Source organism: Mobula hypostoma, chromosome 27, assembly GCF_963921235.1.
Source record: "Mobula hypostoma chromosome 27, sMobHyp1.1, whole genome shotgun sequence".
Lineage (NCBI taxonomy): Eukaryota > Metazoa > Chordata > Chondrichthyes > Myliobatiformes > Myliobatidae > Mobula > Mobula hypostoma.
The window spans coordinates 24,152,443-24,280,503 of NC_086123.1; the positions used below are offsets into that span (position 1 = coordinate 24,152,443).

At 40.5% G+C, this 128,061-nt stretch overlaps 2 protein-coding genes and 1 pseudogene across 3 annotated transcripts in view; 1 reads left to right on the forward strand and 2 right to left on the reverse strand.

Moving 5' to 3' along the window:
* Positions 1-10,894, reverse strand: part of rasl10a (RAS-like, family 10, member A) — a 26,100-nt gene extending 15,206 nt beyond the window's left edge. Inside the window, exon 1 of the mRNA XM_063034205.1 lies at positions 10,171-10,894. Coding sequence (XP_062890275.1) covers positions 10,171-10,395 — 225 coding nt within the window. The 5' untranslated portion in view covers positions 10,396-10,894. The remainder of the gene's footprint in view (positions 1-10,170) is intronic.
* Positions 10,895-45,973: 35,079 nt separating this feature from the next.
* ap1b1 (adaptor related protein complex 1 subunit beta 1) lies at positions 45,974-117,684 on the reverse strand. Of its 2 annotated transcripts, XM_063034371.1 has the most exons (23): positions 117,539-117,684; positions 113,224-113,282; positions 107,090-107,195; positions 104,140-104,275; positions 99,701-99,946; positions 91,358-91,548; positions 90,794-91,015; positions 88,838-88,958; positions 87,075-87,170; positions 86,294-86,409; positions 84,308-84,473; positions 82,553-82,651; positions 80,488-80,747; positions 79,474-79,678; positions 78,911-78,931; positions 78,654-78,683; positions 77,252-77,386; positions 73,474-73,619; positions 66,071-66,200; positions 62,263-62,347; positions 58,598-58,684; positions 54,935-55,089; positions 45,974-51,914 (listed from the first exon to the last, which is right to left on the reverse strand). In XM_063034371.1, the coding sequence occupies exons 2-23, from the start codon at positions 113,258-113,260 to the stop codon at positions 51,840-51,842; spliced, it is 2,865 nt and encodes a 954-aa protein (XP_062890441.1). In that variant the 5' UTR covers positions 113,261-113,282; positions 117,539-117,684; the 3' UTR covers positions 45,974-51,839. The 2 variants fall into 2 exon arrangements, with proteins under 2 accessions (XP_062890441.1, XP_062890442.1); XM_063034372.1 differs by lacking the exon at positions 78,911-78,931 and having other exon boundaries at positions 45,975-51,914.
* Positions 112,492-112,582, forward strand: LOC134338647 (U6 spliceosomal RNA; annotated as a pseudogene).
* Positions 117,685-128,061: the final 10,377 nt, after the last annotated feature.

Here is a 128,061-nt window from a genome sequence, read left to right on the forward strand (position 1 = left end):
GAATGCCTTTTAAGATAACGTAGCTTCCCCTCGGAGGCTTCTTAAGCTGTTACAGCATTTGCATAATGCCAGCTTACCATTAGAGTTTCAACATAAATGGTCAGTTTCAAGGCATTCTTTCCTTGTTCACACGCCAACACCAATAAGCTACATCAAACCTCCTGGAAATCCATTATACATCAGGGGATAGTGTAGAGGCAGGATTTGATATTTATGGTAGAGAAAAGAGTTCAATCAAGTGCCATTGAAGAATAAAATAATCACCGAGCTCCCGGGACACAGGGAGATTTAGCGTCACTTTAGTATAAAGGCACCGAAATCGCTGTTTAATTAAATCCATTACATGGCTGTAATAGATGCAAAAATACGTAGAGAAGGAGCTATGCTCCTTTTTTGTCAAATAAAATTCTTCATTTTACAATCGCTGTTGTCCACATGAATTGCAGCAATCAGAACACACTGTTAGCTCTTTCAGGGAAAAAAAAAATGAATTCCAACAGAGCAGGAAAACAAAAACAAATAATGTAGTGGGAATAAAAAAAAGCACCAAAATTGATCAAACGGAGATGAGCTGCAGAAACTGCAAGTATCATTTTACCACCAGTAACACCTCTGTAATACTGCTTATCCTAACACAGGAAGGTAGAATTGTAGAATATCACTAAAATATGCCATTCATAGATTCATGCTATACTTAGTGGTCACTTTATTAGGTATGCCTGCTCATTAATGCAAATATCTAATCAGACAATCATGTGACTGCAACATAAAGCATAAATGCAGACATGGTCAAGAGGTTCCATTGTTGTTCTGACCAAACATCAGAATGGAGGAGAAATGTGATTCAAGTGACTTTGACCATGGAGTGATTTTTGGTGCCAGATGGGGTGGTTTGAGCATCTCAGAATCCGCTGGTCTCCTGGGACTTTCACACACAGCAGTCTCTGGAGTTTACAGAGAGGGGTGCAAAAAGCAAAGAACACCCAGTGAGCGCCTTGTCAGTTGAGAGAAATCAGAGGAGAACGGTCAGGCTGCTTCAAGCTGACAGGAAGGTGACAGTAACTCAAATAACCACTGTTACAACAGTGGTGCGTAGAAAAGCATCTCTGAACACACAACATATTGAACCTTGAAGTGGATGGAACACCGTAGCAGAAGACCACAAACAAACACTCTGCAGCTACTTTATTAGGTACAGGAGGTATCTAATAAAGTGGCCACTGAGTGTATATGGAACTGGTCCTGCTGCCCAACTCATCCAAGTATTGCCCAGCGAGCTAGTACCACCAGCTTGCGTTAGGCTCTCAGCTGTCCAAACCTCTCCTATCCATGCACTTAACTATCTGCCTTTTAAATGTTGTTAATCTGCCAGCCTCAACTCATTCCAAATACACAACACCCCTCTTTCCCTCTCACTCGATGCCGATGGAGGAAGGTCCCTGCGTTTGAACGGTCTCTCTCTCTCTCGTCCAATGCTGTTGGAAGATGGTGTCAGAGTTCTGGGCCTCAGGCAACATTTAATCGATGGGGTTTGTGGATTGGACTCTGTAGTTCACGTTATGATGTGTTTGTGGTTTCTGATCGCTCTTGTTTTTTGTGCGATTTTGATTGGAGCAGCCTGCAGATAACGAACAACATCACTCTAGATTGAAATGAACTTTTGATGACTTTGTGGGTGGGTGTTTCTAAACTCTGTGTTTATTGATCATTTTTTGTTTGTGCTTTGGGGATTGGTGTTTTTCTTTGACGGATTCCATTGTTTCCTCGTTTCCTGGCTGTCTGTGGGAAGAATCTCAGGGTTGTAAACTGCATACGTACTTTGATAATAAATGTACTTTGAATCTCGTGTCTCCGATGTCCCTCCAAACCTCTCACCTCTAATCTTAAACATCTGCCCTTTTGATCTTTGCACCACCTCCTTGAGAGAAAGACAACATGTTTTTTCCCTGTCTCTGCCCCTCATGATCAAAAATTCCGCTATCAGGTCATCCCTCGATCCTACGTTCCAGTGAATAAAGTCCAAGTCCACGCGATCACTCAGGGCCCCCAAGCCCAGGCATCATCCTGGTAAATTTTTTCTGCACTCTTGCTAGTTTAATAGCATGGTAGCGTAGTGGTTAGCACAACCCTTTACAGTACAGGTGACCCGGGTTCAAATCCTGCCATTGTCTGTAAGGAGTTTATACGTTCTCCCCGTGACCCTGTGGGGTTCCTCCAGGAGCTCCAGTTTCCTCCCACAGTCCAGATCAAATCAAGTTTAATTTTCATTCAAACCTTACATGCTTACAGCTGAACGAGACAGCGTCCCTCTGGGGCCAAAGGTGCAAAAGCATACACGTGCATTCAAAATAGCGAGAAAGGAAAAAAGAACATGGTCACATCAGGAAACACATTTTTTGTCCAGGACCCTGAGCAACGAATCCCACAGGTTGATGGTTCCCGGCAGTCCAGCCTGTAATTCCACCGATCCCACACCGTAGGGGAGCACCGGCAGGAGAGGCTAACCCCAGCCAAGCCTGGACGCCACGCTACAATTCAAGCCCTCGGCTTGGGGCCTAGTCCTCGCTACAACCGAGGTGACATTGCTGCCTCGCCGCCTGTCTCTCCACCAAACAAGGGAGGCTGGACTGCAGCAATCACTGTCCAAGAGGAACGTCCGAGGCAGTCGCTCGCAGTTTCGCTACACGCTGCCTTCGTGCCAGTGGGAAGGCTCCAACTCCGGTGCCTCAGAGTAGCAGGCAGCAGTATGGTCTCCACCCAGGCCAACTCTTCCGAACCCAATCCAGCTCCCCCTGCAGCCTGACGGCCCAATTCGACTCCCTTGGCCCAACAGGCGGACTCCACTTTCTCGGCCTGATGGTCTGAATTGACCCCCCCTCGGCCCAATGGCCGACTCGCCTTCCTCAGCCCGACGGCCAAACTTGACTCTCTTGGCCTGACCTGACTCTCTCAGACTGAACCGCCGGCCAGCTCTTACAACACCCCAGCTGGCTGCTCTGAACAATGAGCAGCTCACTTCTGAGGTAGATGCGTTGTACACGTAGTTATTGAGTCAAGACTAGTCATAGTACGTATAAAAGCACATTTAGCTAAGAGAAAAGCACATTTGTTTAGCTCCCTGAGACGCTGCTGCATGTATATGCACTATCATCTTACTGGAAGTCAAAACCACAGACGTACCGGTTGGTAGGTTAATTGGTCATCGCAAATTGTCCCGTGATTAGGCTCATTAAATTGAGGAGCTGCAGTTTGAAGAGCCTATTCCATGTTGTATATCAATCAATAAATAAATAATTTTGTGGTAACTTAAAGCACACGTGAACAATAACCTTAGAAAATTACAGACACGGAATCACTGTATTACTAAGGACTGTTTAAAATGGACAAATCTTCCCGTGATCAACTTGATCTTGCCCATAGCTTAATTGTGTTTCTGTTATTCTAAGCTTTTGAAAACCAGAACGTGTAAAAAAAAAATCCATAATCATCTTGCGAGCAGAAAACATCCTTTCTGCAATAATACCTAGAGTCAAGTGCCATTAAACTACTTCTGCAATTGAATAGTGAAGAGCTAGTTAGCATTCCATTTCTAAACTTGAATAGATAATGCTGAACTAACAGTGGTTTTTATGCGAATCTACGTGGGAATACTCATCACCATTTTTTCCTGCTGCCAGGCTTTTGAGAAAGCCGGTGGAATGAAGCCCCACAAGGTACAATGTTGGTTTATGATCCACAAAATGCATTGCTCTTGGTCTCCTAGCAACACACACAAAATGCTAGAGGAACTCAGCAGGCCAGGCAGCATCTGTGGAAAAGAGTACAGTCGACGTTTCAGGCCGAGAATCTTCACCAGGACTGGAGAAAAAGGGTGAGAAGTTGGGGTAAGAAGGTGGGGAGAGGGGAGGAAGAAATACAAGGAGTAGGTGATAGGTGAAACTGGGGGGGGGGAGGGGTGCAATAAAGTTGATTGGTGAAAGAGATAAAGGGCTAGAGAAGGGGGAACCTGACAGGAGAGGACAGAGCACCAGAGGGAAGTGATGGGCAAGTAAGGAGATAAGGTAGGACAGGGGAATGGTGGGTAGGCCATTACCAGAAGTTCAAGAAATCGTGCCATCAGGTTGGAGGCTCCCCAAACGGAATACAAGGTGTTGTTGCTCCTCCAACCTGGGTGTGGCCTCATCCACGGCAGTGGACTGACATGTCGGAATGGGAATGAGAAGTGGAATTAAGATCGGTGGCCACTGGGAAATCCCACCTAGGTGCTCGGCAAAGCAGTGTCCCAATCTACGTCGGGTCTCACCAATATACAGGAGGCCACAGCGGGAGCACCAGATATAGCAGAGGACCCCAACAGACTCATAGGTGGAGTGTGGCCTTACCTGGAAGGACTGTTTAGGGCCCTGAATGGTAGTGAGGGAGGAGGTGTAGCACTTGTTTTGCTTACAAGGGAGGTCAGTGGGAAGGGACGAGTAGAGAAGGAAGTGGCGTAGGGAGCGATCCATGCAGAAAGCAGAAAGTGAGGGGGGGTGGAGGGAAAGATGTGTTTGGTGGTGGAACCCCATTGGGGATGGCGGAGGTTATGGAGAATTATGAGATGGACGAGGAGGCAGGTGGGGTGGTAGGCTTGTTTGTCTCATGGTACACTTCTGGTCACCCTGTTGTTAAGATGGAGAGAGTACAAAAAAGATTTAGACCATAAGATATAGGAGCAGAATTAGGCCATCTGGCCCATCGAGTCTGCCCTGCCATTTCATCATGATTGATCCATTTCCCTCTCAGCCCCAATCTCCTGCCTTCTCCCTATATTCCTTCATGCCCTGACTAATCAAGAAGCTATCAACCTCTGCCCTAAATATACCCAATGACTTATACCCTCCACAGCCGCCTGTGGGAATGAGTTCCAGATTCACCACTTTGCAGCGAAAGAGGACTAAAAGGACGCCCCTCTATTCAGAGGCCGTGTCCTCTGGTCTTAGACTCCCCCAGCATAGGAAACATCCTCTCCACATCCACTCTATTGAGGCTTTTAAACATTCGGTAGGTTTCAATGGTGTCACCCCTCATTCTTCAGAATGACCTGGATGTTGCCAGGATTTGAAGAATGAGTTACAGGGAGAGGTTGAGCAAGCTAGAACTACATTCCTCGGAATGTAGGAGACTGAGGGGTGTATAAAATTTTTCGGGGCATATATAGGGCGAACACACACAAGGAAAGGAACAAAAGAGTAGAGGGTATTGCTTTTAAGCTGAGAGGGAAAAGATTTAAAAGGAACACAAGAGGCAACCATATCACAGAGTGCTGCACATAAATGGAGTAGCTGCCAGAAAGATAGGTGAGGCAGTTAAAATAACAAGACATTTGGATAAATATAGGCTAGGAATAGTTCAGAATCTGGTTTAAAAATCACTGGCATATGTTGTGAGATTTGTTGACTTTCAGCAGCAGTACAATGCAATACATAATAATAGAAAACTGCATAAACTACAGTAAATATATATATTTGAAAAGGTAATTAAGTAGTGCAAAAGAGGAAAGAAAGTAGAGAAGTAGTGGTGATGGGTTCAATGTCCAATTAGGAATCGAATGGCAGAGGGGAGGAAGCTGTTCCTGAATCACTGAGTGTGTGCCTTCAGGCTCCTGTACCTCCTCCCTGATGGTAGCAATGAGAAGAGGGCATGTCCCGGGTGGTGGGGGTCCTTAATGATGGATGCCACCTTTTTGAGGCATCGCTCCTTGAAGATATCCCAAAGGAAGATATGGGGCCCAAACGCGGACAAATGGGATTATTTTAGGCGGGCTCTTTGGTCAGCCTGGACAATTTTGGGCAGAAGAGCTGGGTTTTGTTCTGTGTCACTCTATGACTCTGTAAGATATGTGAAAAGAGACACACGTAGTGAATAATAATATATTTTTTTTGCAAAATGTCTGATTACTTCCATGCTCTTTAACTGTATTTATTAATGTCAGGTAATATTACAAGCAAGCAACTAAAACACCCCAATTCAACACTAATATTTGATTGTGTATATGTTTTAATACTTTATATTACAATGCAAAATACTGTTCTCCTTCCAGAATATTTCATTAGCACAGGCCCGTTTCCTTTTACACTTCATAACAGGAACAAGCAGATTATGTGGCTGAGAGCTGGTGATAAATTCTAACATAAAGGTACCATAAACTACCATAAACAACACTGTCAACATCTTTATTTGCACAAGGCAGAAGAATTAAACACATTGTGTTGAAGCCATCCAAGGCCTTGAGCACACAACAGACGTTCTACACTTTCAGCTGAGCCATCACACAAAAATGCTTTTAACTGCACAGTCAGGCCAATAAAGTTGCAGAGATAGGAGTTGCTTATTAGCCGTCTGATGAGCGATTTAGCATTAGTAATGGCATATTCCAATTGGCTGCACTGATGCGGTTTCCAGGTAGATTTATTTGCTAATGGTTCAGCTTTTCAAATATCTTGCTGTAATTTCTTTATCACATTGTGAAGGGACTGAGTTAGTACTTTTGGGGCAAAAACATTCCCACTTTTGACAGTAATTCTTAGAATTATGAACAAGTAACTAACTGCTTAGAAGCAAGCCAATCAGCCCAATTGGTTATTGCTGGCATCCATGCTCCATTTGAGCCTCCCATCACTCCTATGTATCAAACCTCATCACCAAAGCCTGCTTTTCCTTTCTCCTCATGTTGATTTATGCTAATTGTCGCAACTGCTTTGCGTTTGCGCCTTCAGTAGTCTCACCATTCTCTGGATAAAGAAATGTTGCCTGAAATAGACAATAGACAATAGGTGCAGGAGTAGGCCATTCAGCCCTTCGAGCCAGCACCGCATTCACTGTGATCATGGCTGATCATCCACAATCAGTACCCTTTTCCTGCCTTCTCCCCATATCCCTTCACTCCGCTATCTTTAAGAGCTCTTTAGAATCCAGAGGATTGGCCTCCACTGCCTTCTGAGGCAGAGCATTTCACAGAACCACAACCCTCTGTGTGAAAAAGTTTTTCCTCAACTCCATTCTAAATGGTCTACCCCTTATTCTTAAACTGTGGCCTCTGATTCTGGACTCTCCCAACATCGGGAACATGTTTCCTGCCTCAGGTGTGTCCACTCCCTTAATAATCTTATATGATTCAATCAGATCCCCTGTCATCCTTCTAAATTCCAGTGTGTACAAGCCCAGTCGCTCCAATCTTTCAACATATGACAGTCCTGCCATCCCAGGAATTAACCTCGTGACCCTACGCTGCACTCCCTCCATAGCAAGAATGTCTTTCCTCAAATTTGGAGAGCAAAACTGCACACAATACAAATCTCTCTGTTTATTAAAGCCTATTTTATATTTAGAGTCAAAGAAAGATACATCGTCGAAACAAGCCATTTGACACAACTCATCCATGTGGATCAGCTGGCATCCTTCTGTAGCAATCCCATCTCCCAGTGGTTGGTCCATTGCCTTTTACACCTGGACAATTCAGCAGCTCATCTAGATACCTTTTAAATACTGTCTGGTACTCAGCTTCAACCATTCTCTCAAGCAGTGCATTCCAGACAATGACCATGGAGTCATAGAGCACAACAGCACAGAAACTTCTCAAGTCCTGGTCACTTTCAGGGTGAAGAAGGACCCCTTCATGTTCCCTCTAAATCTCTTATCCCTCACTCTAAATTGAAGTCCTCTAGTTTTATCTTTCTCTGATATAGGGAAAGGTTTCCTGCAGCCTTGCCTACTTGTACAACAGAGAATTTTATCTACCTCATACAGGTAGCGTAGAGGTTAGCATAACACTTTATAGTACAGCCGACCCGGGTTCACTTCCCGCCACTGCCTGTAAGCAGTTTGTATGTTCTCCCCATGACCGCGTGGGTTTCCTCTAGGTGCTCTGGTTTCCTCCCACAGTCCAAAGTCGTACCGGTTAATCGGTTATTCTCAATTGTCTTAACCCTCTTAACCCTCACGTGTGGGCACGTGGCCAAGTGGTTAAGGCATTGGACTAGTGACCTGAAGGTCGTGAGTTCAAGCCCCAGCCGAGGGAACGTGTTGTGTCCTTGAGCAAGGCACTTAATCACACGTTGCTCTGCGACGACACTGGCGCCAAGCTGTATGGGTCCTAATGCCCTTCCCTTGGACAACATTGGTGTCGTGGAGAGGGGAGACTTGCAGCATGGGCAACTGCTGGTCTTCCATACAGTCTTGCCCAGGCCTGCGCCCTGGAGAGTGAAGACTTTCCAGGCACAGGTCCATGGTCTCGCAAGACTAATGGATGCCTTTAAATTTAACCCTCTTAACTTGTCCTCTGCTCAAGAGAAAACAGCCATACCTCCTCCTATCTCTCCTTATAACTGAACTGCCCTGTCTCAGAAAACACCCTGGTGAAACTCCTTTGCCCTGCTGTCACATCATTTCTAAAGCATGGTGACCAGAACTGCACATGATACTCCAGCCGAGTTCTGACCAAGATCTTATAAAGTTGGAGCATAACTTCTCTCTTCAGTATTCAGTGCACCTTCTAGTGAAGACCAGTATTCTATAGGCCTTCCTGACTACGTTATCTACCTATCCATACACTTAAACTTCAAAGTTCCTCTGTTCTCCCTAGGACCTTATTATTCATGGTACATGCCCTAGACACATTACTACTCCCAGAAGTTTGTAGTCATTGGTATTACTTCTCACTGTAGAAATCTCCTAAGCCCTTTTTGTAATCTTAAATCCCCCTGATGAGCTCAGTTTACTCTTCACTGGAGAATGAAGCAGTGGCCCCTTCAGAAAAGTGTGTACGGAGCCCCAGTACACCGTGCTATGTGAGCAAGATGATAAACGAAAATTAAACTTTGTGTAAGTATCTTGACCAATTTACTAGCACTTGAAGTCAGTAGAGACTTTATTAGGTCCCTCCTGTACCTAATAATGTGGCCACATGGTGTGTGTTCTGGTCTTCTGCTGCTGTAGCCCGTCCACTCCAAGCTTCGTCATGTTGTGTGTTCAGAGATGCTCTTCTGCAACACATGGTGACTCTAGTTATGGTCGCCTTCCTGTCAGCTTGAACCAGTCTGGCCATTCTCCTCTGACCTCCCTCATTAGCAAGGCAACTTTGCCCACAGAACTGCCGCCCACTGGATTAGTTTTTGTTTTTTTTCTCTGTAAACTCTAGTGCAGGGGTTCCCAACCGGTTTTTTTTATGCCAAGGACCAATGGACCAATACTATTAAGCAAGAGGTCCGTGGCCCCCAGGTCGGAAACTCTGCTCTAGAGACTTGCGGGTGAACATCCCAGGAGGTCAGTACTTTCTGAGATACTCAAACCACCCTGTCTGGCACCAACAATCATTCCACAGTCACAGTCACTAAGATCACTGTTCTTCCCCATTCTAATGTTTGGTCTGAACAACAATCGAACCTCTTGACCAGGTCTGCACGCGTTTTTATTTTGCACTGAACGGCTGCCACACGGTTGTCTGCTTAGATGTTTGCATTACCAAAGCAGGTGTACCTAATAAAGTGGCCACTGAACAGTTTAACCATCACATATCACATCTGCAGTCCCCGTGACAGAGGGGACCTAAAGGTTATTCACTGTGTCTCGTTTTCCGTGACAGATGTTTTGCCTTCATAAACTTAATGGAGCTGATAATAACTCTCAGTTTCCACCAGATAAACCCAATAGACGATGTATATTGGACTCACTTCAAAAAATGCTATTATAATCTTTTTTCTCTCCGCACGATAGGGGATAACAATGTAGCGTCCGAACATCGACTAGAAAGGCGAGAGTACGCAATTCCCCGCCAGAGATAAAAATTCACTCCCACCCGGCTTTTGTCTGACAGTCACTCGAGTCAAACCACGAATCAACCGCCCTTCCTTTTGTTTATATTTAATGGCAGTCGCATCAAGTAGATTTTACTCGAAATCATTTCGTGATATACACAGACTAAATCAGATGGAAATTGTTCGATCCGTTCCATAAACCGGTGGACGTTCACCGCACGGGTTACCAGGTTCTTCTCGCATTTCCCTTACTCCAGGATTAAAAACAAAACTTGGGGCGAAACCGGTAAAAGCCCAATTGGCGGAGAAGGTGAGAAGTTTGCGGGAATAACGATCACAGTGAGAGATGGGGGGAAAGCGCAAGCTGTTTCTTCCTTACCTGAGCGCCGGTCGTTGGAAAAGCTGGGATGTGCGGCATATCCACGATCTTCAAGTCGTACATGGTATCATCCAGGATCACCGAGGGTCTGTGAACGTACTTGCGAGTTGTGGGGGTGTACACTTGACTGAAATCGTTGTAAAGAAATTGCCGGATTATGGCCGTTTTACCCACTCCAGGCGAACCAAGCACGACGATTGTAAAGGTGCCGACCATTCCGCACATCTCTCTCTCTCTCGGGGGATTCTGGCAATCAGACTGAATTAGACAGGACCGCTCGGAGCTCAGAATGGGGACTGTGGACTGCGGACGCCGCTGTTCTTTCCCCTTTGCGCCGGAGTCTCTTACGAGATCATACAAAATTTCTCAGTCCTCTGCAAAGCGTTCAAAGTCCGGCGAGGGGATGGATCGAAGGAGTTTACCAAAGTTGGGGCTCTCTTTAACCCTTTTGGTTCCGTGGCCCAGGAGTGGAGCCGACAAATTTGGGACTCCCTTTAACCCCTTAGCTCCGTGTCCCAGGAGTGGAGCCGTTTCCTGCCCTCGAGAAGAGCTGCTCGCCGCTCCATTTCCAAACTGGTCTGCGGAGGGTGAGGTTGCACCAATTCCCTCCCTGCTCACCGAGGCTCCGTTCTTGGGCTCTCCGTAACTGCCACCTCCAAAATCCAATGGGTCTTAAACCGTGTGTGAAATGACTTCAACCAATACGCGGGAACTTTAGCCCCAATCTGCTGAGTGGAAAGACTAGCCAAAGTGCTTTACAAAGAATTGTAGAAAAGGCGATGGCTCATTTCCATGCAGTAAGCTCCCACAAACAGAAAAGCGACATGAACTAGATGATAAACACAAGGGATTCTGCAGATGCTGGAAATCCAGAGTAACACGCACAACATGGTGGAGGAATTCAGCAGATCAGGCAGCATTTATGGAGAGGAACAAGGAGTCGGCGTTTCGGTCCTGTTGAAGGGTCTCGACCCGAAACGTTGACTCTTTGTTTCTTTCTATAGATGCTGTCTGACCTGCCGAGTTCCTCCAGCAATTTGTATGCACAAGATGCTCTGAGCGATAAATATTAGCCAGGATGACTAGAATCAATTCACTCTCCTTCGTTAAAACAGTGCCAATAGAATTTAGTTAAACAAAAGTCAAGGGGTTATATTGCAACTTTATAGAACTCTGGTTAGGTCCCAGCTGGAGTATTGCATACATTTCTGGCCGCCCCACTATAGGAAGGACGTTGAGGCTTTGGAGAGGGTGCAGAGGAGCTTTACCAGGATGCTGCCTGGTTTAGAGGGCATGTGCTATCATGAGAGGCTGGACAAACTTGGGTTGTTTTCTCTGGAGCAGTGGAGGCTGAGGAGAGATCTGATAGAGGTTTATATGATTATGAGAGGCAAAGACAGAGTAGACAGGGAGAATCTTTTTCTCAGGATAGAAATGTCGAACACCAGAGGGCATGCATTGAAGGTGAGAGGGGCTAGTTTCAAAGTGGATGTGAAGGGTAAGTTTTTTTACTCAGGGAGTTGTGGATGCCTGATGCACTGCCTGGTATTGTCACAAGGGGGTGGCTGGGAACAGAAAGACACAGACACTGAAGTACTAGGGACAGGACTAGGATACAGGGTGAGGGCTACGACATGGGCATGAAAACCAGGAACCCAGAATAGGACTGGACAAGAGAGCTAGGAGCCCGGGCTTGGACTCCGAGCCAGAGACTGGACAAGGACCCAGAACCTGGGTCTTGCCTCTGGCTCGGACCCCAGAACTAGACAAGGACATGACTTGGCTTCAGGCAAGGAAACAGAAGGCAGGGGAGGGATACAAGGAGTAAGAACAAGAACAATCCAGCACCCTGCCCTGGTCTCTGGAAGTATTTATGCAGCCAGCCTCAACGAGCATCAGCTGCCTCAATTAGTGCTCAACAGGAACAGAAACAGGGCAGACAGGAAAACCTGGAGCAAGGGTCGATGGACCGGACCGTGAACCGGAATGCGGACTTCACGGACCAGACCATGACAGGTATAGCGGTAGAGGCAAACACATTAGAGGCTTTTAAGAGATGTTTAGCTAGGCACATGAATATGAGAAAGACAGAGGGATAGGGACATTGTGTATGTATGAAGGATTAGTTTTTAGGGTTTTAATCTACTTTTTAGCTGGTTCAGCACAACATTATTGTCCAAAGGCTCTGCTCCCGTACTGGAGTGTTTATGTTCTATGTTCCATCTCATCTGAAATAAACTAACTATTAAATGATTCTACTTACAACATGGTGCAATTTTGTCGATTTAGTAAGCGCCTCTTCTACCCGTTCTTCTGGCCATTTCCTCATTACTGATTAAGTGTTAGCATGGTGCATTTCAAGAAAAAGATCCCTGGTTATTCAAAACCGGATGAAATATTTTCCTGGCACAGAGACTGGAATCCTTCCGTTTTTAAAGATCACACATTGGGTCATAAACACGAGAGGTCCTGCAGATGCTGGAAATCTCAAGCGACACACATACACACACAATGCTGGAGCTCAGCAAGTCAGGCAGCGTCTATACAAGGGAATAAACAGTCAACTTTCTGGCCCAAAACATCAACTGTTCAGTCCCCTCCATAGATGTTGCCTGACTTGCTCAGTTCATTGGGGTCATGTCTGTAGCAAGCAGGATCATCTGTAATTACACACTCTTAACCCGACCTGATTTAAAACTGGTTAGATATCAGAACACCCTGTCTTCTCACATTAACACTCAACATTTCGCGTTTGAAATTACTTTTGATTGTAACTTGCTTTTGGCAGGACATGATGCACCATTCAAAGTGAATTACATAACAACAACAGTAGCTGAGCAGAACACAGTGTGACCCACAATGTATTTCAAAACACAAACTGCAAGGGAAAGAGAAGGGGTTTGGGAAGAATTGGACACCTTAAACAAAGGCAGAACAGGCACAATGGGCCAAATAGGCTCTTTCCATGTCCCTATCATTCCGTGATTTCATATCTTTATTGGGTTCAGAGAATGGGAATGGGAGAGTTAGGTCAAAGTTCAAAGTGCAATTATCAATGTATGTACTGTATACATTATACAATCTTGGGATTCATCTCCTTACAGGCAGCCGCAAAACAAAGAAACCCACAAAAAACATTAAATAAAGAAACCCGTCAAACACCCAGTACACAAAAAGAAAAAAAACAAATTGTGCAAACAATCAAAGTAAGCAAACAGCATTCAGAACTGAAGTTTTACAAAAGCGAGTCTACAGGCACAAAGCCAGGCAGCAGGCCACAGGCAGAGCCAAGCCGATATTTTGTTAGGTCTGTTCCACTTTCATGCAGTTTCTGTCTTTTACCTCATTGTCAAGTATCCAGTACAGTCCAGCTATTCTTTTAGCTGCAGATATGGACAATTTAATTTGGATTCGCACAAAATAATGAATTAAACAAAATCATTTCACTTTGCCATAGGCAACAGTTTTTTTTTTGCTCTACAGCAAGTATTGGACTCGTATTAAGTAAATCATTAACGAGACCGAAAGACCTGGGACTTTGCTTGTGACTAAAGCCATGACTTATTAATTTATAAAAGGATCACCATCTTTTTCTCTCTTTAAACATTAAATTCTGTTCCTTGCGCTATTATATACATTCAATGCAACTTTTAAGGTATATCCTCATCAAATCTTCTACATAATGCAAAACTCTTAAAAAGAAATAACATTGTCTGGATTTCATTACAATATCATCCCCAGGTTTGCAAGTGAGGGTGTGTTCAAACTTAGTTACTACCATTTCTAGTTGACTTCAATTTCTGCTAATTTATTAACACTTTTTACTATTTTGATCCTTCTGACCTGAAGGCATAGATGCAGAATTATGCCCCATGGCCCATTGAGTCTGCTCTGCCATTCAATCATGGCTGATTTATTTTTCCTTTCAACCAAACTCCCCTGCCTTGTCCTCATAAGTTTTGACGCCCTGACTAATCAAGAACCTATCAACCTCCACTTTAAATATACCCAATGTCTTGGCCTCCATAGCCTCCTGTGGCAATGAATTCCACAGAACCACCACCCTCTGGCTAAGGAAATACCTCCTCATCTCCGTTCTAACGAGATGTCCTTGTATCCTTGTTGTGCACCCTGGTCCTAGACTCTCCCACTATTGTAATGTCAGTACCTCCAGTTGAACTCTGTCTTTTTGTGTGTTTCCCCCTAGCTGTCAGTCTGTGGTTTTCTATTGCCATGTATTCCTGTCCCTGCTCCTGCTCTACTGTGGCCCCTGTATTACTGAGTACTCCGGCTCTCACCTGTTTTTCATTATTACCTGTGTTGCTGTCTCATTGGCTCCACCTATCATCTGCCTCTCAGTTTATTGCTCAGGGTATTTCAGTCCTGTGTTTGCACTTGGTTGTTGCCAGATTGTGCCAGTGAATTTTCCTTAGCCTTCCCAGCATTTGTGTCTGTCTGTCTGTTGACTCTTCCTGTTTCCTGACTCTGGTTTTTGGATTTCTCTGAATGTTTTGATCTCTGCCTGAACTCTGACACTGACTTTGTTTGCACCTCAGGATTTGTTACTCAATTAATATCACTGTGTGGAAAGTAATGGGTCTGTGATTGGATCCGTGCTCCAGTGTCCTGACATGTAAACATCCTCACCACATTCGTTTTTTCTAGATGTTTCAATAATTAGTGGGTTTCGATGAGTTCTCCTCTCAGACTTCTAAACTCCAATGAGTACAGGCCAAAGCCATGAAATGCGTCTCATTTATTAGCCCTTTAATTTCCAGGATCATTCTCATAAGCTTCCTCTGGACCCTATCCAAAGCCCGCATTCTTTCTGAGACATGCCCCTCAAAAAAACTTACTTTCCAGCTTACTTTTGTATAATATATAACTTCTGGAAGAAAACCAGAAAATATTGGAAGCATCCATCAGATCAGGCAGCATCTGTGCAGATAAAAAACATAAAAGTCAAAGTTTGAAGTAAATTTATTATCAAAGTATGTATATGTCACTAAATACTACCCTGAGATTAATTTTCTTACAGGCATTCACAGTAGACCAAAGAAATACAATAGAATCAATGGAAAAACTATGCACAAAGACAGTGACCAATGTGCAAAAGACAAACTGCAAATACAAAACAAAATGGTGGTGTGGGACAGAAGGCTCCTCTACCTCCTTCCCGATAGTAGCAGTGAGATCATAGCCGAGGTGGTGGGGGCCCTTGATGATGGATGCTCTTTCCTTGTGCCTTTGTGGATGTGCTCAGTGGAGGAGAAGGCTTTTTCTGCGATGAACTGGACTGTCTCCACCACCCTTTTCTATTCAGATCACCCATTTTAAGATCCTGGAAAAATTGTGCCTGTTTTAGGAAAGCATATAAACAGGAATGGGTAAGAGAACAGTAGAGACAATTGGCAGTTTTGTGTGAAGGTGTCGTGAAAATGAGTGACTTATCGAAGAATATGGAGAAGCAGACTGAGACAGTGGAAACAGTCTCTCCAGAACATCTCTACCTTTGATCATAACACCATTAGTTTCAACTTGATCATGGACAAGGATAGATCTGGTCCTAGGGTTGAGGTTCTGAACTGGAAGAAGGCCAAATTTGAAGACATGGGAAAGGATCTAAAAAGCGTGGATTGGGACAGGTTGTTCTCTGGCAAAGATGTGATTGGTAGGTGGGAAGCCTTCAAAGGGGAAATTTTGAGAGTGCGGAGTTTGTATGTTCCTGTCAGGATTAAAGGCAAATTGAATAGGAATAAGGAACCTTGGTTCTCAAGGGATATTGCAACTCTGATAAAGAAGAAGAGAGAGTTGTATGAAATGTATAGGAAACAGGGGGTAAATCAGGTGCTTGAGGAGTATAAGAAGTGCAAGAAAATACTTAAGAAAGGCTAAAAGAAGACATGAGGTTGCCTTGGCAGTCAAAGTGAAGGATAATCCAAAGAGCTTTTACAGGTATATTAAGAGTAAAAGGATTGTAAGGGATAAAATTGGTCCTCTTGAAGATCAGAGTGGTCGGCTATGTGCGGAACCAAAGGAAATGGGGGCGATCTTAAATAGGTTTTTTGCATCTGTATTTACTAAGGAAACTGGCATGAAGTCTATGGAATTGAGGGAATCAAGTAGTGAGATCATGGAAACTGTACAGATTGAAAAGGAGGAGGTGCTTGCTGTCTTGAGGAAAATTAAAGCAGATAAATCCCCGGGACCTGACAGAGTGTTCCCTCGGACCTTGAAGGAGACTAATGTTGAAATTGCGGGGGCCCTGGCAGAAATATTTAAAATGTAGCTGTCTACGGGTGAGGTGCCAGAGGATTGGAGAGTGGCTCATGTTGTTCCATTGTTTAAAAAAGGATCGAAAAGTAATCTGGGAAATTATAGGCCGGTGAGTTTAACATCGGTAGTAGGTAAGTTATTGGAGGGAGTCCTAAGAGACAGAATCTACAAGCATTTGGATAGACAGGGACTTATTAGGGAGAGTCAACATGGCTTTGTGCGTGGTAGGTCATGTTTGACCAATCTATTGGAGTTTTTTGAGGAGGTTACCAGGAAAGTGGATGAAGGGAAGGCAGTGGATATTGTCTACATGGATTTCAGTAAGGCCTTTGACAAGGTCTCGCATGGGAGGTTAGTTAGGAAAATTCAGTCGCTAGGTATACATGGAGAGGTGGTAAATTGGATTAGACATTGGCTCAATGGAAGAAGCCAAAGAGTGGTGATAGAGAATTGCTTCTCTGAGTGGAGGCCTGTGACTAGTGGTGTGCCACAGCGATCAGTGCTGGGTCCATTGTTATTTGTCATCTATATCAATGATCTGGATGATAATGTGGTAAATTGGATCAGCAAATTTGCTGATGATACAAAGATTGGAGGTGTAGTAGACAGTGAGGAAGGTTTTCAGAGCCTGCAGAGGGACTTGGACCAGCTTGAAAAATGGGCTGAAAAATGGCAGATGGAGATTAATACAGACAAGTGTGAGGTATTACACGTTGGAAGGACAAACCAAGGTAGAACATACAGGGTTAATGGTAAGGCACTGAGGAGTGCAGTAGAACAGAGGGATCTGGGAATACAGATACAAAATTCCCTAAAAGTGGCGTCACAAGTAGATAGGGTCGTAAAGAGAGCTTTTGGTACATTGGCCTCTATTAATCAAAGTATTCAGTATAAGAGCTGGAATGTTATAATGAGGTTGTATAAGGCATTGGTGAGGCCAGATCTGGAGTATTGTGTTCAGTTTTGGTCACCAAATTACAGGAAGGATATAAATAAGGTTGAAAGAGTGCAGAGCAGGTTTACAAGGATGTTGCCAGGACTTGAGAAACTCAGTTACAGAGAAAGGTTGAATAGGTTAGGACTTTATTCCCTGGAGCGTAGAAGAATGAGGGGAGATTTGATAGAGGTATATAAAATTATGATGGGTATAGATAGAGTGAATGCAAGCAGGCTTTTTCCACTGAGGCAAGGGGAGAAAAAAACCAGAGGACATGGGTTAAAGGTGAGGGGGGAAAAGTTTAAAGGGAACATTAGGGGGGGCTTCTTCACACAGAGAGTGGTGGGAGTATGGAATGAGCTGCCAGATGAGGTGGTAAATGCGGGTTCTTCATTAACATTTAAGAATAAATTGGACAGATACATGGATGGGAGGTGTATGGAGGGATATGGTCCGTGTGCAGGTCAGTGGGACTAGGCAGAAAATGGTTCGGCACAGCCAAGAAGGGCCAAAAGGCCTGTTTCTGTGCTGTAGTTTCTATGGTTTCTATGGTTTCTATGGTTTTCTTAAACTCTTTCTACAAGGTTAGATACAAGGATGAGGTTTCTCCCAGTGAGTGTATGAGCAATTAGAGATCAAAATCTCAAGGACTCGTATTACTGTACATCTTCTGTGGTCCCTTTGAGCATTCCAAAGGAAACATTAGTTCCTTCATTCAATACTTGGGTGTCAGCTGTTCACAAAATATATCAATGAACGGGATATCAATGTAGTATTTCAAATTTCTGATGACTCTGAACTTAAAAGGATTTTCAATTGTGAGGAAGACACGACTAAATCAGATGGGGGTTTCACAACAAACTACTGACTCCTCTTCAACACACACAAAATGCCGAACGAACGCACTGCGCACTGGCTACGGAAAAGAATAACCAGTCGACGTTTCAGCCAAGACCCTTCGTCAGGACTGGGAAGGAAAGGGGAAGAAGTCAGAGTGAGAAGGTGGGCGGAGGGGAGGAAGAAGTACAAGGTAGTAAGTGATAAGTAAAACCGGGAGAGGGGGGAGGGGTGAATTAAAGAGCTGGGAAGTTGATTGGTGAAAGAGATACAGGGCTGGAGAAGGGGGAATCTGACTGGGGAGGACAGAAGACCATGGAAGAAAGGGAAGGGGGAGGAGCACCAGAAGGAAGTAGGTAATGGGCAGGTAAGAAGAGAAAGTGTGAGTGGGAAACAAGAATGGGGAATGGGGAGGGGTCAATTACCAGAAGTTCAAGAAATCAACGCTCATGCCATCAAGTTTGAGGCTACCCACACGGAATATAAGGTGTTGCTCCTCCAACCTGAGTGTGGCCTCATCGTGGCAGTCGAGGAGGCCGCGGACTGACATGTCGGAATGGGAATGGGAAGTAGAACTTGAAGTGGGTGGCCACTGGGAGGCACGCTTTTTGTGGCGGACGGAGTGAATGTGCTTGATGAAGCCGCCTCCCTCCTCTTGACTTTGTTCCAGCTTGTTGAAGATAGAGTCTCAAGCTTGAGATGGCTCAGGGCAGTTCATTATTATACACACCAATGGCAGGATCTCTGTATGATATTTACCAGGTCTATAGGATGATAATCACATATAATGTAAACTGGACCATGCGAATCTCAAAGTTTTAGGTTAAACATGATTTTTCTTTAAATCATTAAATACACTCTAATCTTTTTCATTTTTTCAGTCAAATCTGAATTGTAATATTGCAATATTTCAGAGGATGGTTGTCTAGAGGCAGAACTGTTTGTCTGGAAAAACACAGAACAGTCTCACGGAACGTTGACACTGTCTTCATCTGGCATGTAACAAGAGCACTGAGCAGCAGAAGCAATTTATATAGTAGTGCAAAGCAAATTAATGGTAAGTTAGCAATCTCTCTCCGAGCATCCTCAGGAACAGTACAGAGCACTAAAGTAGACACACAGCTTAATTATCATGATCAATATCACTCCAAATTTACTCTTCAGCTCAATGTTCTCCATCTGTATCCCAGCTACACTGTTAAGCAAGGAATTATCTGTACTATTTCCCCACATTTTCATTAAATAGGTGCAATAATAGTATCAGTGTTTTACAACTGGCTTTTAACATATGCACCCAAACTGTGGGGAATTACTAATGATGAATAGATTAGCCTGTGCTCCCTGTTACTCTGTAAAGTGACAGCTACATTACGATTTCAGCACAAGCTTAATTTAAGGAAGTTGCTGTCAGTGATTACTGTTGGTGTTCTTTCACGAACTGCATGATTGCAGCTTTCTCTAACACCAAGGGTAATTAATTGATTCAACCTGAATACAAATATTTCCAAAGTCTTTGGCTACTTAAGCCCAAAAACCTTGTTGTTGCTTGCATGATGTCTGGGTACGTGCTTATGAAATGCGTTTTCAGAATATCTGAACTTCTGGTTTAATCATACACATGTTTCAATCTCTATTCACCACTTTCATATTTTAAATTGATTTTAAAAGTCACCTTTAACTTTCAGATGGACAGTGAGAACTCTACCCTCAGGACGGAGGAGCAACATCTAATATTCTGTCCGGGTAGCCTCCTACCTCAAGGCACGGATATTGATTTCTCCTTCCAGTAAAAAGATATTATTCCCTGCCCTTCTTCTATTCCTTAGATAGATAGATATACTTTATTGATCCCGAGGGAAATTGGGTTTCGTTACAGCCGCACCAACCAAGAATAGAGCATAAGTATAGCAATACAAAAGCCACAAACAGTCAAACAACAATATGCAAACTATGCCAGATGGAAATAAGTTCAGGACCAGCCTATTGGCTCAGGGTGTCTGACCCTCACGGGAGGAGCTGCAAAGTTCGATGACCATAGGCAGGAACGACCTCCCGTGACGCCCAGTGTTGTATCTCGGTGGAATATGGCTGGAGTCCAACAGCAAAAAGTTCAATATCCGGTCTACAAACACGTTCCTCAATCGTAATATGACCCGGATTGCACCATCCGTTGTTAACCAGAACAGTAAGCACCCAACTCCTTGACACTTACCACTCTCAGTGCACATTCGGTCAGCCTGAACGGTCTGGAAGCCGTCCATGGAAAAGTTTTGATCAGGTATGTCCTCGTGCAGCCCCGTTTCAGTAAAATACATAACACTGCACTCTCGAAATGTTCTCTGACGCCTGGCTAGCACCGTGAACTCGTCCGTTTTATTACCCACCGAACTCCTCTTCTCCTTAAGTCTCTGTTGTCTCGACCTGGTCCTCTGTCCTCGCCTTTGTGACCCCCCTCTGCATCTCTGTGTGTTTTCCTCCAGAATTCAGCAGGGGTGTCCGCTGCTCTGCTCACTAAACCGGCCTGGCATAAGCTCAATCAGCTGGTCCCTGGAATAAACAATGCAACCATACCGCTGCCCCACTAATGAGACGTGTTGGAATGTAACTATTTCCAGCGCTAAAAACCTAAATAAAACTCTCTCTACCAGCATATCTCTGGCCTCTTACCTCTTCTCATCTACCTATCACCTCCCCCTGATCCCCCTCCTCCTTCCCTTTCTCCTACGGTCACTCTCCTCTCCTATCAGATTCTTTCCTCTCCAGTCCATAACCTTTCCCACCCTCCTGGCTTCACCTATCACCTTCCGGCCAGTCCTCCTTCCCCCTTTCCTCCTTTTCCATTCTGACATCTTCCCCCTTCCTTTCCAGTCGTGAAGGAGGGTCTCGGCCCAAAACGTCAACTGCTCATTCTTCTCCATGGATACCGCCTGACCTGCTGAGTTCCTCCAGCATTTTGTGTGTGCAACTCTGTAATGTGATCAGTTGCTCGGTCTTTTATTGTTCATTCACATTCCATCAAGAGGTGAATTTAAGAATTTAAGGAAAGGGGAAGTATTCACCATAAAGATTGTTGGCTCTTTATGGATTGCGTTCTTCAAAGTCAAAGACAAGCACCATTACTTTGTCCCTGACCCCACATTTTGAGATATTTTTGGCATATAAATAGATTCACCATTAAAGCCTTTACTTAGAGTAGGAAAATGACAGATCATGTATTATCCACCAGTCCCAGACAACATGATTTCTGCTTTGGGAAATAACCTTGTCATGACCAATCAATGATAAGTATTTCTACACTGGAATTTATCAGTCCAACAGCATATTTTATTGACTGCACAGGCTGGTTATGCATTCCAGATTTGTACAATAGCTTCACAAGGCGACAGTTAAATTGATGGGAAGATTTTGGTTCAAGATTCTATTAGAGTTTTCTGCACATAAGGGAAAATGTAACAGTATCTTTAAATAATTTTCTTAAATCTTAAGATGTAGGAATGGATTCAAAGTTGCAGCTGGAAACAGAAAATGCTGGAAATTAGTTGAGATTCGGATTCAGATTCATTTGTTTATCTTTGGGTACACTGAACCATTCAGTGAAATGCGTCACTTGTGTTAACCAACACAACCAAGGTATGTGCTGCCACCGGCCTGCAAGTGTTGCTATGCATTTTGGTGCCAACAGAGCATGCGTACAATATTCAGCAGAACAGCACAAGCGTCAGCAACAACAACAACAACAGTACAGCAGCAAAGCAACCCCCTTTTCTCCCTCTCTCTCTCTCTCTCTCACACACACACAGACACACACACACACACACACACACACACACAGACACTCCAACCCGCAAAAACTCATTTCAGGGAGGTAGCACCATCAATTTGCGGGAAACTTCCGGGAGAGGTGGGATGTCTGCAATAGAGTAGCTCCTTAGCAGCTAGCCAGCTAGTTTAAATAACGTTAGCGATGCTAATGAACGAATGACACCTGTTAAACTCACCTCAACATGTCTTTTACAGTCTTAACCCACCATGGGCAATGGAAAAGTCACTGTTGCAAACAGTGCAGCGAACAACACTGTCATTATTTTGACCCCTATTAGGCAGGGGAACACTTTAGTGTAGTCTGGGGTGACATACGTTTTATATTTTTTTTGGAACACTCTGCCATGGCGCGCTCTCTCTCTCTCTCTCTCGTGGTCGCTCGCGCGCTCTCTCTCCCTCTCTCGCTTGTCTGCTCTCGCTTGCTTTCAAAAAAATTGATTTCCATGATATTGTATATAATTTGCGGGCATCAGGGAGCCACTATTAATATGCGGGAGACTCCCAGAAGTTCCGGGAGAGGTGGGAGGTCTGCAGACAGTCCTCCAATCACAGGACAGGCCTTCGGGCCTAATTAAGAGTTGAATGTCAGCGGCTCTGTCTGGGACTCTGGCCATTTTCAGCTGAAACTCCAGCTGGATTGGAACTTCCCTGTGATATTGACGGTCCAGAAGTGACCAGCCGACCACTGCTAGAAGAACCCAAACTTTCTGATATTGCCCAGTAAACAGGAGGTCTGTTTGCAGATCCCTTTCCAGCTTAGACCTGAAACATGTGAGCCCATGATGTGAAATTTTGAATAGCAATTTTACGTTTAATGAGATTTAAAAAATAATTTCTAATATATTTTAAAAAATATTTCTGAAGCATGAGAGACCTTAGAATAACAAGTTGAAGGCATAGTATGGATTCGTATAAGAAAATTTGTGGGTAATACTGGTTCTGGCTTACGTGACCAGACTGCATTGTCCGAGGTGTTGATGCCATACAGGTCCAAGTGTGTGATCAGAATCAGAATCTGGTTTAATATCACCGGCATTTGTCGTGAACTTTGTTCGCTTAATGGCAGCAGTACATTGCAATTCCTGATAATATAGAAAAAATAAGTAAATCAATTACTGTAAGTATATATGTATATTAAATTTAAAATAGTGCAGAAACAGAAATAAAATGTTAAAAAGTGAGTTAGTGTTTATAGGTTCAATGCCTGTTCAGAAATTGGATGGCAGAGGGGAAGAAGCTGTTCCTGAATCGCTGAGTGTGTGTCTTCAGGCTCCTGTACCTCCTTCCTGATGGTGACAGTGAGAAGAGGGCATGTCCTGGGTGGTGGGGATCCTTAATCACAGGACAGGGACACCCTGAGCCAATAGGCTGGTCCTGGACTTATTTCATAATCTACTGGCATAATTTACATATTACTATTTAACTATTTATGGTTTTATTACTATTTATTATTTATGGTGCAACTGTAACGAAAACCAGTTTCCCCCGGGATCAATGAAGTATGACTATAAAGGACACCACCTTTCTGAGGCACTGCATCTTGAAGATGTCTTGGATACTATGAAGGCTAGTAGCCAAGATGGAGCTGAGCGAATTTACAACTTTCTGTAGCTTCATTCGATCCTGTGCAGTAGCGTCACCGCCCCCCCATACCAGACGGTGATGCAGCCTGTCCGAATGCTCTCCACCATTTATCTGTAAAAGTTTTTGAGTGTCTTAGGTGACAAACCAATTCTCCTCGAACTCCAAATGAAGTATAGCCATGGATCCTCAAGTAGTACATTCACGATAGCACGTTTGTTTAGGTGGGTGACCATGTGTATTTTAGCAGCAAGTGCAGGCGACAATCAAACCAATCATGCTTGGAAGATTAATGCTCCAGTTCCAGCTTCTCTGTCCACCAATACTCGTTGTTTTCCTGGCATTTCCAGCACCTCTCCATCATCAACTTTGCATTACCATTGAGTACAATCCAGCAATTTTTGAATAACAAAATGCAAAGCGTGCAAAGGAGCAGTTTCAAAAGAAATGTAAGCATTAAATCTTTTCTCACAATATACACTCAGTCACCACTTTATTAAGTACGTTAATACAAATATCTAATCAGACAATCATGTGGCAGCAACTCAATGCATAAAAGCATGCAGAGATGGTCAAGAAGTTCAGTTGTTGTTCAGACCAAACATCAGAATGGGAAAGAAATGTTACCTAAATGACTTTGACAATGGAATGGTTGTTGGGGTCAGACAGGGTGGTTTGAGTACCTCAGAAACTGCAGATCTCCTGGGGTTTTCACACACAGCAGTCTCTAGATGTTACGGAAAATGGTGCAAAAAACAAAACAAAAAAAAAAACAGCTTTTGGTTGAGCATCCAGTATCTGGTCCACATGATGTCTCCATGTCTGATCTCCAACATCCACTGTGTACATCAGTGGTCCAGTTCTTGTGGCTATCCTACAGGGTGTCCATTTGTCTTCTCCATAATTACACACTAGGACTTCCTGTCCAACCTCCAAGCTCCTTGCTGATTTACTTGGCAACTGGCTGAACTGTTTATTTGGTACTTCCCTCCGGAGATCTGGTGACAGGAGGTCTATGTGAGATCTCAGATTCCTGTTCATGTTCTGATACACAAAAAGGAAGTTGTCCACCTTGTGCTGTAGAGGAATGTCCTCCTTGTCCATCTCTTTAATGGACTTCTTGAATGTCTGGATAAACCTTTCAGCTAACCCATTCATTGCTGGGTGTTGAGGAGCTGACTTTTGAGGAGATGCCATTTTTCCTCATGAACACTTGGAATTCTCCTGATGTGTATTGTGGTCCATTGACCCTCACAATTTGCTCTGGTAAGCCATTTTTGGTGAAGGTAGTCCTCAGAGTTGTGACAGTCTTTGTAGGGGTGTTGACATCATTGGAATGACCTCCGGCCACTTTGAATGAGCATCCACAGCAATCAGAAACGTGGAACTCATGAATGGCCCAGCAAAGTCAATATGTACTCTTTGCCGTGGTGAAGACGGCCATTCCCACGGGTTGTAACAGGGCCTGTGGGTGTGCATTTTGAACCTTTTGGCATCCTGAACAGCTTTTGGCCAAGTCCTCAAGCTGTTATCTATTCCCAGTCTCTGGTTAGTGCTACCATTTGGCCTGCCATTGTCTGTTGATGCCACACTGAAAGCTTTGATTGAATGCCAGTCTAGTTGGATTTTTCTCAATCATTCACATTCAAAAAATGCTGGCCCTCCACTTTTCAATACATAAAGCTCTAACTGCTGTGTCTGGCCTCCATACATCACATTTACTTTCAGTTTGCCTTTGGGAGACACTTTTTCACCTGTGTAAGTCTTTAGCATCACTGAGGTCTTCGCTAATGGTATCTTAGAAAACAGTCTGTTATAATCAGTCTCTGGAATTATGGACAAAGCTGACCTTGCAACCAGCTCCATTTTCAGTTTTACACTAGACACATCTATTGTGATCCTGATGATTTTGTGATCTGCTTCAATTATACAATGCAATTCTAGGCATGACAGTTCTCCTTTGTCAGACTCTGCGTTGTCTAATTCTGTTTAACTTTATGCATTTGCTTAGTTTTCAGTTGTGCTTTTTGTCTGCCTTGCATATTGAACCTTGTCTGTGACACTTTCTGCAGACTTTTTCTTTGAACCAACAGTTATTTGCACCATGGGAGGATTTGCCACATCTATAAAATGTTTGGCTTTTTGTGCCATTCAAGGACGTTTTGTGCAGTTTACATTCTAACCCCCCTTTCTGTAGTTCTGCTGCAATTTCTAATGATACTGCAATGATCAATGCTAATTCTAAGGTTAGGTCTCTTTCGGATAGTAGCCTCTTTTGAGTGCTTTGAATATACATGCCACATACAAGCCTGTCCCTTAATGCATCAGAAAGTCCATCTCGAAAGTCACAATACTAGGAAAGTTTGTGCAGTTCTACAATATATACATAAAGGCTTTCATCTTTTGACTGGTTCCTTTTATAAAATCTAAATCTCTCAGATATTACCAATGGTTTAGGGCTCAAGTGATTTTGTAAAATTGTAACAATTTCATTGAACATCTTGCTTGCTGGCTTTTCAGGGGTTACTAGGCTGCGTACGAGATTGTACGTCCTTACACCCATTAAGCTAAGAAGTGTAGGGGCTTTCTTTTGCTCCTCCACATTGTTTGTGTTACAATACAGTTCAACCCTCTCAATATGTGTCTCCTGGCCTTCATTACTGCTATCAAATTCATCAAATTTCCCAACTGAAACCATCACCACATTATTTTCACTTTAAATTCAGCGCGTCTTTCACTATTCTTCACGAATCCTTCGGCCTTCTCGTGTTCTTTAACTCTAGCTGTTTTGTTCCGTAACTGTCGGTGCAGTCCATGATATCTTCTCACATTGAGGTTCATCCTCGTCGCCAATTTGTTGTGTCTGTGCACAACTATGTCACGACTAACTAAAAGCACGCACGCGGGAGATGGCTTTAACTGGTGTATTCCCATTGCAGTGAGAGAGAGACAATTGTGCACGTGTAGACAACTGTGTAGATAACAGATCAATACGTAATGCTAACGTGGGGGGGAATCATTGCTCTAAAACAAATAGATCCATACATTACATATTGAACCCTCTGTTCCTGTGGATAGGCTACAGCAGCAGAAGATCACACCGGGTTTCACTTCTGCACCTAATAATGAGGCCTCTGAGTGTATGTAACCTTGCACACTCATTCCGACAATCTCCACATAAAGTATTGACCAAATAATCCAGTGACTGGAACAACGAAGGGCTGATATTGCAATGAATGCAAGTTTTAATCACCCTTCAGATCGGAATTGCAAATTCAGGGTCAATTACATAGTATTGTGATAAAGGGGTCAGTCTTCTAACAAATGATCATTGCTTCTTAGTCCCATAAAATTAACAACTAATAATCATGAAATTCTAGAGTCTTTGCAATTAACATTTTTGACACATCACAGCTGGCAAAGTATACTTTAGTTCCAAATTCAATGCATTAAAAATTAAAGGTACAAAAGATCAATATCGAAAATGCAAAGCAGAATGAACATAGTTGGATATGAGTATTTTCCTAATAGCACTAGCTCCCACAATTAAAATGCCATTCAAATATTTGCCCTGCCCATTACCTTGCCAGTGTTAGGGACAGTCAATAGAGGAGGTTCATATGGGTATGCTTCATTTGGAACATTATGATTTTTGAACATTCAATAATCAAAGGAATTATCCTTTTACAAAAACTTGCTTTCCTACATGATCTAACCTTTTGGTTTCTCATGAGACAAGTACTTCTCTCAATACAACTGACTTTTATTTCATTAAATGGTAATGGTGCTTTACAATTCTTTTCCAAATGGCTCAGTTCATTACAGTACAGTGTTGGCGTGTGGCCAGGTGGTTAAGGTGTTGGTCTAGTGATCTGAAGGTCGCTAGTTCAAGCCTCAACTGAGGCAGCATGTTGTGTCCTTGAGTAAGGCAATTAACCACACATTGCCCTGCGACGACACCGATGCCAAGCTGTATTGGCCCTAGTGCCCTTCCCCTGGACAACATCGGTGGCGTGGAGAGGGGAGACTTGCAGCATGGGCAACTGCTGGTCTTCCATACAACCTCGCCCAGGCCTGCGCCCTGGAAACCTTCCAAGGCGCAAACCCATGGTTTCACGAGACTAACAGATGCCTATCTATTACAGTATCTTTTAATATTCAACCACAGAGCAAAGGTTTTCGTGCTCATCATCATCCTTAGCCAGAGCAGTAGCAGAGTTGGCAGAACTAAAGATAGAATTACTTTTCAGCCAGTATCAGTCGACAAAGGAGAATGTTTTCAACTGGAACATTAGTTTTCCAAGCTAATTTTTTTCATCTGCACTATAATGCACATTGTCACACAATTAAACAAATCTGCAATTATGAGCTTACTATATTCAAGTCCATGTCACACTTGGCTCCTGTATGGATGGCATGAAGACCTTGGGCAATGCAGTCACATTACATCACCTAGAACAAGTATCACCCACAAATTTGACAAACTTTGACAAACTTCTATAGATGTGCTGTGGAGAGTATATTGACTGGCTGCATCACGGCCTGATATGGAAACACCAATGCCCTTGAATGGAAAATCCTACAAAAGTAGTGGATACGGCCCCGTCCTCCCCACCACTGAGTACATCTAATGAAATGCTGTGGCAGGAAAGCAGCATCCATCATCAGGGACGCCCACCACCCAGGACATGAAGGTACAGGAGCCTCAAGACCCACACCACCAGGTTCAGGAACAGTTTCTACCCCTCAACATGGGATGAAGAGTCCTTGAAAGTGGGTCCATTAGATGTGGGAACATTTCAATGATGGGGCAACTGAACTTAAGTGAAGTTACCCCCCTGATTCAAGAACCATTAAGTATTATTTTTTTTTCTTCTTGTATTTGCAGTTTTTTGTATTTTGCACACTTGTTGAACACCCATATCGGTGTGGTCTTTGATTCTGTTATGGTTATTATTCTATTATGGATTTACTGAGTATGACCACAAGGAAATGAGTCTCAGGGTTGTATATGTTGACATACAATTACTTCGATAATAAATTTACTTTGAAGTTTGAACTTTAAACGGCCTGAAGTGGGAAGGTGAACAGCCAGAGGTCGTGGTACATATTGGTACCAACAACATAGGTAGGAAAAGGGAGGAAGTCCTGAAAACAGACTACAGGGAGTTAGGGAGGAAGTTGAGAAGCAGAACCTCAAAGGTAGTAATCTCAGGATTACTGCCTGTGCCATGAGACAGTGAGTATAGGAATAGAATGAGGTGGAGGATAAATGCGTGGCTGAGGGATTGGAGCAGGGGGCAGAGATTCAGATTTCTGGATCACTGGGACCTCTTTTGGGGCAGACATGACCTGTACAAAAAGGACGGGTTGCACTTGAATCTGAGGGGGACCAATATCCTGGCGGGAAGGTTTGCTAAGGCTATTGGGGAGAGTTTAAACTAGAATTGCTGGGGGCTGGGAACCAAACTGAAGAGAGAGAGGAAGGGGCAGTTGGATCACAAATTGAGAAATCTTGTAGACAGTGTGAGAGGGAGGTCAGGCAGATGATAGAGAAGGGATGCGCTCAGACTGATGGTTTGAGATGTGTCTATTTTAATGCAAGAGCTTAGAGCGTGGATCAGTACTTGGAGCTATGATGTTGTGGCCATTACAGAGACTTGGATGGCTCAGGGGCAGGAATATCTACTTAGAGTGCCAGGCTTTAGATGTTTCAGAAAGGACAGGGAGGGAGGCAAAAGAGGTGGGGGCATGGCACTGTTGATCAGAGATAGTGTCACGGCTGCAAAAAAGGAGGAAGTCATGGAGGGAATGTCTACTGAGTCTCTGTGGGTGGAAGTTAGGAACAGGAAGGGGTCAGTAACACTAGTGGGTGTTTTTTATAGACTACCCAATAGTAACAGGGACATCGAAGAGCATATAGGGAGACAGATTCTAGAAAGGAGTAATAATAACAGGTTTGTTGTGGTGGAAGATTTTAATTTCCCCAGTATTGATTGCTATCTCCCTAGAGCAAGGGGTTTAGATGGGGTGGAGTTTGTTAGGTGTGTTTAGGAAGGTTTCCTGACACAATATGTAGATGAGCCTACAAGAGGAAAGGCTGTACTTGATCTGGTATTGGGAAATGAACCTGGTCAGGTGTCAGGTCTCTCAGTGGGAGAGCACTTTGGAGATAGTGATCACAATTCTATCTCCTTTACCATAGCATTGGAAAAGGATAGGAACAGACAAGTTAGGAAAACATTTAATTGGAGTAAAGGGAAATATGAAGCTCAGGCAAGAACTTGGAAGCATAAATTGGGAACAAATGTCCTCAGGGAAAAGTATGGCAGAAATGTGGCAAATGTTCTGGGGATATTTGCGTGGCATTCTGCATAGGTACATTTTAATGAGACAGGGAAAGGATGGTAGGGTACAAGAATCATGGTGTGCAAAGGCTATTGAAAATCAAAAAGAAAAGAAAAGCTTATGGAAGGTTTGCGAAACTAGGTGATAGAGATCTAGAAAATTATAAGGCTAGCAGGGAAGAGCTCAAGAATGAAATTAGGAGAGCCAGAAGGGGCCATGAGAAGGCCTTGGTGAGCAGGATTAAGGAAAACCCCAAGGTATTCTACAAGTATGTGAAGAGCAAGAGGATAAGACGTGAGAGAATAGGACCAATCAAGTGTGACAGTGGAAAAGTGTGTATGGAACCGAACAAGATGGCAGAGGTACTTAATGAATACCTTGCTTCAGCATTCACTACGGAAAAGGATCTTGGCGATTGTAGGAATGATTTACAGTGGACTGAAAAGCTTGAGCATATAGATATTAAGAAAGAGGATGTGCAGGAGCTTTTGGAAAGCATCAAGTTGGAAAAGTCACCAGGACCAAATGAGATATACCCAGGCTACTATGGGAAGTGAGGAAGGAGATTGCTGAGCCTCTGGCGATGATCTTTGCATCATCAGTGGGGATGGGAGAGGTTCCGGAGGATTGGAGGGTTGCGGATGTTGTTCCATTATTCAAGAAAGGGAATAGAGATAGCCCAGGAAATTATATACCAGTGAGTCTTACTTCAATGGTTGGTAAGTTGATGGAGAAGATCCTGAGAGGCAGGATTTATGAACATGTGGAGAGGCATAAAATGATTAGGAATAGTCAGCATAGCTTTGTCAAAAGCAGATTGTGCCTTATGAGCCTGACTGGATTTTTTGAGAATATAACTAAACACATTGATGAAGGTGGAGCAGTAGATGTAGTGAATATGGATTTTAGCAAGGCATTTGATTAGGTACCCCATGCAAGGTTTATTGAGAAAGTAAGGAGGCATGGGATCCAAAGGGACATTGCTTTGTGGAAACAGAATTGGCTTGCCCATAGAAAACGAAGAGTGTTTGTAGATGGGTCATATTCTGCATGGAGGTTGGTGACAAGTGGTGAGCCTCAGGGATCTGTTCTGGGACCCCTTCTCCCCTTCTATTTGTGATTTTTATCAATGACCTGGATGGGCAAGTGGAGGGATGGGTTAGTAAAATTGCTGATGACACAAAGGTTGGGGGTGTTGTGGATAGTGTAGAGGGCTGTCAGAGGTTACAGCAGGATATCGATAGGACGCAAATCTGGGCTGATGGAGTTCAACCCAGATAAGTGTGAGGTGGTTCATTTTGGTAGGTCAAATATGATGGTAGAATATAGTATTAATGGTAAGATTCTTGGCAGTGTGGAGGATCAGAGGGATCTTGGGGTCCGAGTCCATAGGACACTCAAAGCAGCTGCGCAGGTTGACTCTGTGGTTAAGAAGGCATACGGTGCATTGGCCTTCATCAATCATGGGATTGAGTTTAGGAGCCGAGAGATAATGTTGCAGCTAATAGCACCATCGTCAGATCCCACTTGGAGTACTGTGCTCAGTTCTGGTCACCTCACTACAGGAAGGATGTAGAAACTATAGAAAGGGTGCAGAGGAGATTTATAAGGATGTTGCCTGGATTGGGGAGCATGCCTTATGAGAATAGGTTGAGCGAACTTGACCTTTTCTCCTTGGAGCGATGGAGGATGAGAGGTGACCTGATAGAGGTGTATAAGATAATGAAAGGCATTGATTGTGTGGATAGTCAGAGGCTTTTTCCCAGGGCTGAAATGGCTGTCACGAGAGGGCACAGTTTTCAGGTGCTTGGAAGTAGGTACAGAGGAGATGTCAGGGGTAAGTTTTTTTAAGCAGAGAGTGGTGAGTGTGTGGAATGGGCTGCCAGCGACGGTGGTGGAGGTGGATACGATAGGGTCATTTAAGAGACTCCTGGATAGGTACATGGAGCTTAAAAATATAGAGGGCTATGGGTAACCCTAAGTAATTTCTAAAGTAAGTACATATTCGGCACAGCATTGTGGGCTGAAGGGCCTGTATTGTATAGTATGTTTTCTATGTTCTATGTTCTATTCACCTCTCCAATTTTGAGATAGGATAATCCTTCCGAATTTAGAGCTTTACTCAACTGTGATAATCTTATTCTTCTGAAGAACAACATGCAAAGACTTATATTCAAAATTCGGAGAGAGAGTGGCTACTCTGCTGAAATCCTCCCACCTTGGCTCTGCAAACCGAATTGAAGTACAAGATTCAAGAGTTGCAGCTGAGGTGCGCAAATGAACTCCAGTTGTAAATATCTGCAAAGAGAAAGCTGCTGGCCTACAGCCTCTGGGCTGCCTGACTGTCACCAGGTCAGACTGGTGGGCCAAACCAAGTCCTGTCATGAAACAGCTAGGGAAACCTTAGACAACAGTGAAGTCTCCAGATAACTACGGCACACTTGGATACCTCAGCAGCTGTGGGTAGGGAAACATCCCATAGATCAGTACTTAAAACAGTACCAAATGCAAGAATCAAGAAATTAACAACTTAGAAGTGAGGGAAATCAGGAATTTATAATTCATCATATTTAAGTTTGAAGCTTTATCTTTTAAGGCCATCAACCTTCAAGGCCGAGATACAAGTTAGGATGCGCTGGGACACATCATCATCAGTGATGTAACCTGGGGCCATCAGGTGTTTCGGGTCTTTCAACATCGGGTACTCTCACCCAGGCCACCCAGCCAGGGTTGATCAGGCCCTGCAGCACTGGTCCACGGGTCACATCTCTTCATCCGTAGCCATCTGGAGGCTCACTCTGCAGCCTCTGTGATGGTCCTGATGTCTGCTGGCTCTTCTCTTTGCAGCCCGCCGCCCAACCCCCCATAAAGTCAAGGAAAGGGTAGGTTCTGTAGAGTGTACAGCCAGCAAAATCTCCACACCTCACCTCTATAGGCTCGCCTCGTGGCCTCCACCCCTCCCTCTGGCACTGGTATTTGCCAGAGCTCCCGACATTTTGGCTTTCTTTCATCAGATTCTTCGGCACAATCAGAGGAATTTCAGCAAACCTGACCTCTGCCGCCACTCCAGCAGCCCAGCACAGCGGAATTCGCTGCCAGGGATCTGCCAGCAAGTGGATGGTGGCACAGTAGTGTAGTGGCTAGCACAGCGCTTTACAGTGCAGGCGACCCAGGTTCAATTCCCACCACTGCCTGTAAACTCCCCCTGTAACTGTGTGGGTTTCCTCTCAAATTGGTCATTATAAATCGTCCGGTCATTAGGCTAGGATTTAATCAGGGGATTGCAGGGGGTGTGACTCAAAGGGCTGTGCAGTATCTCAATAAAAATAAATAACAGTTTGTTGCAGTTTACCTATAAGCTCTGGCCCATGGCTACTGGAAAATGGATACATTTCTACCCAAGGCAACATATTAGAACGGAACACTCTCATTGGCCAGATGCAGAATAAAGTTTTCCAACCAGAAGCACCCTATTTTGACATCCTTCCCGTGGATTGTCACCTTGTCGTGGTGGAGAAGCTTGTGTGGTCTTGTGATCCCGAGAGCAATGCCGTCTGGAGCTATGCTCCTGGTAGGGTCACCCATGGCGGTAAGGTCGAGGGTGAGGTCCCTGACAAAGAACAATCCAGCCAAGACCTCAATGGTGGAACAGGTGGACGAAGTTACTTCGAACTCAATGGCTGTGAAGGTGGATGAAGGCTGCAACAAATCTATCAGCTCCAATCGTCGTGGTTTCCTTGCCATTGGAATCAGTTGGCTAATTTGTGAAGTATCGTGTGCTTCTTGGAGTGCAACATCAAGTACACGTTAAACAAACACACGCACAGGCTTCTTCACTCTGTGGGCCACTTCTTCAGAACGAAGACCATCATCCTCGACCTCGAGGGATAGCCACAACGACGACGATTGTGACATCAGGCACCAGTCCCTGCTCCCTGATTGCATTCTCCACTTCCTAATCCTGAAGAGCATCTTATCTTCATCCACAAATACCTCACAATCTCACCCAGTGGTGCTCGGTCTCCTAACCATCCCACTGCTTCCAGTGACAGTCTCCAAAGTTCAAAGTAAATTTTATTATCCAAGTACATATATGTCATCATATATATAACCTTGAGGTTCATTTTCTTCTTGGCATACTCAACAAATCTATAGAATAATAACCATAACAGAATTGATGAAGGACCACCAAACTAGGGTGTTAACCAGAGTGCAGAAAACAACAGAATGTGCAAATACAAAAAGACGAAAGCATTAAATATCCATAACCTGAGATGAAGAATCCTTGAAAATGAGTTAATTGGTCATGGGAACATTTCAGTGATGGGACAAGTGTAATAACCCCCTTTGGTTCAAGAGCCTGGTGGCTGAGGGGTAGTAACTGTTCCTGAACCTGGTGATGTGAGTCCTGAGGCTCCTGTACCTCTGTCCTGATGGCAGCAGTGAGAAGAGAGTGTGTTCTGGTTGGTGGGGGTTCCTGATGATGGATGCTGCTTTCCTGCGACAGCACTTCATGTAGATGTGCTCAACGATTGGGAGGGCTTTATGCATAAATGGACTGGGGCATATCCACTGCATTTTGTAGGATTCTGCAAATTTGTTTTATCTCTGCGTGTAAAATGAATTTGCATTTCAGTAAAGTCACTTTCATGATCATAGGATATTCCAAAATACCTTACTGCCAATTAAAACCTTCAAAGTGCTGACACTTTTATAGACCAGGATAACTGGCCACTAGGCTTCTGCATTAATTGCAACAAGATAGTGAGGTAGCTTAGAAGTATGCATGCGATGTTACCAAGGGATGAATGACACTGGCAAGGGCACCAGACTCAAATGACGCCGTTGCATTTCATTATGTCCGAGAGGCAGATTGAACCTCAGCTTCACATTCAGCTGAAATGCGGCACCCTTCAAAATAGACCACAGTTAAGGCTGATTTATACTTGGGCGTAAAACTTGCGCCGTAGCCTACGCAAGTGGACAACGCCGTTGTGAGCATCTATACTTGTGTGTTGGTGTGTCTGCGTCGCTCTGCAATTCACGCACATCACGCATGCGCACACAACTACGCATGCAAGGCTTCATGGTCATGGTAGTCTTTCTCAGGGTAAACAAGTTTGAAGCGAGCGTCTGTTTTCGTAAAAGCGAAATGTGTCCTCCATAATTTCGGAGGTCTGTAAGGCTTTATGGAAAGCATTGCAGCCAGAGTTCCTTCCCTGCCCTTCAGTCGCCCAAAGCGAAGCTATTGCAGCGTAGGAGGAAATGCGATGCTACCAAGCGGACCAATCACAGTTGACGTGGTCTGCGTTGCCACGACGCGTATTTACATTTTGGGAGAGGGGCGCATCAGGCTACTGCATAGGGTTCGCGGCTACGCTGTACCTACAACGTCGATTTGACGCAGAAGTATAAATCAGCCTTTAGTTGTACAAAATGACAGACAAAATTATGTGCTCGTTTCTTATTGAATTCATAATCTTGTGCATATGTTGGGGCTCTGGTTATCACCCATATCTCAGCCAATTTATGGAATTCCAGAAACCTAAGATGACGTTGATTCTCTGCGCCCGCTGCCTCCCAGGATACAATGTTTCCATTGTATGTTCAAGTTTAAGTTCAGGTATCATTCAACCATACATGAATACAACCAAATTAATACACCCAGTTAGGGTCCACAGTCTCAAAGAACCAAGAAAAGCTTTCCGATGCTGCCCTTGAGCAAAGGCCAGTACCTGTTTTCAAAAGCTTCTGGGATCTTCTTAGCTTCATCCTTATCTTTTGCTCCCTGTTCAATACAATCCTCAATTTGTGAAACGCAAGCGAAGACTTCAATGCAGATAAGCAAAAGCGAAATAACGCAGGTGGTGAAAACCTGAGGTAAAAATAGAATATGCTGCACGTACAAAGAGGGGAAAATCTGTAGATGCTGGAAAACCAGAGAAACAGAGACAAAATGCTGGAGGAACTCAGCAGGGCAGGCAGCATCTGTGAAAAGAGTAAACAGTCGATGTTTCAGCAGAAACCCTTTAGCAGGGTTTCAGCCTGAAACATTGGCTGTTCACTCTTTTCCATAGATGTTGCCTGGCCTGCTGCGTTCCTCTGGCATTTTGTGTGACATGCTGGAAGTACTCTGTAGGTCAGAAAGTATTCGTCACAGATGGTAATGGAAGGCCATTAATCTGAACCATTAACAGCTGGTAGTGGCACACATCAAAAGCTGTATTCCTTCCACACTGGACGCATACCCATGTGCTTATGAAAGAACTGCTCTACGGCAGATGCCATAGCATCTGTCGTGCATCTGGTCCTGATGCACCCGAAAACGTTACGTCAGATTGCTGTTTCTGGATTTCATTTTGGCATTCGACACGATTCTCCCACAGACCTTGGTGAACAAAATCTTCCTCCTTGGATTTTCCACACCCCAGCACAAACAGGTATTGGACTTCCTAACCAACAGACCTCAGATAGTCAGGATGCACAACCGCTCCTCTCTCCCCATCATCCCCAACACGAGTGCCCCCCAGGGCTGTGTGCTGATCCCATTGCTGTGCACTCTGCTCACACGCGACTGCTCTGCCAAACACCCGGGTAATCATATTGTCAAGTTCGCCGATGACACAACACTGGTGGGACTCGTCATCTACAACAGCCTACAGAGAGGAGGTGGACGAGCTTGAGGTCTGGTGCAGGACAAATAACCTCTTCCACAACGTCAACAAGACAAAGGAGATGGTTGTTGACTTCAAGAGAACTTGCACCACCCACACCTTCATTTACATCAGCCGCACAGCAGAGGAAGCTGCGATCAGCTTCAATCTCCTGGGAGTGAACATCTCGCCCAATATCTCAGGGCCCCAGAACACGTTCTACACAATCAAGAAAGCTAAGGAATGCCTTTATGTTCTGAGGAGGCAGAAGAGAGCTGGACCATGCTCATCACTACATTAGATGCGCAGCGGAGAGCATCCTACCAAGCTGCATCACTGCGTGGTACGGAAACTGCACTGCGGCAGACAGGAAGTCTCTACAGCGGGTCGTCAAAACTGCCCAACGCATTACTGGCACCAGTCTGCCCGCCATCAAGAACATATATACTGAACAGTGCCGGAAAAAGCCCAGCACAATATCATGAAGGATCCTACCTATCCTGCTCAAGGTCTGTTTGTCTCACACCAATAAGGGAGGAGGCTACGGAGCACCCTCAGCAGGACCACCAGACTCAAAAACAGTTGCTTTTCTCAAACAGTATGGTTGATCAACATTTCCATCCACGAACCCACTCCACCAACACTACTTTGTCATTTCCTTTCAGTCACCTATGTACAGACACCAGACACTCCAGTACCTAGTGTCACTTTATGGACATACAATCAATTTATGTATATAAGCTATAAGTGTTTATATTTATTGTGTTCTTTGTCTTACTGTGTGTTTTTTTGTGCTACATCAGATCTGGAGTAACAATTATTTTGTTCTCCTTGTCACTTGTGTGCTGGAAATGACATTAAACATCAACAATTCCAGATTCAAGATCGTTGTTTCTTGCTCAACAGCTGAATACTTATGGCCTATAAAAACAACACTCTACTTTAACAGCATCTTTTGCCAAAATAGATTTTAATTAGGTCTTTAATCCATTGCACGATTCATTGTACCATTTTCCTGACATGCTTCATTTTGAAGCTTTTCACGGTATTAGCTGCTGCTTCGCAGTATCTGGAGAAGCACTGATTTTCTTTCTCTCTGAAGAGATTAATTTGGAATAATGAAAATTATGGACACTAATCCTCAACTGCATCTCAGAAGCTTGTGGAAAGTGTGTTGATCAATGTGGATGGAATTTATGTACGAAAGATCCTCATATTTTTAAAGACCACTTCATAAATTCCATTTTAATTTTGATTTTCTCTTTCAAGCATTTAATTCTACCAATAACTAGATAATATTACAAATGCGTACAGTAAATGTGTTTTTCCATTAAAATATCCTATTACTGTTGTGCATGCTCCTAAAATACTGAGCTTTATTTGGTCAAATGGACATAGATAGCTTACAAAAACTTAGATTCATGATTCAAGCAAAGTTCTCAGATTTGATTCATTTTAACAGTAACTGAAAAAAATATACTTAAATTTCCTCGAATTTATTATAACAAAGTGGGTATTGTATGATGTTTAGAAATTCAGATGCAGAATTTTCCCAATAATTAACAAAAATAGAAATTCAAAGAATATTATATCCTTACTAAAACCCAGGAATAAACTTTGCAATGGATATTAGTGCTGGTGTACATGAAAAATATGGTTGAGCTGATGCACAAAATTACCCAAAAGCTGTTAAATCCTTGTAATTGAATTGTCGAAATTATTTCATCTCCTTCTTCTTGGTGGCAGACGCAATGCTCTTTCACAGGTGATTATCATTGCCTTGGTTTCTTAAGGTTGTTATGGCCGGGGGTGGTAATGGGGACAGGCTCACATAATCTATTAAATGTTCCCAGCGGCGTGCGTCTCAAATAGCCTCTGACAACTAAAGCTTTCACATGTGGCTTAGCTAGTAAACCCAGTGGAACCATATCTACTGACAGGAGAAGGGGCAAAGGTGGGTTAATGGCGCCTTAAAACCAGTCGCTTCGGGCAGATGGGGCTCATCAGCCGTGGTTGCCAGCTCATCTAGGAGAAGGAAAACTCTCATCTCGAACATCCGCCGCCTTGCAGCTTTACCCACTCACGGGAAAGGCTTCAGGAGTAAACCCAGGGGGTAAAATCCAGACCTGGAGTCCCTAAGGCAGTCCTACATTGAGTTCAATGCTGTGTGGCAGCTGGGGTTGTCAACCTTCTCACTCCCAAATAAGGGACAAAAGTAGCAGTCAAATACGGGACACTTGTGTTTACCCCGAGAAAGACTACCATGACCATGAAGCCTTGCGCGGGCACCTGTGTGCGCATGCATGACGTACACATACGTGATGTGCGCATGCGTGTGCGTGCCAATTTTCTTCTACAAATCGGTTTTGTCTTAATCTTCCCGATTCTGATACACTGTACATACATTATTTCTACTTTATATAGGCTGTGTATTTATCATATCATTCCTGCTTTTACTCTATGTTAGTGTTTTTTTAGGTTTTATGTGTAGGTTTTTTTTGGGTCTGGGAACGCTCAAAAATTTTTCCCATATAAATTAATGGTAATTGCTTCTGCGCTTTACGTCATTTCGGCTTACGAACGGTTTCATAGGAACGCTCTACCTTAGCGGGGGAAATACGGGACAAGGGCGGTCTCGTATGGGACAAACCGATTTAGCCCAATATACGGGATGTCCTGGCAAATACGGGACAGTTGGCATCCCTAGTGGCAGCTCCTGCAATGCTGCTGGTGCCAAATTGTATGGGTCTCTGCCGTTCCTTTCGGTTTATCACATGTACGGAGAGGGGGAGCTTGCTCTCCATATTGTACTGCCCTGGCTTGCGTATCTAGGCAGCTAGGACACAACACCTATGGAAAATTCTGACTGACGGAGGCCTCAGCAGCAGCAGCAGCTATGACGTTGAAAAGTAAATTGAAAAATGCACAGAATGGGGTGTAAAGTGATAGCACTAATCGTAGAGCTGGATCAGCAAGGTTGCTCTGGACTAAGGGGCCCGTGCTCTAATTTGCTAACTAGAGAATCAAGAGACTAATTGAGTTAGTGAAATCATAGGAGGGAAGGAGAAGATGGCGGCCGCTCTGAATTGATATCGTATTTGTTAAATAGGGGCCGTGTACAATCCTGATTTGATGGAGACGGATGTGAGAAGCACGGAGGAACATCTGGAGAAACTTCTTTGCTGCCGCTGCTACTGTGCGATCGAGAATCTCCAGAGGGGAAGGCCCCAAATCCTTGGCTTTGCCTATTGCCCGTTGCCGGGGCTGGGGTCACAGCGCTCGGCAGAGATGGTGCTCGGTGCTCGGTGTCAGAGGGCTGGTCGGAGGCTCGAAGTTTTCAGACAGACTTAGAGTTGGACTGTGGTTGGGTGCTTCCAGGATGCTGCATCGGCAAGTTCGCGGCGCTGGAGGTTCATGGCAGGGAGAGTTTCTGCGTGAGATGATGGGACTTTCGAGAGACTTTGAGACTTTTTTTTTACTGCGCCCATGGTCTGTTCTTCATCAAATTACGGTATTGCTTTGCACTGTTGTAACTATATGTTATAATTATGTGGTTTTTGTCAATTTTTTTTTAGTCTTGGCTTGTCTTGTGATTCTGTGATATCATTCTGGAGGAAGAAATTGTATCATTTCTTAATGCATGCATTACTAAATGACAATAAAAGAGGACTGCGTGTCCTCATAATCTAATCTATTCCAAAGAATCAGCGTGGCCTTCTGTCACACTGGAGAAACTGAACATAGATTGGATGATCACTATGCAGAGCAACTATATTCAGTCCACAAGGGTAATGGGAAGCTTTATGTGCATGCCACTTTAATTCTCAACCCCAATCCTATTCTAGCCTCTACAGTCTCTTCTACTTCCTATCTATCTACGTAGCTACCTATCTATCTGACTTACACATGGTGAGGCCGAGTGTAAATCAGAGGAACAACGTCTTCACGGTAGTGTAGTGGTTAGCACAGCGCTCTAGCGTACAGGTGACCTGGGTTCAATTCTCGCCTCTGCCTGTAAGGAGTCTGTACATTCTCCCTGTGACCACGTGGATTCCCTCTGGGTGCTCCAGTTTCCTCCCACAGTCCAAAGACCTACTGGTTGGTAGTTTAATTGGTCATTATAGATCGCCCCGTGGTTAGTAAATCAGAGGATTGCTGGGCAGCGTGGCTCAAAGGACCAGAAGGGCCAATTTCGTGCTGTAGTGCAATAAATAAATAAATAAATAAATAAATAAAAATTTAATCTACCACCCAGACACTTTTCAAACTTCTGGAATGAGTGCTGTATGTTTCAACTTCAAGTAAAGAAAAATGATTAAAGATTAGCTTTATTTGTCACATGTACATCAAAACATAGTGAAAATGTGTATGCATTGACGACCAACACGGTCAGAGGATGCACTGGGGCAGGCGTGAGTATCTCTACCAACGTCAACTTGGTATACCCACAACATAGTAATTCTAGTTTTTACGTCTGGAATGCGAAAGGAAACCGGAATACCCGGTCGAAACCCACACAGTCACAGTGGCGGAAACTGAACCACGATCTTCCGATCGCTGGTGCCACGAGATGTTACGCTGCTGTGCCTCCCTGAGCTGCTCTTGCAATGTTTCCTTTCATCCTTTCTCACCTCATGTCTACACAATCCCTTCTCAACGGTCTTCAGCAACGAACCGTCTTTGGCAGAAGGCCGCACGGTAACGTAGCGGTTAGCGCGTTGCTTTACAGCGCCGGCAGCCAGGGCTCAATTCCTGCCGCAGCATGTGAGGAATTATATGTGAATGCACGGGTTTCCTCCCACATTCCAAAGATAACCTGAACATTACAGGGAGACCAGTTAAGTTACTAAACCATAGTACTATGGCTTGGTAGGTCAGTTGGTCACATGGGTGTAATTGGCCGAGGTAAGCTTTTCGAAAATGGGTCTATCTATCAATCGCAAAAAGACAATGTATGGTGATATCCAAAAAGAAGGAGAATCCTATCTGCAGGCTGAGAATAAACAGGGACGACATAAAACAAGTACAGAATTTTTGCTACTTAGGAAGCTGGGTGACATCAGATGGCAGGTGCGACATGGACATCAAAAGAAGAATAGGGATGGCAAAAGACACCTTTTTGAGAATGAAGAGTATACTGACCAACACTAAACTAGGCATGACAACCCACCTCAGAGCACTGAAATGTTACGTTTATCCAGTTGTTATATGGATCAGAATGTTGGACAATATCTAGTAACATGAGGAAACAAATTGAAGCAGCAGAGATGTGGTTTTTGAGGAGGATGCAAAGAATATCATGGATGAAATGAATATCTAATGAGGATGTCATGAACAGAGCAGGCACAAAAAGAGAAATAATGTATGAGATCATGAAAAGGCAACGTAACTTCATTGGACATGTGATTAGGAAAGAGGAGTTAGAATGCACGGTAATTATGGGAAAGATTGAAGGGAAGAAAGCAAGAGGAAGACAAAGACAAATGATGATGGAGACAGCAGCCAGAGAACTGGAAATGAATACCAATGAATTGATCCACTTGACCTGAAACAGGAGTGTGTGGGCCATGGCAGTCAAAGCTCAGTCTGGGCATGGCACCTGATGATGATGATGAAGCTTTTCGAGCCGGAATGCCTGTTACTGTACTGTTTTAAACTGTCTATCTCCCATCAGTTTTTTGTCCTTTACCTCCCTGCAGCTGGTTTGAAAGCCGTTCATCCTCTGCCATTCCCCTAGTTCTGAGGAAGGTTTCCTGATCCGAAACATTGACTGGTTTCTTTCTATAAATGCTACTTTACTGTCTGAACTCTTCCATTTTCTCTGTGCTTGTTAAATCCAGAGGGGATTTATAGTACTTAAAAAGAGGGAAGGTTTCGATGGACAAAATTGTGCCACGTTATCGCAGGCCCGCAGGGTACGGAAATTGCACAAAATCCACATTGAGTAGAAAGCCATGAAATATTAAATTGATTCAAATCTCATAAATGATGAATTAATTACTTATTTGAATATGGATGACCAAGGGTCTAAAGGGAGGAAGAAAAGGTAATAGGCAAAAGGCAAAGAATTCAGAGTTCAATCTGGCATCCTGCCCTCGGAACGTATGGGGTTTCTCTGGGTGCGATGGTTTTCTCCCAGGGACGGTCCAAAGACATCATCCGTTAAGGTTAAATCGGGTTGTCGAGGGTTGCTGGGCAGTATGGCTTGAAGGGCCTATTCTGGGCTATATCTCAAAATAAATAAATAGATACTGTAAATGCTAGTGCTGAGGGCGAACAGTATCCATGGGAAATAAAGGAAATAGCTGCAGACTGTGACTGTGTTGACTGTAATGTACCAGTCTACCAGCCTGGATAGTGGTCCGAAGGAGCTGGCTCCATTCCATGACAATTATCTCTCAATTTCCAAGAACCTGAGTGGACTGGAACGTTGCAAAGATGATGCTATTATTCAAAGAAAGAGAGAGACTAAAAGCAGGAATCCTTTCCCATTTTTCCAGTTCCTGGGAAAATGCTGGAATCCATTATTAAAGTGGTAAAGGCAGGACATTTCGAAAATCTTAAAACAGTGAGCTGGTGGTTTATTAACAATGTGTGTTTCATTCTGTGTATATTGTTACAATTTGTAACAGTGTTGTAACTTGAAACTGACAGTGTAAATACATTGAAGCTCTAAACTGTTTCAAATGTTGTGATATGTTTATTGTTTAGAAAATTTATGGATTACGGTATATCCATTAACACATTATTACATGGTATTTCACAATTATTTCAAAATCACATTAGCATTATATTATATTAGTATTATATAAATGAGAATTCCAGCTCTGTGGTGACAAATAATATGGCATGGGATGAACCGCACGCAGTTTAGAGGGAACAGTGGCTCCTTTTAGCTTCACTGTGCCAAATGCTGCTTTGATGCTAAGGGAAGCCACTCATGGTACAGCTCCACAATCAAGCTCATTATTTGAATGAAGACTCTGTTGAAATCTGTACAACAACACCCAAACTAGGCCCTGAAGAGCAAGTTTCAGGTGTGGCATCTATGTTGCCAACACTTACCACTTGATGTGGAAAGCAGGCTAATTACCATCCAGCCTGCCCGACTGGGTTTGTTCTGCTTTTTGGCAGAACCCCTAAACAATTTTCCAAACTGTCAGGCGGATGCCTGTGATGTAACTACAGTAAAAATAGAAGTTCTTCACTGGAACAGCCAAGATGGTCTCATAGACAATGCTGCATTTTATTCCAAGTTTCCTTTTACCCTGTACTGTGGATCAAATTGGCTGAAGAATATTGTCTGTCTTTGTGGGGATCTTGGGGGATGTACTGAAAACAGCAAGGGCACTGATCCACCAGCAAGAGAATGGTAGATGATAATCATTAGTTTACCTTGCCCATATCTGACCTGTTACAAATGGTCATGAGTCAATGCCGAGGACTCCCAGTCTGACCACCATGGTGCTGTGGGACAGTTGGAGATGATATCCTTTGCCTATAAGTATGATTCTAAGAAGACAGCCATGCTAAGCCATTGCCATTCCATTCCAAGTCTCTGGGAAACTCTCACAGCTTAGAGAGTGAGAGTGAACCTGCAGCTCCCAGATATTGGAGAGCTATGCTGGAATCAACTTCAATTTGGTACTAGGTGGCTTGGGCAGTTCTAGCAGTGGCTTATGACAAAACCAAATGTCCTGTTAGTCCACTTGAGAGGAAAGAGTCACCACATTCAACACAGAACACGATACCATAGAACAGTTTATTTGGCCCACGATGTTTTAACCAACTCTAAGATCATTATAGACTGACATAGACCTCCATCTTTCTATCATCCATGTCCCCATCTAAGTGTTTCTTAAAATCCTCAAATGGATCTGCCTCTACCACAATGTTGGCAGATGTGGAATCACATAGGCCAAATCAGGAAAAGAAGTGAGATTTCAGTCCCTGAAGAACATTGCCGAGTAAGATGGACTTAATCCAACCAGTAATTTTGTACTCAACATTTCTGGGAATAGTTTCTTTAAAAAACAGATCAACTGAATTTTAAAGTCCCTCTCCTGCTATAGTGAGTTTTAAATACACTTCTCTGGATCGTCAGTCTCCTGTCTCTAGGTTTTCAATGGTATCATACTGATTATACCACCAAGATACCATGAGGATATTCGCTTGCAAGGTGAGCTGATAGTTTAGATAAGGGAGCTAAATGTGAGGTTATTGCAGAACATATTCAAGTGGCCAATTAGTCCATAACTGCTCCTTTATGTACTTGTAATGGGAGACTGGCTAGGAAAGTAATGGGATAGCTACCTTTTTATGGCAGGAGCTGAAAATGGGCCGAGGCAGGTGAGAAGTAGATGAAATTACTGAGATAAAAGATGATGGGGTAGAGTCATATTTGAATACTGACAAACTACTGCCTTGATACAGAGACTGTAGTGAGTGGGAACAGGAACTATGGGAGAGGTAGAACATTAATGGAAGCATCTCCAGTGATGGAAGGATGGCCATACCAGTTTATCCAGTTGTACAGTGAAGGTGACTTTAAATGTCATCCATAAACACCATCAACTCTGATATATCAACCGAGATCCATGGAGAGGAGAGTCCAAAAGACCAAAGGCAGCAAAAGGCAGAGAGTCAATCAAATATATCCAAGAAGAATGGCAACAATCCTAGATTTTACTTTCTCCTGTAAAGTTTAATAGAAGACTTTAGAAGGATGAGTGACCCTAGCAAATAGAGAACAGTAGTGTTCATTTAATAGCAGAAAAATAACAAAAATAGCGATGAAAAACTGGAGGCTAAGCCAGTTCATTAAAAAATAATGAATGGAAAGCAGTGACTGAAGCAGATAGGGCATTGAAAAATCAAAGTCTACTTGGGTACTTAGACAGAAATTTAAATGATCTAGTTCAAGACAAAAATACTAAATCAAACAGCACTGGTAAAATATGGTCAAAGGTCTTTCCCTGCTTACAAATGCCTGACATATGAGTGAGAGGCTGGTAAGATGCATGTGCTGTCAGCTATGGAGCTGCAGGCATCTTCTGCTGTGTGGCAACTCGGATCAAGGCCGCTTTTCCAACTTGCAAACTGTTCAGGTTATGAGCCGAGAACCCTGTTGTAAACTGGAGAGGACCTGTAATCAGCAATAGCTTTTATAGAAAGTAGATTTGCTACTTACACTTGGTCTAAAATATATATACAGTTGCAAGAAAAAGTTGGTGAATTCTTCACAGTTACCTGGTTTTCTGCATAAATTACTCATTAAATGTGGTCTGATCTTCATCAAGTCACAATTAATAGACAAACACAATCTGTCTAAACTAATAACACACAAACAATTGTACTTTTCATGTTTTTATTGAACACATTGTTTAATCATTCACAGTTCAGGTTGGAAAAGTATGTGAACCTTTATATTTAATAACTGATAGAATCTCCTTTAGCAGCAATAACCTCCACCAAATGTTTTCTGTAGCTGCCGATCAGACCTGCACAATGGCAAGGAGGAATTTTAGACCATTCCTCCACACAAAACTGTTTCAGTTCATCAATATTTCTGGGATACCTTGCATGAACAGCCTTCTCCAAGTCATACCACAACATCTCAATTGGGTTAAAGTCTGGACTCTGACTTGGCCATTCCAAAACATGAATTTTCTTCATTTTAAACCATTCTGTTGTTGATTTACTCTTGTGTTTCAGATCATTATCGTGTTGCATCATCCAACTTCTATTAAGCTTCAGGTTACAGACAACTATTCTGACATTCTCCTGTAAAATATCTTGATACAATTTTGAATTCACTGTTCCCTCCACATTGCAAGCCACCCAGGTCCTGAGACAGCAAAGCAGCCCAAACCATGATGCTCCTTCCACCACGTTTCACAGCCAGGATGAGATTTTGGTGTTGGCAGGCAGTGCCCTTTTTCATCCAAACATGGCAGTGGGCATTTCTGCCAAAAGGTTCAACTTTTGCCTCACCTGTCCTCAGAACATATTCTCAGAGGAATTGTGGGACATCCAGGTGGTCATTTTGCAAACTTGAGACATGCAGCAATGCGTTTTTTTTTGGAGAGCGGTGGTATCCTCCCATGTTCAGTGTTTTTCTTATAGTGGATACATAAACAGAGACTGTAGCAAGTTCTAGAGATTTCTGCAGGTCATTAGCTGCTGCCTTTGGGATCTTTTTCCCCTCCTTCAGCATTGCATGTGTGCTCTTGGTGTGATCTTTGCACAACACCCACTATAGAAAGTAGTACAGTACTGCATTTCCTCCAATTGTAAACAATTTCTCTTACTGTAGACCGATCAACACTCAAGTGTTCAGAAGTGCTCTTATAGCCTTTTCCAGCTTCATGCATCTCTACAATTCTTCTAAAGGTTCTCTGAAAGTTGTTTTGATCGAGGCAAAGTGCACATTAACAGGTCTTTCTTGAGAAGAGCAGGCTCTGTCAGTAACTTTTGTGTCTTTTTCAAAAATAGGGTAGGACACCTCTACAACCCACACCCTCCAATCTCATCTCATTAATTGGAATACCTGACTCCAAATAGCTTTTGCAGAAGGCATTACCGCAGAGGTTCTCAAACTTTTATGAACCTAGGCTGCGATTGTTTAAACGCTGTACTCAGTATTGATGACTAGTACCATTTTTGTGTGTTTAGGCAGATTGTGTTTGTCTATTATTGTGACTTAGATGAAGATCAGACCACATTTTATGAGTAATTAATGCAGAAAACCAGGTAATTGCAAAGGGTTCACAAACTTCTTTTGCAACTGTATATAACCTTAACAAAATGCATCCTAACTACATTCCCAATTGTGTTAAATATTTCAAGCACAACTTTCCCCATTCTTAAAAAAGTTCATAAGGATTCTGCAACCTCTGGTGAGTTAAATATTATCCTGAATTCCTACTTCCTTAGGCTAATCTTAATCTTTCAACTTCATAAATGAGGTGCTCCTGCTCACTTTGCACTTTATTATCCACTTACTGACTGTGTAATTTGGTAATCAATTCAGATAAGAGATTTCCTTTCCTCGTTCAGTCTCATCAAAATCACTTTGAAAACCTGTGCTTGCTAAGTGGTATCCTTTAACTGCGACTTCCAATTTGAGTGACTGCATAAATGCAATCTTCAAAATAGGATTGAATGGATTTGTGGCAATTTCTGATCAATCATATTTTACATTATAATCATCTTGTAGAAATAATTTAATATAGTAACCCTGAAAAAGAATTCACTGTCTGAAAAATTAGTTTATGTCTATGAGCAGGGGAATTTCAAAAGAATGACACTAAATCAAAGGGAATATTAAATGCATTTGTAAACATAGATGGGTGCTGAGGATGACCTTAATGGAGGGGAGAGAGGCAAGGATTTAAGAAATTTTACAGCATTGGTTCCAGATGGCAGAATGCTGCTGCAAATAAATCCTTGACTGTAAGATATCAGAGGGAAGAGGCAAGATCACAATGGTATTTAATATAGGAAAATTGTAGCCAAATACAGTACATCAAGGATAGTAATACTTAGTGTGGCATAGGATACTGTAGAATGGTACGAAGTGAAACTGAGGTAGCAGAAGGGAGGGATGTGCAACAGCTGTGCCTGACATGAACAGATGGACTGAGGAAGAACTAAATATGCAAGCAGACTTTATGAAAGGATAACTGGGTTGTTATCTCAGTTAGGCACATCAGGAAACCAAGGCTGCAAACACTCTCTCAGGCCAAAACAGATTGTCATCGTGAAGGTGGACCTGGGCATGCAAAGTTTGACTTTGGTCTTCCCAGTGTTCACATTAAGAAAACAAACTTACTGTAAGTATACAGGGGAAAAAAGCTTGTGAGCTGTTAAGACAGAAAACTAGACTTTGTCAGCCTTTACATGGAAGATGGACCCATAACTTCAGGTGCAATCAAGAGAAGGGTAAAACGCACCAGGAATAGATCATTGGGATAAGTTTGGAGCTAACTTTGAGGAAGGCATTGTTTGAAATGATTTGGTTATAATTAAATATACAGAGGAGTAGGTTGAAGGGAAGGCTGAGATTAACAAAGGAAGTCCACAAAACTACTTTCAATTCTATTTCTTTCAAGTGTGGTTCTGCGACTGTTGGAGCCTGTTATCTACATTTTGGTGGTGTTGCTCTGGCACTTTGCTGTCTCTGCGGGAGCTTGGTGAGGTTTCGAGTGAAGCGTGTGGCAGCTTGGAGATGGGGCACAAGCCAGTGATCCACTCCATTTCTTGCCGATTAAAGCATCGTGGAAGTTTGAAACCAACGAAAATGAGAGCAGAAGGCGGGGGGGGGGGGGGTGGTGTTCAGCGCCGACTACCTGTGGGTGACTGGTCCGTTTTCCTCTTTCTCGCTGTTCCCGGAGGAAGGTGACTGAGCAAAGGGGTCTCTCTCCCTCTCGAATGCCGCTGCCAGAAGGGTCCATGTGTATGAATGATCTCTCTCCTCCCAGAGTTCGTGGGTCAGGCTCAGGCTCAGTAATTCACATTATGATGTGTTTCTGGTTGCTTCTTTTTATTGTTGCTATTTTGATCTGGGCGGTCTGGGGACACAGCGCTGGGTTGGGCTGAACTGAACATACCTGGACTCTTTTGATGACTTTGTGGTTTGGTGTTTTATATTCCGTGTTTTTTGCTCATTTATTTTGTCCTTTGTGTGATTTATCCTTTTTTTTTCGCGTGTTGGGGATTTGATGTTTTTCTGTTAACAGCTTCCATGGTGTTTCTTTGTTTTGTGGCTGTCTGTGAGAAGATGAATCTCAGGGTTGTAAACTGCATATACACTTTGAATCTTTAAAAGTCATTAGGGAATGTTGTAGATAAAAACGAGATTAAAGGATGACCAGCAGCAAATATGCACACATGAACAAAGGCAGACTGTCCATGCAATTGGTCTCACAGAACTATAATGCCTGTGCATCACAAAATACACACTTCATGCTCCTTGCAAAGAACATTTAATACCTTGGTTAAAAAATAAAACCCAGGTCAGTTAAGGATAAAAATCTTGATAATTCATCTTGGTTCATTTTCGCCAACAATGTCATACAGAATCCAGCTTTATGATGTCACCTCAACCCTAGTATGAAACATCCTATCATTAAAGTAGTTCAACAAATTAGCATTCTCGCAGGAGCCAATAACCAGTTCCAAAGGTCCACTATGCCCTTGCAGAAAAATATCAAGCTATAATCTGGGTAAATAACAGGCTCAGAGTAGACTAGTTCCGACCAAGCACATTTGGAGATTGTGAAGACTGGTCACTTGGCTGATATAAAATATTTGCAGCTTATATTTTTTCCACCAGATTAATTTTCCTTCCCACCTTCTTTCAAAAGTTAGTTTTGGTATAACAAGCATATATAGGGATCGATCAACAATTGTTAATTTTCAAAACATGATATGCTTTTCAATTTGGTCTGTAAAAAATATTGTTAGCCATGAAAACTGACATACTTCTACAAAATTATCTCCCTGAAACTAAATTAAGACATAAATATTATTCTTCCTTGAAACTGTTTTCTTCCCACAGCCCTTCCTCTAAAAGGAGGCCTCGTTGCAGGCCAGACTTTTGTTTTTCCACTGTGTTTACCCATATTTCCATATTGTATGGTTGAAATTTTACACTTCAAGCTAATGAGAGGAAAGTCATTTGGTCCACTTGATCTGTTCATCTAGAGAAACTCTAATTCTTCCTTTGTACTATGGCACCCAATATTTTCTCTCGGATATATATGGTTTTGAACACTTTGAAGTGGTTAATGAATAATTCAAAGCCGGATAGCTTTATCATTTATTTCTTCATTAATTGAAGGTTCTACCTCACAGAAATTAAAAGTGAGTGTTAATGTATATTCTAATCACAGCTAAGCCCCAGTCCCAACACAACTCCAGCCCTAAACCCAAAGCCACTTTTCACCCTTATTTTCCAAGGCACGCAATTTCCTCTACTTCAGCACTTCAAGAAAAATCTTATCTAATTTATCATGGTCTTGAGTCAAAATAATATATATGAATTTCAAAAACAATTTGCTGTTCCATGTCACACACAAAAGCTGATCTTGTACAGATTTTTGAGATTTATGTTAATAATCCTCTGCCCAGTCTTTATCTCCAATAGTTAGGCCATGGATACTCTAAACTCGTTAAATACCTCTTTGAAAGATTCTTGTGACTGAAAAAAAAGTTCTGCAGAATTCTTAAACAAAATGTTCTCAGTACCTTCTATGTTCAAATAGATAGTGCAGCAGAAATAATGTTCCCAATGGGCAATATGTTACTTTGCACAGTAATAATAAAGGAAAAGAGGCAACCAAGTTGAGAGTAATGTGACATGGCAGATTTAACAGCAACTCAGTGTATTTTCCAATTATGTCACTGCATTTAGGTTTCGGTTTACTCAAGTTTACATTCCAATAGTATAATTAACTTTGTAATTAGAATGTACATTACTGTGCAAGACATCTTAAAATAAGAACAATGAGCCCAAAATGAATGCTTGATTGAGAATTCTTTCCAATTTTGATGCATCATCAGGTAATCATGATATAAAATAAAAATTAAAAATGACATTTTATTACACATTCAAATCAGCCACCTGGATACTTTTTCCCCACAAGTTCCAGTTTATTTCTGATATGACTACTGATCAACACCATATTGGCAATGTTGGGGCCCAAAGCAATATATTATCAGCATGAACCAATATTACTAGTGTACAAATACACAAAATGTCATACCACAAAATTTCAAAGTTACATCACACATCATGAGGAAGATACAAATTTAAACAAGGACGATTACCCAATAGCTGGAATGGTGGCATACAGCCTCTTCACATACCTGGCAATTCACCATGTCATGATAGTACATTATATTCATGTGACTGGTTTCTGAGACAAATCAACGTTGTAAATATATGAATCTTGTATTTAAAGCTAGTTATTAGCAGAATAATGGATTTAGATATACTAAGATTGTACAATAGACTTTAGTGTCAATGGGTTAATATACTCAGATCTTGAGTATACAATAAATACCCTTCACAATAATGTAACCTCTTCAGTGGCACCAAGGTGTCACATTTTTATAAATTCTGTCCATATCAGTGCTTATAGGCTTCTGAAATAAAGAAAATTTAACACATAAGATGCTGAGATCTTCTGCCAGACAGGTGATCAAATAGCTTAATTCTTCAAAATTATTTCATATGCTTGGAAAACATGTTGGGTTACCCCTGGGGCTCTGCACTTCAACGATAACTGCAACAAAAAACAAAGCCAATTATACAACAGCATAAGGCTGTTTTATATTATATTACAGTAGAAGAAAGTCTTATAAAGCTTCTCATGAATTTAGGTCTCCCAAATACGTTGTGTTGAATAAACATTTCATGTCTGAGGATTATATTAGAAAAATGGAGTGTACCCATTTTGGTAAGGACATTATACGAGGGGTGATTGATAAGTTTGTGGCCTAAGGTAGACGGTAGAAGTAGAAAACCTAGTACATTTATTTTTCAACATAGTCCCCTGCTACATTTACACACTTAGTCCAGCAGTTGTGGAGCATACGGATCTCTCCTTTGTAGAAGTCGGCCTCTTGGACCTCCAGAAAGTGGTCCACAGCAGGGGTGATTGATAAGTTCGTGGCCTAAGGTAGAAGGAGATGAGTTATTAACTGCAAACTTTCTGCATTATCACTCAAAGAGTTGAACTGCACGTGCATGTAACGAGAGCTGTATAACTCATCTCCTTCTGACTTCTACAAAGAAGGGATCTGTAAACTTCAAGACCGCTGGACTAAGTGTGTAAATGTAGGAGGGGACTATGTTGGAAAAATAAATGCGCTAGGTTTTCTACTTCTACCGTCTACCTTAGGCCACGAACTTATCAATCACCCCTCGTATTTCAATCATAAATTTTATGAAAATATGCCAATTACTGGAATATTACAGATAATACTTATTTACTATGAACAGGTTGAAGAACATATTTGGACTTTAAGAAAAAAATCAATTGGCACTTTGTGAAATTAACATTGATTAAATTAGCAGAGCACTGCACAGGAAATCACTGGCTGGCCACATCCTGTTCATTCATAGAAGCAGACAAGTACAAAAATAGCAAGTAATGAAACAGCCTCTTCAAACATAGGGCTCCACTGAATAGCAATGAAGGCAAAAACCACTCTGTTTCATTAAACTGCATGAATAATCCAATTTGTAATCAGTAAAGGTCACAGGGCACAGGTTCACTGAGCAATACGCACAGGGAATGGCAGGAGGATACTGGTGAAAGGCACTGCCTGGGGTGCAATGAATCTTTTTCAGGGAAGAAGCAAATGCTTAATTTACACTTTATAGAAACCCACTTTAGGAAGCAACGTCTAATATCTTCCCTCACAATTTATTCACACAATAAATGTAACACAGTGGTTTTTAAATTAGTAAGCAGAAAAGAGATGTAAACTTAAAATGAATAAGTTTATGAATAAAATGTTCATCCCTATATATATTGATAACTTACAAGACACTGCTGAAGGATTGGGTAGCTTATAGTGGCTCTGGTCCTTTACTGGTACAAACATTTCTATATATTAATACCTTACCTGATGGATTCTGAATTACAATTACATAAAATTTTTTGATCTTTTCCGTGCCTTGTGGCGCATCGGGTGGCAACCTAGCTGTTTCTTTAGCATTTTTGTCTGTTTTTTCGATGCACAACCCAGCAAGGATGGAAAGCGTGCAAGGAGCCGGCCAGATTCAAACCCAGAGTCATTCGCCTCAAAGTCTGGTGCGAATACCGCTACACTACTGGCTGGCTTACATGAAATTATGTATACATGTCTAGCAAAAAGGTATACAACATGCTATTAACTCAAGTCGTATTTGGTAGTCTGTTCCTAATGCTGATATAATGATGCTGTTAACATGTAAGAAATTCAACTATTCTTCTGAGATTGAATTTTCCACTCTCCAAAATTAATCGTTAACTACTGGGAGCAAAATATGTTGCACAAAACATAATAGTGATCTCTAGTTTAGGAAAAAATAAACCATCTACCTGATAGTAATGGAATTGTAGTTGAAAAGTTTGTAATTACTCTTTCTACAACCTTCATGACTCCTTTTCCCATTTTCGTTCAACAATATTTTCTATTTATGATGACAAATGATTTCAGAAGAATCGCAAGGCAGACTATAATATTCTGAGTACCAACATTTTAAATTATGTTTCGTTCACAATTAGGCTCTTGCAAGATTCATAATATTCCTAATTTCTCTTATACTGTGAATGAATGATAAAAATTAACTTAAAATATCATGTAAATCAAGTCAAAGCCCGAGCTTATGATTAAAAGTTCTAACCAGCAGTTTAGTTGGGGAGCTGATGACGAAAAATTGGTTTAATCACAAGGTCGTGGGTCAGTGACAACAGAAACAGGCTCCAGTGAAGGTCAGCCAGCAAAGCATAGCATCAAAGACACTGCATAAGCATAGGGCAAAGAATGGAAGTGGCAACTTTTGCAACTGACTAAAATGAAATGAATTGCTAACCTCCAAATCCTGACCGGTAGGACAAAACCATCACGGCAGGCATGCAACAAAGGAAAAAAAACATAACTATAAAATACTACAGCTTTTCCCCAACAGAAATATAGAAGTCTAATCTTGATTTATATATAGAAATGGTAGGTAGGGAAATAACGCTGCAAAACATTAATAAACACACAGGGAAGACTACACAATAACATTTAGTAGAGAAGGCAACAAAAAACTCAAAACTGTAAAGTTATATCATTGCAAGACTAAATTTAATACTTAAAGGAATTAAACTCACATCTAAACAAAACAATCAGCAAGTTGTAGTTTAATTCTTCACTTATTTGACAACCGTAACATTTAGAGACGAAACATCTTTTTGGAATATTGTGCAAAAACTACTAGCAGGAAACACTTATCATCTTGATTTTATATCAAATGGTGAAATACGGAGTGTTCAAGAGACTGTTGGTAATGCTGTCAATAAGGACAGGTTTACGTGAAGGCTTTTCCCAAATTTATACTGGCTTGTTAAATGAATGCTAAAAATCGTGGCATCTGAAGTGCTGTAAAAGCATATCCACACAGATTACACCATTACAGGAAAAACACATCACTTCTCCTCCCATTCCCAATAATACTATACTACAGAAAGATAAGGAATTTAAATATTAAAATGAAACTTGATATAAATGGAGACAATAAAGGAGGGACATTAGACTGTTCAGCACTTACCGTGTAATTGGGGTTGCCGGGTTGGATCCTTAGCTCTGCCAAAACCCAGATTCCATTGCTTAGTTTTAGGGACTGATACAACATATCTTGCCCTTCAACATTTCTCTTTGCAACAGTAAATATGTTATTGTTAAAGAGCTTATCAGTGACAGCATCTGCAATTTAACGAAACATTGAGAACACACTTAGTCAAATCACCAAACATTAGGACATGTTGATAACATTTTCTACAGAGATTATGGAAAATGCACTTCGAGCCAGCAAAGTTTGGTTCTGAACAGTTCTTAGCAATCAATTTCAAAACATGACATTTGCATGCTCCTCTACTTACAAAAGTTTGACACTAAACCCACAAAATTCAAAGTGGAATGTAATTAAATACAATTCAAAAATTAAATCTATAAATACAATACTATTAAATTTGATTCAAGATGATACCAATCCACTACAAATACTTTAGATAATACAGAAAACAAAATTATTTGACAACCCAGCTGTAGTTTCAAATGGCCTCGTTAAGTCCTCCGTTGTCAATACATCCATCTATCTATCGACTGAGATACTGCACGGAGTTGGCCCTGTGAGCCGGGCCACCCAGCAGTCCCCCAATTTAACCATAGCCTAATCATGGGGCAATTTACAATGGCCAATTAACCTACCAATTGGTACGCCTTTCAGCTATGGGAGGAAACTGGAGCACCCGGAGGAAACCATGCAATCAAAGGGAGAATGTACAAACTTCTTACAGGCAGCGGTGGGAATTGAACCTGGGTCGACTGTACTTTAAAGCGTTGTGCTAACCACTACGTTATTGTGTCGCCTTTACTTGCTAATGGTGAACAATTACAACGCTTTGTACAAGAATAAGATTGTACCAATTTCTATGTTATGTCCCAATCGAACAATAACATTACTTATTAAATGCTAACAGCTAGAAGATACAGAAATGTAATTTAAAACAATTCATAAACTGTTGATATGGTAATTAGGCCTCCCTATACATTCATTTTAATTGTACTGTTGTTTTATATATTTTTAATACCCTAAAATGCCATCATGTAACAGCATTGATTACAATAACTATTATTGTGAATAATGGCAACACTTTAAAGGCAATAGAGAGTTTGTGATGCTTTCTAGACAGATAAAAAATAAAAATCCAAAAATATCACATCCATGGATAATATTTGATCCAGCATCATTAAAGTTCAAACACACCAACAGTGCAATCCACGTAGATTTTTAATTGAGAATGTTTTAGTATGAAAGCAAATGAATCAAGTTTTAATATCTATTAAGTAGTTACAAAACTCTCACTGTTTCCTTTGCTGCTTCATAAAGAGCTTTTATAAATTAAGGTCAAGGACTTCAAACAACCAAGCCCAGAAAGCTTTCAAGGATAAACGTCATGGACAAATAGATTCAAGTTCAGAAGATGGCACATACTGTTGAAGATCAAAGGAACTGTGGACTCTGCAGAATGAGTCATTTCAGGAATATGATCTGCTTAAAGCAATACTGAACTCAGCCACAATACTGATGGGACTGAGGAATTTAGTTGCATCATTTCTCAGGGAAAAATAAAAAGAAATGCCGCATTTCTTTCTGCTACACCAGACTTGATCAACTGCCAGAACAGATGCTGCCATACTTGTTAATTGACTTGAAATGCTCCCATTTAAAGTTTTCAGAGATTGAACAGAAAATGACCTTGGAAAGCCCTCACAAACATCTGGGGACAAGTGTCTAAATTAAGACAGCAGAACCCACACTCTAATCAAGCAACAATCTGGCAGTCGCAGAAACCTAGCCTACAGTAAACGTATCAAAATTACTATGCATGTCCTGATCTACCTGCAAGACAAAGCCACTGAAGGTGACAGTACAGGCAGGACGTAGCCACTCAGTCCTCAATACTGACACACAGACTCGATGAGGACTCGTGACATCAGGTCACTGTCCTCCCTCTGCTCACGATTATGTGTTCCTTCTCACTGAACAACACCTAGAGGAGACAGCGAAGATGAAGGTATCTTCACTGGGGCAGTGTGGTACTATAGCAGTTAGCGTAACACTGTTACAGTGCCAGCCGTAATACTGCAATTCGATTACCTCCGCTCTCTATAAGGAATCTGTCAGTTCTCCCCTTGACTGGATTTTGTCCGGGTGCTCCTGTTTCCTCCCGCATTATCATAACACTATTGGTTTCGAGGTAATTATGGAAAAGGATGTCTGATCCTTGGGTTGTGATTCTAAATTGGAAAAAGGCCAATTTTAATGGTAGCAGAAGGGAACTGGCATGTGTGGACTGGGACAAATTGTTTTTTGGCAAAAGGTTTAATTGGGAAGGGGGAGGCCTTCAAAAGTGAAATTTCGAGTGCACTGTGTTCGTATGTTCCTGTCAGAATAAAAGGCAAGGATAACAGATTTAGGAACTTTGGTGTTCGAAAGACATTAAGGCTCTGGTTAAAAAGAGTTGCATAGCAGGGATAGGCAGGTAGGAACAAATGTGGTACTTGAGGAATATAAGAAATGCAAGAGAACACAAAGAAATCAGGAGGGCAGAAGAAAACACGAGGCTGATCTAGCAGACACGGTGAAGGAGAATCCTAAGGGTTTCTGCAGATTTATTAGGAGCAAAAAGATAGCCAGGGACAAAGGTTTTTTCTTTGGAAGATCACAGTGGTAATCTATGCATGGAGCCAAAAGAGAGGGGGTGATTTTAAATGGATTTTGGGGCAGCACAGTAGCGTAGTGGTTAGCTTAACACTTTACAATACAAGCGACCTAGGTTCAATTCCCACTACTGCCTGCAAGAAGTTTGTACGTTCTGCCCACGATTATGTGGGTTTCCTCTATATGTTCCGATTTCCTCCTACAGTCCGAAGATGTACCGTTTGGAATGGGCTGACAAGCAGGGAGTGCCAAACAACTGCCATCTCTAATGACAGTGTTAATCACCTAGCCTTGGAAGTACCACCACAGAGCCATCCACCATTAACATAGGAGTGATCATTAACTAGAAACGCCACTGGATCAACTAAAGCAGAAATAAATTCACTATTCATAGACAACAGTCAGATACCCAGGAGCATCTTAGAAAAACTATTCTGATAAGAGCATCCGCTCAATTCAATCTCATGGTAGACTGCCTCCTGTAAACCAATGAAGTTATAGACAAGGATCATCATGCATCCTGTTTGTAATTTATCCAGAACAATAAGAGAACTTTGTACTCTATCCCCATCGTGCACCTAACCAGCTCTCAGGAGATGCACAAAAACCAGAGTTTTATGGCTACTGGAGATTAATTAATAATATAAAGCTTATACTTTGAGTATAAATAGAATGAAAATGGCATACGCATTTATGACACAGTAAACCTACTTTTTCATATCTCTAGCAATAAAGTTGAGGTTCAAGCTCACTTCATCTTGAAGACTTTCAAGGGGAATTCTATTATGTGGCGAGTTCCTAAGCAGTAGAAACACTAGCTATCTCATGATAATGAGTTAACAGTAGTCAGCTTTGGATGCTCTGCAAACCAAGTGACATAAATATTCCAAATATGTTGATTCCATAATTTAAGAATTTGAACTTTACAACTTAGAAACAGCAAATCCCTGAATTAACACAAAGATCAAAATATATCAAGCATTTTACCTGCATTGAGATGACAGTCTTTGATTTGAAACTGTACTTCATTTTCATTTGGAATGTCCTTCCATGTTGCCAAAAATATCTGTCGATCTGTAAAAAAAAAAGTGCCTTAGATTATAGAGGTGTTGACTTTTCCTTACAAACAGGCACAAAATACAAGCTGATGACCTTTGTCAATCTAAGTTTAGGAATATATAAAATTTTACACTAGGTTGCTTACAAAGTCTAACCTGTGCAGCTAAACTACCCAAGATGCAAAGGGCTCACTGGGTAGTATTCTTGTCTTTGAGATTCAAGATTGTTTAATGCCATTTCCAGTATACAAGTGAGAACACAATAATTGGTCATGTGTGCTAATGACTGCCCAAAAACCCCATCTCTGCCTCTATGTGTCAGACTGGTAAACACCAAAAAAATTGAAAACTGCAAGCAAACATTTTCCCCCAAAAAACTTATTTTGTACATCTACACAAGGACATTAGTTATAATATGTCTTAGAGTTTCCGTCAACACATGGAAAAGAAAAAGTCAATCCATTTTCAATTGCTAAACTCAACAGGTCGACAATTAGACATCTGAGATATATAATACAGAAGAGATTTATAGGTATTTAAAATTTCACCAGTATGCTTTGCTGTTTGGTAAATAGTCCAACTGTTTGGCAATATACATCGGTGGGTGGAGTATCTAGGCAAACAAATTGGCAAGGAATGCCTTAAAAATATATATTGTTGACTACTCTGCCGGCTGTTTGACATCTTTTTGAATTTTATGCTCACAACCAAAATAACACTATGATCACTAACATGATCTGCTTAAGTCCACAGAGAATCAGAAACCCCTCAGGTATACGAGGATTACAAGGAACGATCGACTTAGTTAAGGGTAAAAGTAGAGACTGGCACTAATTCAGTTCAGTTCATTTTCTATTTTGAGAAAATTTATGCTGGTCAGTGAATCAATTATTGAAAGTGAAAAATTCAAAATAATTTAGAGATTAGAAGATATTTTTTCTCCAAACCGGATTACCTATAAAGCATGGAAACAGAATATTCAATAGCTTTTAAAGGAAAATAGAAGCATTTCATTTAAAATAATGGGACATAAATAAGACTGTCCAGTAAACCTTTTTTTTCTATTTTATTAAAATTTTAATTTAGGGATACAGCACGGTAACAGACCCTTCTGGAACAACATGCCTGTGCTGTCCAATTACATCCGTGTGACCAATTAACCTACTGACCAGTACGCCTGTGGAATGTGGGAGGAAACCAGAGCACCTGAAGGACCCACGCGGTTACGGGGAGAACACACAAACTTATGGCCAGCAGTGAAATTTGAACCCGGGTCAGTGGCACTGTGATTGAATTATGCATTGACGCTACACTATCGTACCACTCCAAAGAATAATTTATACCTATTACAGATACAAATTATCTGTTAAATATAATTTACTGATTCTAACAAAATTTAAAATCCAATAAAAGATAGGGGATTTATGATTAATACATTTTCAAAAACATTAAAAAACTAAAAGTGAAAAAGCAGAATATTTTTCCGAGTATGGAGTGCAGATAGATAATAGTTAAGTAGGGTTAAAGGCCACCTTGTCAGATACACCTGATCATTAATGCAAATATCCAAACAAAAACTTCAGAATGGGGAAGAAATGTGATCTAAGTGACTCTGACTGTGGAATGATTGTTGGTGCCAGACAGGGTGATTTGAATATCTCAGAAACTGCTGACCCCCTGGGATTTTCATGCAAGGTCTCTTGATTTTACAGACAACGGTACGAAAAACAAAAAAATTCAGGGAGTGGCATTTCTGAGGGCAAAAATGCCTTGATAGTGAAAGAGGTCAGAGGAGAGTTGCTAGGCTGGTTCAAGCTGACAGGAAGGTGACAGTAACTCAAATAACCACGTGTTACAACAGTGGTTTGCATAAGAGTATCTCCTAATGCACAACACGTCAAACCTTGAAGAGAATGGGCTATAGCAGCAGAAGAACATGAACTTAAGAGTCAGTGGCCACTGTATTAGTTGCAAGAGGTACCCAATAATGCGGTCACAGTATATTATATAAGGTCTATTTTCATCTTTGCAACAAAAATTTGGAGATATAGTTCAATTACTGTATAGGAAATGCATAAGACTTCAGAATTTTAGAGGTTGGTCATGACTAGACTGAACTTCTGCCTCAGCAAGGATCTGGACCCATTGCAGTTGCCTATCGCCACAAGAGGTCAACGGCAGATGCAATCTCAATGGCTCTCCACACAGCTTTAGAACACCTGGACAACACAAAGATCTACGTCAGGATGCTGTTCATCAACTATAGCTCAGTATTTAATACCATCATTCCCACAATCCTGATTGAGAAGTTGCAGAACCTGGACCTCTGTACGTCCCTCTGCAATTGGATCCTAAATTTCCTAACCAGAAGACCACAATCTGTGCGGATTGGTGATAACATATCCTCCTCATTGATGATCAACATTGGTGCACCTCAGGGGTGTGTGCTTAGCCCACTGCTCTACTCTCTATATACACATGACTGTGAGGCTAAGCGTAGCTCAAATACCATCTATAAATTTGCTGACAATACAACCATTATTGGTAGAATCTCAGGTGGTGACGAGAGGGCGAACAGGAGTGAGATATGCCAACTAGTGGAGTGGTGCCGCAGCAACAACCTGGCACTCAACATCAGTAAGACGAAAGAGCTGATTGTGGACTTCAGGAAGGGTAAGACAAAGGAACACATATCAAGTGGAGAGAGTGAGCAGCTTCAATTTCTTGGATGTCAAGATCTCTGAGGATCTAACCTGGTCCCAACATATTGATGTAGTTATAAAGAAGACAAGACAGCGGGTATACTTTATTAGGAGTTTGAGGAGATTTCGCATGTCAACAAATACACTCAAAAACTTCTATAGTTGTACCGTGGAGAGCATTCTGACAGGCTGCATCACTGTCTGGTATGGAAGGGCTACTGCACAGGACTGAAAGAAGCTGCAGAAGGTTGTAAATCTAGTCAGCTCCATCCTGGGTACTAGTCTACAAAGTACCCAGGACACCTTCAGGGAGCAATGTCTCCAATTAATGACCTCCAACACCCAGTGCATGCCCTTTTCTCACTGTTACCATCAGATAGGAGGTACAGAAGCCAGAAGGCACACACTCAGTGATTCAGGCACAGCTTCTTCCCCTCTGCCATCCAATTCCTAAATGGACATGGAATCGTTGGACACTACCTCACCTTTTTCAAAAAATATACAGTATTTCTGTTTTTGCACATTTTAAAAAGATCTATTCAATATATGTAATTAATTTACCTGTTTATTTATTATTATTTTATCTTATTTGTTTTCTCTGCTAGATAGTGTATTGTATCGAACTTCTGCTGCTAAGTTAACAAATTTCACGTCACATGCCGGTGATAGTAAACCTGATTCTAATTCTAAATTAGCTCTATTCCAGTCTGTTCACTTTTTTAAAGATTCACTAAGAGGTGGAGTGCACATTCGATAACAATTCTTCTAGTTTTATCCTCATCTTCAGAGGATGGTTCATATGTTACATGTGTCATGGGTCATTAGTCTAACACAAATCATTGGAACCTTATTTCAACCCTCCCAGGCATAAGCAGTAAGAATATTAACTTACCTAGTTTTCCTTCTTCCAGAAACAAGATATTAATTGGGTACAGGCAGCTGAAGTAGAAGACATCAATATTATTTTTCACTGCAACCTACTCAAAAAAGAAAAAGAACAACTAATTAGTTTTAGCTCTCATGCAACATCCCTATTCTGTCTTTGTAGATAAATATTATAACATAAATCTAGTGCAAGGTTACTTCAATCACCAGAAATCCCATTAAGGCGTCATTTAGAATGACTGATGCCCTGAATTGCTGAGTACTCTCTAGTTTCCATTGCCCAATAGAAAATTGAGACCTTAAGCAGCTTATATAATCAGTTTATAGAGTTGGACAGAATTTCATTTGTCTCTGCCAGAAGGCAGCATTATTAGGTGGGAGAATGGAATGACAAATAATGGGTTAGATATTTGCATTTAAAAATAACAAAACCTATTGTTCTTGCTCATACTTTCATGCAAATAGCACCCCATTTCAACTAAGTGAAGGATGTCCAAAAGTCAATGCTTCTGTGTAGCAGTCGGTCATTAACTTTGAAAAACCGTATCTCAATGTTAACCTCATTCTTTAGAAGCACCTAATGCTGTGAAAATGTATCTACATGACAGATACAGACTAAGCCTGCAAAGAAATGTTGCCTTGCTAAGTACATGCACCCTTTCAAGGAAATGTAGCACCAATTCAATACTGTAATTGAACAATTGATTCAACAGTGAATGCCTTGATGCTGAAAATTCACCTGCAGCATTTAATGTAAAGTCAGAATTGTCAAAGAAATTGGATTAAAAATAAATAATAAGATGGCCTCTTAATCCATCTTATTTTCTTTTCATTTCTTGTTCTGCAACTGATTTAACATTGAGTTCACCACCTTAGCCTTGCAAATGGCTGTTTCCCATTTCTTCTCCTTTCCCAACCAAGATATTGGCATTCTTGTTTCAGTAACAACCATAACAAATATTTAAAATTCAAATTCAGCAAGGACAAGAGTAAGTAATGTCAAAGGATATTGCATGTTCTGCTTTAACAAACTCAGGCCAATATCTACCTCTTAGGAAAAGTCCCTTGGCCTTTTCTTGCCTTTTTTAAAAAAAATTTGTACCTAGGAGAATAAAGGTACGAGTTCACTGAGACCTGCAGCAAAGTTGCTGGTAAAAGTTTATAGCTAGTTCCTGAATATAGCAAAAGCAACATCGTTAATATTAGAAAGGACAACATCACCGTAATGTTTGTTGCTGGCCACCGGCAAGCACATTAACTTTAATGGTTGGCAATCAAATTAAGTGCTTTAAAACTTCGCAAAATCTATGAGTGATCTAGAAACATCTTTCTTCATCCAGTGTTAAGTTCCTTCAAAGTACTTGCATAGCTAAATGCTTCCCATTTCAAAATTACAATACAAGACTGCACTTCACCCTTTTCCTCACAATTAAACCATTTGAGGAGCAGTTTATAAACAATTAAGGTAAAATTAATGGGTTGCATAACTGATTAGAGTCAGGCAGTATCTGTGGAAAGAGGAAACATTTAACAATTCAAGACCCAAATCCTTTGCCATGTGACTGACTGCCCCACCACTCCACACAAAAAAAATTCCTTAAGTACTCAACATGTTTTTGCTGGCAAAATGATTTCATTCAAATTGTTTTATTTGATTTAGTTTGATATAGTGCCTTGAAAAAGTATTCCACCCCCAACTATTTTCACATTTTACTGTCGCATTTTCTAAAGTTAAAATATATTGAAATAGGATTTGAGCTAATCTACAAAACATTATGCATCACGTCAAATCAAAAGAAAAATTACAACATCTGTCAACCATTTACTGAAAATTAAACACCAAAATTGTGAGGTTGAAAATGTATTCACCCCCTTTACAATTACTACACTAACATTCCTTAGGTACAATATACTTACTACCTTACCAACTCAGCCAATTTGTTGATGTAGAAAATTGTAGGATCACTTGTTTTCAATGAGTTCATAACAATGGCACTTGTAAGAGAGGCTACGACAACAATCACTCCAAGTAAGCTGCAGAAGTCAGTGGTTGCAACTGGAGATGAAGTTCATGGCATCACAATCTCCAAGGCCTTGCACAAGAAGCATACTTATGAAAGAGTGGCAAGGAAGCAGCCCTGGCTAAAAAAAAAAGCATCCCTACGTAAAGTATGGTGGAGGTAGCATCATGCTATAGGGATGATTTTCAGCAACAGGGATTAGAAATCTGGTCAGAATTGATGAGAAGATGAATGCTGCTAAATACAAAGAGATCCTGGATAAAAACCTGCTTGCCTCTGCCAGAAAGCTTAAACTGGGGAGGAAGATTGTCTTTTAGCAGGACAACAACTCAAAGCATACTGCGAGAGCAACCATGGAGCAACTTCAAATGAAGAAAACTGAAGTCCTTGAGTCAGAGTCCTGACCGTAACCCATCTCTGGCAAGACCTCAAGATTGCTGTCCACTGCCAATTCCCAACTAACCTGGCACAGCTTGAGCAATTTTGCAAGGTGGAATGGGAAAACCTTGCTCCGTCACATCGTGCAAAGCTAACAGAACTTATGCAACAAGACTACTGGCTGTAATTGCTGTGAGAGGTGGTTCAACTAGGTACTGAGCAAAGGGAGGGGTGAATACTTTTGAACTGCTGATGTTTCAGGTTTTGAATTTTTAGCTTTTCATGCTTTACAATTCTCCCTGTTTTTTGGCTCTACTGTGAGCCAATTCACAATTCTCAGTTAAATTGATCAAAATCCTGGTTGTAATACTCATTTATAAGGGTTGGAAGATGAATACTTTTACAAGGCGCAGTATTTACTCAGTGTTTCCTTAATTTGCATTAAAGAAGAGGTTTCCCCTATTTTTTTTTATCCCCTTCTATTCCTATTGAAATACTGATGTTTGGGTATTATAAAGAGACTAGCACGGTGGTTGGTCTGATCAGAGGGGATGACGAGACGGCCTACAGGGACGAGGTCCAGCACCTGGCTGCGTGGTGTGCTGACAACAATCTGGCCTTTAACACCCAGAAGACCAAGGAGATCATTGTGGACTTCAGGCATGCCAGGAGTCACACTCACGTCTTCATCTACATCAACGGGACTGTAGTGGAGCGTGTATCAAGCTTCAAATTCCTTGGTGTCCACATTTCCGAGGATCTCACCTGGTCCCTGAACTCCTCCATCCTGATCAAAAAGGCACAACAGCACCTTTATTTCCTGCGGAGCATGAAGAAAGCTCACTTCTGTCCCTGGATACTGACGGACTTTTACCGATATAACATTGAGAGCATACTCACCAACTGCATCTCAGTGTGGTATGGCAATTGTCCCGTATTGGACCGCAAAGCACTCCAGCGTGTGGTAAAAACTGCCCAGCGGATTATCGGCACCCAATTGCCCACCATTGAGAACATCTACCATAAACGCTGCCTGGGCAGGGCGAAAAGCATTATCAGGGATGCATCTCACCCTAACCATGGACTTTTTACTCTCCTCCCATCCGGTAGGCACTACAGGAGCCTCCACTCCCGCACCAGCAGGCACAGGAAGAGCTTCTTCCCTGAGGCTGTGACACTGCTGAACCTCTCATCACAGCGCTAAGCAGTATTGTCTCAGTACTTTTATTTTTTTTGTGCTGTAGCACTTTTTTTATTCGTAGTTATTTTGTAAATAACACTATTCTTTGCATTTCTCGTCAGACGCTAAATGCATTTCATTGGCTTTGCATCTGTACTTGACACAATGACAAAAGTTGAATCTAATCTAATCTAATAACCTGAGTGAGCAAAAAATTGGTTTGATTTAGTTCAGACCTGTAGGTTGGTGAGTGGATCCATCTTCATAACCGGACCAACTGTGTGCAAAAGGAGAGAAGCCTCAATTGTCTGATTGGGTGTAAGTGGTGCATTGACCTGCAGGGGAGCAGCTGGTATTATTCCAAAGCTATAAACCAGAGGGGAAAAAAATAAGGTTAAAACATTTGTAGTTCACTTTCATGAAATTAAGAATTATCTTATAGTCATCAAGGATTTTCTTCCAGCCCTGTTTTATGCTGAAATAAGTAACTCCCAGCTAAATGAGGGTATGCATGGCCACCATTCAGCTCACTACATCTAGATCAAATCAAAAAGAAATTCTCCAGCCCAATCTCCGTGTCATTTCTTTGGGTCTAGAGCGTGTATGTTACCCCACATCAACTGTTTTATCCGTATAATTTTAAATGCATTAAGGATTTCTGCATTCAATGTTTTTTTTGTTGTTGTTGTAAGCTTCAGATATCCACTAGCCTCTGGGCAGAATATAATTCCTGCATCTCCAAGACACAAGAGATTCTGCAGGTGCTGAGATTCCGAAGCAATATACAAATAATGCCGGAGGAACTCAGCATCAATGGAGGGAAACGAACTGTTGACGTTTCAAGCCAAGACCCTTCATCAGAACTTACTGACTACAGGTGGAGAAATCCGAACATCCATGAGCCAGTCCTCATCAGGGGATCAGAAGTGGGGAGATTTAGCAGCTTTAAATTACTTGGCATTACCAGTTCAGAGGATCTGTCCTAGATCCAACAAGTAATTGCCCTTATCAAGAAGGTACGGCAGTGTCTCTACTTTCTTAGAAGTTTGCACATATTCAGCATGTCAACTAAAACTTGGGCAAGCTCCTACAGATGCATGCTGGAGAGTATACTGACTGGTAAGGAAACACCAATGACCTTGAATGGAAAAAAAAACTACCAGAAGTAGTAGATACAGCCCAGGCCATCTCTGATTGAGCACATTTACAAGGATGCTGCTTTCCTTGTAAAGGAAAGCAGCATCCATCATCAAGGACCCCCACCATCCAGGCCATGCTCTGCCATTAGGAAGGAGGTACCAGAGAGAACTCCCACACCATCAGGTTCAGGAACTGTGATGACCCTCTCAATAAGGCTCTTGAACCAGAAAGAATATTTTCACTCAGCCCAACACTGAACCTATTCCACAAGCTATGGACTCACTTTTAAGAACTCTTGATATTTATTGCTTATTATTTATTATTATTTCTCTTTTTCTGTATTTGCACAGTTGGTCATTTTTATTTACACATTGGCCATTTGTCCGTCTGTCGTGCTGTTTTCATTGATTCTATTTTCTTTCTATCAGTTCACTGAGTATGCCCGCAAGAAATTTTATCTCAGGCTAGTCTATGGTGACATATATGTATTTTGATAATACATTTGCTTTGAACTTTTAAACTTTGAAAGAAGGGACAGAAGACAGAATAAGAAGAGGAGCAGAGGAGGAGGGTGATAGGTGAGGGGCAAGGTAGGTGGGAGGGTGAAGGGGGGATGAAAGGAAATGATGTGAGAAGCTAGGAGGTGATAGGTGGAAGAGATAAAGGGATGGAGAAGAATGAATCTGACTGGAGAGGACAGTAAGTCACTACATAAAGGGAAGGTGGGGAACCAGGTGATGAGCAGGTCATGTGTGGGGGAGGGGAAGAGAAGAGGTGAGAGAAAGATGGAAAACAAAGGTGTTGGGCATCTGGGGAAGAAACAGAGGGCAGTGGTTACCAGAAGTTGCCTGAAACACCAACAATTTAATGTACTCCGTAGATGCTGTCTGACCTGCTAAGTTCATCCAGCATTGTGTGTGTGTGTGTGTGTGTGTGTGTGTTGCCCTTGCATCTCTAAATCACACCGTGTAATTCTTTCCAAAATACTGCTTCCTATTGTTAAACAGAACATTTTCCCCCAATACTTTGCTCACAATTAGCATTTTGTTTGTAATTATCTAGTGAAACACTTAATTCATTTTAAAACAATGAAATCATATCAGCAGCCTTCTAGGCTTAAGGCATTATTTATATATGATTAGAAAAAGCCATATTAAAAACATATCATATTTTAAGACCCACACTTACATAAACCTACAGGGTTACAGTTTACTTAAGATGGGATATATTGGCTACCAATAAAATGCTGCAGATTAAAACTGGAAATGATTTGGATCAAAATGTTAACTGAACCATTTACAAGTTGCGTAGACTCACAGAACTTTGCACATAGGAGACCATTCACTACACCAACCCTGCTTACATCTTCCCTTTTCTACCTCCTACCCAAGATCCACAAACCTGCCTGTCCTGGAGCTCTGAAGGCGACTCTCTCCGCCATGAGGAGGTACTTGTTGTCCTGCTTACATCTTGCTTTTTTTTTTGAAAAGTAAACCTACTTGCTGGCACTTCCTCCATAACTCATAATTCTCCCCGATACCCTTTTAAGAAATAAGCAACATGTGCTGAAATTCTGGGGGAACTCCATCGATGCTGCCTGACCTACTGAGAGAAATAAACAGTCGAAGTTTCACGTGAAGACCCTTCATCAGAACTTGATGTTTCTTGGCTTGAAATGTTGACTGTTTAATCTTCTCCATAGATGCTGCCTAACCAGCTGTGTTCCCTTTTAAGAGTTCTTTTGATTCATACTCATTCAGTTACCATATCTCTTGTATACTTGAGTTTCTCCTTACTCAACTTTTAGATAAACTACAAAAAAATTGGCAGTCTCTTCAGTTAACTTCTTAGAGATTTGAAATATCATGTAATTGTCATTTATTGATAAATCATCATCAGAGACTGCTGAAAATGCATTCAAACTTGTTAGCAGTCCAAACTAAAACTTTAAAAAAATATAGATGCTGGAAATCTTAAAATAAAAACACAAAGTGCTTAAAAGTCCAGGTCAATCAGCGGAAAGACAATATGCCAATCAGTAACACAAACAAGAGAAAATCTGCAAATGCTGGAAATCCATGCAACACGCACAAATTGCTGGAGGAACTCATGCGGATCCTCTTACTGATGATCTCAAGGATGTGTGCTCAGCCCACTGCTCTACTCTCTGCAGCCAGGCGTAGGTCAAACACCATCTATCAATTTGTCAAAGACAGCAGTTTCGTTGGCAGAATCTCAAACAGCGCAACAAGGAGGCTGGTTGAGTGCTGTCACAAAAATACTCTTGCACTGAATGTCAGCACCAAGGAATTGATCATGGACTTCAGGAAGGAAGTTGGTAGAACACACACTAATCTTCACTGAGGGAAAGGGCGAGCAGCTTCAAGTTCATGGGTATCAACATCTCAGAAGACCTATCCTGGACACAACACATTAATACACCATGGAGGAGGCATGCCAGCAACTGTATTTCATTAGGAGTTTGAGGAGCTGTTGCATGACAAAGAATCTAGCAATTTTCTACAGACGCAAGGTAGAGAGCATTCTGACTGGTTGTATCACCGTCTGGTTTGGAGGCTCAAATGCGCAGGAATGAGAGTGTCTGCAAAAGGTTGTAGGCTCAGCCAGCTCCATCACGATGACAACCTACCCTCCCCACCACCGAGGGCATCGTTAAGAGATGATGTCTTAAGAAAGCAGCATCCATCACTAAGCCTCTTCACCATCCAGGACATGCCCTCTTCTCATTACAACCATGGCCTAGGATTACAAAGGTCCTGCTGGATAAGAATGACAGCTTGTCTATCCTGAAGGACATGAGTAAAGTAGATCAGCTTTTATGAGTCCAGTGGTTTCACAATAGCTGTTGGTGTGACCAGATTTTTTTTTTTTTTTTTTTTTTTGCTAAGTCCCAAGTTAATTTAGTTATTTGAATTAAAACTTTTCATCTACTGGGAATCAAATTCATTTCCCTGGGGGGGGGGGGTGGTGTGTGTGTGTGTGTGTGTGTGTGTGTGTGTGTGTGTGTATGTATGTATGCATCTTAGTGGCATATCTAAGGTATGGCAGGTATGGCACGTGCCCTGGGCGCCACTTGAAGGGGGCACCACTGAGCAGTTTCTATTAAAGTCAGGCAAGCCATCCTCGGATAGTGAAAAAAGAATTTTCTTCAGATGTATGATCGGTCTTTGATTATCATGGGTGAGAAGCACTAGGATGGCCTTATTTCAGAGCATTGTGTAAGAAGACCATGAAACGTTTCTTCACGAAGAAGGAGAGTGGAGCTGAAGGACGGTAGAGATGAAAGTTGAAGGTGGAGGAAGCCAAGAAGTTGAGCAAGTTCTTCATGCCCTTCTTTGAAATCCCGGAACAAGTAGTTCGACATGTTCCGTGGAGTCGCCTGCACCTGCTACAAGTTTGTTAGAATCCGAAGGTAGATCAAGTACAAATGGGTCACAAGCCAAGGAGGAAGTCAAGTCAGATAAATCCGAGTATGACGAGATTAAAAGTGAGGCTGCCACACAGAATGTGAACATGAAAAGTGGGGAAGACGATGGTGGCGGTGGTGATGTTGAGTTTATTGATGAGATTTTACCTGACGAGATTGAACCTGACGACACTGAATCTAGTGAACTGGTTGGTGGCAAAGAGCCTGGAACTGTCATACCAGAAGTGATTGAACAGCATGACGCTGGACTTCTGAAGTTCTACAAGGATACTGGAAAATCAATTCTGCAGACGCATTGAGAACAGAAATAATAAAGCTGGGTTCGAGGTATTTCCAGAACAGTGAGGGGCCTTTCCTACCAACAAATAACCGCTCAATGAACAAAACTTGGTTCAAGAGGAAATTGGGAAATGGTCGTGGTGAGGAAGTGACTCGCTCATGGCCGGTCTATTCCCTTCTAAACAGTCTGCATTTTGTATCTGTTGTCTTCTCTTTTCCCGGTCAGACCATCAATCCTCATTGGAGCAGGAAAGTGGATTCAATCAGTGGAAAGCACCTGAAAGGATTAGTGTTCATGAAAATGCCAAGGATCAGTGGGAAAGCTCCACACAGTGGAAAGAAATGGAAGGAAATTTAGCTGGAAACAGAGGAGTTATTGACGCGGTATTTCAGTCACAGATTGAGAAAGAAAAGCAGAAGTGGTGTGATATCTTGATGAGTATCCTTCACTGCATAAAATTCCTTGGGACTCAGAACCTGGCTTTGCGAGGACACAGGGAGTCACTTCAGCTAGACAATGGCTCCAATGTGGGAAATTTCCTTGGCTAACTGAAACTACTGGCCATCTTTGACCCTGTCATAAAAGAACACCTCACTCATTTGGGAAGTCATCCTGGATCCACGTCTTATCTTTCACCGGGTGTCCAGAATGAATTCATCCACATGATGGCATCCACTGTTCACCAGACTTTACTAAGAAGCATTCGTAAAGCCAAGTACTAATGTCTCATGTTCAACTCGACTCCTGATCAGGCACACCGTGAGCAGTTGCCAGAAGTAGTGAGGTATGTGGAAGTTGATTTTGAGGGGAAAACAGTCAGTGTTAGAGAGTCCTTCCTTGGTTTTATCCAGGTAAGCCAGAAGGATACTGAAAACTTGGTTGAAGACATCTTGAAACAGCTAGAGAAGGACAAAATGGAGCTACAAGATTGTCGGTCACAGTGCTAAACGCTGCTGTGATGGCTGGACACAAAAGTGGTGTTCATCAAAGAATAAGTGAGAAAAACAACCTGGCAGTGTTTGTAAATTGTGACAATCACTCACTCAGCTTGGCGGGTGTACATGCAGTACAATGGTCACGATTTTTGGAACCATCGAAGCTCTCTACATGCTTTTCTCTTGTTCAACACAGCGCTGGGAAAAACTCAAAAACGCCGTGCCTGTGGTTGTTAAGTGGGAGTCCGAAACCAGGTGGAGTGCAAGGACGGAAGCAGTGAAGCCCGTCAACAAGTACCTTGAGGAGATACTTCAAGTTCTCCAGGACATGATAGACAATGAAAATGAGACCAGTGAAACAAGAAGTGACACAAGGCAGCTGTACAACTGCATGCTGAGTTACGATTTTCTGATTTTGCTAGGATTTTGGAACAAAGTACACATTCGCATTGACCGTATTCAAAAGATGCTGCAGGATCCTAGCATGAACTTCCACGATGCTGCCCTGGATTTGAAAGCCCTCCGAGATCATTTTTATGATGAAACAGGTGTGTTGGTCAGTCAGTCACTCGAAGGAGGAGTCGGTCTCTGTCAAGAATGGAATATTGAAGTTGAATAACGTTAGAGATGAAAGAAACGAATAGCTGATGAGAACTCGAGAGACGCTGGGTTAACAGCAAAGGAGGAAACGGAAAGAGTCATGAAGGGAACACTTGACAGTCTTCACAGAGAAATGGACGAAATGTCTGCTCATTTGCATGACACTGACGCCAAGTTTGGGTTCCTTCTCGATGTCGAGGGACTGTGTCATGGCGACGACAGTAACGACCTAACGAAGAAGTACGAAAATTTGGGCGAATTGTACAGCTCTGATGTTGATGGACAGCAGCTATATGAAGAAATTTTAGACTGCAGAATATTGCTATCAAGGCAGGTCAACATGAAAATATCAAGACCTGAAGAGCTTCTTGAATTTATTGTTCAGTATGGAGATGAGAATGTCTTCCCCAATCTTCGCCTTGCTATTCGGATAACGCTAACCATCGCCAGCTGTGAGAGATCATTCAGCAAGTTAAAACTAATACATTCGTATTGGAGAGCCTCCATGGGTCAAGGCAGACTCTGTGGTCTTGCTCTGCTGAGTGTAGAAAGAGAAGAAACTGAAAAAACTGACTTTGATCACATCATAGACCAATTTGCATCAGTGAAAGCAAGGAAGGTGCAGTTATAATTCTCATGTAGCGCCATAATTTGTTAATAAAAAGATTAACGAGCTTGACGTATTTTTGAGCTGATATTATGGTAAAGTTATCTAAAAGATGGGTGTCAGATGTTTGGACAGAGGCGCAATTTCAGTGCTTGCCATAGGCGCTATTTTCCGTAGATACGCCTGTGCGTGCCTGTGTTTGCACGCGCGTGTGTGTGTAATATATATATATTAGAAATATACCTCATCAGGTAATATACTCCATTACTTCACTAGCTAAGAGTTAAGACAAGCTGGCAATGTTTCGGTTTCCTACAAGCATCAAATTCATTTCAGATACTAACCAAATATCATTCGACATGTAGGATTTATCTGCAAACAAGTATTACACATTTCAAAATGAGTCTACTCGACTCAATGTACTTACTTTAATTATTGACTCACTTGCCCATTCCCTCTAGAAAACACTAGATTACTACAAAGCAGTTTAAGAATTAGTGCAATCTGAAGAAAGGATCTAATAGGAAATTTTAAAGTATTTTGCATAGAAGGATTTAAAGCAATTCTATGGTAACTGACCTGCCAGATACAAAAGTACTGCTTTAAGTCAGGCCAAATATAATTCTCACCTATTTTTATTAAACTGGATTGCAAAGTCAGTCATTACTTGCATGGCTTTGTTCGTCAGGGAGAGATCCATGTAAATATGACCCATGCGACGTGAAAATGTGCCAGAAATTTCAAGACCTTTGGCCTTTGCAGCAGGCAACCAAACCTAGTGTAACAAAAAGAATTTAAAGTGTTCATATGGCCTCATGACATTGCTAGACACAAACAAAGGCTGTATTTTCAAATAAACCCACAATTACATTGCAGTTTCCCAGAAAATTTAAACTATGAAATTACACAGAATGTAAAAAAAAATTTATCACATTCTGATGTGCAAAGAGCCGAAACTAAATTCCTTCATCAACAAGCAACATAAAATATACTTCTGTAAATAAGAACAGGACTCATTTCAGAAAATATCAATAAAACTCAGTCATACAGTACACACAGCACAGGTCAGTAACTCTTCATTACGCAGCATGTTGGTTTACCAATTGAAAATAACAGTACAATGGATACTGGTTAATTGGACCATCGGTTAATCAGGCAGCCAGTTATTTGGGCCAACTGTTAAAAAAACAAAAATTAATCAAGAAAATGCTGGAATTTCCTTTGTTTATTTGGGACAGTATTGCACGTAATTAGGGCAAGGGACTGTTGCCGAAGTTTCTAACTAGTGTCAGTTGTGTTCACTTGTGTGGCCGCTAGACACTATGTCGTGCTTAGAACAAACAGATTTTAATAGTGTCACTTGCATGTGTTTGTGTTCAAAAAGCAGTGATTATTGTCACTGATAGTCAGGGAGAAAATAAGCAGCAAGACAATTCAGAACTTGTTTGCATATTGCAGTTTCAAGCATTCAGGTTTAGAGACGTCAAAAATGGCTGGGAGTTAAACTGAAACAATTTCAGTACTTTAGCAAGTTAGGAACAGCGAAGAATTTATAAGTGTTGACAATTATCTTGAATGTTACAATGAAATTGAAGATTTGGAGGACACAGTCTTCGAAAGGATTGTAGGAAGGCAATCCATTATCTACACTAGGTGCCTGCGATGATTTTCTTGATTTACAGTCAATCAAAAGAACATGGCATCATACACTGGATTAATTCCTTTGTTGATAAGAGTTTTATAGTACTATAGTAGGACAGACTGTTCTAACTTGTTCTGTTATTAATTTAAATACATTATTTGTTACTTAGTTAAAAGGTAGTTTGTCTCTATTATACCTTTCAACTACTTCCATGAAACTTTGGCTACTTGGGCCTGATGTGTCCTAATTAACCAGAATCCACTGTATTTGTACAAATGTAAAATACTGATTTCCTTTATATTTATAAGCTGCTTTATAAACCATCAACTTAAGACGGAGACTGTCAAACCTTAAAATATCTGCAATAAATTTGAAAGTGTATTTTTGTTTAAAAGAGAGCTAGAACAGGAGATTCAAGTTGAATTGGACTGCTGCATTCCTGACCTGATATCAAAGACAAATTTAAAATGAGAATTTTTTTTTAGATATTTTCATTTAAGCTAAGATACCTATTACTCCAATAATTGTCCTTTGCCATTCATGCTCAATCATTTGGGGTGTGTGTGTGTGTGTGTGTGTGTGTGTGTGTGTGTGTGTGTGTGTGTGTGTGTGTGTGTGTGTGTGTGTGTGTGTGTGTGTGTGTATCTGGGTTCCCAATCTTTTTTATGCCACGGACCCCTACGACAAACTGAGGGGTCCATGGAACCCAGGATGGAACCCCTGTCTTAGAGAAATTCAATCTGGATAAAACAAGAACACAATATACACACCGGAATGGAAATTTCTGCTTAAGGCTTCCTAAAACCCGTCATTAGACACACACTCTTGTGGCTCATATCAGAAGTAACAAAAAATCCTCAAAATAAGGCACACATAAATAATCTGAATTGTTCAATGGTTTTCCTAACTAAGGAACAGTTAGAAGTAGGTTGGGTTTGTAGAGATTCAGTTAATAGTTACTGTCTTCAATAACCAATCAGAAGGTTGGCTTTAATACATTACATGGAAGTATGTACATCTAAAGAATGGCAAATGACACCTGTTACAGTGATGCTACAGCAACTCTAAATCTCGTTTCTGATAGTCATTCCCTTGTCCGGCATGCAAAAGTGTACTTGCAAAGTTTTATATTCTTCCATAAGATAAGGGTGTTGCTGATCATTCCTAATGCCAAGATAGTGGTGATGATGTGCTTTTACAACTCTTGGCAGAAAAGTTAGAGATGCAGAATATTGTGCCAGTGACAATGCATTTCCAAGCTGGATAAAAATTTTACTAATTTAGCTATTGTGCAGTGTAAAACCAAGATTAACAAGGCATAAATGAACAAGTGCTTGCACAATTATAATTATACTAGTTAACTTGCCCATTATGGCATTTCCACCATTTGGCCTGTTTCCAGCAGAGCATTCCCATCAGCTCCATTCTCTATAACCCTATAATATATTCTCTTTCACCTACCTATCAAATGTTCTTTGGCACTTATCTAACATCATCATCAGCATTATGTGCCACGTTGTATGACATAGGCAATCACGGTCTTTCCATGCAACACACACAAAATGCTAGAGGAACTCAACAGGCCAGGCAGCATCTATGGAAAAGAGTACAGTCAACGTTTCCATACTATTTTTCCATAGATACTGCTTGTTCCTCCAGCATTTTATTGTGTTGCTCAGATTTCCAACATTTGCAGATTTTCTCTTGATTATGGTCTTTCCACGATCATGATTGTTCTTGGCAATTTTTCTTCCCCCTACAGAAGTGGTTTGCCATCGTTTTCTTGCGGGTAGTGTCTTTATAAGATGGGTGACCCCAGCCATTACCAATACTCTTCAGAGACCGTCTGTCTGGCGTCAGTGGTCACATAACCAGGACTTGTGATGTGCACCAGCTGCTCATACGACCCTCCACCACCTGCTTACATAACTTCATGTGACCCTGGATCAGTGGGGTAGGGGAAAGAGGGGCTAAGCAGGTGCTACACTTTGCCCAAGGGTAACCTGCAGGCTAGCAAGGGAACAGAGTGTCCTTTGGTAAAGACCTATCTTCACCTTGCCATCTCCAGCAGGAGTAATTCACCATCGTCTATCAACCTGCCGGCACATCTTGGGAGGAAACACTCTCAGTCACAGGAAGAACACGCAAACTTTGACAATCAACAAAATCCGAAGTAAACGCAGATTGCTGGAGCTGCAATAAAGCAGCACCAAGTGCTGTGCTACTCTGCTGCATACATCCTCTGAACTAAATATCTTTCGAGTATTTTCAATATGACAAATTGTACTTTTCAATCTTGTCATCGTAGTGCTATTAAATTTTCTTAATGCAAAGAAGATAGATTCTCATTGTGTATGTATCAGTGTTAATTCAGAACAGTTCTTATATAAAATTTAGAATTTATAACCAAATAATGTTTTCGAGTGTTGTATTATGAACACTCAGAGACACCGAGTGAGGAAAAAGGCTAATTTGATTCTTGCTTTACCAAGGTCCTGATAAGAGCCATACTAACTGGAAATATAACTGGTGAAGACTGACATCTCTCTGCAGAGTGAATTTTTAAAAAATCAAGAGTAGAAACCACATCTGAGCAGGGATTTTTTCTTTGTTCTTTATGACTAGATATAGGCTAAGTGCTGTGGGTGTGGAGGTGGAACAGGAGTCCTACTACTCTCAGCAGGGAGACATGTAGGACAAGTAGGCAGGTGGTGGGATAATCTAAGCTTTGGAAAAAATATCAGTAACAGTTAAATGGTGCTTACAGTTTTAGGTGCCACGTAGGAACCAGATGAGACGCCTATACCACCGGCAAGATCAAACAAGTCACCTAAGCCGCCTCCTACCGTTGCATTCAAGGATGTCGGCATCACTGCTGGGGTCCCATAACCAGCGCCAATCTGAATGAACAGCAAAAGATAAGCTTTATTTATTTATTCATTCATTCATTCATTTATTTAGCAAAACTGCACAGAGTAGGCCCTGGCGGCCTTTCGAGCCCTGTCATCCCAGGTACCCCAATTTAACCCTAACTAATCACGGGACAATTTACAATGGCCAATTAACCTACCCGGTATGGCTTTGGACCACGGGAGGAAACTGGAGCACCCGGGGAAAGCCCACGTATTGCATGGGGAGGACCGAGAGACTCCTTACAGAGGACATCAGAACCGAACTCCAAACTCTGACATCCCAAGCTGCAATAGTCATATATTTTGCATTTCACTTTGTCAAACTGTTTGCTTACTTGCTGTTATATGCACACAGTTTTAAAGGAGAATTTTTATGTGATCAGGCCATAAAGCGCAGTGCATACAAGTTCTTCTTACAGAAACATGAATATATTGTGATGTAAAAACTAAAAACCTAGTTTTATTAAAAAGCACTTAAAAAGCAGTGGTTTTCCTATTTCTATATGGAATGCGGACATGGGATTTCTTATCAATTCCTACTTTCTTCTAAACTCAAGAGGCAATTGTGTATAACCACATTGGTGGGTCTGCAGTCACATACAGGCCAGACTGGGGAAGAATAGCAGATCTCTTTTTGAAGAACTTCAATAAACCAGATGAGTTTTTAATTATTATATGGCAGTTTTACCACTGAGATGATTTTTATTTTAATTTCCAGTTCCAGATGACAGTTTGAATTTACATTTCCCTGCTGCCACTGAGGGGTTTTAATTCATGTCTACAGATCAAGGGCCCTGAAATGTATGTATTAGTCCTGTAATTTTCACAACATTTAAAAAATATTACATTTACTTATAAAAGTTTATAATTAAAGAATAAAATCACTAATTCTGCTGTAATTGGCATTTTAGATTGAGGGGCTTTTTCATGCATTAAAATCATGTCACTTTACAACAAATATCATTCACAAATTATATAAAGTTCCTTTTGTGACCACGAATGACTGATTGCATTAAATATGGTTCTGGTTGGCCACTTTTGAAGGGAACAAGCCAAAAAGTCCAACTGTGAAGGATTAAAGCTAGTGTTTAAAAAAGAAAGATGAATTGTTTTGAGTCAGCAGATTGCATGGATGGAGAGAATGTCAATTTCACCCTTGTGATAGAAGCAAACAGCATTGCAATAGAATTACTTCATCTCTTTAGAAGTTTCACCCTCCCACCCCATCTATTTATGAAGTAGATATACAACTTACTGCTGGACTTCCGCCTAGATCACCACCAAGCTTTAAAAGAAACAAAAATTAGGTTACAAGTTAAAGATGGAAAAGTAAACTCTGAATATAAATGTTAAGTTCAAATTTTATCCTTACAACAACCAAAATGTTAATTATCCACCATAAACCTTAGAGGCATTTAGAACTAGAGCAATTCAGGTACTATAACTATAAAACTATTAGCCTTCAGATTTACTTGAAAGCAAATATTAACACCCAAAAGGACAGAATCATACCCCTTCAGTTTCATCGCCCATCTCCAGACACGAATATGCAAAGACAGAGGCAATGCAAGGACAGTCACATGCAAGCAGAAGTGGAGTGAAAAAAAAAAGAAAAGAGCATAAATTTGAAGAGAAAACAGCATTATTAGAGTATGTACATTAACTACAGATAAAGCACATCACTAAAAAGAAATAGTTAACTCAAAATTAACTAAATGTTCACTATTTTAGTGCGATGTTGAATTGTTAAAATTCTGTAGGTTGTTCAAAAAGCCTATTATCATAAAATGTATTATAATCTGTTACTCATTACAAAGTAACGCAGGAAAATAACATCATGCTACACAATCACCTGAACAAAGTTAAATTTGAGTCTTCTAATCTCTCATACTAAAAATCTTAAACTTGTTTCGCAAAGTTTAAAAGAAAGTTATTCTGCTTTTAAGCTCTACACATGCCAGCAATTTAGGGGGTAAAATCTAAATGATAACATTTTAAACCAAAATCTGACAAGCGCATTGATAATTTCAAAATAGGTTTTTGATTACTGAAAAGGCCTTTGGTTCTTTGCCTACCAAACTGTCCAACCCGCCACCAAGAAGGTCCATGGCTCCCATCTGCACTGTTGAAGAGGGGATAGGTACATTGACAGGAGGGCCAAGGTCAAGATTCAAAAGATCACCCAGAAGATCCCCCTGGGATGGAATAACAGCAGGCTGTTGCTCAGTAGGCTGGGGTGCAGCAGATGCAGCAACTTCAGGACTCTCAGTACTTTCATTTCTAAGAGAATGGAGAAAATGCCAAACATTAGATACTAGGATTAAATATTGTTTTGATTCTATCACATAACTGGAGAACAAATCAGTGACTACAGAAACTTGCATCTAAACAGCACTTTTTCCAAAGAGACACAAGGCAAAAAGTACAGATAAATTTGAATGCCAGGGGGAAAACATTCAAATCAGGGATATAAAGGGCGGGTATAGAAAAAGATGTAAATGTAGTGGATGAGGAAATGTTATCACAAAGTCAACATTAATGATCCTTGGAGACACAAGGCATTTCACAATTTTCTGATCTTAATCCAACTGTTCATGAATAGCAGAATACAATAGTGTGGCAAGAGAAAGCAGAAATTAACAGGTAAAGTTTGAGATAACTTACAGCATTTTCTGTAAACTGGTTTAAGTATGAGCTACAAGTAGTATTTACCAACCTCACATTAGTGAAGTTCAAGGAATGAAGAAATGTGGATACTGAGTTTGAAAATAAGTAACAGAATCTATACACCATAACCTATCAATTATTCCAGCTAAAAATCCTTTATGATCCCCAGGAAAATAAACGTGGAACTTTTGCTTTTTAAATCAGTTTATTTCGTGAGATAACAGGGGGCATACTTTCTTCACTGACGTTTCAATACATTATTAAGCTAAGCTTGCATTGTATCTCCAAGCTTTGAAGATCTTTCGCTTTTGAGAAAACAAGAACAAATACCCTGAAAGCTGCAGCCTTGCTTTTGATATTTCTTTCCTTGGGAAGGTTGGGAAAAAACTGATGCAGAAATAGCTTTTACATTTTTTACTTACGATCCAGATCGTGGTGGTAGCCTCTTATGTTGAACACCTCTGCTGCCTTCCACAAATGCACTGGGTGGCTTATGGTACACAGAGGCCAGTGTTCCAATATGGCAGATTAATTCATCAAGGAGCGTTGGCTCAATAAGATCAGTTTCTTCTGAAATCAGAGGTTTTTCTGCCAATACAACTTCTTTTGCTGCCACTGGATCTGTAGAAAGTAGACGCCAGTATATATAGCCACGGTCTCTCAAATCAGGGTTGTCAGAGTCCTGGATTAGAAAGATACTCCATAAATTATTTTCAAGTTATATATTAGAACAGCACACACAATTGTTAGCTGTTGACAGCAACATCCGGTTAACAAACACTGAGTATGGTAGTGTAGTGGTTAGCACAATGCTTTACAGTACCAGCGACCTGGGTTCAATCCCTGCCCTTGCCTGGGAGGAGTCTGTACGTTCTCCCTGTGACCATGTGGGTTTCCTCCAGGTGCCCTGGTTTCCTCTTACATTCCAAAGACGTACCAGTTGGTGCGTTAATTGGTCATTGTAAATTGTCCGTGATTAAGCTGGAATTAAATCGGGGTATTGCTGGGCGACATGGCTCAAAGAGCCGGAAGGGCCAATTCTGCACTGTATCACAATAAATAAACAAATCATGTGTTCTAGAGAAACACCAAGTTACAGTTTTATCATAAATGGCTCCAGCACAAAACGTTTGGTAATTAAAATACTACACAAACTAAAGTAGTAATTTGTCCATTAATTCCACTATAGATCCTTCACGACTTCTATTATCCAATTTTGAGGTGCCTTTAATGATTCGTGAATGTACCATCCAAACCAAGGGTAACTGTTCCTTTAATTCACTCACGGAATTCTACTGAAAAGGTGCCAGACTGAAGTTAAAAGATCTATCCTCTCATTAAGGCTAGGAGTGGGGAGAGCAATGCTGATTTCTATCCTGCGGTATCACAGCAATTTGCTACATCAAGCGTATGCATTCCATAATTTATTTCAACATAATTACATTGACAATGGCAAATTTCTTGTTGCACTGTTCACATTAGATCAGCAATCGTGTCACAAAGAAAGAATTTGAATACCTAAGTAGATTATAGCTGGACTGAGATAAATGTAACTTTCCCTTGCAGATGGAGCTATATTTTTTTTAAATTTTAGGAATTGTTATTTTTCCTAATGTTATGAAACCAAATATTTCGGCAAGTATTCAGATAGGAAAGTAGCAGAGATAAACAAGCCTCATGCAAGCAGATTTAGCACTAATAGACAACATGATTGGCATTAATGAAGTGGTCCATAAGGGTCTTGTTTCTGCACTGTATATTTCTATGACTCTAAAACCAAGAGTTAAATCACTCTCGAAGCATATGCAGATAGGTTTTCAAATGAAAGCATATAGTACTCCTATGAGCAGCGGCAAATAAGCAAATAAAAACCAATTAAGTGTGCCCCATTCTATTTAAAGGTATGTCAATGTAACAAACTTGGTTTCCAAAATATTCTAGTCAACATTCTTTTTCAAATTTTTAGAAATAAGTGGAAACTAAAGAAATCTGGCAGGTGCAGATATTCAGAATAACAGTCAAACTCTTCCTGAGAAAAGTCAGCAGATGACATAGAAGTCTTAAAATTTGCTGATAAGCAATCACTGGAATCTTGCCAACCACACTCTAGGGCTTGAAGCCTAGCATCCAAGTGCCAAATTCCTGCAATTCCAACAGACACTGGGGAAACTGTCCACTGACCATTCACAGGTTAGATCTGATGAAGGAAGAGCTGTGAGCTGTGATGGACACAAGCATAAGGCAACCACTGTCTTTTTAAAACGAGTTTACTTTAATATTTTTTAAAATTTAAAAGCACATTTAATTACTCAGGACTACGACTATGAAAACCAATTTCCCCCTGGGATCAATAAAGTATGACTATTTCTTTAAGAACTCAAATTATTTTTAGAAGTTTTAAGAGCCAGTATTACTATCTGTAATTTATAGCAAAGTTGCAATCTCTGCAATTTAACCTTCAAAGCATATGAAAACAATGTATCAAACCTGTGTGGCCAAGCTTAGAACTTGCTGCACCAGTTCTTGTGTCTCAGTCGGTTTTTTTAAGAATAGTTTCACAATAGCCGTCAAAAGTTGTAGTTGAACCTGTTACGAAAGATAAAACCGCCATGAAGTAACAAGAGCTGAATTTTCCAATAAAAACAAATATTTAAAACCGCAAATACAACTGTTTTGGAAACTTCACATTCATAATCTACCTTCAATGTCTAAACATCTTTTCATGCACAGAAGCATTCCTAACACAGAAAATGTAAATACAAGTCATCAACATTACTATTATTTCCTTGGGAACTAGTAACATTCTGCATATTCTATTGGGTGTGTTCAAACTAAAAGAGATTATGCAATTAAGGAAGACACCATATTAACAGAGAGACAGGTATTTCCTTGGGCAAAGAAAATAAATCATCAAGCCAGACGCTGAACCATCGGGATTTCCAAGAAAACAGAGCAGACCATCAACATTTTATTAAAAAAAAATTATTTCATTCAACAACATTCCAAAATTACAGATGATAAACTTACTGGTCAGTAATTACCAGGTTTTAAGTATGTATTTCCTCATAAATAGGTTTACATAGGCTGCTTTGTAATCCTCAAAGGTGCAATTCCCAGACTTTTTCCTCCTCTATTTTCCTCAGAATCATTCAATATCAACACATAATAGAATATATATCAATTCTATTAAGTACCACAGTCTGCATCGTCCACAGGATTTCACTAAAATTATGGGAAATCATACAACACTGCCAATCCACCATCTGCATCAAGTGAATTCTTTGATGCAGTTATAGTATAAACAAACATGTTTCTCAAAGAGGCAGGCTGAGAATTCCTTTATACATCACTTTCTGGATAACTTTTCCTCACAATGCTTCTGAAATTGACATTCAAGAGTTTGTGCAAATGAAATTCATTTTAAAAGGGTATAGCAATCAACCTGACTTTTGGCTATTGATATGGCTCTTGGAAAACTGTTTCTAACAGTTTTCCCTTACTCTTCCCCTGCAAAATTCACAGTCTGCCAATATTTGACATGTTGCTAAGGGATGATAATGCATGGAAAAATGCAAGTGTGATTCATCTACCCACCCGGCAGACAGACAAATATTGGTGGAAATTCCAATTCACCAAAGGATCTGAACATAATTAAAATACAGGCAATAATAATATGTGCTTCCTCAGATGTAACAACATATGTTGCAGGTTAATTGTTACTGTGTGAGAAAAGGCAGAATGCCAACGTAATGTGATTGAGTACAAGCGAGACCTATCCACCTGCAGACACAAAAAAAATCCATCAATTTTTAGGACAACCAGCAGCTTCATTCTATATTTTTTAAAAATTTCTATCATGGAATCGAATTCAAATTTTTAACTGATATTGTGGGATTTTAATTTACTTTCTTTGATTAGTCTACGGTTTGGAATGCAGGTCCATTAAACATTGTCATAGCACATTTTCCAAAACATTTCAGAACTGTTAGTTCACCATAACTTTATTTTAATGTTTCTGCTCCATTTTACCACAGTCAAGAAAATGACCTCAGGGTTGTATGTGGTGACATACATGTACTTTGACAATAAATTGATGTACCTTGAACTTTTAATTGCCCTATACTTACGTATTTTTTCAATCGTTGCATTTGCGTACATGCCATTAGGGCTAAATGACCGCATAAGAAAATGACAAAATTATTTTCCAGTCTCTCTCGGAAAATTTAACCTTCAACTTCTTACCTGTGTGCTCTCATCATGGAATCCTTCCAGGAAGCTCTCTAATAGCTCATCAGCATTGTCAATTCTTTCTGCATACTCTCCAACTATCCATATCATCGCTGCTCTTGCTTCTGGTTCATCCAATGAGTCCAGATTTTCACAGAGTGTTGCAATAACACTTTCATACCTTTAACAATAAGCAAGACGTTAAGATGGCAACCAGGGATAAGATTTTAACTTACCTAATATCCCCAAAAAATATATTAGCCAATTTTGCAGAACATTTTTAAATCAATGCATTCAATGAACTATTGTAAATGTGAAGAAAGCTTAACTTTAGATTGAATTGGACCAGAACTTCAGAAAATTGTGTTTCAGTTTGTGGGTTCAAGGCTCTGAATTTATAAAGCAATTTATCATCTCCACGATGTAAATACACTTATGCAGTCCCTCCGAGAGGACCACAACCTTGTTGCAATTTGGAGGCTTGTGTGCCTCAATGACCCAGAGAGCGATGTTGGCTGGAGTAGGGGCTTTAAACTTTGGCTCTTGGTACGGTGACCCATGTCAAACAGGTCAAAGGATAGAGGCCTGACTAAGAGCGGTCCACCTGTCCTCCAGGCTTGGGGGTTCAGCTCAGGGCCAACAACCCTGACTGGTAAAACAAAATAGTTACGGAAATAGCAATAAAGAATCCTTCTACATCTGAGTGCAATGGTATTCCTGAGTCTCCACCTGGGACGTGCATGACTGACAGTAGTGAAAACTGAGAGGAAGCTACTGACATGATGAAGGGAGAACTGAACACAACCAGAGATGGAGGACCTTCATTGTTACCCTAAACACCAGCAGTGGATTAGGCAGTAAGAAGTACTATTGTAAGTACTTATGCAGTCAAGCATTCTCAAATATACTAATGCATAGAAAAGTATTCTGTGTGTGTTTATTTAATTACGCAGACCTGAGCTAATGCCATAACATTAACCAATGACAGCATCAACAGCACAGACTTTGCTTGATTGAACAAGCTACCTGACACAAAAAGAGAGAAGGATTCAAATAAAAGGTACAAAAATAGCCAACTTTGGGATTTAAATAGGGTTGAGAAAAGGGCTTAAGAAGTAAGACAAAATTAAGGTAAAAATCCACTTAATTATAACATTTATTTTTCCATAAGCATTCAATATGAGCAACCTTTTCCTTTCATCTTTATTTTGGTAGAGTACCAGAATGAGGTCTCTATGATTTCACTGGTACTACAACATGGCAAAACAAAGAAGGAAATAAAGCTTTGAAAGTGGCAAAAATCTGAATAAATTTACAACTAGATTCACCTTAAATGGAAACATAACCTTTGACATTTATAACTACAAATGATTATGGTTAAATGACAGCCATTGGTAACAAGATTGAAGTAGGCACTCAAGTTTTAGTTTATCAAGAAGCTGTAATGTGTCAAACTTCAGAACTGAATATAATTGCAAAAGCTTTAAATATTTTCTGCAGAAGAGATGTTGCTTTCTGAATAACTGCAAATGTCATAAAAGCTTTACAATCGGGAATAAAAAAACTGATTAGGCAGCATCCATTATTAAGGACCTCCAGCACCCAGGGTATGCCTTTTCGCACTGTTACCATCAGGTAGGAGATATAGAAGCCTGAAGGCACACACTCAGCCATTCAGGAACAGCTTCTTCCCCTCTGCCATCCAATTCCTAAATGGACACTGAAGCTTTGGACACTACCTCACTTTTTCAAAATATACAGTATTTCTGTTCAGTTTTTGCACATTTAAAAAAATCTATTCAATATATGTAATTGATTTATGTGTTTATTATGTTTTATTTTTTTTCTCTCTCTCTGCTAGATTATGTATTGCATTGAACTGCTGCTACTAAACTAACAAATTACACGTCATATGCCAGTGATAATAAACCTGATTCTGATTCTAATCTAAATTGAAGGACAAAGCAGATAAATCAGAGCAGAAAGCAGAAGCGAACCTACTTGTTTGGATATTTACGGAAAATGTCCTTTATTACTACAATAGCTTCTTGGACGACGTAGTTTACTTTTGTCTGAATGAGATCAAGTAGCGTACTCACGCAGCGTTCTGCTGATTGCTGCAACAAAAACCATCCAGTTTATGACAAACATTTTCACTTCAATTGCAATGATTCTTTACAGATTTATTGTCAATGTTTTCTTTTAAATACCAAAGACAACTAAGAAAAATCCTTGAATTCACCAATCAGGCTTAAAATTGATATTATCGCTGACAACCAGTTCTGGCATAGATAATATTAGCTCTGATTTATAAGGAAGAGTTTTTGCCAACCTACAGCATGAACAAAATTCAATTAATACTTTAAAGTTTGCAGATAAATTATTTATTAACCCTGTTAATTGAACCAGTAAAAATCAATAATTTGCCATTGACTAATCAGAAACCCAACTGGATCAGCATCAGCTTACAAACAGCCCTCAATTCCTGTACTTCACTTCAGCACATCAAGTGCAATGGAAAAAATAATTATTTTATTATGTAACATCTGGAAAAAAAATTTAAAGTGTATGGGGTTTAAAAGAATTATCAGGAAAATTTGCTAGTACAAATCCTGAAAATGCTGCTTTATTGGAGTATTACTGTACATTATCATGATTTTAGTGCGCCACAGAAAATCATCCCTGGTTGTTAATGCTGTAGTAAGCCAGTAATCCTGTGAAATTTTGATTATAAACTTGATTGAAAATTTCTTGCTGTACCAGCAATAATTTAAATTCTTACCTCAACTTTAATTGCACATCGTCCAATTGCACGCACAGCTTTTCGTACAAAGTCAACATCTACTTCAGTGGCATACTCCTTCAATTCTGCCAAAACCTTCACGTTGGGATGATGAAGCAAAATAAACAGATTAGAAATTGGACACAGTATAAATTCAGCCATATTTACAGTTTGGCAAACTAGATGATAATTGCGTTGTTTTGTGACCGAAGTCATAAATTTTATTTTGTCCATTTTGAAAAGGGATACTACCTCCAAGACTGCATTTGATGGAAGACCAAATAGCTTCACTCAGCATTTCATAACATTTAATTGACAATCATATCACTCATCTGTCATCATAGCCTCCCAGTTATATTATTTTTTTCAATATACAGGCTAACTAGTTCTTAGTATTTCATTTTTTTTAAAACCTCACCCGCACATTTGCTTCCATTTCTATTGTCTATCACATACAAGTGGATTTTCTTAACAGATAAAAGCAGCATGTGTTCATATTTTAGTTAAAATTCTTTAGAACATATAGAAGTCTTTTCAAATAAAGCTTTGCTTTTGCTAAGAAGAAATAATGAAACAGATCAAGCTGAGGACCAACAAGAATTCATTTGATAAAACCCAGCTGTTACAGAAAGATATATTGAAATACTATGGTTTACAACACATGGAACCTGTAGTTTTCCATTGCTTTTGTTGAAGGAATGTACTCAATAATGGCTAATTCAGGATCCAAGGAGGAATTGTCAGGTTTATGCTGCATAGTTTAAAAATTAATGCCATTCTAGACATAAAGCTCCAGACATTCTCAGTTAAATATTGCACACTCTGAATAAATTTCCATAGCTGCAAACTTTAACAGGGTGGAAAAATACTTCAAGCCAACAGTGTAATGGATACGAATAGTTTCAATGAGAAAATAAAAAAGGAAGATTAGTCAGTTACAATCAAATAAACTCAGTACCCCCAGGGAAATATACAATTCAATCATATATCTTTAATTCAATCTTTCTCTGTTCATTTCAGGTATTGGCAAATGGCATTGGAGCAAATAATGTACCTAATAAATTTATCCTGACAGACTTCCCAGGCTTTAGGAAATCTGCGTATATGCAGTGTGTTGGCTCTAATTCTATACAGACTTCATAGAGTCGAAATTACTCCATGTAATTAGAGAACCCTCAAAAATAGCTATTTGTTGCAAGGCAACTTCACTAAGAAACCGAGACATGCCTATTACTTATAATCACCCCACACTGGATATTTTAGGAATGATAATTGTAGGGCCAATGGGATGAAGTAACAGTCCCCAGTAGCTTTAACATTTATTGATCTCCAATAACTAGATGTATCAGAATCAAGTTCATCACTGACATACATATAGCAGTAAAATGACTAGAAATAAGAATATATTTTAAATAAATAAATAGTGCAAAAAAAAAGAACAAAATTGCAGAGTGGTATTCATGGACCACTCAGAAATCTGATAGTGGAGAAGAAACTGTTCCTAAAACATTGAGTGATATTCAGTATTTGAAACAATCAACCTTTTTAAGAGGATACATCAGCAAAGTTTCTAATAATTATACACCAAACATTCATGTGTCTGAAAATCATCTTTTTGTAGCAAGCATTTAAATGCAAATAATTACTTCATAATTTGAAAACTTTGTATTCCATTTACAGACTGGTTACAGCTCAGTTACTCAAGGTGTACCAAAAAGGTTAACCTTATTCAAACCTAAGATTAGTGCCATTTAGTCACTAACCTGTGCAATGTTGGCTTGAGAAGCCAATCGAATCATAATATCCAGTTTTTCCAGTTTCACATATATTGGATCATTGTATTTTACAAAGAAAACCTTCATTTCATGCTTAAGAATCTCAGACCTAAAAAAATTAAAGAGAAACTCATAATATAGAAGTAAAAGTAAAATTGTAAATTTACTCTTTTAAACTAATACTTTTGAAAACCACAATCAAATATTCACTTTAGTATGCTTTGCTTGTATCTCTAACTATTCTATCTCATAGCCTTCATTTTCCTTTATTCATGGACCCTATAACTTCCCTCATTAAGTGATCAAAATGATGATTTTACCCATACCTCATCTCCCCAGCAACCCTGGTTTTACCCCATCAAATATTCCCTTTGTCCCATCCAAACTTTCCCCAACTTTTTCTACAACTTAAAATTAGCTCACTTTCTCTTTCCCACTTTTAAAAGTCCTCCACATGAACTCTTTGTCATTCCACAGATGCTGCCTGAACTGCTGAGTGTTTCCAGTATGTATTATAAACCTCCAGATAGATTTACCAAACTTGTACCCAGCATGCAAATTCTTATCAGAGATTGAAGGATGAAGGGAGATGTTCATGAAATTTATAGATTAACCTATACAAGCGCAGGTCAGATTTATTTGTGAGTTACATGTGGAACTGGTATAAAGATGGCAAGCCACAATGTAATCTAGAGAGGCACCTCAGAATTTTGAAAAGACAAAAAGAAAAATAAAACTGAAGGAACATTTTAATGGGTAGGGTGATGGCAAGGTAAGCACATGAAGCAGGTACAAGAGTCAGCACAGAAGCAGAGCCAGCCGATTGAAAAGTCTCTAATCAACATTAGGTATGACAAATTAATTCCTCGGAGCTAATGTTGAAGATGAAGGAACTAGGAAAGGATTTAATTAAACAAATACAATCTCTGTGTTTTGGAACATATTGGGATGGTAGGCAGATTATCATGTGGCTCCATACCACGTGAAATGCTTTTGCCATAAGCCCTAATATCAAGAATTCAGGATGCTAACACAAGATACAAAGTGCACAAAATGTTGGTGAGGCTGCACTTGAAAAGGTTGTATCAGTTATGGTCAACCTGCTATAAGAAAGATGTCAGATACTGCAAAGAATGAGAAAGGGTTTATGAGGATCTTGCCAGGACTTGAGTGACTTTGTTACATAGAGAAAATGGACAGGGTAGGACTGTTTCCAGAAGTGTAGAAGACTAAACATCGATCTTATAAAAATTATGAAGGAAAAAGATAGGTTGAATACACAGTCATTTTCTTGGGATTAGGGAATAAAGAACTACAGTCCAGGTTTAAGGTACGAGGAAAAAGACTTAACAGGAAGCTGATGGTAAATTTTTCTCCACACCGAGGGTGGTACATATATGGAAGAATATATGGTTGAGGTGAGTACAATAACGAAGAGTTATTAGACAGGTAATTGGGTAGGAAAGGTTTAGAGCAGGGGTTCCAAAACTGGGGTCCACGGATCCCTTGCTTAATGGCATTGATTCAAGGCATAAAAAAAGGTTGGGAACCCCTGTTTTAGTGGGATAAGGGTCAAAGGCAGGCAAATGTGACAAGCTTAAATTGGGATCATTGTCAGCCTAAATCAGATGGGCCTGTTTCCGTGCTATATTACCCCATAAAAATTATTACAGGGTAATATAAGAAATATTTCATGAGACAAGGACACTTTATATAAAATTAATGTTCCTTGCTGTTTCTTAACATTATTGTAGAAATATACTTTTTCTACCAGACCTACAATCACAAACAAGAGAAAATCTATAGATGCTGGAAATCCAAGCAACACACACAAAGTGCTGGAGAAACGCAGCAGATCAGGCAGCATTGATGGAGAAGAGTAACAGTCAACATTTCAGGCCAAGACCCTTCATCAGGATTATACAATCATGTAGTTTAATATACCTTTTCTGTACAATGAGGTTGATATTCCGGAGGGCAACATATTGGAGCTCTGGTTCTGCAGACAACAACGTTACCAGTGGGGGAGCCAGTTTCTTCAACAAAGTGCCATAGTAATCCAAGTCCTTTGAAAGCATCTCCATGAATTTCATCAGAACCTTAACAGCCGACAGGACAACAGCTGAGTTGGCGTGAGATAAACGTGGCGTCACACGCTCACAGATGCTATTGGGCAAAACATTTTAATTAAATTACTGTTAATATACTTTGTACCTCAGAATGTACACCTGGCATATACTGCATCATCTTGATATAAAGGAATAAAAGCTTTCAACATTACTACAAAATTTAAAATAACTTACTTATGCAATTATTAGGTACAACATTAAGATGATTGTTGCAAATTCAATAAATTCAAAATTAAATACATCTTTAAACTAATTCAAGTACAAGTTACAGAAAAAACAAAATCATTTATAACAATCTTAAAGTTAAATTAACATTCGTAGTCAGTAATGTTTTCCTAGCTAAATAAAAATTTCACATTATCGATTCTGACTATTTTACCTTTGAGCTTCTCGGTCATCCTTTGGGCTATAATTGGCTAAGCAATCAAGGATAAATATCTGGCCCCATTCAGTACATTCATTTAAGGCTGTTAAAAGCTTGTTGATTGTCTGAAAATTGAGGTCTAACAAGTTGCTGTTTGGATGAGATTCTGCAATCTCCGACAGAGCAGCCACAGCATTTGCAACCACCTGCAGATTAAAGATTTAGGGTAAAGTCAGTTGACAGAGCAGAGGAGATTCACCATGGTGTTGTTTGAATCAGAGGACAACTGGCTATTTTTCCCTCAAGCAAAGGAGGCTGGGTGGATCTGATACAGTTTTAAAAATTGTAATAGGCAGATAGGGCAGACAGTCACAATCTTTCACATTGCAGGGGCATAAAAATGATAATGGGATCAAGTTCCGTTTACTGTCATTCAACTGTACACATGTATATCGCCAAATGAAACAGCACTCCTCTGGACTAAGGTGCACAGCACACACATAACACAAAGTAATATAACCATAAATAAATTAACAAATAATAAGCAGCATATACAAGTTAGAAGTATAATGCCACTGGTACTTCATATGTGATGAGAGCATATGATGAGATTTGTACATGGTGGCAGGGAGTCCAGCAGTGTTACTGCCCAGGAGAAGAAGCTGTTTCCCGACCTAGTGCTACCGCATCTTCTGCCTGATGGTAGGAGGCCAAAGACATTGTTGGCTGGATGGGAGGGATAAGTGAAAATGCTAAGGGCCCTGTGTACACAGCGCTCCGAATAAATATCTCGAATGCGTGGAAGAGAGTCACCATTTCTCTCTCAGTAAGCCCTGTATTCCTCTGTAGGGACTTGCAGTCAAGATGCCTTGAAATTCCTGTATCAGACGGTGATGTAGTTGGTCAGGGCGCTCAATGGTGCTCCTGAAAAAATTAGTTAAATTTGGTTCACGCGAGAGGAGGAAATTTTAAAGGGAATTTGAGAAGTTCTTTACAGTGCGGAGAGAGTTGACATATGGAACTTGCTGCCACAGATATCCTAGTAAGACATAAACATTAGGTTTAAAGGGATATTCAGATAGGCACTTTAATAAGTAGCTGGTACTTATGAAGGGTCTCGGCCCGAAACATTGGCTGCTCCCCTCCATAAATGCTGCCTGACTTGCTGAGTTTCTCCAGTATTTTGTGTGTGTTGCACAGGAATAGAAACAGTATGGGTCTAGTGGATGTGCAAACGTGAATACCGAAGTCATTCTGACATGAAGGAAGAAAACACTAGTTATGACCTTAAAATATTGGCATCAATGGTTCAGATCATGCTCCTCTTCAGCTGGCAGATCCAGAGAAAACCGCACAGTACCAACATTGCACAGATCAACTCTCCTATGCAATGCAGAAGCATGGACGAAGTTACAAACTCAGATTTGCAGGTTTGACCTGTTCTACTGCTGTACTCTGCGTTGAATCCAGAGGCAAAGTTTAGTTGTGCTGACCTGAGGGGATGTGTTCACTTTTAAATCAGGTACTTAGCCTTTAATGCCACGTAATCTAGTGCAACTCCAAGTCACTGATCTGAGTTGAATGCAAGTGATTCATTTTGTGTTTTTTTTTAGCTTAATTGCTTTTAATCAACTGATACCAGTTAAATTTGCTCTTAAATAAATTTATTTAATTTGAAGTACATTTTAAATCTACTTCTGGGCATTTAGAAACAGATGAAAGTGCAGTTGACAGTATAAACTGTTAAAAAGTCATTGGAAGGTACAGGGCTGAATCACAGTATCCACTAACAGGCCTGGTTGCAAACGGCAGACCACTGTCTTGTCACAAGCTGCTAGCTCAGTTGTACTCTTGGAGTTGCTGAAGTATAGAAGAGCTGTGGGTTTCAAGCAAGAGGCATAAGCCCATCCAATGCTAACTACACTGCCAGTATTATGAACAACTTTTGGCCCCTTATCTAAGAAAGGAAGAGCTGGCATTGGAGACGGTCCAGTGGAAGCTTACGAGAATAATCCCGGGAATGAAAAGGTTAACATATGAGGAGTGTTTGATGGCTCTGGGCCTGTACTCACTGGAGTTTAGAAGAATAAGGGGGCATCTCATTGAAACCTATTGAACACTGAAAGGCCTAGATAAAGTGGAGGAGGTAAGAATGTTCCCTACAGTGGTGTAATTTAGGCCTAGAGGGAACATCCTCAGAATTGAAGGGTGTCTCTTTAGAATGGAGATGAAGAGGAACTTGTTTATCCAGAAGGTGGTGAATCATTAGAATTCATTGCCACCGACAGCTATGGAGGTAGCTCATTGGGTATATTTAAAGCAGAGGATGATAGGTTCTTGTTTAGCAAGTACGTCAAACGAGAAGGCAGGAGAATGGAGTTGAGAGGGATAATAAATCAGCCGTGATGGAATGGCAGAGCAGACTTGAAGGTCCAAGTAGCTTAATTCTGCTCCTATGTCTTATAATCTAGCCGTGGAAATCAAACATAGCATTCAGCCCAGTGTATATAAAATGCTTAATTCGAATGCATGATGTTTCTTGATATTTATAGGGAAAAGGTTAAAAATTGGACTTATGCTGTTTCTTTTTGATTTATGTGAAGGTAGGTCATTTTTTACTTTAAAGATTTAAGGACATACTTTCATTTGAGTCAAATATAAAGAAAGATCAACTAAAACAAGAACCACCAAAACTCTACAGATTTGATTCTGTTACAAAACTTACTCTGTTGCATTATCTAACGCTTGTACATTTTATTTATGCAACAACTTAAGTAATCTAATAATTTATATATATTAGAGCTCATAAAGAGTTAATGATGGCTTAAATTAACAAGTCTTTCATACTCTTTTGGGTAAGACTTATTAATTTAAGCCATCATTAACTCTTTATGAGCTCTAATATATATAAATTATTAGATTACTTAAGTTGCTGCATAAATAGAACCATAATTATGTGAATTTTTGAGAATTGTTAGCTGGTCACAAAGCATCAGGCACACAAACCCAAGTGGATTTTTATGTACCTTTCACCCATACAGCTACCAGCAAAATAAATATTTTGACATTACCCCAAAGTTTTTCATTGTGAACTTCCAGCAGCAAATTGTGTCAAAAGTGCAGATTAAGTAACAGCAAGATAATATTATTTTCAACATTTAAGATCCATATTGGATGAGAAAATGGCAAGCATTCCAGCTGCTTTCCATCAATGGAAGAAATCCTGCAGGTGATTGGATCTTACAAAAACAATCAGCTACTAGAACAGCAGTTCCCAGCCTGGGGTCCATGGACCCCTTGCTTAATGGTATTGGTCCAGGGATAATAAAGGTTGCGGACCCCTTTACTAGAGGAAAGACTGATTCATTGTTATGGAGAAGCAGAACATTTCATTCAATTTCCTGCAACATATTTTTGCATCTACTGTACTGTAGATCTTAACATTCTTTTGTATTTCATAACCTTGCATATCAAGTAAAGTAAGCTACTGAATGCTAACAGAAGAGTGAACAAGCTTCTCCAAAAATGCTCTATTTGTGCTAAGTGCTTACCAGGTGTGCAAGCAAGCCTTTCTACTCCCATCCTCCCATTCTACTTCTGCTACTCATAAACAATAGAAAATAAAGATATATCTTTAAAGTCATGCTGAGGTCTTAATAGTAGCCAGAGCTTAAAAGATGTTATGATTATAGTTAGAAAAGTTAAGGAACTGTTCATACTGCATTTCCAGGTTGTGTATGCTGAAATTCTCAAAATGTCTTGAGTTGCCAGTAAAGAATTTTTCTTTCAACTCACCAATGTTTCATATTTTTTATTAAATAACAGAAATAACTTGAAGTAGGAATTTAAATCTAAAAATGATTCAAATAATCTAAACTTAGCAACTTCAAAATAACAAATATATGTAAGCCATCAAACTGATCTGTTTACTTATTGAGATACAGCACCTAGTAGGCCCTTCCTGCCCTTCGAGCGACACTGCCCAGCAACTCCCAATCTAATCCTAGCCTAATCACAGGCAATTTACAATGACCAACTAACCAGTACATCTTTAGACTGTGGGAGGAAACCAGTGCACCCGGACAAAAACTACAGATTCCACAAGACTCCATCCAGATGATGTTGGAATTGAGCTCCGATGTCCCGAGCTGTAATGGTGTTGTGCTAACCGCTGCTCTACTATTAAGAAATTTATTGCATAGTTTCACTTCTGTCAAGAACAGCCTAAAATAAAACTATGTAAAACCACTGGAATAACCTTCAAATAAGTGAACCCAAGAAATAGCAACAACTGGCATTAGAAGATCATGGGAGGCCATTTTAACCGTTCTCAAGGTTCTGCTATCATTAAAAGCCAACTGTCAAATGCCCAAGAAAGCTTCCCTATCCTAGACTAAATTACACGAAATCTCTCAGTTTGGTGTTATTGCACGTTTGGATCCCAGCTAGTGAAAGTAATACAACAATACATTCATGCTGATCACTCCTTAGTTCATGTATTTACTCTAACTTCCCATGCTAACCACCAAGAAGACCACAACCTTGTCATGGTTTGGAGGCTTGGGTGCCTCGATGACCCGGAGAGCTATACTGGCTTGAGTCAGGGGCTTTGGCTCTTGGTGGGGTCACTCATGCCAAACAGGTCAAAAGGTAGAGACCAGACTAAGAATAGTCCACCGGTCCTCCAGGTTCAGGAGTTCAGCTCAGGGCTAACAATCCTGACTGGTCAAACAAAACTGTTTGGGAAAAAGAAATGAAGAATCCTCCTACATCTGTGTGCAATGGGAATTCTCCACCCAGGACTTGCATGGCCGACAGTGAAAACTACTGGCGCAATGTAGCAAGCCTTAAACACCACCAGGACCAAAACCAGTTTCTGGAATGTACGTAGAGATGGAGGACCTTACCTACTGCCCTAAACGCCAACAAATGTACAAACGTTTGTAATAGGAAGCAAGTAAAATAAGTTCCCATGAGTACAAATACTAAACCAAGACTACCTTTGCCTGCTAAATTTAGACTTAAATTTGAAAATGAATTAATTAACACTAATTGAACTAATCTAACCTTGAACTTTTTATATTGTTCTTAGCTTCTTGGGGATGAGGAAAAATAACTTTACATTTTCAAAACAGAGTGCAAAATTAATGTATTTTGGATGTGCAATTAAGGTTCATGCAGAACAGATCAAAAATAAAGTCATATAGAGGATCTCTGTTCATACAAGTCCCCTTTTAAAATCTAGTTGGCTATCAGCAAGTGAATTTATTCTCCACTAACCATAATAGAATAAGCATTAAATCTAGTTTCATACAACTATCTTGCAGAAATGGACCCCAGGATAATGAAGTTGGTAGATAGTTATCCACAGCAAATTGCTCAGTTTCACGATACTGTATAATGCTATCATATCACTAACATATGTTTCAGTTTAAGTATCATCTGTGGCGATGTTAACACATCTGTTGTGCAAGGTTTTTTTTTAAAATCCCATCTTTGCAAGCTTTGGATTTTTAACAATACTTGATTTAAAAGTTCATGAAATTTTCAAACATGCGACACAATGTAATGCGCATTTACAGTTCACAACATGTAGGCTTCAGATCTCTGCTGAGTTATCACAGGAATGTGGAGTAGAATGAAGCAGTTTCCATTTGGGCAACTTTTAATCATAAGGGTACTTCGAGAAATACAATTTGAGGCCTCTGCTATGACTTCTAAGGATAGCTTTGTGCCACTCTTGAACAGCAAGCAAATGAGAGGCATGTACTTAAATGTGTATGATTTGTACATAACCATGAAGGTCAAAACTTCAGCACTTTCTAAAATATCTAGATGAAAGAATACCTCACTTTTCAGTACATTAATGTAAATTTGCACTTAAACAAGTTTTGTATTTAAATTGTTAATGCTTTTTAAAATTAGATTTATTCATTTTATATATAAAGTACATAGTTATATTTCAGGTTTACCAAACTAAATAATGAAATTAATATCTGCTATATGACAGCTTAGATGATGCATAAACACAGATGGTATCAATTGGCAAAAACTGAAGCCAAGTTGCATCAGCATACGGCAAGGTGACTGTGTTCAATTCATCTTACTGTAACATACAATACAGAAAACAAAAATGCACTGAACTGTTTACAAAATCAAGCATTTCATAGTTTTTCATTAAAAGCAAAAATCAATGCCCTATTGTTAACTGGAAGATCTCAGGGCTGCACAAGTACTTTTGTCTCATATCTAATCAGAGGTCAAGCTAGAGAGGGTGCAGAAGTGATTTACAAGGATGCTCACTGAGTTATTGGGAGAGGTTGGACACACCGGATCTTTATCCCTTGGAGTGTAAAGGTGACGTTGTTAAAGTTTATAAAATCATGAGGGGCACGGATTAGGTGGACGGACATATGTTTCTCCCCAGGGTTGGGGAGTCTAAAACTAGAAGGCACAGATACAAGATTAGTGGGGAAAGATTTATAAAACGCTCGGATCTCTTTTAAAAGAGGTTCTCTTTTAAAGAAACAGAGGGCAGTGAGTACCTGGGATGAGCTGCCAAAGGAAGTGGCTGAGGTGAAGGAATTGCACATTTAAGAAACATTTGGATAGGTACATGGAGGGGAAGGGCTTGGAGGTTTTATGGGCCAAATGTGGGCAACTCCGATTACCAGGGAGGATGTTGTGGTAAGTATAGACCAGTTGGCTGAAACGCCTGGATCTGTGCTGAATTACTCTATGACTATATATGTAAAACAATTACATCAAACTGGAATTGAACTGCCTATTATTACCTAAAATATCATTATGCCATCCCACGTATCCACATATACTAAGACTCATCTTTCAACACTCAAATCTGGAAAGACAATATTGAAAAGATGGGTGACTTAGTTAGCATAATTTATCTGACATGATACCTACCTCAAGAATTGAAATACTAACTATCCATCCAGTTTCTATCCCAATCTGAATAACAGAAATACCACCCATTTGTCATCCATGCAATATGAACAGCCTCATTAGTATAAAGCCTCGGCACCCTTTTGAAACCAATAAATTGTTTCCGAACTCCAGTTAAGTTAGGAAAACATTCCAAAAGGAAAATATTAATGAAATGTCACCAGCCTGCAGGAAATATTTTCAATTGTTTCATTCTTCACAAGTAGTGCCTGGTAATGATCGCTGAATATTCCCAGTGTTTGGTGATTAAGCAGGCAAAATTCTGTTAAAACTTTTTTTCTATGACATTATAACATTGAAGAGAAGTTTGGATAGATAAATGGACTGTAGGCGTAAGGAGGGATATGGCTCCAGTGCAGGTCAATGGGATTAGGCACCTCAAATAGTTTGGCACGGATGAGATGGGCTGAAAGGCCTGTTTCTGTGCTGTACTTTCTATGACTCTTCATATGTGAGCCATTGTATGAGAAACAGAACTAAACAAGTAACAAATAAATAACTATACTCATGGCAGAGTCTACCCTTTGAATAATGCAAAGGATGTTTTTGCATGCTCCTAAAGGCCTGTAGGGTGACAATTCATCTTCCAAAGGGAATTATTTTTGATAATGCAGCATTTCCTCAATAACACCATTACTGCCAGACCAAATTTTGTCAAGTTCCAGGTCAATAAGTGCGATTCCTGATATTTCAAACAATACCACAAGGAATATGGAACTATGCAAGATCTTCTCAGTGCTTAATTTTAAATATCAGTTTACAAATATATATACTAGATTTGTGATACACCAAATCTTTCTCTTAATGCCATCAACTAATAGACAATAAAATGAGCAATGAATTTTCATATACTGCAATGGCAAATAAGTTGACATTGATTGACATCTGGTCAAGAAGGGTTCAGTTGCTCAGCATTCAAGACGAAGTAATAAATTGGATTGAATTGGATTAGAATCAAATTACTAGTCCACCAGCTGAAGGGGTGATATGAAAGAAAACCTGCCAAGCTAGATGATCAATTGAACAGAATAGACCCAAATCAAGCACAACACAAAAAAAACAAAAAGCCCCAGTGCTAGAAGTCTGGGGAATAAAAATAAAATGCTGCAAACAATCTTGCATTTGTAAAGACAGGAATAAAATCTTAACATTTTTGGCTGAACCTTTCATCACAGAACATGAACTAAGTCATGAACTGTTTTCTATTCGACAAATTAATATTCTCCATTCCAATGGAGTGCAAATAGTTTCTTTCGCAAAATATTGGCATATATAAGTTGAAAGTTCTAACTCGTTCAACTACTGGTCACATTGTCCTGCAATGTTTTTCCAGCTTTAATCTATCTTCATATCCACAACAACAAATGTCAGGAGTAATATTAACACTTTATTTACCATTGGATTGGAGTCAGATATCAGATCCTTTAGAGTGTCCAGAAATCCCTGATCTTCTACCAGCTGTGCATTGATGTCATGTAGCTTGGCTACACAGACCGCAGCAGTTTTTCGTACATAAGGGTCTTCATCCTTTAGACATTTTCGCAGGGGCTCACACAAATACTCAGTAATTTTATCCACACGGATGCAGCCCATTGTTCTCACGGCCAGCGCTCTGATAAGTGGATTGGGATCTTCACAGTCCTGAAGTTAAACAAAGACCACTATCATTTTTTTAATAAAGGAAAGGGACAGTTCAAACAAGATGACTGGGAGGAGAATTAAACATTTTCAAAGACGACTTTGAAAATACATACATTTATCGAACTGCCTTGACCTCTAACATCCCAGAAATCCTGTCTGCATTGTTATTTTGTTTCAATTGAGATTAGATGATAAATTTGACAAAGTCCCCACTACCAGCTGTGATTCAACAAATCTTTTTGAAATTAATATATTTGGGTGAGGAGAACATTTGGAATATATGCAAGTAGAGGGGAACAGTACAAAATTAACACCCACTGCTTTCAGAAGGCCAGGGACAAGAGAAGGAAACAACTAAACATACACACAAAATGCTGGAGGAACTCAACAGGTCAAGGCAGCACCTATATGGAAATAAATAAACAGTCGACATTTCAGGCCGAGGCCTTTCTTCAGGACGGCTCAACGATTATTCATTTCCATGGATGCTGCCTGGTCTGCTGAGTTCTTACAGCATGTATGCGTTGCTTTGTATTTCCAACATCTGCAGACTTTGTGCCATTGAAAGGACTATTTTTACAAAGCCATTAAGGTGTGAAATGAAAGAATAACCAAGTATTCATTTGACTTCTTACATGCTAAATTCACAATGACTCTGTAAAAGCAACATAACTGGGTGAAGAGAGTTGATGGGTACCAGTTTAAAAAGAAATACAGTCTTTCTATGAGTTATTACTAAATGCCACAGGCAGCAAGAAAAATGAATCCAAATAACTAATTGAATGAAAAGCCCATGGAACACAATGTATGAAGGACATGATTATGCATAATCACGGCTTCCACATCTAAATTTATTTTCTAAAAGCACCTAGTAAATGCAGAACATGAAGAAAAATAAATTCAGGGAATCATTAGTATAGAAAATTAATGCATAGTCATGTTAAAACACTAACATATTTGAACTAATTGACATCTACTTTCATCTAATATTTAATTTGACATTTGCTTCAGGAAGATTTTTTCTTGTAAAGCAGCACTTTTGGATTTCTGCAATCCAAATAACCTTACAGGATTGCACAATGTTGTGCCATAACATAATGACACTGGAGAAAATAAATCTAAGAGTCTATTCAGTATTCACATGGGTGTCTGATTGTTCACATAGACAGAGCACACATTTTACATAGATCACTGGATTGTTTTCTCCTCGTTACAAGTCAGGACAAGTTATTTTATTTACCACAACCCACACCCTCCCATATCACTGCCTCGTGGAGCTGGACTAACAAGTATCGTAGCTGTGCCTTCTGGAAGCCGTTCCCTTCTAGCTCTTTTCCCGACAACACAGTCAACTTGACTCCACTCCTGTCGACTTATTCATCACAGTCCCAATTCTCTGCAAAGCCCCAGGAGCTTGTTAATCACCTGCATAGAGCTGGAAAAGTGTAGTGTACCAACTTCAACCAGAATTACTTGGCAAAAGCAGCTAGCTGAGAAATCTCCATTACCGTGCAGAACCTTACGGAGAATCCAAACAACAATGCATGAACAGTTGGTAACAGAGATACTGGTACAATCACCACACTCCACGACATCCAGTGGATACCCAGGTAAATGTCAAAAGATTCAGCACCATTGTAATGGCGTTTTGCCTGTCAAGCTCCCCTCAATCTTCAGAAGCAATGCATTTTTCACTTTCATACTAGCAAGCAGGGGTAGAATTTTATTCAACTTGCACTGCAAAATGCATGATATTTTGGGGGGGGGGGGCAACCTTGAACAATTGCACATTTTTCAATTGCCTAAATAAATTTTACACGAGGTCACTTTATTCTTGCAGCACACCGTGGTTAGGTGGGACATGTTGCTGTCAATTCTGTGTTGCAACCTGTTTGGCGAGGGAGAAAGAGGAGACTTTTCAGCCAAGTTAAACAAACAGGCAGACATGATAGATGGAATCTGGAAAAATAATTGATTGCCCTTTTACTTTTGAGATCTCTTTTCAAACAGTAACCAGATTGTTTACAAACAGATCTGTAGATGCTGGAAATCTAAAGTAATACACGCTGGAGGTTCAGGCATCATCTATGGAAAACTGTAAACACTTGATAGAAACATAGAAACATAGAAAATAGGTGCAGGAGTAGGCCATTCGGTCCTTCGAGCCTGCACCGCTATTCAGTGTGATCATGGCTGATCATCCAACTCAGAACCCCGTCCCAGCCTTCCCTCCATATCCCCTGACCCCCGTAGCCACAAGGGCCATATCTAACTCCCTCTTAAATATAGCTAATGAACTGGCCTCAACTGTTTCCTGTGGCAGAGAATTCCACAGATTCACCACTCTCTGTGTGAAGAAGTTTTTCCTAATCTCAGTCCTAAAAGGCTTCCCCTCCATCCTCAAACTGTGGCCCCTCGTTCTGGACTTCCCCGACATCGAGAACAACCTTCCTGCATCTAGCCTGTCCAATCCCTTTAGGATCTTATAAGTTTCAATCAGATCCCCCCTCAATCTTCTAAATTCCAACGAGTACAAGCCCAGTTCATCCAGTCTTTCTTCATATGAAAGTCCTGCCATCCCAGGAATCAATCTGGTGAAGCTTCTTTGTACTCCCTCTATGGCAAGGATGTCTTTCCTCAGATTAGGGGACCAAAACTGCACACAATACTCCAGGTGTGGTCTCACCAAGGCCTTGTACAACTGCAGTAGTACCTCCCTGCTCCTGTACTCGAATCCTCTCGTTATAAATGCCAGCATACCATTCGCCTTTTTCATCGCCTGCTGTACCTGCATGCCCACTTTCAATGACTGGTGTATAATGACACACAGGTCTCGTTGCACCTCCCCTTTTCCTAATCGGCCACCATTCAGATAATAATCTGTTTTCCTATTTTTGCCACCAAAGTGGATAACTTCACATTTATCCACATTAAATTGCATCTGCCATGAATTTGCCCACTCACCCAACCTATCCAAGTCACCCTGCATCCTCTTAGCATCCTCCTCACAGCTAACACTGCCGCCCAGCTTCGTGTCATCCGCAAACTTGGAGATGCTGCATTTAATTCCCTCATCCAAGTCATTAATATATATCGTAAACAACTGGGGTCCCAGCACTGAGCCTTGCGGCACCCCACTCGTCACCGCCTGCCATTCTGAAAAGGTCCCGTTTATTCCCACTCTTTGCTTCCTGTCTGCTAACCAATTCTCCACCCACACCAATACCTTACCCCCAATACCATGTGCCTTAAGTTTGCACACTAATCTCCTGTGTGGGACCTTGTCAAAAGCCTTTTGAAAATCCAAATATACCACATCCACTGGTTCTCCCCTATCCACTCTACTAGTTACATCCTCAAAAAATTCTATGAGATTCGTCAGACATGATTTTCCTTTCACAAATCCATGCTGACTTTGTCCGATCATTTCACCGCTTTCCAAATGTGCTGTTATCACATCCTTGATCACTGACTCCAGCAGTTTCCCCACCACCGACGTTAGGCTAACCGGTCTATAATTCCCCGGTTTCTCTCTCCCTCCTTTTTTAAAAAGTGGAGTTACATTAGCCACCCTCCAATCCTCAGGAACTAGTCCAGAATCTAACGAGTTTTGAAAAATTATCACTAATACATCCACTATTTCTTGGGCTACTTCCTTAAGCACTCTAGGATGCAGACCATCTGGCCCTGGGGATTTATCTGCCTTCAATCCCTTCAATTTACCTAACACCACTTCCCTACTAACATGTATTTCGCTCAGTTCCTCCATCTCACTGGACCCTCTGTCCCCTACTATTTCTGGAAGATTATTTATGTCCTCCTTAGTGAAGATAGAACCAAAGTAATTATTCAATTGGTCTGCCATGTCCTTGCTCCCCATAATCAATTCACCTGTTTCTGTCTGCAGGGGACCTACATTTGTCTTTACCAGTCTTTTCCTCTTTACATATCTATAAAAGCTTTTACAGTCCGTTTTTATGTTCCCTGCCAGTTTTCTCTCATAATCTTTTTTCCCCTTCCTAATTAAGCCCTTTGTCCTCCTCTGCTGAACTCTGAATTTCTCCCAGTCCTCCAGATGTTTCGGGCTGAGACCCTTCTTCAACACTCAATCCACCAGACCGTTTACCTTTCGGGCCCAAAAAGAATGTTGTACATCGAAAGAAAATTATCTAACACTTTATCAAAGTACATACCTTAACAAAAGTGTTGACAGCCATAATTGCCATATCTGGTTGGCTCTTTGCATAGTTCATTAGATAGAGGTACACTAGCTTCTTCAACTCCAAATTGTCTGTCTGCATACAGTTTACAACATCAGGAAAGAGGGCACTACATTGAACAAAATAAAAGACAAAGTTTAAAAAAAGTGAACTTAATGATTTATAAAAATCTAATCTATATATTCTTGCAATGTATCTACATTCATATGACTACACTTCAAGAATGTTCCTTATGCAATCATCTGAAAAATGTCTATACATCAGAAATCTAAATGTACTTAATGGCTTAAGCAACAGTAAGGTTATTGACCTAAAAGGTCAAACTGTTATCTGAAATCACCTCACCCAAAATATGAAGGTGCAATGCAAAAGGTGCTCTATACAGTGACATGATTAGACAAGAATCCACCCTACCCACAATTCTCCCTAGGTTAAAGCAAGGTTCGCTCCTGTGAACAGTTCATAACCTTAGCAGTTCACAAGTTGGAAAAGCAGCTGCAAACCAATATTCTGGGCTGCAGAAGATGCCCGCAACTCGAGGAAGCTGGCAAATCCATCCAGCCAGTCTCCAAAATGTAGGTATGGGCTGTTCCATCAGTCTGGTCTTTGTATCATAAACTGATAGCTGACTAAACCATAACCCCCGGTTTAGGCAACTTACTAAAACTAACCTTTCTGGAAATATATTAAAAAAGACAAAATCACAAGACAAATAAAACTAAAATCATTGCAAATTTAAAAACCAAAAAGGTAAAACAAATTAAGAACATTTAAGCACATTGTATTAATTCAAAATATTGTAAGCCATCTAATGCTTATCTGGATCCATTGCAATTATTTTCCAGCACTCTATATAAGTAAACACACTCCTCCCTTGCGTCAGCTCTCATAGGGCTCGGGCTTCCAGGGCAGATTTCCCAGCATAACTACTAGTGAACAGTAACTAATTTGCACTTTGCAAACAGACTCAATGAAGAAGTCTAATGACAGTCAGTCAGGAATCAGCAAAGAGTGACCAACAAGTTCAGATATTTTTTATCCCACATGATCTCCAAATTTGGTGGCACTTATACCAAGTAATCCAGTGCAAAACTGGAACACGTTCCAATAAATTTCAGTCCAAAGTTCAAGGTGCATATTTAAATTACTTCATTTTTTTCTCCCCGAATTCAGATCCATCAAATGAAAACAATTTTCCTGTCATTTGTTAGTATGGAAGAAGCCTTTAATTCTTGCTCAATGAAAGGTTATATCATATGAAATATGATAAGGTAAACATATTTGATCATTTTTGAAAAATGTTTAAGATCACGTTAGGTTGCACTGAATGCATTTTTATACTAACTTAACAGTCATGGATCTTAATGAGTAAAGAATAACAGAGAACCTCAGGGCCTTCAAAATATGAGTGGTGAATCTGTGGAATTCTCTGCCACAGGAAACAGTTGAGGCCAGTTCATTGGCTATATTTAAGAGGGAGTTAGATATGGCCCTTGTGGCTAAAGGGATCGGGGGTGTGGAGAGAAGACAGGTACAGGGTTCTGAGTTGGATGATCAGCCATGATCGCAATGAATGGCGGTGCAGGCTCGAAGGGCCGAAAGGCCTACTCCTGCACCTATTTTCTACGTTTCTATGCTTACTTATCTAATTTGAGACGGCAATCTTTTTCTTTGATTGGCAAGAGTTATTCACTTTAAGTTTATTGGATTTAAAGCATTTTGTCACAATGCAGAGGGAAGCAATGTACACAAAGGTTTTTCATATTTTCCAGAGCTGAACATACTTTTAGTATCAAAAATAATCAGTACCATATTTTTGATGTCTACACAAAATATCGCAAAAACTGCTTTTTCAGTATATGTGAAATTACGGCTGGGATGCACTCTGTAATATTCATTAGACCAAGGGATAATATAATTAACACGTACAAGTTCCAAGAGGGACTGATAGATAGATAATGGAGGGCTATTTTAATCAGACATAGTTCTATAGAATGTTGCAATTTTCTTCAGAATAACTGGCAATTTTCTTCAGAATAATTTATAAAGAAACCTAAAGATCTTAGACACATAATAAAAGTATATTCAGTGGAGGATGAGGCCAATTACAAACTAAAGGAGTACTCTGAGTAAAGGATTTTTCTGAATTATTAAATGCGTACTGTCCATGTCAGGAATATGCTGCTAATAACACAATAAAAGATTAGAAAAACTGGATATGAAAAAATGAAGAGGAAGTACTTTAAAAAATGAGTTAGTCCCAGTGGAAAAGTTACCTAATCCGTTTATATAGATGCAGAAATACAAATAGTACCTGATAAAAGAAACGATTAGGAATAAACGTATTACAAGCCAGTTAGCCAACAAAAGCAAAAGAATGCCTACAGACAATAATCCAGCACTTTCTCCCTCCATTACCTATTGCTATTTATTTTCCTGAATACATTGCTAACTCTACTACCCCATCTATCTGCAGTTAAACACCCAGTGCATTAAGACTGATCACCAGTCGCTGATATAAAAGGTGACTTGAAAATTTTGCCACCACTCTGAAAGAAAACCACAAACTCTACAGCACGGGGGAAAAACCTTTTATGAGTAAATTTCACAAATAGTCATGAACTATAGTTACCATTTTGATTGGTATGTGTTCACAAAACTCGAAAGAGCACATACAATATAACAAAACACGCACATAACAAGATGTTACAGCTAGGTATAATGTTTTAGGAGGATTCCTGCAATTCTGAATAACTTTAGTGCTTAGGTAGCAGTGCTTAAAAGCTATAAAACTGCAAAATATTCAGTTAACACTCTTATAAGAACTGTCAGAAATTTTCCCTAACTGCAAAATTTCAAAACATATCCACATTCTCCTGCCCAATTCTGTAATGCTGATTTGTTACAAGTCATATTGTACTACCTGACATCTTTGCCAACGGTCATTGACGCAATCACTTTCTTCACTGCTTCTTTCTTTTTCTCCTTCTTGTCACTGTTGAGTTCTGCTTTCAGTTCAAAGATTTCTCCTATAGTTGATAAAACATGGCACCATTTAATTCAAAGTAATAGAAAAATACAGCACAGAAGCAGGCCCTTCAGCCCATCTAGTCTGTGCCAACCCATTTAAACTATTTCAAGAAAAAAAATATACCACGATTAAAATGAAATGGTGCTAGCCAACTATCCATTTTCCATTTTATAATTCCAATCAGTAGTTCACAAAAAATCATTACACCAGAGTTATTTATAACATTAGTGTTTAACATCAATTAGAATGTTTGCTTGCTTCTACTTGGAGTGTTACTGTTAGCCAATTAGTATATTTTATGTTCTCTTAGCCAAAAATGATTAATTGCTTGTTATGATCCACCACGAAAATTCCACACTTAGGTAGATTTTGATTTCCCATTAGAAGTGGTGGTTGCATTCTTAGAAAATAAAACACGTAGGCCTAGAGCATAAAAAGCACTTTTTTATAAAAGTGCTTGCATATAAATTGCAAACATAGCCATAAGATAGAGACTATTGAAGGGATTAATGTTGCTGTAGTTCATAACCAAGTAACAGTAAAGCATGGGAAAATAAACAGTGACAGAACTGGAATTTGCAAATTTAAAAGCAATACGTGCACTACAGTTAAACCCAACAATCTAATTATGTAAAAGTTAACTTTACAATTGCAATTTCATTAATATTCCTTAATATTCTAAACATCTGGTAAGCGAAGATGTTGATTAGCCTAAGTACTTTAGGAAATATAACCGCAGCTGAGTCATGAAAATAATTTGGCAAGCAAACCCCTGACAATTTAATGGAATGTAACTAACAGTTTTAAGGAAACTCTTAAAAAATAATCAAGTTGGACACTTCATCATATCTCAGCAAGTGTTTAAACATTTTACAATGGAAAAAGTGCCACATACAAGGAGTAACCTTATCTCCAGTCAACACACACTGAAACTGAAAACGGTCACAGCAGAGCAGCTGAATTGAATGGTCACCTAGATCCATTCTAGCAGTATTGTTGGGCATACTTGGTGAAAGGTGATAGGATCAGCAGTTCGAAGGACTCAAGGCCATGCATATCATTCCTCTCATGACTGGGTAAACATAGACTGTACTCTCTTGTAAAACTCATATTGAGAAGATGAAAAGCAAAGCCAATATCCAGTAAAGTTTTGCTGAAATGGGAAATCTATGCCCACAGAAAATAAAAGAGTCTGGTGTTGAATAACAACTGTAAGATTAATTATTTTATTTATTGAGATGCAATGTGGAATAAGCTCTTAACCCCCCCCCACCCCCGAACTGTGTCAACGAGCAACCCTTGACTTAATCCTAGTCTAATCATGGGGTAATTTACAATGACCAATTAACCTAACAACCAGTACGTCTCTGGACTGTGAGAGGAAACACACACGGTGACAGGGGGAATGTACAATCTCCTTACAGACAGTGACAGGAATTGAACTTGGGTCGCTGGCACTGTAAAGCATTGTGTTAACCACTAAGCCACCATGCCACCCACTTTATAAAACCAAATTATAAAACTAAATCCAACTTAAAAACACCAATAGCTTGACCATCCTTCATTGACTACAGCTCTGTATTCCAAACTATCATCCATCAAAACACGTCAATATGCTCCGAGACACTGGCCTCAAAATCTTCTTGTGCAACTGGATGCTCAATTTCCTCCCTTGTAGATCTCAGTTATTTCGGATTGGCAACAACATCTCCTCCACAATCTCCATCAGCACAGGGCTGTGTGCTTAGCTACTTGCTTTACACTTATGACTGTGTGGTTAAACACAGCTCCAATGCTGTATTTAAGTTTGATGACAACACCTCTCATTGCCGAATCAAAGGTGGTGACGAATAAGCATACAGGAGGAAACCTGAAACTCTGGCAGAATGGTGCCACAACAAAAAATTTTCAATGTCAGCAAAACCAAAAAGCTGATTATTGACTGATCCCCTGATGACGACTGGCTCATGGACCTCAGGTTTCCTCCTCCTGCAGAGTTGAAAGAGTTAGCAACTTTAAATTCCTCCATACTAGCATTTCAGAGGATCTGTCCTCAGTCCAGCACACATGTGCTATTACAGAGAAGGCACAGCATCACCTCTACTTTCTTTGTAGTTTTGCAGATCTGGTACATCATCTAAAATTCTGACAAATTTCTATAGCTGAGCAGCGCAGAGTATACTGATGGGTTGCATCACGGCCTGGTATGGGAACACCAAAGACCTTGAACAAGAAAGTAGTGGACGCAGCCCATTGCATCACAGGTAAAATCCTCCCCACCACTCAGCACATTTACAAGGAGTGCCCTCAAAGGAAAGCAGCATCCATCATCAAGGACCCCCCACCATCCAGGCCATGCTCTCTTCTCGCTGCTGCCGAAGAGGTGGAGTAGGAGCCTCAAGTCCCACACCACCAGGTTCAGGAACGGTTATTACCCCTCAACCATCAAGCTCCTGAATCAGGGTGGATAACTTCACTCACCCCTACAATGAACTGATTCCACCATCTATGGACAACTTATGGACTCACTTTTAACGGCTCTACAACTCATGTTCGATATTTATTGCTTATTTATTTATTGTGAATATTATTACTACTTTCCTTTTGTATTTGCACAGTTTGCTGCCGTTTACACACTGATTGTTGATACGTATTTGTTCGTGTGCACTTTCATTGATTTTATTGTGTTTCTTTGCATTCTTCAATAATGAACTTACTTTGACCATTGATCCTCGCAAGACTAGCATCAGAAAAACAGCAGAAAAGTTGTCAGCAGTCAAGGAGGAAAGAAACAGCAAACAGAAACCGTCACTATGAAGAAACAGGCCAACAGGTATATCATCTTTGTACCTGTCAGCCAATCAAGAGCTGACACTGTGAATCAGAGCTGTACTACAATACACCAAGCTGTACGAGGAGGCAGACCATACAAAAACCACAGCACCAGGACAATCCGTAGATCACTCCCCATCATTCCGACACCATCTCGCTAACCTTTCATTGCAATGTAAAACGATAAATAAACTTGTGAGATAGATATTAGAAGATTATTTTGTGAGAAAGGGAACCTGAAAAATACTATACCAATACCCATGAAAACATAATTCAATACTGATATGCAATAAGTTAGTAATTAAACTGATATGCAATAAGTTAGTAATTAAATCAAAAGCTTGAGAGATTAAAGAAAGCCACGCCAGTGGAATACTAACAGAAAAGATGCCAGTATTCAAATGATAGCAAATAAGTAGGTATTCTCTCCAAGACATATGTATAAGACCGAGGAAAAGTAATAAAGATTTCGTGACAAGTATTTACACTTCAACCACTAATTCAAAAAAATCAATGGGGCTGCCACATTTCCATCACTTCGACTGTGCCCACCCTTCCAAAGTAGTATTAGCTGTAAAGCCCTTTAGAACATTGCCTAAACACAAGTTTTCATTGTTTATGCAAACAGCTTGCAGGAATTAACACTGAACCTCATCTTCATGTTTACAAAATGCAAGATTTATATTTATAACTGGATACACCTTGCCTAAAAACATTTTAATACACCAGCAACTTTGATGTGTGTTGCTTGAATTTCCAGCATCTGCAGAATTCCTCGTTTGCATTAATAGAATTCACCTCCGTTAAATATAATTTTATCAGTTGTCATATTAAAATGGTCTTTAATTAAAAGCGCTTTATACATCAGAAAATGAGATTTGCAGAAACTGGTCAGATGTATTCAGAAGGCTTCAATTTGGAACTACTGGGATTAAATTCTTATGCAAACTATGTTACAGCATTCAATACCAAAACTAACACTAGTTCAAATGTTTGACTTTAAAATCACGGACTATTGTCAAAAGAGGAGAAAGTGACTTTTTTTTTACAAGAATGAGATTGATGCTTCCAGATACAAATCTAACTTTGCCATCACAAACACATCGCTCGCAGCCCATAGGCACATGCAACATCAAGATAACTTTCTTCAACCTTTTAGATTTACAAAATTTCACTTAAATCTTTTTGTATTATTAGCTAGAATGAATACCCTTTTCAGGATAAAGTGTTGGCAAGATAAACTTGCCATGGTGGGATGGCCAAAAACAAAAGGGCATAGACATAAGGTCAAAGATAGATTAGAGATGAGAACTTAAACCTAAGGAACGTGTTGAATAATTCATGTCAGATTAAAAGCAAATGGTGATGGATACTTTTGCAAACCACTCAGATCGTTGGAGGTGTGGACAGGAAAGAAGGTTGCCGATGGATGCAGTACAATATAAAATCAGGTACGGATACAGATGGAAAAATGGCAGGTGAGGTAGCTTGGGAGGCCAAATGTAAGGGGAACACATACAGCCAATGGCAAAACTGTACTGACACACAGCACTGATGTACAGAGGGATCCCCAAGTCCGAGTCCACAGCTCCCCGAAAGTTGTCAGAGTGGTAAAGAAGGCATATGGGATGCTTCATTGATCAGGGGCACTGAGCATAGGAGTAAGGAAGTTACATTAGAGCTGTACAAAACTTTGGCTGGTTGCATTTGAAGTACTGAGTATGATACTGGTCTTTAAAAACTTCTTTAAAAAGTGTAGCTTTTCTTCCAAAGATTACAAATGTGAATGTTCAACACAGACTCTAAGATGTTACAATTGATTAATAGTTTTAAAAAATGCCCAGCAATTACCTTTTAAATGAATCAATGGCTAACTCATTCCAATAATGATTTTCATTCTCAACATTATGTTTGTCTACCAAAAGCAAAGACTTGCAAATTTTCCAAATAATTTGGCAATCACAAACACTTGGATCACGAAAGTGACTTTTTAATCCAATGGCTGAACAAGCTTGTTATCTAGATATGAGGTGCATAAACTTGAAATGTTCTCTTGTGCTCAGTTAAAAGGGAACCTGACCGAGGTGTTTAAATTTAAAAAGGAAATAAATATAATGCATTCAGAGAAAATATTTCCTCTGATGTAAAGTCCAAAATATGGAGACAATTTTAAAATGTGAGCTTGTCATATCAGTGAAATCAGGAAGCACAAATGAACATGAGGGCCACTGAAAATGTAGAATGATCTCACTCTGAAGATTTTTTGTCAATACGGATTTTTGCTAAAGTGTTATAGAGAATTTAGCAAGCATAAGTAACTTGGAAATAAAGCAGAATAGCCATTATCTAAATCACCAGCAGAACAGGCTTATAGGGCTGATAATCCATTTCAATAGTTATCAACTTAAGAAGTCAGAAGCTGATAGTGGAAGAAAGCATAAAACTTTATCACTCCTTTACATGAGCTCACATCAGAAGCATACGTACTAAAATTGGAGCGACACAAGAGATGATTAGCATGACCCCTGCGCAAGGATAACACGCAATTTTTTTCCTTCAACAGGACCACATCCTTATCATGGTTTGGAGGCTTGTGTGCCTCAGTGGCCCAGAGAGCTATGTTGGCTGGAGTCAGGGCATTATGCTTTGGTTCTTGGTAGGGTCACCCATACCAAACAGGCCAAAGGGTAGAGGCCAGACTAAGAGTGGCCCACTGGTCCAGCTCAGGGCTAAACAACCCTGACAGGTGAAACAAAATTGTTCCAGAAATAGAAATAAAGAATCTTTCTACCACTGGGTGCAATGGTATTCCTGAGTCTCCACCCAGGACTTGCATAACTGTCAGTGGTGGAAACCAAGAGGAAGCTACTGACATGATGAAAGAAGCCCTGAACACTACCAGAGATGGAGGACCTTCATCACTGCCCTAAGCACCAGTGCCGTAAGGGGAAGCAAGTTTCCATGAGTAAAAGTACCTGTACTTAAGTGCGAGAAGCATTCCAAACAAAAGGGGACAAGAGAAAATGGAACTTGGATATTTAGAAGGTAGGACAACACAAAGAATTCTAATTCACTCATTTGAAAATCACATTGCTTTTTGCAACAAATACAGCAAGTTGAAAAGTTGCTGGTTTACTCACAGTTCTTCAACAATTTTACAGTTGCCACAATTAAAAAAACAGAAAAATAGCTACCTTTCTTGGTGGTTGTGAAATATTTAGAATCAGTCATGGTGAGTGTGGAAGAAGGTTTCCTGAAAAAGAAAAAAAAACTGTTTATTTTCTGCTGAGCCAGCAACATGGGCATTCCAAATAGGAAAACAAGGTTACTGATTAATCAGCTTTAAGCTGTATGACCCATTGCGAAATTTGTTCTGCAACCAGACAACCCTTCAAATTAAAGGATTTCTTTAACAATTTGCAAATATTTTCATGAACATAATTGTTATCGCTAGTTCATTTAACTTAGTTTTCTTGTATACATCAATATTCAGAAGCAGAAATGTTTTTAATGTGACCACAGTAATTAGCCCAGTGCGTCAGAGTTTGGAGTTCTATTCTGGCGCCATCTGTAAGGAGCCTGTACATCCCCCCCGTGGAACGCATGGGTTCCCTCTGGGTGCTTCAGTTCCCTCCCACAGTCCAAAGATGTACCGGTTAGTAAGTTAATTGGTCATTGTTAATTGTCCTGTGATTGGACTAGTATTAAACAGGTGGGTTGCTAAGCGATGTAGCTTGTTGGGCCAGAATGGCCTGTTTCACACTGTGTCTCAAGAAATTAATATGAAAGGCGATGAAACCCATGAATGTGGTCCTTGACAGGATCAAATGAAGGAAGAAACGTGGGGAGAATCAGGTGAAATAAGAGACTACAAAATTACATCAACATAAAGAATGCTCAATCACCATTGGTTTTAATTGGCTGAGAATAGTCAAGTCAAGAGGTTGACTGTGTAACGGAAAGTCATTTAGCAAAGAAAAATCCTATTTCATGGTACACTGGCACTCTGAATAAAAGGAGTCTGCATCACTGGGCTGGAATGGGACCTTGTTAATAGAAATGATGAGCTTAAGGCTACAGCTCGAATTTCGTATCAACGAGTGGAGAGATGGGGTAGAATAGAAATCTCTAAAGTTAAAGAGAAAGGAAGAGAATAAAGGTCAAACTAACAATAGAAATAAGGAGAGCATAGTCCGAGAATGCAAGTTCACAGAACATCAACATAAATTATTTAAAAGTATGATTAATAAAAAATAAAACTGCAGATCAATGTACAAGATAGCCAAGGGAACTGAAATTATGAGTTACACAAAGAAATGAGAGCTCAGTGTTTAAAAAGGCTATTCATTAAAAATTGCATATTTAGAACAGGAGAGGATGGGTAGAAACCGAGATACCTGCATCAGGATAACAACTGCAACAGGGAAATATTCCTGATATTTAGAAAACAAATAGGTTTCGATTAGGGAATATGCGATGGATATGAAGCTATGGGCAAAGCATAATGAGAAATTCCAAAGACTTCCAGGTGGAGCAATTACCTTACTATTTATGTGGATGTGTGCCATGCAGGCAGGGGCTCCCAACCATTTTTATGCCATGGACCAATACCATTAAGCAAGGACTCTATGGAACCCAGGTTGGGAACACCTGACTGAAGATGCGTTCATTACAGATAGGCAGAAAATAGTTGTCAGAGAAATAAGGAGAACACAAACTTCTGAGATGCAGATTCGAAGTGATGCAGTTACACAAAAGGCACCAATTACACATTATTATACTTAAATAATAATAATAAAATAATGCACAAGGAATTTTTTTTGAGAATTCCCAATTGGATCATGTTGGAATTTTGTTTAGATAGTATTTATGCAATAATATGTGGTGTTCTAGTAATCATAATTTCATAGTCACTAGCGAAAGTGCAAAAACGATTAGGTAAGAGTCCAGAACCACAATACTGCTTGCAGAGTTAGCAGACTATAAATTTTAACTACCAAGCCTAAAAGAGAGGTAACCTGATTGAAAGCTTCAGAATTGCGAAATTGTTTAATGATACAGAATGTATATTTGCACTCAAGGAAAGAGTCCAAAATCCTGGCAGGACATCCAACACATTCCATCACAACTTCAGGGTAGAACGTTGAAAACAGTAACCCCGTACAGCCAAGAAGCAGAAGCACATAGTATAGAAGCACAAAAGCTGGATAATAGCTCGAGAGAGAAAAGAGCAGTTATTTTGGTGCATTAAGATGAAGTTAGGAAGAGGTCAGCAGCAGCATTAATAATAACAAATGCACCAAGCTGAATGACCCACTTAAAGCCATAGAAAAAATATATACAGAAGCAAGCCCTTCAGCCCATCTGGTCTATGCCAAGCCATTAAAACTGTCTACTCCCACTGACCTGCACTGGGACCATAGTCCTCCATACCCCTACTGTCCATGTACCTATCCAAACTTCTCTTAAACGATGAAATTGAGCTCGCATGCACCACTTGTGCTGGCAGTTCATTCCACACTCTCACTACACTCTGAGTGAAGAAGTTTCCCCTTACGTTCCCCTTTCACCCTTCGCCCATGACCTCCTGTTATAGCCAACCCCCCCCCAACCTCAGTGGTAAAAGCCTGTCATCATCATCATGGCTCCGTCTGTCTAAGTAGACAATGGATGCGCCCGGTTTTCTGGGGCGCAGACCTGGGCGATGAATATGGAGATCCTGGGCTGCCCAGACATCAAGATCTCCCTCTCGGCCTCACGGATGTGGTCCAAAGGAATGCGAAGCAGTACATTTGGCATCAGCTTGGCTGCAGGAGCTGCCGGGAGGTGACGTAATAGGTCATCCAACCGCCTTAGGGGCTCCACTCCGGATTTGTGTAGGGTTTACTCCTGAGCCTTCTCTTCTCCCGAAGATACCCACAAGGCAGTGGGATCCGTAACCCTGGATAGGGGCCCATACCGGGTACTGTCAGCCGGAGCCAGCCGAGCCCGGGAATCACGTAAGGCAGGGTCGTCACGCCCTGTAGTAGTGACATATGGAGCCACTACCCATGGTAAAAGCCTGTGCACTTAAAATCATATAACATTGATAATGTCCATAACCCAACTTAATTCTTCCAGTTTTTTTTAAACGAGCCAGCCAATTATATCAAGCCATGAAACTACTTTTACTTTGTTATTTTTTTACTTTTAAAGATAAACAATAAACAAGTAATGTTTAAGGTGCATGATAACCATTTAAACTTCTGGCCTTTTAAAAAAAAGTGCATAATGAAGATTTAGAGGTTTTCTGAAAGCAAAGCAAAATGCATTGCCAAAACAAGAGATAGCAGAATACTATCAGCACCAATTGAATCTAATATCCAATACAAAATTTACAGCAGACTATAAATTTAAGTAACTACCTAGTCAGTAGCAACAGAGCTTGAGCTTGCAAGTATCAATATATCTCAATTTCCCGTGTCTGAATATCAGTTAAATTTCAATGATGAAGAGCCAATGAGCCATTGACACTTACATCACAACCCCAGCCCCAACAATCAATCAGCCATGAACTTACTGTGCACCTTGCCTACAAAACAGTGACAACTCACTGTAACTCACTTCTTGTAATGGGGACTAAAACATGACTGTGGAGTAACTTGAACAGGTTTCATTCCTAAAGGGGATTAGGGCTTTCAAGCAGGGGGACTTATATATTCACCTTAAAAATCTGAGAGGGGCGCTTTGTTTATTTTGAGAATAAAAGAACAATGTATATAAAAAGATCTAATTAACTAAACAGCCACTCACTCAGTAACAGCAAAGATGCTCCAGTCAAACTAGATCCTAGCTTGGCAAGGACAATCAGACCCCTGCTTAAAAACCTTTGACTCAATCCTCCCCCACCTCCATTTCTAGACTTGGCAAATACTAGTTGGTCTCAGTACCCCAATCTCGAACTCCATTGGTTCAGACTCCTTTCTTACACCATCACTAAACCACCTTTGTCAATACTTCCAGGTTCTCTTCCCTCACTCCTGTTCGTACCCTCAGGTCCCTCGTGATGGCCTATCCCCTGAGCCCTTCACCCTTTAGCTCCTCTCTCCTCCCCAGTACTGCAGCTACCTTGCCAGGACCCCTGGCTCCTCTCCCATCCTCAGGACGATAGCCTCCCCAGCCCCCTCTCAGTTTTGTAGCCTCTTCTACACCCGTCACCCAGTACGGTAGCCTCCCCGCCGGTAGTAGTGTAGTGTAGCCCTCCTCTCTTCCCCAGCACTGTCGCCTCCCTCCCATCTTCCCCCTGAACTGCAACCCTCCCCCTCTTCCGCCCTTGTTCAGTGGTCTCCCTATTACCCTCCTCAGCACTGTAGCCTCCCTTCCCCACTGCAACCCCCCCCTAACCCGCAGGCCAACAACCAGCTGATCCCAGCTTCTGCCTGCAGACTTGGGGGAGGTGGTGGTCCTGAAGGAGAGGGAGGGTTTCCGGCTGTGACAGCAGGTGCCGTGGCCCGCATGGAAAACACTCACCCCCTTCAGCCGGCTGTGTCAAACGCAGGATCGAAGGAGCCGCAGTTACAAAGCCGCCGCAGACCCGCTCCCTCCGGCCGCAGCTCCAAGATGTCCGCCAGTCACCCAACTCCACGGCGCCGTCCCCCAGCGCACCGGATGTAGATCCGGATCACCTTCCGGTCGGTACATACCCCGCTCTGGCGCCTCCCCTGGGTGGGAGGGGAAACAGCCCTCCACCTCCGAGTGGTCCCAGGGCCGGAGGTCCTCCGCTCTCTCCGCCAGCTGGCTTCAGGACCGTGGTTGAGCCTCCTGTATCATCTTGTTAAGTGCAAACGCTGGAAATCTTGAGCAACACACACAAAATGCTGGAGGAGCTCAGAAAGTCAAGTGGCATATATGGCGAGAATAAACAGTTGATATTTTGAGCTGCAGATCTGATGAATTTTCTACCTGAAATGGCAATTGTTTATTGGCCTCCATAGATGCTGCCTGACTTGCAGATTACTCCACCATTTTGAATGTGTTGTTCATCTAGTTAAACTTTTTTTTTCAAGTTCTGGTGGAAAGTTATCTCACTGAAAATGTCCCTCTGTAGATGCTGCCTAATCTTTCAATTTCTAGTTTACAGTGTTGAAAATGAGCCCACTCTAACTTAACTGGCTGTGGCCTCCCATCCTTTTCAATAACGCCAAAACAAGCCTGAGGTACACCTCAGCTTCCATCTGGGTACTTTGCAACTTCCTGCATTTAATACTTGAACTTAACAAGTTAATGCAACTCATTCTTTCTGCTTGCCATCATTTTGGCTCAGTTTTTCTCTTTCCGTTAGTATAATGATGGGGTGCCAGGGTGGAGATGTGTCTCTAACAAAGGAGATGTAAGGCGCTCCTTCCCTCCACTAGTCTGCAGCGTACACCTCCCCCCACCCCCAGATCAGGCTCCTATGAAGCCATGGAGAAGGTGGTGGACGGTCTTATGAGCAGCTGGTGCAGGTCACAAGTCCTGGTTATGCGGCCACAGACACCAGGCAGACAATCACTGCCCGGAAAAAGGCAGTGGCAAACCACTTCAGTAGAAAGATCTCTCATACATATTGAACAAATCAGTATAACGATAAGGAAAGGCAAAGAAGCATATTGCACTTTGGACTGCCATTTTAAGTCACTTGGTCTCATCACTCTTACACTTTCTCCCCTCCCTGTTCTGACCAAAGGCCTGGGACATCTCTCTCCAGAGATGCTGCCTGACCCACTGAGTGATCTGCCTTTTTTTCACCACCACATACCCAGAGTAGGGCAGATTTGTTGTTTATGTTTTAAGATTTTAAAGTGCTCTAAGTATTTGGAGAAAAGAAGTCTGCCAATAATGCTGACAAAAATTCTGACAGGGATCTTGCAGAAGGACTTGGACAGGTTAAGAGAGTGAGCAAAGAGGTGACAGAAGAAATACAGCAGTGGGAATTGTGGAGTTACGCACTTTCCCAGGAAGAGAAAAGGTGTAGACTGATTTCTGGATTCCCTCCCAATTTAGAAATAGAGGTGCCCAGGGACTTAAGGAATCCTAGTTCAGGATTTGAGGTTAACTTGCAGGTTGAATTAGTGCTAAGGAAGGAAAATGCAACGTAAGCATTTATTTCAGAGATCTAGAATATAAAGCCTCCACGAGGAACACAACCTTGTTGTGGGGTTTGGAGGCTTGTGTGCCTCAATGACCCGGAGAGCTATGTTGGCTGGAGTCAGGGCTTCATGCTTTGTCTGTTGGTAGGGTCACCCATGCCACACAGGCGAAAGAGTAGAGGCCAGACTAAGAGTGGTTCACCGGTCCTCAAGATTCAGGGGCTAACAACCCTGACTGGCCAAACAATGAAGAATCGTCCTACATCTGAGTGCAGTGGTATTCCTGAGTCTCCACCCGGGACTTGCATGACTGACAGTGGTGAAAACCGAGAGGAAGCTACTGACACGATGAAGGAAGCCCTGAACACTGCCAGCAATGGAGGACTTTCATAGCTGCCCTAAATGCCAGCGGCGTAACAGTCAATAAGTAAAATTATAGAAAGGAGGTACTGCTGAGGCATTGGTCAGTCTGCATTCTGAACATTGAGAGCTATTTTGGACTTTGTATCTCAAAAAAAGTGTACTGGCCCTGTAGGGGGTCCAGAGAAGGTTCACAAGAATGAAAAGCTTTCTGTATGAGGAGCACTTGATGTCCCTGGGCCTGTACTTATTGGAGTTCAGAAGGACAAGGGGGGAATTGCATTGAAACGTACCAAATACTGAAAGGCCTGGGTAGAGTGGATGTGAACAGGGTGTTTCCATTACTAGGAGAATCTAAGGGTACATCCTCAGAACAAAGGGGCACCCCTTTAGAAAGGCGATGAGCAATTTCTTCAGCTGGTGGGTGGTGAATCTGTGGAATTCACTGAGTCATTGGGTATATTGCAGGCAGACACGGATAGGTTCTAGATTGGCAAAGGGGTTTAGAAACATAGAAAATAGGTGCAGGAGTAGGCCATTCGGCCCTTTGAGCCTGCACCGCCATTCAGTATGATCATGGCTGATCATCCAACTCAGAACCCTGTACCTGCCTTCTCTCCATACTCCCTGATCCCTTTAGCCACAAGGGTCATATCTAACTCCCTCTTAAATATAGCCAATAAGGGTTAAGAGTTAAGGGTTACAGAAAGAATACAAGATAATAGGATTGAGAGAGCAAAAAAAATGGCCATGATCAAATGGCGGAACAGACCAAATTGCGCTCCTGTATCTAATGGACCAACATTCAACTTAAAATTATAATTGTATTAGTAAAGATAAAAGTAATGATATACTTTCATTGTTATAAACTATGACTGAAAAAAAAGTATAAAAATAAGCAAAACAGCCCTAAAGGTGGGTGCCCAGCAACAAGGACTCAGCCAGCAGTTTAACAAGCAGGACAGGGTGTATATAGATGCTCCAGAGAGTATTTATACAACGTAAGCCCAAGTGGATTAGTGAACTTTGAGAACATTGATCGGAAACTTGAAATTTACAAGTCAAGACTAACTTCTGACCTCCAACAAAGTATGCTGGGTGGCGAAAGAGGGGAGAATTGCTGATGAGGGAATATTTAATCTATAACAGGCAAGACCAACTGGCAGAAGTTTAACAAAAGTAAATATAAGCTATAAAGCACAAAATTGGAAATGTACAGGGATGTGATCATCATAAGGGTAAAAGTGACTTTGTTAATTGAGGCATAGGAATGAAGCTGAATTGGAGGGTACCAGCATTCTAACATTTGTGATTGCTTTGTTCAATCTTAAATTAATTGGGAATGAAGTGGTCTTTTACAGGTTGGAAGGATGTAACTGGTGAGGTGCTTGAAGATCAGGTCTTGGCTCTCAATTATTTACTGTTTATATGTATCTATTTTCTGTCTGTATTGTATTTTGTGCTGTGTGCTTTATGGTAATTTGTCACATGGGTTGAGGCATGGTAGAAGTCAATGAGTTGTCGTGTATTCGCCCTTTGTGCTGTTAGTTTAGTTAGAGAGGGGATGGGCCAGGGAATGATTTTTTTTTGTTGAACGCTAATTTGGTTATGCTAACTTCGCGTATATTGCTAATTTTGAATGCTTGCCTTTGCTGGTTTTGTTATAAAGAATTAAATGTACTTTTTTTTTTGACCTGGAAGTGTTGATTCCCTCACTCAGCGGTTTTGGTTTGTTTTTCAAATATTATCAAGGATCCCCACCCATCCATCCAACGTCCTTTTTGACTTTCTGCCATCAGGAAGGAGACTTTGATGCATAAAAACAAGAACAGTCAGAATGAGAAACAGCTTCTTCCCTCAGGCCATAAGGCTTCTGAACCCCCTGCCACATCGCATTAGAAGTGTCACTGGTTAATCTGTTCTGTACCTTACAATATTAAATTTATGCACTTTATTTATGCATAATTCATCTGTACATTTTATTGTTACTTTCATGTCATTGTGTGTTATGTGATGGGGTCCTGAATTACCCCTATGAACTGTGCTCATTTACCCCTATTAACTGTGCTTTTGAAAAGAGAGAGAGAGTTATTTAACACCAACAACTTGTTTTAAAGAGAGAGAGATGAAGACTGCTCACAGGTTGTTTATATTTTCTTCAAAGATATTTGCCTGCTTGTACACAGACAAAGGAAGGAGGAGTTATTTGAATGACAGCTGGTACCCAGTACGGTAAGATAAATAGGAGGTCAGATGACATAGACCTCAGACACATGTTTTGGACACTGAATGAGTTTTGTTGTGCCCGCAGAAAAAGTGGGTTTTTGGAAGATCAATCAGGCAGCTCGATCAGTGGCTCTTGCATTGAGATAAAAGGCAGTGACCGGTGGGGAGTTGTCCATGTGTCCACCCTTGCCTGGGTGATAGCTCCACCACAGAAAACCGGTCCCCTTTGTTGTGGTCACATTCGGTGACTTTTAAAGGATTTCGGAGGACAATGAAAAGATCGATGGTGTCAGCTCAACTGAAGACTCAAATCTCTCCCTCTCTCTCTCCATCACTACTCAACTCAATACCATGTACTGAACTGAACTGAACTTTACTCATTGTCGTAAGGCTATCTTTTTAACCCTAGACTTGAAGAAGCTTGGTTTTTCACATATATTTCCACACTTACTGATTTACTTACTTATATATAATCATTGCTAACCTGTTTGATTTATCTACATTTATATTACTGTATTGCATAGTTATTAATAAATATTATTAGTTAATAGCAATACTGGACTCCAAAGTGTTTTCTATTTCTGCTGGTTCTTTATTCCCATCAGGGGGTACGTGACAGTTATAAGTGTGTTATGTTTACTACTGTGCTTTACACCCTGGCTGTCTTATTTGACAGTATACACGCATGCAGTTAAATGACAATAAACTTGGCTTGACTGGACTTGACTTGAAGTAACTTTTACAATATCAATCTCCTGTAGGACATGGCAAAGTGTAAGTTTGCCAATGACACAAAAATAGGCAGAGGACATATTGCATGAGGATAACTAGACTATAGATAGATACAGCGGTCAATAATTTGGTAAATGAATTCAATGAGAGAAACTATGAGGCCATCTCTTCAATGAGAACAATCAAAAGGCAGGACTGTTATCTAAATGGATAGATTGGAGTGGAGTACTGATTATGTGTTTTGTGCACAAATCACAAAAAGCATGCAGTGGTTCTCAGGACTAACAACCCTGACTGGTAAAACAAAACTGTTACGGAAACATCAATGAAGAATCCTCCTCCATCTGAGTGCGATGGTATTCCTGAGTCTGAGGTATCCTGAGATTTTGTGCCCTTTATAATTGGCTTGTTGTATCAATCCAAAGAAAAACTCATTTTTTTAATTAACAATTCAAAAAATAAAGTATGAATTTTAATTTTTTTCTCAGAAAAATCCACCTGGGAATCACATGAATTATACTGGAAATGCATTATACAGACTACCTCTGTTGTAGACACTGATCAAGTTATGACTAGTTTTATATTTTCGGGATGTCTGAAAGGAGACTGGCAATAAATAAGGAACATGAAATGCTTTGTGTGATGTCATTTGTACTACAGTGGTTGTTATTGGAGTTGCTGACACAGAATGATTCATTAAGAAATAACACAAATAATAATAGAATTTCTTCTTATGTTAAATGTTGAAAAAACATTTTTTTAAAAATCCTTTTGCTCATTTTCCTTTTTGATTCATAATTACTTCTTGTTATGTTCAAATGATTGATCCTCTTTTGTGAACAGTGCCTGTATAAAATCTTTGTTTGATCATTTGATTTTGGCAATTTATTTTAGCCATGTCTAATGTCTTCTCAGGCACATGATTGGGTTCATTATTACAACTGCACTGACTGTTAACCACTTAATATAGGCTACTTTATTGATGTTTCTGTAACAACTTTGTTTAACCAGTCAGGATTGTCAGCCCTGAGCTGAACCTCTGAAGCTGAAGGACCAGTGGACCACTCTTAAGGCTGATTTATACTTGTGCGTCAAATGTACGCCATAGGTATTGCGTACAGTTGACGTGTCTGGCCTCTACCCTTTGGTCTGTTTGGTATTGGTAACCCTACCAAAGAGCCAAAGCACAATGCCCTGACTCCAGCCAATGCAGCTCTCTGAGTCACAGAGGCACACAAGCCTCCAAATCATGACAAGGTTGTAGTCCTTTTGGAGGAAAAAAATGCATGTCATCCTTGTGCGGGGGCCATACTAATCTTTTCTCTATCGTTCCTGACATGATGAAGGAAGCCCTGAACTCTGCCAGAGATGGAGGACCTTCATTGCCGCCCTAAACGCCAGCGGCTTAATAGGAGTAGGTAAATATAGGCCACCTTCAGAATATATATTACCTATAACAGGCCATAGAGAGGTCTAGTTCTTGAATTTGGCTCTCTTACATTCTGCACATACTTTAAAGCAGGGGTCCCCAACCTGGGGTTCAAGGACCCCTCAATTAATGGTAAGCGTCCGTGGCTTAAAAAAGATGGGGAACCTCTGCTTTAAAGAGTTGTTTTCAAAGTTTCTTTTAATCGTAATTAATTATTTAATTCGAGACTCTATTTAGAGAACATCCAATAATCTATGTTGTACCACACAGGGATGAACTGAATAATTATGTCTCATAAGTTCTACATGTAGTTATGAATAATTGATTATTTTGCTTTGAAACACAGCTCTTACAATGCATTACTGAGTAGATGTTTCCATCGGTTAAGGGGTTTAGAATTAGAATCAAAGTCTTAAAATAAGGTGTTTGGGATCTCGGACTGCAATAAGGAGAAATTTTTTCACTCAAGGGGCAAGGAGCGTTTGGAATTCTTAACTCCAGAGAGTATGGAGGGTCAGACACTGGTTGCATGGTTGCATGTAAAAAATAAGAGGTCACAGTTTGTGGATACTGAAGGAATTAAGGAAGAAAGGAAGGAGCATGAAAAAAAAAGTGCTTGAGATAAATCAACCATTAACCCATTAAATGACCAAACAGCTTACTGATTTGGAACAGTAGCGTGCTGGTTCACTAACACTGCAAAATTAGAAATTGACAAAGTATCACATCGTTGATATTCTGGTTTTAAAACTGATCTAGCTAACCACAAAATAAAATTTGCAAATGTTATCCTTTTCAATGGAATTGGCTCCAGTAATGATGATTCTGCTGATTAAGACAAGATTGTTATTGGAAACCTGCCTGTCATTACAATGATAAATATAATTACTATTACGAACCCATAATAGTAATTGAGTGTGAAATTAGGATATTTTCACATATTTTCTGCACTCTCATAAAGCCATCACACAGAAATTATTTCAAAGCTTTGCGCTGACTCAGAATTAAAAAGTGAAAAAGGACCAAATTGAGTAATTCACTATGATCCAAATTTTTAGTTCACCTATACGAGAAAGGTGGTTTAGAATTTGAAGGAAAAACCACAACCAACCGTCAAACCACTATCAAAGCCATTCTGTAGCCTGGCAAGAATCATATTAACACCACAACTTACCAAGAGATGGCGTTTTTTTCCACCAACTTTGTTCACTCCAGCAGCAGAAGACTACATTTGTTGGCACGTGCACAATTTTGTTCCAGTACTTCCTGTCTTTCCAGGTACTGCAGCGTTTTGCTGGACTTCAGATAAGATGCGTTTATTGAGCATCTATCAGAAAGCAACTTGAATATATTAACAAAATCTTACATAATGTTATGCTAATCCTGCTAGAGGAACATTACAAAGATTGTTGAATTTTATTTATCGAACATCTATGAATTATACAGACCAATTATTTTAGCAGATGAACCCAGGACAGTTTGCAATTTTTATTCAAGTTGAATTACAAGCTACACACAAAATGCTGGAGGAACTCACCAGGCCTGGCAGCATCTATGGAAAAGACTAAAGAGTCAAGACCCTTCATCAGGACTGGAAAAAAAAGATGAGAAGTTAGAGCAAGAGGATGGGTGGAGGGGAGGAAGAAGTACAAGGTGGTAGGTGATAGGTGAGATCGGGAGTGGGGGACCGGTGAAGTCAATTGGTGAAAGAGATAATGGCTGGAGAAGAGGGAATCTGATAGGAGATGGTAGAAGATCATGGAAGAGAGGGAAAGGAGAGGAGCACCAGAGGGCAGTTAAGATGAGGTGAAAGAGGGAAAGTTAGAGAAATTGACGTTCATGCCATCAGGTTGGAGGCTGTCCAGATGGAATATAAGATGTTGCTCCTCCAGCCTGATTGCGACAGTAGAGGAGCCCTTATGTTGACATTTCGGAATGGGAATGGGAAGTGGAATAAAATAGGTGGCCACTGGGAGACCCCGCTCTTTCTGGTGGACAGAGCGTAACTGCTTGGTGAAGCGGTCTCCCAACCTACGTCAGGTCTCACTGACATACAGGAGGCCACACCAGTTATAGTAGATGACCCCAAAAGACTCTCAGGTGAAGTGTTGCCTCACATGGAAGGCCTATTTGGAGTCAGGTAAGGAGTGATTCCTGTGGAAAGTGTGTGTGTGTGGGGGGGTGGGGGAGGAGGATGAAAAGTTGCGGGTGGTGGTGGGATCCCACTTCCTCCTCCTCTCCCACCCACCCCCCCTCCCCACATCTTGCTCTAACTTTTCAACTTTTTTCCCAGTCCTGATGAAGGCTCTCAGCCCAAAACATTGTCTGTTTACTTTTTTCCATAGATGCTGCCTGGCCTGTTGAGTTCCTCCAGCATTTTGTGTGTGTTGCTTTGGATTTCCAGCATCTGTAGAATTTTCTCGTCTAGTTTCACAACAGTTTTCCATTGAGGAATATGCAAATAGATCTGGAGAACAATGCACATGAGTGGAGGAAGGAATTTAAACAAAAACTGTCAGACTTGTACGCGTTAGAGATAACTTAAATTATTGCAGTTTCAATAAATTGCAAATTCAGCTTCCCGTTTGATTATTCCTAGAGGGATAGATTTAATTTTTCAGGCATCCAGTTGTAAGAATGGTAGGAAGGTGAGTCACTACCACATACAGGTCTGAATTCCAATCAAAGGCAGCCTGCAGACGTTAACTCAGATTCATGCTAGCCTGCAATACGTTAATCCAATAAAGACTATATGGTGTGGGGCAGCTCTGAGTTCTTAAAAATCAATAGAATTTAGTAGAGTCAATATTCTGGAATTCACTCCACAACCTCTCCCCATCTTTCTTTTCACATTTAAGATCCTAAAGGCCCGTCTACCGCAACAACCCATTCCACTCAATTACGCCCATGTGACCAATTATTCAGTATGTCTTTGGAATATGGCTGTATCTCTAAACAAAAATTAAAAATTTCCCACTTTGTTACACTTTCTTATTGGAATTATACTCTGAATATAGCATGGTTCTGTATATTAAAACACTTTGTAAAGAAAGGGAATATTCTCTCCACCTTCTCAGGATATTCTAAATAATTTTTAAAAGATAATTTTGTTTAACAATAATACCAAGAATAAACTCCCGTTATTTTGAAAAAATGTCTTTGTCTGATTACACCCTGAGGAGTATGCTGCCGAAATGGAGAGCTAAAATTACAGAAAGATTGGATCAGTTTAATTTATTCTCACGGGGATGTAGGAGGTTGAGGGGATGACCTTATGGAGGTTCATAAAATTATGAGGAGCATATAGATATGATAAATCGTCTTTTTCCGAAGATAGGGAAATCTTGAACTGAAGGGCACAAGTTAAGGTGAGAGGAGACAAATTTAAAAGAGATCTGGAGATGAGGAGATTGATTAGCTTTAACGAGCTGCTTGGCCCCAGAGTAATGCTCTTTCGTTTGGCTATATTCAAGGGCATTTATGTGTGGTTAAATGACAATTAAACTTGAACTATGAACTACAATTCCGTGATAATGCATCGTCATGGTGCATCAGTTCTTCGTATTGTTCTGGAAGCTTAGCCTATAATTTTGTATTCCAGCCTCTGGAAAGCATAACCTTTTAACATAGAAGTGTAATCACTAATGCAATTTGCCTCTCAATTTTTCGATAAGGGGAATGCTGGCATGATAGTAAGCTTCCTCCTCAGACAGACATTTGCAAACCATAATCATAGATGTACTCCCGTGCTGATGTTTAGTAAGAAAATTTCTGAATTTCAACCAAGGGGTAAAAACGAAAAAAAAAATTACTTAAGTAGTGGAAATTAGTCAGACCTAGAGTGTACCACTGAACAGAGTCAAGGTTATATACCTCCAGCAACTATATTTTATTAATCAAACCATACTTTGCATTGCTAAAATAGATTACCCCATTACAGACTTTACTCTCCCCCCCCACCCACATTTTACTAAGACTTTCTGACAGCACATTCAGTGACATGCGGTTTTCATGACTGAGACAATCAACTCATTTCACCTCCAGTATTCAACTCCTTTGCCTAATGCTTCAAGTGACCTTGACAAATCCCAAGCTGTGTCACTTGACTTACCGTGATCTCGTTGGACATGTGTCATTTGTTAATAATTTTAACACTTTACTGATTACTGACACAGAGA

Bases quoted from the DNA above. Each gene is read 5' to 3' on its own strand.
- ap1b1 (XM_063034371.1), bottom strand. From the start codon at position 113,260: ATGACTGATTCTAAATATTTCACAACCACCAAGAAAG. The intron at 80,748-82,552 runs GTTTGATACATT...TTTCTAATCCAG, and splicing joins TTCTAAGCTTGGCCACACAG to GACTCTGACAACCCTGATTT. The intron at 58,685-62,262 runs GTAAGTTAATAT...TTTTTTTTACAG, and splicing joins TCTGGAAGAAGGAAAACTAG to ATCGACAGATATTTTTGGCA.